Source organism: Pelobates fuscus, chromosome 10 (genome assembly GCF_036172605.1).
Source record: "Pelobates fuscus isolate aPelFus1 chromosome 10, aPelFus1.pri, whole genome shotgun sequence".
Taxonomy (NCBI): Eukaryota; Metazoa; Chordata; class Amphibia; order Anura; family Pelobatidae; genus Pelobates; species Pelobates fuscus.
Window position 1 is genome coordinate 141,669,057 of NC_086326.1, and position 107,919 is coordinate 141,776,975.

The 107,919-nt window shown below is 40.2% G+C and overlaps 3 protein-coding genes and 1 pseudogene across 3 annotated transcripts; 1 reads left to right on the plus strand and 3 right to left on the minus strand.

Annotated features, from left to right (window-relative positions):
• The window catches only part of LOC134574823 (zinc finger protein 850-like), an 86,331-nt pseudogene extending 77,705 nt beyond the window's left edge, over nt 1–8,626 (plus strand).
• An 11,550-nt stretch (nt 8,627–20,176) lies between these two features.
• LOC134574824 (gastrula zinc finger protein XlCGF66.1-like) lies at nt 20,177–27,486 on the minus strand. The gene is made up of 4 exons (XM_063433887.1): nt 27,053–27,486; nt 25,243–25,431; nt 25,039–25,162; nt 20,177–22,231 (listed from the first exon to the last, which is right to left on the minus strand). The coding sequence occupies exons 1-4, from the start codon at nt 27,128–27,130 to the stop codon at nt 20,535–20,537; spliced, it is 2,088 nt and encodes a 695-aa protein (XP_063289957.1). The 5' UTR covers nt 27,131–27,486; the 3' UTR covers nt 20,177–20,534.
• Nucleotides 27,487–43,592: 16,106 nt separating this feature from the next.
• Nucleotides 43,593–45,884, minus strand: LOC134574582 (gastrula zinc finger protein XlCGF17.1-like). The gene is made up of 2 exons (XM_063433708.1): nt 45,765–45,884; nt 43,593–44,916 (listed from the first exon to the last, which is right to left on the minus strand). Exons 1-2 carry the CDS (start codon nt 45,847–45,849, stop codon nt 43,847–43,849), a joined length of 1,155 nt encoding a protein of 384 aa, XP_063289778.1. The 5' UTR covers nt 45,850–45,884; the 3' UTR covers nt 43,593–43,846.
• A 25-nt stretch (nt 45,885–45,909) lies between these two features.
• Nucleotides 45,910–65,084, minus strand: LOC134574826 (oocyte zinc finger protein XlCOF29-like). The gene is made up of 3 exons (XM_063433888.1): nt 64,995–65,084; nt 49,207–49,328; nt 45,910–46,137 (listed from the first exon to the last, which is right to left on the minus strand). The coding sequence occupies exons 2-3, from the start codon at nt 49,309–49,311 to the stop codon at nt 45,910–45,912; spliced, it is 333 nt and encodes a 110-aa protein (XP_063289958.1). The 5' UTR covers nt 49,312–49,328; nt 64,995–65,084.
• Nucleotides 65,085–107,919: the final 42,835 nt, after the last annotated feature.

The window sequence follows — 107,919 nt, forward strand, 5'->3', positions numbered from 1 at the left end:
AGCATCGGCAGGGGCTGAAATGGGAGATCCGCACCAGTAATTTCTCTAATCGTTTGGTGTATCAACCGCCAGTATGGCGTGATAAGCGGGCATGTCCACCATATATGGAGCCCCGTGCCCGTCTCTGTGTCGCACCTCCAACATTCACCTGGTATTGATTCGTGTATATGTCGAAGTACGTCTGGGGTCCTGTACCAGTACGTCAAAATTTTATAATTGCACTCCTGGTATTTGGAGCTAATGGTCCCCCTATGCGTCAGCTGGAAGATTTTGTCCCATTCGGAATCTGTGAGCACTGTTCCCGTCTCCTTTTCCCACCGCCCAGTGAAGCCCACCGGTTTACTATCTCCATTGTGTTGGAGTATGGCGTACAGTGTTGATACACCATGTGTGAGGTGCCGTCTCTCTGTGCATAGTTGTTCTAGAGGGAGCACAGCTCGGTGTATGTGGTCTTTACCGGCTAAGGTGTTGTAATAGGTTCTCAGCGTATGGTAGTGGTACTCGTCTAGTCGTGTCGGTCTAGCATCCGGTAGTAGGTCTGCTAATGTTCTGAGGTTCGAGTTGGTGCACCATTGGCGGAGGTATGTCCAGTCTGCAGCCTGGAAGTTCCGTAGGGCTGCGGGTTTAAGTCCCCCCGCTAGTCTTGGGTTGTTGGTTATCGGAGTAAGGGGGTTGGGCGAAGTGGTAAGTTGGTTGGTGTATCTGGTCTTGCACCAGACCTTTAGTGTGGAGTCGATCATCGGGTTACCTGTATACATGTCGCCAGGTGAGGTTCCTCCCAGCCACAACAGGGCGGGGATCTTTCCCTGTGCCTGGTGCGTTTCCATTTCCACCCATAGCTTGGAGGTCGGGTTGGCATGCCAGTCTACTAGTCGGTGTAAGTGGGTCGCTTGGTAGTATGCGAGTACTGATGGTAATCCCGTTCCTCCTGCGTTCTTTGGTCTTTCCAAGACCGCCCTGCGGACGCGTGTGGGTCTCTGGTTCCAAACAAAGCGCTGTATGCTTGCTGCTACCGTCTGAAAGAACAAGTGTGGTATGGTTATAGGCAGTGTTTGAAATAGATACAGAATTCGGGGCATTACGTTCATCTTTATTGCGTTGATCCGCCCGAACCAAGAGATATACTGTGTCGTCCACTTTTTAAGATCTTGTTGCAGGGTCGTGAGGAGGGGTGTAAAGTTTAATTGGTATGTGTGCTCCAGTTCTCGTGGTAGCCAGATTCCCAGGTATCGTATTTTCGTTGCACAGATCTTGAATGGAAAATGCGTTTGAAGGTGTTGTGTCATGGCGGGTCCCTGGGCCAGCGGCATAGCTTCTGACTTATCCAAGTTAAGCGTGAGGTTGGATACCGTTTTGTACTCTTTGAACGCAGTCAGGAGGTTTGGGACTGAGATTCGGGGTTGGTCTAAGAAAAAGAGCATGTCGTCTGCATATGCCGCCACCCGGTGCTCTGCCCGGCCCAGGCGGAACCCCGTGATACCCCCGTCCCGTCTGACCGCCTCCAGAAAGGGCTCCAGAGTGAGGGCAAACAGGAGGGGGGACAGGGGACAGCCCTGCCGTGTACCATTGCGTATGTTGAACGGTGTAGTAAGTGCACCATTAACTCTTATACGTGCCGTTGGTGTCGTGTACAGTGCCGCCACCCAGGTTCGTAGGTAAGGTCCGAATCCCATGTGTCGTAAGGCTTCAGCGAGGAACGTCCAATCCACACGGTCAAACGCCTTTTCGGCGTCCGTGGATAGAATTACCAGTTCGCGTTTGTTAGCCGTCGCCGCGTGGATCACGTTGAGGGCCCGAATTGTGTTGTCCCGAGCCTCTCTTCCGGGTATGAAGCCGACCTGATCGGGGTGTATTAGGTTGGGTAGTATCCGTGCTACCCTAAGCGCAAGAGCTTTAGCGAAAATTTTCAGATCGGTATTTAGTAACGATATAGGTCTATAGCTGGCACAGTTAGTGGGGTCTTTGCCTTCTTTTGGGATGATTGTGACCGTCGCCCTCAGTGTGTCCGCTGGGAACTGACCGCCTGTTCGTATTGAGTTGAATCCCTCAAGAAGTCTTGGTAGTAGAATCTCCTTGAAGGTGCGCAGGTACGAGATGGGCAGGCCGTCCGGGCCAGGTGCCCTATGAGGTTTTGTTATTTTCAGTGCTCCGGCTAGCTCCTCGATCGTTAAGGGTTGTTCCAGTTCGGATGCTTGTTCCGGCGTGAGCTTGCGAGCAACATGGTTGCCTAGATATGCGTTGATTCGTTCCCGGTGGTGTTGGGATGCCGCTTCAGACCGGGTTGGTGTTTGGCCATACAGTGCCGTGTAGTATTCATGAAACGCATTCAAGATGCCCTCGGGGAGATGTGTGATTGTACGTCCCTGTGGGCAAATCTTATGGATGTGCTGCGTCCTTCGCTTTTCCTGAAGCATTTTTGCGAGCAGTCTGCCACATTTATTGGAGTGCTCGTAGAAGAACCTGGTTGTTTTTCGCGCCGTGTGTAGAACTCCCTGAGAGAGTATGGTTCGGAGTTCTCTACGGGCCTCAGTTAGACGAAGATAAGTCTCCTCATCTAGTGTGCGTTTATGTTCTTGTTCGAGTTCGGCTATGCGTCCATTCAGATGGATCGTGCGTGCTACCCTGTCCTTCTTGCGTTTGGTGCTGATCGCTATGAGATGCCCTCTTATGACACACTTATGCGCCTCCCATAGCGTAAGTGGTGCTATGTCCGGGGTGTCATTCGTTGTGAAGTATTGGGTCAATGTGTGTGTCGTCATGGTAATGAGTTCGGGGTCATCCAGGAGTGTCTCGTTGAGTTTCCACTGACGTTCTTTAGGTTTGAAAAGCGGGGAGCTGGTGTGCGCTAATGTTGGAGCGTGATCGGATTGCTCCATCGTTCCTATCTCGGCCCCCTGTAGTAGAGTCAGGTATTCCTGCGCGATGAATATATAATCTATACGGCTGTAACGTGCATGGACCGCAGAGTAACAGGTGTAGTCCCTTCCCTCAGGATGGCTTGCCCTCCAGCTGTCCACCAGTCCTAGCTTGTGTAAGGACCGCAGCGTCGCCCGAAGGCAGTGTGCGGGTATTGCGCTGTGGCCCCTGGAGGTGTCCAGTCGGGGGTCGAGCGGTAGGTTCAGATCACCTGCTACAACCAGTAGGCCTTCCCTGAACTTTTCTAGTTTGGCCAAGGTCCGGCAGATAAAAGTGTGTTGTTTCCTATTGGGGCTGTACAGGCAGGCGAAGGTATAGGTGTGGTCCGCTATGGTGCCCTTGAGGAATAGGTAGCGTCCATTCGGGTCTGCCTGTGTCGCCTTGTACTGGAACTGCGTCGTACCATCCAGTTGTTTTAACCCCTTAAGGACACATGACATGTGTGACATGTCATGGTTCCCTTTTATTCCAGAAGTTTGGTCCTTAAGGGGTTAATGTGAATACTGTTCTATTGGAGCCAGTGATAAGTCTAAGAGCATTTCTCTGTGAGACCGTGATAGGCTAAGAGCATTATTCTGGGAGCCAGTGATAGGCAAAGAGTGTCAGATAATTTTCTCAGCCTATCACTGACTCTCATTGAGAAAAAATTCATGTTCTCGTTAACTAAACCCAGCACACACACCAATACATTTAAGAACACACATACTGTACTTAAATAAAGTTTTTATTTTTCTAAAAGCAAGAATCAATATTGTGGCAAAGAATCAATATTGTGCTATGGCATAATGAACAAGGTCAGAAATCAGACTGAGAAGATCCTGGAGCTCACCCTGGACATCATCTACCTGCTGACTGGAGAGGTGAGGAGGATTCTGGGAACGTGACGTGTACATCACTATTACTTTGGCCACTACCGCATTACACTTCCACTTATTAACATGAAATATAGTATCATAACACTAACATGGTCTGTTAAAAGCCAACAAATTTTAGGTAGTACAGGTGGTCCTCACTTTGCGACCTACCTGCTTTATGACAGCTTACACAACCTTCCTAAACATTTCCTACAAAGAGTCATCTAATGTTTACACTTCCTTTACTGCAATTATAAGTAATTAAGAATTTCATATCTCCTGCTCAGTTAATGGCTTGCTAGACCATGAAGAAGCCTTCTATATGTTCTTAAAATTATATTTACAGAGCAGGAAAAAAAAAAAAACCTTTTAAAGTAAGTCACATCTAAATCAAAGTGAAACCATTTTTTTCCATGTATGCTGTGTCAGTCACAGCCAGGGGAGGTGTGGCTAGGGCTGAATAAACAGAAACAAAGTGATTTAACTTATAAATTGCAGTGAATTGAACAGTGGAGACATAAGCAATACCCTATAACTGCTTCATTAAGCTAAAGTTGGTTCGGTGACTATAGTGTCCTTTTAAGTATGAATATGAATCTGTTAATTAATACACAATAATTAAGCAATACGTTACAACAATCTTTTTTTATATTTCTTGGTATTATACTTGTATATGTGGAGAGAAAATACAAAACACATTGTGATATTATATGTCCATTTATTACAATACGTTATAGTAAGTAAAAGACGATAAATTATAGGAGTAACAGTGTGTAACGGTATAATACAATACAGAAGTGAACAAATTAAAACATGTAACTTACAAATGCCCCCAGCCCTTGGCTGGAGCTAGGAAGAACATTTTATGCTGTATTTAAGACATAAATAATTCATGAAAATCACTTCACACATAAAGCTTGAGTATCTATAGTGTCTACAACAGTGGGACCTAGTTAGACTTAAGTGAGTTAAGTTTTCTCATTTTGTACATAACTTTTATATGCTTTATAGTGACATTTAGAAATGACCCCAGTTCAACTTCTCTTTTTTAATATCACCTAAATTACAGGATTACAGGGTTAGGAAGAATCCTGAGGTATGTGTCACACACAGCAGCAGTCCTCATGTGTCAGAAAGTCCCTGCAGGACCCAGATCCCTGGCATGGTGTCTCTGCATCACTCACCAATACATGAGAAGAACAATGAGGAGAAGATCCTTGAACTGACCAATCAGATCATCCAGCTGCTGACTGGAGAGGTGAGGCTGCTGGGAATGGGACATTATACTGTAAAACCAAGGGCTGTGTCTGGATGGTGACTGTATCATTGTGTGTGCCAGGTTCCTGTAAGATCTGAGGATGTCACTGTCTATTTCTCCATGGAGGAGTGGGAGTATCTAGAAAACCACAGGGCTCTCTACAAAGAAGTGATTGTGGAAAATCAGCAGCCCCTCATCTCATTGGGTAAGCAGAGGTTAAATTACTTTCATATTTGTGCTTAAAGCCCGTATCGTGCACACATCCTAGACTGCTCTTTCTTTCTCTCTGATAGAAAACTGAGCCACACACTTATGTAGTCAGTATATCAAGTGATAACAGACACAGTATGGTTGCTGTATGTTTATAGAGTAGTTACACTCATTCTGATTGATGAATGTAACTGCTCCTGAGGGGTAAACAACTTATTCCATATAAACCTGCTGTTCAGGAGTTTCTGCGGCAAGATCAGGCCCAGAAAGATCTGCCATAAAGCTATGTATCTATTTTTTAGGAACGGTCTTGCTCGCTTGAATCCTCCTATTACATATGTGAAATCTGAACATTTTAAAGCTTCCTTCACTGTCTTTGTTATTATTATTATTAAAGGATCATTATAGTGTCAGGAAAACAAAGCGGTTTTCCTGACACTATAGTGCCCTGAGGGTACCCCCTCCCGTGGCGCTGAAGGGGTTAAAACCCTTCAGAAGCTTACCTTATTCCAGCTCCGGACTCCCTCAGCGCTGGTGACCTCTCCTCCCCCGCAGAAATCAGCGGAGCAGAATGCGCATGGGCGGCAAGTGCTTTCCTATGGACGCTCTGCGTGATGGAGGCATAATATGTCTCTGAAGCTGCTATGTTTACATCTGAAGGGTTAAAACCTGAGGGACCTGGCACCCAGACCACTTAATTGAGCTGAAGTGGTCTGGGCGACTATAGTGTCCCTTTAATTATATGGTGCTTTACAATATAAAACTTTAAAGAAATTACTAACACATTAACTTAAAGGGAAACTATAGTCACCAAAACAACTTTAGCTTAATTAAGCAGTTTTGGTGTATAGATCATGCCCTTGCAGTATCATTGCTCAATTCTCTGCCATTTAGGAGTTTATTGTTTATGCAGCCCTGGTCACACCTCCCTGCATGTGATTTGCACAGCATTCCTAAACACTTCATGTAAAGTGAGATCTAATGGTTTACACTTCCTCTAGTGAACAGTCTGTTTAATTTAGAATGTATCATCTTCTGCACTGTTAATAGCTTGCTGGACTTTGCAGGAGCCTCCTAAGTCTGATGAAAGCTTATTACACAAAACAGGAGTTAAAAACATACAAATCAAGTTAACATCTGATTGAAAAATGAAACCATTTTTTTCATACAATCTGTGTGAGTCGCTACCAGAGGAGGTGTGGCTAGGGTTGCATGGAAAGAACTCCTAAATGGCAGAGAATTAAGCAGTGAGAATGTAGGGGGATGATCTTTACACCAAAACTGCTTCATTAACCTAAAGTTGTGTTGGTGACTATAGTGTCCCTTTAATGAGAAATAAAAGGTGAAGATGGTTCTGGTAAAAAACAAAACAAAAAAAACCTGCTATATTTGCAAACTCTTTGGAATGAAATTGTGCATGTTTGCGTAATTGTGTTCTCCCGTTTACTCACCAGACCTTGTAACGAAAAATAAAATTGTCCATGATTATTGGGAGGAGAAATACCCAACAATAAAGAAACCAAAGGAGAGACAGGATCCACCCGTGAGAAAGGAATCAGCCATTCGTGATGAAGTAAGATTCATAGATACTGACACTTCTACAGCAACTAAACCCGCTCAGGCAGAATGTACACCTACTCATTTTCATGAAGGAGCTGCCTCTTCTGGAGACCTCACAGACCATGGCATTTATTCATCAACTGAGCATAGGACGGTAGAACATACATCTGCTAATGTTAAGGAAGAAGAAGCCTTTCTAGACAGGGACATTTATTCACAGACAGGCTATACGTGGAATCTCATGAAGAACAAATCAGCCTTATATGTAGAAGGAAATTTCCCAGACACTGACATGTATACACGGACAGAACATACACAGAGAGAATATACATCCACTTGTATTAAGGATGATTTAACCTTATGTGAAGAAGAAAATCTCACTGAACATGACATTTTTGAACCTACGGAACATACATCAACTGAATATACATCTACTTGTATTAAAGAGGAGCATGGTTTGTGGAAAGAAGGAAATCTTATGGACACTGACGTTTGTACACCCGCAAAGCACAAAGATACACAGGATGTGTGCTATAATGAAGAATATCTGGTGGTTAGAGTCGGTGAAGAAGACCAGATCAGCGAGTGCAGCAACAGTCACCAAAGCGTGCACTCCACCGATAAGATGTTCAACTGCTCTGATTGTGAAGAGTGTTTTTCTAGTACCTCGGATCTTGTCAAACACCGGATGCTTCACAAAAGGAAGAAACTAACTTGTGCAGAATGTGGGAAACAATTCCCTTGTAAATCGAAACTTGTCATTCATTGTATGACACATACAGGCGAGAAACCATTCTCTTGTTCTGTGTGTGGGAAATGTTTTACATCTAAATCAAATCTCATGATACATCAGAGAGTTCACACAGGAGAGAAGCCATATTCATGTTCTGAATGTGGAAAATGCTTTAGTCAAAGCTCCAGGCTTTATACACACATGAGGCTTCACACAGGAGAGAAACCATATTCATGTTCTGAATGTGGAAAATGTTTTCGAAACCGTTCAAGTCTGTTTTCTCATAGCAGTACTCATGTAGGGGATAAACCATTTTCATGTATAGAGTGTGGAAAATGTTTTGGTTTAAAATCAAGTCTTGTAAAACATTTAAGGAATCACGCAGGAGAAAAACCATTTCCATGTGAAGTGTGTGGGAGATGTTTTACTTCTTTATCACATCTAAAGACCCATCATATGGTTCATACAGGCGAAAAACCATTTTCGTGCAATGAATGTGGCAAATGTTATCGTGTAAAGTCAAGTCTTAATAAACATCTACGGATTCACACAGGAGACAAACCATATTCATGCACTGAATGTGGGAAATGTTTCATTACTCTGTCAGATTTGAAGATGCATCAGAGTAGTCACACAGGGGAGAGGCCGTTTTCAGAGTGTGGAAAAACATTTAGCCAAAGCTACCTGCTTTTAAACCATCAGCAGATTCAGACGGAGGAAAAACTATTTTCATGTTCTGAATGTGGGAAATGCTTTTCTATTAGATCAAGTCTCTTGGAACATGAAAGAACTCATTTAGAAACAAATCAATTTGTCTGTACAGAATGTGGGAAATCGTTTTCTTTAAAATCAAGCCTTGTTAAACACCAGAGGATTCACTCTGGAGAAAAACCCTTTTCATGTATTGAATGTGGGAAATCTTTCTATTTTAAAGCAAATCTAGTTATACATCACAGAATTCACACAGGAGAGAAGCCATTCTCATGCTTTGAATGTGGGAAATGCTTTACTGTTAAATCAAGTCTTCTTAAACATCAGTTAAAGCATAACAATTGTCAGTCAGCTGGCTGTGTGTAATAAAGCTTTATATAAATCAGATTTTGCATTATTTTTAGTACAGTTCCTTAAAGTGTAGAAAAACTCTTGACACCTAATGTTTGTTCATCATTGACCGTATTTATCACTTTCAAATGCATTTCTAGAAATGTTTTAAATAAAATAGAGATCAGTTCAGATGCTACAAACTAATTTTATTTTTTTAAATGTAAGCATGAGTTAAACAAAGCAACAATTTTTGATTTTCAAACAACTGCATGGGTTGCAGTGCCATGCATGAATACTTTGGGGAATGAGACTGTCCCTGGAGCTGCCCAAATTGCATACCTCTTAGGGTTAGATAAAGGTCCAAAAGTGAATAGATCTGTGCTCCTTGTTGGTATGAAGACATAAGCAGACATAACAAAATAGAAAGACACTGTGGGAGACAGGAGAGGTTTAGTAGTATATAAACACAAATAAGAAGGAAATCCAGATATAATCTCAAAATCCAACCAACACTGCACAAAAAACAAAAAAATAAAAATAAATAAATCTATATGCATCATGAAATTAAACATATAAAAATGTAAACATTGAGAAATGTTCACCGGTTTACAGGAGGTGAAGCCTGGCATCCAAGAGAGGGATGGTCAGTCCCGACTTATGCAGAGATGAAAAAAAAGTGTATACGCCTACTAAAACTCATAGAGGTTATCAAATATAGTCCACAATTTCATAAAACACACTTTTTTTTAGGATTGTCTACAAAAAGAGACATAGGGACATGAAACACAAAAACGTCTCCCAGGGAAATACATTTGTGGCATATGGCACTTAATCTTAGGCATAACATGCTAAAATCTTACTGGGTTAATTAAACCAGTGTTAATTTTGTTGACTAACAATTTTCATCAGATTTAGGTGACTAAAACTATTCAGATTACTAAAATACAACTAAAACGGCTTTTTGGTCAAAAGACTATAACTAAAACTGAATTGAAATTTGTCAACAAAATTAACTGGCGGCTAAGATACATGGGTGGGAGGAGAGTAAATGAAACACGTGGGGGCCTGGGAGAATGAGACACTTGAGAGGGCTGGGGGAATTAGACACATAGGGGGACTGGGAGAATGAGACACAAGGAGGGACTGAAGGGAAATGAAGACATGGAGCACTTGGGAGAATGAAACACGTGGAGGAGCTGGGAGGAGGGATTGAGACATGTGGTGCTGGAAGAATAAGACACATGGTGGAGATAAGATGCATGGGAGAGAGGCTGGGTGATAGACAAGGTGCTAGGGGGAAGAGACACAAATAGGGCTGTGGGGAGAAAAAGACACATGGGCTGGAAAGGGGTGGGGGGGGCAAAGAGCCACAAAAGGGTTGAGGAAGAAGCAAAATAGACAGTGGTCTTGGGGGGAGAAACCAGAGGGGCTGGGAAAGGGACAAAAGAGACAGACTAGTTTTAGTCTACTAAAATCTACTGGAGATTTAGTCGACTAAAACTAAATTGAAATTTGCCGTTAAAATTAACACTGAATTAAACATATATCCCAATGGTCCGTTAATTAGGAAGGAACATTAATCCTCACCCTAACAAACGGAAGAGAGTGATCATGGCATACCAAACAAACCACCATTAATGAGAAACAAATCAAACTACACATAAAATAAAAAGTAAAGCATAGTGAAGAATAATAAGAAGTAGGAAACTAAATTAACACAAGATGAAAAAACACACACCTAGAGTGATACGTAGTTCGTAGGCATGTGAAGTGCAAACATATCAATGCTATAATAGCTAAACAGTGAATCCAATACAGCAGTCAAAAGCTGAATTACTACATATTGCTGGAAGTAACTATGACTGCACGAACACAAATGTTATTAAACACAAGTTAGTAGAAAAAAAGAAACAAACTAAACTTTACAAAAAAGCAATGATATAGTACTTGTAGTGGAGCGCTAGTTTAACAGACTTTCCTCCTGTGGGGATATTTATGGGATAATAATAGTAAACAGTTGAGAATTGCCCACTATTTCAATTCTCAGATCCCAAAGATCGTTATCGTGTAAGTGAAATGTATTCCATATAAATAAAATCACAATTTGTTATAAAAATAGATACAATTTATTGTGACAAATTAAATAATAATATGCAACATGCATGATAATAAATCAATGAATATTTAGTATAACATGGTATGCAATACAATGGCAATACATTCCGGTTAACACAGCCAATTGTCAAGACAATGATTTATGACGGTACTTCACAGAGAAAGTGAAAGTTTCACACAGAGAAAGCTTCCAGCGAATAGCCATAAAAACTTTAGCTAGCAGTTAGAATAACCCTTTCAATGCTGGTTAGACCTCCTAGGTAATTAAGACCTATTCTCCTGTAATTTAAATAAAATAACATTTATACCAGCTCATTAGTCATTTCCTGGAACCATCCAATAAGAGTAATCTACCATGTTCTATAAGCAGAATCTTAACTTGCCTAAATAGATATTTTATCTTATTTTAGAGCAAATCAATACACCTGGATAAATATCACGATATGCTAACATGTGATAAATCACAAATACATAATTATTGTAATTCCATCTGCAGAATAGAATGCTTAATTATATATTCTTTAGTAACTAAGATTTCGAAATTTCGAAATCTGATCGTGATTTATCCAGTCATATATCATGGTATTAGAATTTTTTTAAATTAGTTTAGATTAATTAAATGAAACCAGTATAATTACCAGTTGAGTAGATATTTTCATCAGATTAGTAGGTAGTCTCAGGAACTGAATGGATGTGTGATTGGTGTGTAAGAAATTCTGAATGCCCTGGAGTGGATATCTGTCATGGATTTCTCTGCATAGCCCCCGACTGCTCACCTCTTTGCTTCTTTTGCAGACCTCTCTTCCCTTTGTCTTAACCTTTTAAAGGGAAAAAAATCACTAGGTGATAGACCAATAGAAAACTGGAGGTGTGGTTACCTTCCAGATAGCAATTAAGTATTTGGTCTATAGAGGGCAGTCTCGTCCCACTAAACATTCCTATCCAGGAAAGAGTTAACTTTTCCTGGTGTCTATTTTGACGTAATTTAGCTTATCTTTATGGTTGTCTATAATTTAAGTTTTCTGTCAGTTCAAATAGTTTCTTTAGGCTTTCTTCAGATTATGTGTTTCCAATTCCTGCTGTAATTTCTAATATGACAGTTCGTAAACTAAGTTTCACCTTTCTCTTACAATGGGAATCTTATACAATATCGAAAGTAAAATTAAATTATTTAATCTCTGTCATAAATGTCTGGTTTTAGAATTAATTATATTCCATTAGCATTTAGACAGTCTATCCATCCCCCGTTCTCATTCACTATCAACAGGTTTGTATATACTAAGCATTCCTTAGCTTCTGGCAAAGTGGTTAGTTTTACAGAAGGGATAGAAATCTTGTGTCTTTTGTTAGCTTCAAGATAACAAAATGGAGTCTGCTCTGTTCAGAATGATTTAGGCAATATACACTTTAATTTCTATCATAGCACAAAATGTCTGCCGATATAAATACCCTGACACTCCGCTGGCATTCCAATAGTTACTCAGGAACAAGCAGGATATTACAAGAAGAACAGCATAAGTAGTAAATAAAGATATCCACGAATCTCACATTTTTCTCAATAACTGGACGACACTCACTGTCAGGAGCAGAACTCAACTTTTAATCACACACTCAGCATTTATAAATTTCTCCCATGCAAGGGAGACACCCACAAAGAATAAGGCATCAGCCAATCCAGGGCTGGATACAGTACACATATTCCCTCCCCTCAGCCTGAGAGATAACTTAATTACATAGAAGTTTTAGAACATATTTTTCCACAATTCTCAGATGTACCCCCAAAACAATACCATACACCCATAATTTATATACCTTCTGATAGCCACGATCTGGGGGAGCAACATACTGAAAATTCACCCAGATTGGTTCAGGGGTTCGAAAGTTTTATGGAGGTCTTAGTTACACCGACTGCACACGAGGTATAAGCCGAAGATACTTCCATGTGTTTTGGCCTTGCGGTCGGTCTCCATTCGTGCGGTTGAAAATCATGAAAAGGTCTACATAATGGGTTTTGTCTTGGTTCGTATGATTCCCCTCGTTCGTATGATTCTTTTCACCGAACGCCGTTTTGTGGGGATATTTATGGGATGAAAATATTAAAATAATATTTTCATAAAAATTATCAAAAATGAATTTAATAATTTTTATTATATGAAAATTGATATAATGGCACTGTTCTCCGAAAGTAATAATATAATAAAGCTGAGAATTTCCCACTATATTAATTATCTTAGATCCTAGAGAAAGCTCATTATGAGAATTTTTACTTCACACAGTAATCACAATTTCATTATAAAAATATAATTTATTGTGACAATAATAATAAAATAAAAATAATATGTAAGATGTGTGATAATAATCAGTGAATATTTAGGTATAACATAGGTATACAAATGGCAATGGCTAAACACAATACGGCAGCTATAGCACCAACTGTCAAGACGTAACAAAATTTATGATAGGGTACTTCACAAACACAGAAAGCTCACAGCACAGCGAGAAGCAATAAACCTTGGTTAACAGTTAGATAACACTGAGTAACCCTTTCAATGCTGGCTTGAATCCTCCTAGGCATATAATATCCTATTCTGTTGCAATTTTCAGAGCAATGTTTATACCAGATCATTAACCATTCCTGGAACCATCCAATAAGAATAATCTACCAGATTTTACATTAGCCGAATTTTAGTTTCCCTACATAAGATGCACTCTTATTTCAGAGCAAATCAATACATCTGGATAAATGCAGCATGCCAACATATGACAAATTTATCATTAATATATCGTTGTCGTTTATTCCACCTGCAGAATGGAATTTTTATAACCATATATTCTTTAGTTAACTAAGATTTCTTGTTATTGAAATCTGACCAATTTATCCAGGCATATATTCCTGCTATTAGTAATTTTTTAATTCATTTAAATTAATTAAATGAAACCAGCATAATTACCAGTTATGTTGTACAAGTTCTTATCAGATGAATTCAAAGATCTGTCCCAGGAATTGAATGCAAGTATGATTGATGTATAGAGGCGTGCATGTAATAGAGAAAGTGGTGTTGGTTTGGAAAGTTGAGTCAAAGAGAGTTTGAGAGCTGAGTGTTAGATGTTGAATCTTGAATGTCCGAATTGAGTGTCAGTCCCAGAGTGTGTGTCCTGAATCTCCCTCTGTCCTTACTTTTTAAAGGGCCGAACTCTCTGCGCGTCATTAGTTGATCGGACCAATAGGGAACTGTAGGTGTGTCTAGTTTTATCTAGTATTATCTAGTTTTTGGTCAGTAGATGGTGCAATTACACCAAAATTTCTTGTCCTCGAATGGGTTAACTAATTTTGATGATGATTCTTACGTCATTTTGGCTTATCTAGAATGACTGTATAACTCAATTTTGCTGTCAATTTCAAAGGATTTCCCTAGACATAGCGTCGGCAATTCCTGTCGTATTTCTAAAATTGACACCTCCTAACCTTAATTTCACCCTATTTATTACAATGGGACCTTGTAAGATTTAGAAAGTAAAATTAATTACTAAGTGTTATCTGTAACTGTTATCTGGTTCTTTGGTGAAGCTGTGTGTAAGATTACTTCTATTCCACTAATATTTATTAAGTATCAGTGGATAGTATGTATATATATATATATATATATATATATATATATATATATAATGTATATACTTGTCTCTAGATTAGTTTTTCCACCCCCATCCTTGCTGTGAGACTTCATTCCTTATCACTTGACTTGTTTACATAACGCATTCCTTAGACTTGAATGAGTAGAGTTACAGATAGAAGGAAATTATGTGTCTTTCTTAGCCTGAAAATCCAAAATGGAGTCATCTCTGTTTTGAGTGTGACTGGCAATATACACTTTTAATTTCTATCTTAGCACAAAATGTCTGACAGTTCTGTTGACTTGATTTTCCACGAACGAGTGGAAGTATGGAGGTCTCTGCAGTGTTCGCGCGGTTGAGTGTCCGATTTGGGTACCAGACACTCAACAACCAAACAGCTGGTGTGTTTGTATGGAAATATGGCCGCCGCCACGTGTTCGTTTGCCGAACGGCGGCCACCCAGGGAATACCCGGTGCATTTGTGTGGTTAGCAATTAAGGTATTGTGAATAACGATAGGGGGGGTCAATTAGAGCCACGCTGCTCTCCGAGGTGACCGTGTTGTTCGGTAGTTTGTTCGTTTGTCGAACGGTAGGACTTAATATGGTTGCAATTAGATTCTTACTAAACAGCCAGACAAATGGTATAACAGAGAGCTTGTTACTGGTTTCTTATAAGTAACGACCAGTGACAAATAAGGTAAAATACTGCAAGAGTTAAAAGGTATGGACAGCCAAAAATAAGGAAGGTGGTTAGTAGCAAAACACAGTCCGCTGCAGTACTCTATACAAATGATTTAAAAAGGGAACAGTGGCAAAGGGAGTCATGTGGCTCCTGGCGTAAAGGCTATGTTTTAATTTCAATTGCACTCCACATGAGTACTATTACTGTAAATAGAAAGTGCCGCAGATGTTATAAAAACTTTGTGTATATAGTTCCATTGCCGCATAGTGCATAAATCTGAAATTATTGTCTTAATCTAACCAATACAAACCTGGGCTCAGTAGGAAAATAATTTTAAATATTTTATTATTTAAAAAAAAAAAAAAAAAACTTTGAAAATAATTAGGTACATCACACTCACTATTAAGACCAGAAGGTCTATGAGTGTGTAACTTGAAGATCCATTGAACTTTGCAAAAGTCCAATTTGGACTTGCAATCGCCACTCCTATATAGTTTCACAAATCTATCAATGCCTTGCAAAGACAGTTTAGAGTCATCTGAATTATTGCAAATACAGAAGTGACGTGTTATCAGACAGTTAACATCATTGCGTTCAATAGTATTAATGTGTTCTCTTACTCTGTTTTTTAAGTGGTCTCGTAGTTTGACCAAGATATTGAATAGAGCAATACTGACATGTTAATAAGTAAATTACAAAGGAAGTACAGCAATTGATATACGGTATTTGCAAATTTTCGCCAACTAAATTCATTCCCCAATTTAATAACTGAACAGATTTTGCATCTCGAAGCTCCACAGTTATACATACCAACATAGTGACTAGGTTTGTAAATAGTCAAGGAAGTAACTAGACTGGGGGATAATTGTTGAGAAAGGTCGGGAGCTCGTATGGCAACTGTACGTATCACAGAACGGGCACTATGTCCAATTCTGCAGTCACCAAAGAGAACTGGCTGATATTTCTTGACAATATTACATATTTCTCCATATCATAACAATGTTGTTAGCTTTGAGAACATTATGCTCCAAAAGGGTGACTATCTGTTCACAAGGTACACCAAAATGCTTTGTCATTTCAGTAGTAAACAAAGAACATATAAGTTGTCAAACTAAATTTAGGCAGGCCCCCTCCCACTCTCCTACCTCAGTCTGTCCACTTCTTACCCCTTTCCTTCCATGTTACTGCCCCTAAATTACTTTATCTCATCTCCATAAATCAATTATCACCATCACCCCTCAAAACATCACCATTTTCTGATCTCTATGGATGATGAGTTATTCCAGAACACAATGCATTCTAGCAGATCTGTCACCACCATCCCCTCCCCCCCAATAAAATCAGTATTTCATAATTATACAATCTTTTTTGAAACACTCATATTGATTGTGTTGGAAGTTCACTGAAATTCCAATGCAGTAAAAATAATTCATAAGACAAACTAGAGACTGCAACGTCTTATGTATTTTTTCCTTCCGCTTGACAAAAGGTGGAGCTATCACCGTCTAGTTTTGTCCATTCGCCTATCCTCTAAAAACATCAGTGTTGTACTCTCGCAGATGCACAAGAGTATGGCAATGTCATGGGCTCCTAGCAGATGAGGTGCCAGGAGCTATAGTGTACATCGCTGCCAACATCTTCATCCTGGTGGCCATGAGAGACAGCTTCAGGTATGTAAAACCTACCTTCACCTGCACCCCCAGGCCACTGCACTCAAAGCAGTGATACCACCATTGATGGTCATTGCAAAATACGCAAAGACACCTACTTTAACCCCTTAAGGACACATGACATGTGTGACATGTCATGATTCCCTTTTATTCCAGAAGTTTGGTCCTTAAGGGGTTAAAGGAGAATGCGTTGACATGTGCTAAGCTGCCCGAGCCTACAAAGGGGAGGGTGGGAAAGAAATTTTGTGAACATGATTTGGGCCGATGGAGTGCGTTGCCACTGATGTGGTGGCGGGATGTAGGCCTCTCGATGGCCGTAAGAGATTCAAAACGTGTGGCAAGCAGGGCGAGCGAGGCGGCTGTCTATGATTTTGGCCATGGTGCTGAACCTCCGTGTTGAGGTGGGGAGTTGGCCTCGCGGGACCGGTAACACTACTTTGGGTCAGCTAAGGCCAGCGCCTATCCCTGTATGCTAGTTCTCTAAACCTGCTGGGGCTTGTCTCCTAAAAGGGGTACTGACCACATGTGGATACTAACCTTGAGTATAACGTTTATCACTTTGTGTGTGATAGAGTGGTGTTGAGAACGAATAGTCTTTGACGAATCGCTGGTCTGGCCAAGGTTTATCCTAGGGGTAAGATAGATGTAGGTGGGCCCAAGGCGTGCCACTGATATACCTTGATATGTAACTATGAGACGTATGGATAGGTGTGTATCGGTAATACTGTAACGTAAAAACCCATGTAAGATGAGGGACCTGAACGTTGGTCCATTCAACAGAGACAAACCCCTGATTACCAAAAGATTGGAATGTAACGGAGGAATGCTGAGTGAGGCCTTGGGGAGAAAACTTAATCGTAGTGTGTAAGATTAACAATACCTGGTAATTAAATTAAATCAGTCTGTGGTAGAAGTGCAGGAAGCTTGCAGGGACTGCGATATAATGCAGTAAGTGTAGAAATAACAAAACAAATTATGTACAGTCGTTATGTGTCAAGCAGTGATATTGGTTTGGAGTTTTATTACGGGTGAGAACGTAGTGAAATGGTTACAAGATGTCCCATGCCGTAGTTTGCCAACCCGCCTTGGGTTGGGGTTTATTACCGTGGAGGCTGAATGAAGCCTTGGGGCAAGATAACTATAATTTGTAATACTATACCTGATACTGTAGAACAGGATACCGGGTTAGCCACTTCCTGGAGTTATAGGAGAAGACGAGGAGCCTAGAAACATGACATATAACTAAGTACTTTAATAAGTATAAAGGAGAGAAATAGTGAATGAGTGATCGTGCTTTTGGTAAAAAATTGTGATTGATCTAACAATGAACCGTGGTAGTTAAATTAGGTTATAGATGTATAAGTTGCATGGGCATAGTACTGGAGTGAAAAATGTATGACCTTGTAGCAGTCGAATTGCCATTTAGATGAAAAGGTTTAATATATGCAGTTAAAAGAAAGTACAAGTAAATAACAGCGTATCCCAATTAGTGTTACTTTAAAACATCAGAAGCAGAGACATGAGTATTTCTAATGTAGTGCTTTGTACGTTCGAATGAACGAACGTCATCATAAGAACAAAGCAATACATAAGAAAAAAGGGGGAAGGCGTTTGGCTAAATTTTTATATTACATGAAGAAACTGCACACATACATAGAGACTGTGTTCTAGAAAATTTTACGAACGTAAGTATAATAAAAAATAGTGATGCGTTTGTTCGTATGAACGAACGGTATGATCGGTTAACATACTTGGAAAAGGAGAAATTATAGCAGTGAGACATGATGGTGTTCGGCAAACTAACGAATGGTGAGACAGATTGCAAACATGTTTTCAGCAGTTAGTAGTTTAACTGCGCGAACGAAATGAACTAACATAAGTATGCCTGTGGTCGACTGTTTAGCCCTATGAACCGAAGGAGTGTAGGAACGGGTAAGTATACAAACGGGTAAGTATATACGGACTGCCTTGTTTAATAGTGAAATGAAAGCCTACCCCCCTAAGGTTTTAGGCTCGAACGTGGGAAATAGCAGAACGCTATTTCCCACGTTTTGCTTACGTGAATGCGCCGGTCTCGTGACCAGAAGCCGGGTAGAGTGATCGGGGAGAAGCCGGGTGGCAGGACCAGAGGTCTAAGGCAGAGGATCATGCAGCGACAAGACTCCTGCTAGCGTTGGTAACTTTTTTTCTGGCAGGAACAAGGTGAGTCAATCAAGCTGGCACGGCAAAGGTGAGTGGGGGCTAGGGGTTTAAGTAGGGGCCTTAACTCCTCCCACAAATTTAACATACACACAAACATCTCCATAACTCACTCAGTACACTGTGGAGTATTATGGGACCCTAAACCAGAAAATATAATGTCTACTTATATAAAGGTGAAGTATGTAATTTGGTAAAATATCTCTCTCAAAGTCATTTTATAATGCTGAACAATAAATAAACAAATTCAAATCTTGTTTATAAGGTTGGTTTTCTTTTCTTCTTACGTGGAAAAAAATCTGTGACTATTGGAAATGTTTTGACAAGTGTCTTGATTTGCTATAGCCACGAATCAGAATGAGATAAAATATCCATTGGGATTGTACAACTACAAGCAATGTATCTTAGAGCACTGAGTAGCACATTAAAATTAGAGTTTAGGACAATAGTATTTGCATATAAATGAAACAATATTTTTTATTTATATCCAGCGCATCTAACCTATTGGATTGTTCTATTCGGCTGCACTATTGTCATTTAAACATTTCCATTCAAATTTCTTATTTTATATTCTTGGATTAATTTGTGTAAGAAGGGACACCATTATCACAAAGCACATTTTCCATTTCACTTACCTGACTGCTAACTTGCATAAAGGTGAAATTTTCCTAATGGCTGAAATACTTACCAACTCTCAAGGGTTAAATATGTTTCCAAAACTCCTCCTCCTGCAATGTACAAGGGAATTACGTTATTCCTCCTAGTCAATTCACAACGGGGTTGCATACCCAGACAACTGCTTGTAATGCAAGGCTCTCCAAGCGTTGTTTATGGAGCTGATTGATTTTATGAACTTTTGAAACTTTCTATTCTCACTTCTTGCAACAACCAAGTAAACAATGCACTCCTAAAATATCTTGCAATATTAACAATGATGTCCTTTCGAATAGTACTCCATGGTTGGATTTATTTTTACTCTCTAAAAACAAACATTATGCATGTTTAGTGTAAACAGGCTGGGAAATGCTTGAGAAACGTATAAGGATGGGAAACATATTAACATTACATAATCCCTGCTACCTACCTCTAGGTACATGGAGAGAAATTTCAAAGACGGCTACCTATCACATCACATATTTGCCCAAAGTGTACATTAATCTATACAACAGTATGTTTCTGTTCCGTGAATAACAGATGATCCCCTCACACCATCTATCTAGTGTGTGTTAGAATTAGATTGATTACTGTGATTTTCTCATTATATTTTGATGTTCCTCTACAGCACATTCATTCCCGTGCCCCAATGATCACATAGAACTCAATTGTGTTAATTGGAACATTTATAGCAACAACTTATTGCTTATTTTATGTTCTGTAAATCACAAAATAAAACAAGAATAGAATAATTACTACACGCATTTAAATGCACAATATCACCAATGATTCAAGCTTATCACAATCTGTCCTGTAATAGGGTCAACAAAACAAAAGTGCTAAAGTTCAGCGCACAGATCAATATATCATACAAGGATCTGTACTATCATTAGTTCAATGGTTCATACATATCTGGAACATGTATGTATTGATTAACAAGAAAAATACAAACTATCCATCATTCTGAATCACAATGTCCATGTGTGACCTATGCAGAAATGTTTACACTTAAATATTCAATGAAAATTAGTAAAAAGCAATCTGTTTATCGATATGGTCCACGTCATGTCCAGCAATACCTGAACTAACACTAAAAAGATCTTCTTGTGTACAGTGGGACGATGTCTTCTCTACAAAATGAATCCTTTGATGTGAAGCAAGGTTTGAGCTTTGAGTGAAACATTTTCCGCACACAGAGCATGTGAAAGGTTTCTCTCCGGTGTGAATTCTCTGATGTTTAATTAGACTTGATTTAGCCGTAAAACAGCTGCCGCATGTAGAACATGGGAAATTCTTTTCCCGTGTGTGTATATTCTGATGTGAAGTAAGATGTGATCTGCGGCTAAAACATTTCCCACATACAGAACATATGAATGGTCTCTCTCCCGTGTGGATCTTCTGATGTGATATAAGGCTTGATTTAGCAGAAAAACATCTTCCACATTCAGAACACGAGAACGGCTTTTCTCCTCTGTGGATTCTCTGGTGAGAAATAAGATTTGATTTTACAGAAAAACACTTATTACATTCGGTGCAGGAGAACTGTTTTTCTCCTGTGTGAGTCCTATAATGTACAAGAAGATTATATTTAGAAGAAAAGATTTTCCCACATTCTGAACAAGTCAGCTTCTTTCCTTTGTGAACTGCCTTGTGTTTAACAAGATCTGCGTTACTAGTGAAACTTTTCTGACATTCAGTACAGTTATATACACGTTCTGTGGTGCGTCTTCCATGTTGAGAGGTAGAAGTAGAGCTAGTATCATTTCCACCCCACGCAGTACTATTGATTATTGGGAAGTTTTTCTCTCTTTCTGGCACCTGACGATGACATTTTTGGTGCTTCTTTAAAGGCGTACAGGAGTATTCTGTCTGAAAATAATCTGGTAGTCTAAAAATTACATCTGTAAGATTTCCCTCTTTACATAAAGACAATTCATCATCAATATAAGTTGACGTGTATTCTCTCTGTGTTTGTTTTGGGGTTGAACAAATGTTTGTGTATGTAATATTTTTTCTTCCACGAAAAAACGATTTCTTATTTTTATGAGAAGGTATATCATCTGTCTTTGTATTCTCTGGGGGTGAATAAATGTCTGTAAGATTTACTGCTTCCCTTGAGGGTACTTCCTCTTTAATACCAGTGGATATATAATCTATCGGTGTATCTTCTGTGGGTTTATAAATGTCAGTTTCTCTAGCATTTTCTTCACACAAGATTGGTTCCTTCTTAATATGACTGGATGTATATTCTGTGGGTTTATAAATATCCATGTCTATGGGTTTTTCTTTATTACCGGAGGCTGATTCTTCTTTAATATCAGTAGATGTGTTATCTGTTGGTGTAGACTCTGCCAGGGTTTCGGTGAGATTTCCTCCACCCGATATTTCCTCCTTAATCTGAGTAGATGTATATTGTGTCTGTGTAAGCTCTGTAGATACATACATTTCTGAGGGTTTTCCTTTAATACACGAGTCTACTTCCTCCTTAACATCAGTAGATGTACATTCTGTATGTGCTGTAAGTGTATCAGGGTCTGTGATATTTTTTTCTTCATTTGAGACCATTTCCTCCTTCGTATTTCTTTGTTTTCTTTTTGGCTTAATTATTCTCATACATGTCACGTCTGGATTTATGTCAATGTCCATTTTATCTTCTATTACATGCACTTGTGAAGAAAAGGGACTTGCACGGGCTTCTTGTGTATTCTGCGTCTCGGTTTCATCTATTGGAAATGAATGACAAAACATGAGCAGAGCTGATCTTTCAATATACGTTAATAAACCAAAGAATGCCATGAAATGGGTAAAAGTAAAACTCCTTGGAAATATAGATCCTAAACAACTATGAAAAGGTTGCAAAAAAAAATGTATTTCTGTAGGAGAACATGCATAGAAAGATAATTACACAGAAGAAAATATCTTCCTATAACTTCTATATGTCTTCACAAATGTATAAGTCTCAATACATTCAAAAATGCTCACAGAGAATCACCCATCATAAGCGGTTTCTGTACCTATCTAAAAGTAATACTTGAACTGACATTTGCTGAAGCACTAATTTGCTAGCAAGGTGATTGGCTTACAGTTGTAAGAGGATTTGGGCTTCCTTTTCTAATCTTTTTACTTTTATTATTGATCATAACATATAGGGTCATATACAGCATCATATCTTATCAGAAACAGTGTACAGAGCAATCAATTTATCAAAGGAACACTCAAAGCACCATAACCACTAAAATACACATAGTGGTTATGGTGCCAACAGTGACAAAAACACACCACTTTCCTTAACAATAAGGGAAGAATTCCTCTGGTTGTCAAACAAATAATAGTAGGGGAAAATGCTTGTCGATTGTAGCCAATCCAATGCTTTTCCCATGGGAAAGCATTGGATTGGCTAAAATCGGCAATTCTGATGATGTCACCAAGGGGGCGGGGCCAGTGATGGTGCTGGAAATAATCTGAATCTTTCATGCTTTTAAGGGGGGTAAAGTCACCTTAATGGTGGGTTTTTCACTATATGGTCAGGAATACATGGTTGTGTTTCTGGTTATTACAACTACAAGCGCTCACAGTCCCTTTCCCAAGGGAAGCAATACACTGACCTGACAACACAGGTCACAGGTAACTTTTATAGGCTCTTTTATGATGTTCTCTACAGAGAACTGTACTACAACACCACATAGCATGGCCACACATTTTGTGAAGATGGAATCTGTTTTTCGTTGGTGAGGCCAGGACTATCAGTGTTGGCATTGAATTGGCACTAATGACGCCATATGTTGTATAGCACAGAGTTGGACAATCCAGATATGTATCTGTGGCGGAACCCACCTCGCCAGTGGGCATTGGAGAAGCCTGTTTGCCTGCCTCCTGCCTGCTGACTATGGGCCATGGGAGATTTGGCCCTTTAAATACAGTATTTGGGCATATTGTATCTTATTGTGCGGCTACTGGCCCTTTAAGCACAGTGAATGGACTTTCTGAAACTTTTTGGACACTTCCTCTTCCCCTCCCCCGGATCCATTGTTCTCCAGCAGGTTGTTGTCCCAGGGACACTGCCAGACCAGTGGGAACTGGTTTGGGCAGGAAAAGCCATGCTTGCAAGTGAAAACAAAGGACTTCAACCTAACTGTTAAACCCCTGAACCTATTCAAGTGAATTTTGGATATGTTTGTCCCTAAGTTATACTTGTTAAAATAATATAAGTTTTATGTATGTACGATGTTAACTCACAGAGTTATAAAAATGTATAAAAAGTGTAACTTTTCAGCTTGGAGATAATTGAGTAGATACAGTAATTGACTCAATTATCTCCTAAGCAGAGGGGAGGAATATGCTGGGTGTGTCTCTATTGTCCCATTGTGTCTGATTGGCTGCTGTACTTGCATTGTATGTGTTGTAATGTGTTTATTGGTTGTTCTGCAAAACCCTGTGGGCAGTACTATGTTTTGTGGATTGTGAATAAAAGAGGCTGTATGTGCCAGTACAGGGAGTTCCTGCTTAACCCTCAAAGTGAAGTGTTGTCTCATTATTGGGGAAGGATTTATTGTATGCTGTTTCAGTTTGACTGCTAGGAGTGTAAACCTATTCGCATGGTTTGTCCTATTCGGCTGTATACAGCATTCATATGCTTGAGAGAATTTATATGTTTCTCCGGTTCGGTGATTGTGGTGTCTGCCAGAGTGCTTGGAGTCCTCAGGAAACGCTAGGAGCATCCTTTAACGGAGGTACCCAGTCGGGGTGCCCGTCGATCCGTTACAGTATCCTTCCAGGAGTCCACATGAAGATTACTTGACTACTAACAGATAAAGCCATGGGACCTTCCTGACATTTCTTGGATATTCCAAAATTGATGGACACATTACGCCAAGTGTGATATCAATGGGGCAGTCTTGCACAGGTGCGACCATGCTACCCTGACCATCGAGATAGGTTGGACTGCCTTGATGGTCAAAATTCCTTGAGTCCAAGATACAGACCAATAATTTCTAGACATCTTAATTTCCTTTACTTATGTGGCTTGCCCAGCTAGGTTTATTGTCCTGTGATTGTTATAGGATTACTTCCAAGGAGTGAACAGAAGAGTTTTACACAGACTATTTTTTGATACCAGTCTTATGCATAGAACTGTATTGCCATTAGAAATCTTGGAGAAACTAGCTAAATCATTTCCCTGGACACCCCACAGCATTACGTTCCCTCTTTCAGCAACACAATGACCCCCCAAGGAATTGTATGGGGTGTTCCTTTTCCAAAATGTACTTCACCAAATATCAACACCCTTCCCCTGTTTGTGTCCCTATCTCAATATCCACCCAATGATGTTTCCCTTGTATCCATCTACACCTCCTCCCACACGTTGTGCCAGTCTCCCCATAGTTACCCACCTTTACTCCTCCCACATCCCCTGCAGATGTCTTTCTGTCCTTCTCACAAGCATATTTTCCCTTCCACCCTTATTTGCCTCTAGTAACATAGCTGAGCAGCATTGCGTGAGTCCTGGGGGTCCCTTTAAAGCTCTACTTACCAAGTGAGCCAAAGGTCTGGTGAGTCTCCATCTCCCCTTTTTTGCACAGAATCTCGCCTCCTTCGAAGTGCTCCCACTCTTTCACGGAGAACTGAACAGTAACATCCTCACACCTTATAGGAACCTGGCACACACAATGACACAGTCACTATCCAGACACATCCCTTGGTTTTACTGTATAATGTCACATTCCCAGTGCCTCACCTCTCCAGTCAGCAGCTCAATTATCTTATTGGTCAGATCCAGGATCTTTTTGTCATTGCTCCTCTCATGGATTAGGGAGTGAGGTGGAGATACCATGCTGGGACTCTTGTTCCTGCAAGATCCATCTGTCACATGGGGACTGCTGCTTTGTTTGACATGCTCATCATGCTTCTTAGCAACCATATAATGCTAAATAATAAAACATTAAAAGGCAAAATACACCTTCAGTCAGTATTACAACCCATAACATTAAGTAATTTATTGTGAATATCGAAGGAAACCAGATAATATATCGGAAAGTGCAGATACCAATCTCAAGCATGTCTTGTACATCTGTTTTGTATTTCCTCCTTTATTTCCTTGGAATCTTTATCAATATCTAGTTTCCATCTACTCCATATACTAGCTAAATCAGTTTACTATGCATGGCCCCCCTTACTCCCTGCATTTTAGTTCTCCCTGTATCTCCTACCTCCATAAACATTCACTAGCTAATTTGAATTGGCTAAAATCGGCATGGATGAGGGATGGGAGCAGGGCCAAACTCTGGTTTGGGCAATCAGCATTTCCTCACAGAGATGCATTGAATCAGTTCAGCATCCTGAAGGGCAGTGCTGCACACTGTGCAGTACTGCCCCAGGAAGCACCTCAATTGGCCATCTGAGGAATGGCCACAGCAGGTATCCCTATGGGGAAATGTAAACACTGCATTTTCTATGAAAAGGCAGTGTTTGCATGAAAATGCCTGAAGGTAATGATACTTATCAGAACAAATACATTAAGCTGTAGTTGTTCTGGTGACTATAGTGTCCCTTTAACTGTATGATATTGTTTTTACATTCTGTTGCCATTTTAGTAAGCTGTATTGCTAATAAATCCTTCATGGCCCTTGTGAATATCTATAAGCAAGGTATTTTACTATTTCAGACTGTGTGTAAGATAAAACACACTATATACTGTTTAAAGCTTTTTGTTTGTGTGTAAATTTACATAATTGTAATTTTTACATTTGTCTGCAAAGCAATCTATACACAATATTGCTGTGTTATGATATGTTTATATGCTCACTATGCACCCCTCACTTGAAATTAATATTATGCTAATATATATAAATTTGTTTTAATCAAAAGGCATTCTCTTACACATGTAATGTTTCATGATTATGGAGGAGCTCTGGAAATGTGATTGTGGGACATTAACCCCTTAAGGACACATGACATGTGTGACATGTCATGATTCCCTTTTATTCCAGACGTTTGGTCCTTAAGGGGTTAAACAGTGTTCCTCCCCACTCCCTTGTTAAATTTCTGATAAGTCTTTGTTGATAAATCACCAGCTTTATCTCTTTATATACAAATACCTTGCTTGCACTCAGCTTTTTACGAATACAATATATTAAATGTTTACACCGGCCAAAACCCCCCCACTGTTTTTAAAGAATAAACTAACCAAGGGTGGCAAGGAGGGAGCTGTGCTATCACTGGTCATCAATCACTAGCATGTTATGCACAGAACTGACATTAGCCAGCCTGGAACTCTTGTTCCTGGCTGGCTAATGACACCACTGGAGGCGCAGTTACAACTGAGGAAACAAAGGGCTTTGACTCTATATGTGCAGCTTTTCTCAGTGAAATGCACATACAGACTTCAAGCACCATGACCACTTTAAATCAGCAAAGTGGTCAGGGTGCTTACCCTTTAATAAACACACAATCTCACAAACGTCATATGGTCATGTTCTGAATATCCTGTTTCCAGGACTGAGAAAGTGATGACATCAATGCAATGTTATATTGCCTGAATTGCTCACCTCTCCAGTCAGCAGGTAGATTATCTCCAGCGTGAGATTTATGATCCTCTCAGTTACTTGATTTCTGTACTTGTTCATTATTAAGTCTGCCAAATACTCCAAATTACAGTTCTGGTCCTCCTGGGAGGATTATCATCAGAAAGGTCACAGCAGGTAATGTGCCATAGTATGGTTTTCATTCACAGCAACGTCAACCTAAAATGGTGAAAAAATTAAATTCTACGTATGTGGCCTTTTTTTTGTTGACAGCTAGGGGGATAGCTTTGCAGGACTGTGCATAATTTCTGCAATCTGCACCCTGCCGTCAGCGAGACAAATGTTATTGGTTAAGATTAGATGTTGGCATCATGAGTCAGAATAATAGATGTGATGGTTTGATCATGAGGGACAGTGAAGGATTACGCAACAATCACCTTTGTTATTGGCCTAGATCAGGGGTAGGCAACCTTTTAGCAGCACTGTGCCGATATAGGATTGTGATGTCCCGTAGAGTGCCAATCCTATTTTTTTTAAATTGAGGTGTGTATGCTGCCGTATTCTGCTTGGGTTATTTTTACTGTAATTGCTTTGTATCGTTGTATTTGTGTGTATATGAGCTATTATATTGTATATGTTCAGGAGTAGTTTGTGGTATCGTGTATGATACATATGAATGTGGGCTCTGTATGAGGGCTGCTTGTAGAATTGTGTGTGGATGGATATGTCACATTGTGTGTTTGGTAGTGTGTGGGGGCTCTTTGGGGTATTGCATGTGAGAGGCTGCATGTGGGGTTGTGTGCATGTATGTGTACTGTTAGTGGTGTTGCATTTGTGCGGATTGTGTGTATGTTTGTTTGTGGGCTGTTCATATTATTTGTATGAGGGGAGGGTTATTCTTAATTTCTGTGTATATCTAGCAGTGTGGGTGGGTTCCCTGGGTTCCAGTTGGGATCAGGCTGGCCAGGTACAGGTCAAGGACAGGAGCTGCGATAGCTGCTCTACTAAAGTGTGGATTCCCATTCACAAGTGCTGGGAGGCAGTGATCTGAGATCAGTTACTCTATGTGCTGCAATGCATAAATTGAGGATTGTCCTTCACCACCTCTTCGTATTAGCAAATATCTGAAGTTTTACTGGGACTCCTGATAGGCCAGAGTGCGTTTGACTCCAGCAGCCTTGAGTGCCGTACAAAGACACCTCGAGTGCCGTGCATGGCACTAGTGCCATAGGTTGCCTACCCCTGGCCTAGATTATGGGTAATATAGTAAGGTGCCCTGCGTTAACGCCAGCCATAGATTTGACAGATTACGGGCATTGCGTGAAAGCATCAATACCAATCAAATAAATGGAAGGCAAGTTACCAGCTTCATTTAACTCTACCAAATCTTAGACAGACAAATAATTACTGACTGAACGAAACAGATTATTGCTTGAGTTATCAATAACTTTGTGTGTTAATAATGGCTCAAACATGTAACATTATAATTATTGCATTTTATGCTAATTTAATTTGGTGTCTTATATCCCAGCCCTATATATATATATGTCATGTTCCCCTGTGATAAGGATTACCAGCAGCCATATGAATGATAATGTGGTTTGGGAGCTGACAATTACCATTTAGCTCAGTTAATGGAGCTGGATGTAGAATTCCCTTGTGAGATCTCAGGGAGTCCCAGTTCAGTGATTAAACCCCTGGACTCAGTGTTATAAATGGAATTAAAGTTGTAATATATCACTGTGTGTGTATAATATATAGCTATAGACATACACTAGGCTGGGATATAGAATGGTTGTTGCCATGGAGACTATCCTCTACCCTGCCTGACCTGGAGACATAATAGGAGTATAAACCGGCACTGACCAACCTGCTAGAGGCTCTCCTTCTTTATAACGGAGCTCCAAAACAACCGGAAACTGGTAACCGGAAATGCGTTTCACCGAACTTCCGGAGTATGCGTTTCAAGTCTCTATCTCGAGTTTTGAAGAGCTATAAACGCGAGAGCTGTACTAACGCACAAATGATTCATAATGGCAGCCATGATTCTGGAGACAAAGTTTACAGCACAGTAAAAAGCTTTAATGTTACCTGTGTTTAGTGCTCAGTCGGTGTGGTTTTTTTTTTTTCGTGAATGAAAACGCACTATATGTAAAAATGTAGCAATATAACATCCCTTCAGTAATTATACATCTATTGTGGGCTTTTATCACAGAGCTCCACCGCCATAAAACTCCCCAATAATCTGTAATACATTTACAAGATCCCAGAGGACAATCACACAGACCCACAAATAGTAAATCACAGAGTTCAATATACACAAACTACTTACCACAGAGCTCCATAGACACAAACTCATCCAGTAATCACAGAGCTCCATAGACTCATTGGAGAAATCAATTTATACATTACTGAATCACAGAGCTCCATAGACACAAACTCATACAGTATTCACTATACATATTACTGAATCACAGAGCTCCATAGACAGACTCATCACAGTAAATATTACTTAATAACAGAGCTCCACAAATATAACATGGATTTCAGTACTAATGCACGAAATTCATTACTGAATCACAGAGCTCCATAGACACAAACTCAGATAATTCACCATACATATTACTGAATCACAGAGCTCCATATACAAAAACGTATCCAGTATTCACTATACATATTACTAAATCACAGAGCTCCATAGACACAAACTCATTGAATAAATTATTATACACATTACTAGATCACAGAGCTCCACAATCATAACATGCCTTTCAGTAATGCACTGTATTCATTACTGGATCACAGAGCTCCATAGACATAATAGACTCATCACAGTAAATATTACTTAATAACAGAGCTCAACAAATATAACATGCATTTCAGTACTAATGCACGAAATTCATTACTGAATCACAGAACTCCATATACAAAAACTCATCCAGTATTCACTATACACATTACTAAATCACAGAGCTCCATAGACACAAACAGAGAATTCACCATACATATTACTGAATCACGGAGCTCCACAATTATAACATGCCTTTCAGTAATGCACCGTATTCATTACTGGATCACAGAGCTCCATAGACATAAAACTTATTGCAGTAATGCACAGGGCTAGTTGCTGAATTGCAGAGCTCCATAGACATAGACTCATCACAGAAAATATTACTTAATAACAGAGCTCCACAAATATAACATGCATTTCAGTACTAATGCACTATATTCATTACTGGATCACTAAAATATTCACAGAGCTCCACAGCCATAAAACTCATCACAGTAGAGCCTGGCTGCGACAACCATGTTTTTGGAGACAGAAAGTCACTGTTATTGGAAACACAGCTATAAAGCTGTACTGTCTCGTTTGTTTAGAGCTCTGTTGTTATGGTTACCAGCTATGGAAAGTGAGCTTTAGCTGTTTTCTCAGTCTGTTATTCAGATCTAAGGAGGTTTATTTCCATTAATCAGATTAAAAATAAATATTGCAAATACAGTATTGGTTAAATATAACAAAGTTGTAGGAAATCACATTTCACTGGAATTGATAATCTGTCAATCTGTAAAAACGACACGGCTTCAGCAGCTAACCAAGGCTTCGGTTTAATATTATTATACCAAAAAGAAAAATGTAATAATTTGAAAAGTGCATAAAAAAAATATACATTGAGCCCCATGATACTATTTGATTTACAGAGTAGCTCCAGCGTTCCACTGCGCAGGGTACAATAAATGGTTACGTGTACTCTGGGATGATGCTTTGTGCACAATGTCAGACCAGCCAACTGTCCCAATTATGTCAGCACAGTCCCTATTTTAGGATCCTGTCCATGGGACACCATTAAAGAGACACTACAGTCACCTGAACAATTTTAGCTTAATGAAGCAGTTTTGGTGTATAGAACATGCCTCTAGTGGCTGTCTCATTGACAGCCGCTAGAGGATTTTCTGCGATTCTCACTGTGAAAATCACAGTGAGAAGACGCTGAACGTCCATAGGAAAGCATTGAGTAATGCTTTCCTATGGGCGGTTTGAATGCGCGCGTGGCTCTTGCCACGCATGTGCATTCGGAGCTGAGAGGCGGATCGGGACGGAGAGATCCCCAGTGCCAAGGGAGTCCGGCGCTGGAGAAAGGTAAGTGCTTTAGACACACACACACACTCTCATGAACAGACGCACACATTTACTTACAGACACACACTCAGTGACAGACGCACACAAACATACTCAGTAACAGACACACACACTAACACACACACACTCTAACACTAACACACACACTAACACACACACTCACACACACACTAACACACACACACACACACACTAACACACTCACTAACACTAACACACTAACACTAACACACTCACTAACACACACACACACACACACACTAACACACACACGAACACCAACACACTCACTAACACCAACACACTCACTAACACTAACACACTAACACTAACACACTAACACACTCATTAACACACTCACTAACACTAACACACTAACACTAACACACTCACTAACACACTCACTAACACACTCACCAACACACTCACCAACACACTCACTAACACTAACACACTCACTCACACTAACACACTCACTCACACTAATACACTCACTCACACTAATACACTCACTCACACTAACACACTCACACTAATACACTCACTAACACACTAACACACTCACTAACACTAACGCACTCACTAACACTAACGCACTCACTAACACACTAACACTAACACACTCACTAACACACTCACTAACACACTAACACACACACTAACACTAACACACTCACTAACACACACACACTAACACCAACACACTCACTAACACCAACACACTCACTAACACCAACACACTCACTAACACCAACACACTCACTAACACTAACACACTAACACTAACACACTAACACACTCATTAACACACTCACTAACACTAACACACTAACACTAACACACTCACTAACACACTCACCAACACACTCACCAACACACTCACCAACACACTCACCAACACACTCACCAACACACTCACCAACACACTCACCAACACACTCACCAACACACTCACTAACACTAACACACTCACTAACACTAACACACTCACTCACACTAATACACTCACTCACACTAATACACTCACTCACACTAACACACTCACTCACACTAACACACTCACACTAATACACTCACTAACACACTCACTAACACACTCACTAACACACTAACACTAACACACTCACTACACACTAACACTAACACACTCACTAACACACACACACACACACACACTAACACACACACGAACACCAACACACTCACTAACACCAACACACTCACTAACACCAACACACTAACACTAACACACTAACACACTCATTAACACACTCACTAACACTAACACACTAACACTAACACACTCACTAACACACTCACTAACACACTCACCAACACACTCACCAACACACTCACTAACACTAACACACTCACTCACACTAACACACTCACTCACACTAATACACTCACTCACACTAATACACTCACTCACACTAACACACTCACTCACACTAACACACTCACTCACACTAACACACTCACACTAATACACTCACTAACACACTAACACACTCACTAACACTAACGCACTCACTAACACTAACGCACTCACTAACACACTAACACTAACACACTCACTAACACACTCACTAACACACTAACACACACACTAACACTAACACACTCACTAACACACACACACTAACACCAACACACTCACTAACACCAACACACTCACTAACACCAACACACTCACTAACACCAACACACTCACTAACACTAACACACTAACACTAACACACTCACTAACACTAACACACTAACACTAACACACTCACTAACACACTCACTAACACACTCACCAACACACTCACCAACACACTCACCAACACACTCACCAACACACTCACCAACACACTCACCAACACACTCACCAACACACTCACTAACACTAACACACTCACTAACACTAACACACTCACTCACACTAATACACTCACTCACACTAATACACTCACTCACACTAACACACTCACTCACACTAACACACTCACACTAATACACTCACTAACACACTCACTAACACACTCACTAACACACTAACACTAACACACTCACTACACACTAACACTAACACACTCACTAACACACACACACTAACACACTCACTCTAACACTCACACTAACACACTCACTCTAACACACTCACACTAACACACTCACTAACACACTCACACTAACACACTCACTAACACACTAACACACTAACTAACACACTCACTAACACTAACGCACTCACTAACACACTAACACTAACACACTCACTAACACTAACACACTCACTAACACACTCACTCTAACACACTCACTCACACTAACACACTCACTAACACTAACACACTCACTAACACACTCACACTAACACACTCACTAACACGTTTTTTTTTTGTTTGAAATTTAATCCCCCCAGCCTCCTTACCTGTGGGAGATCTGAGGGGATTCCCTGGGGTCCAGTGGTGCTGCTGGGCTCCTGAGGGGGGCGGTCACCCGGCTGGCCGGTCCTGCGGGCGCGCGAGGGAGCACTGTCCCCTGGGTGCTCCCTCTTCAGCTCCCTCGCGCGCCGCGTACTGATACCGGAGCCGGAAGATGACATCATCTTCCGGCTCCGGTTTCAGTGCGGTGCGCGAGGGAGGTGAAGAGGGAGCAAACAGGGGACAGTGCTCCCTCGCGCGCCCGCCAGCCGGGTGACAGCAGGGCCAGCCTCGGGGGGCCCTGAGGTGGCCAGCTCCTGGGCCCCCCAGCAGAAGAGGCTGGCCCTGTGGGTACATACCTGGGTCGCAGGGGTCGCGGCTGCGACCGGGCCCGGCCCACCAGGTATGTACGCCACTGCCCTGCAGCCTCACTGCTCAATCCTCTGCCATTTAGGAGTTAAATCCCTTTTGTTTATGAACCCTAGTCACACCTCCCTGCATGTGACTTGCACAGCCTTCCATAAACACTTCCTGTAAAGAGAGCCCTATTTAGGCTCTCTTTATTGCAAGTTCTGTTTAATTAAGATTTTCTTATCCCCTGCTATGTTAATAGCTTGCTAGACCCTGCAAGAGCCCCCTGTATGTGATTAAAGTTCAATTAAGAGATTGAGATACAATTATTTAAGGTAAATTACATCTGTTTGAAAGTGAAACCATTTTTTTTTTTTTTTTAATGCAGGCTCTGTCAATCATAGCCAGGGGAGGTGTGGCTAGGGCTGCATAAACAGAAACAAAGTGATTTAACTCCTAAATGACAGTGAATTGAGCAGTGAAATTGCAGGGGAATGATCTATACACTAAAACTAACCACATCAAACTAAGTTTATAGTAAAGAGGTGTCTAGATAAACATACAGTCAATTGGTGGAGGTAAAAAGCAGTGTAATTATAGTACAGTGGTCAATGATAGTACAGTCCACCATATTGTTAGACTTTTTATTCAAACAGTTTGGTGTGTAAAACAACTTTTTGTGAATAAATCGGCTTGCAGCTGATCAGGAAGAACCCATCGATGTGAAATAGCAGCCATACCACTTCCCATTCATTTTTTTCTACACAAAATGAATCCTTTTATTATTTAGTAAACGGTCCTTTACGAGAAAATATTTTTGTCTGCGAGGGGAGACGTCATGACGTGCTGACCGCGGGCGTGACGGAAGAGGAGGGGCGGAGGACTCTGAGGAGCATGGCGAGATACACCACGCTGCTATGAACGCCTAAACTTACCACACGAGACACTAAAGTTTTCCGGGCCGTGCCTGCCTCACAATACACAAACAAGGCTACGCAGGTTTATTACTCGCTGCATCACTGGCTTCCGAACTGCATGCTGACGATATCGCCTGGATACCCACTAATGCCTAAGTCAATTTTATGGCTAACATCAAGTTACAACTACTTGCAAATTCCAACCCTGCAGGAAATAGGAAGACGGAACCTCAGATAAGTTTACTACTTCAAAACAATTCCAGATATAATCTATATTATTAATTATAAAGTTATATATTGAATTACTATTTTGTCTCTAACAACATATGGAAAATTGAAAAGGTTATAAAAGGTTATATACTCATATCAATTGAAGACACCTAAATACAGCTAAATGACAGCTAATTGATGTATAATTATATTTGATAACTGCATTATCTTTATTGCTTAACTGGAAAACTTCACACTTAAATCACCTGCTATTCCGTTCACTAAAAATTGACAACAAGGGCCGGCCAATTAAACAGTGACCGTATTTAAGGCCTCAAGAAACGTCTATGTTATCAAAGTAAAAAGGCTATATATTTATACTAAATGAAGACTACTAATTGATGCATATTCATATTTTATAACTGCACTATCTCTATTGCCTAAGCGGAAACCTCAGACTTATAATACCCGCCACTTCAATGAAATTGATAATAAGGGCTGGCTAACTAAGTAGTGACTTTAGTAACGCCTCATGAAAAGCCCAATACAACAAATTAAGAAAGCTATAGGCGCATATTGAATGAAGACAGCCAGCTGATGCATAGTAACATTTTATAACTGCATTGTTCTTTTTGGCTAAGTGGAAAACTTCAGATTTAAAATCTCTGCTATTGTATTGAGGCTGACAATAAGGGCCGATAAACCAAGTAGTGATTTCTCGATGGCCTCAAGAAAAACCTAATGACAACAAAATTAAAAAGGTCATATATTTAAAGGCCATATACTCACTAATTGCTAATTGATGCATATCTCTATTTTATTGGCATTATTCGTATAGCCTTAGTGGAAAATTAGAGACTTAAAATCCTCGTCATCTCATTTATACTGATAACAAAGGCCGGTTAACTAAGCAGTGATTGCATCTAAGGTCTCAAGAAAAGTCCACGTCAACAAGTAAAAGGGTTACATACTCAAACTAAAGGAAGATTCCCACTTGCGCCATAATTATATTTTCCAACTATACTATCCTCATTGCCTAAGTGGAAAATTCGCGACGGTAAATATTACCTAGTTGATTAAAACAGACACAAGGGCCGGTCAACTAAGTAGTGACTTCATCATGGCCTTAAGAAAAACCCAAGATAACAAAACCACCGGAAAGAAGGATAAAAAAGACTTACATCAAGACAGATCAATGTCTACATATTTTTCCCCACATCAGCAGAAAGATAATGCAAAAAATAATATACACAACCTGGAGGAATCACTGAATAATGTGGGAAACACTACGATTGAAGATTATAAGGATAATAAGGATCTGATTACAGCTTCACAACTACAAGATCGCCTAAGCGCTAACCTGTCTGAAATTAATAACATATTAAAAATAAGTATTGCTGAAATTAAATTCGAAATTAGACAGGAAATCCACGTACTTATGGCAAGATTCCAAAACTTTGAAGAACAAATAGTCAAAATTGATTCTCATATTCATTCTCTCAGAGACGAAAATAAACAAATGAATCAAAAAATTCAAGAACTGGAGCTGAAAGTAAACGACATGGAAGATAGAAGTAGACGCAATAATCTGAGGTTCAGAAACTTTCCAGAAACAGGACCGCAGGAAAATTTAAAACAGATTCTATACCAATATTTTCAAGCCATGAATATACCCACCTGTGAATCTGATAATACTATACAACGATGTCATAGGATGTTCAAGCCCCAAGCAATACAGACAGACATACCTAGAGACATTATCGTTTCTTTTATTACATCGGAATTTAAGGATAAAGTACTTCGGCTTGCAAGATCAAATCCCACAACTACTGGTCAGTTTGGGAAGATCCAGGTTTATCAAGACCTATCGTTCGCGACTAGAATGAAAAGAAAATCTTTCTATCCTTCTACACAAATTCTCAGAAAATTGGACATTAGATATAAATGGCTATTTCCAGTAAAAATAGCCTTCACTTTTGAAGGCATTAGGGAGACATTTGATTTGAATATAAAACTCATACAATGGTTAAAACTAAAGAATCTGACAACAGAATAGGAATATATAGTGCCTCGTTGGGGGCTTAGGACGTTCCTTTTTTTTTTTTTTTTTTCTCCTCGACAATTCTTCTTGTTAAAGACATCATAGAAATTACACATGTATACACACTACACAATTTAGGATAAATCTTATTATTCTCTTCACTGTTGATCGAGGTAGCGACACTCTTAACACTTTGTAACCTCACACTTATACTTAGGGTAATTTTTTCCGATTTATTAATAAGTGTAAGACTTATACACTATTTACTTACTGACATCTCTAATTTTATATAGATTTGGCTAACACATGGAATATAAAAAACTTATCCATTACTTGAGATAAACACTAAAATATCGTTAAAAAAAGGAAAACGGGAAGGAAGGAGAGATAGAGAAATGGGAAAGGATCACTACTACTTCACAATTTTATCCCGATATTGAGGATATTCTCTCGTGGTCTAGTATCACTGTATGATAATATATGCTACGCACATATTCTTACTTTAAAGTCTTCTGATAACGCTGATAACACACACTTATAAATCACAAATTCAATTCTCAGAGGATATATATTATACTACCCTTTAAAAATAATCATTTAATTTATTTTTTTTATTTATAAGGTTATTAGCTATTTATAATTATTGAATGAATTTTTTTTTTCTTTCTCCTCTCAGAACCCTCCCCCCTCTATATGTAGTTTTGCTACATTTACTCCGGAGACCCTATGGGCTCCATAGGATGGGGTAGAAATTTCTACCTAAGGTATGCAATATTTCCGGATGGGGTCAGACCTTTATCGGCCTGCCCTTCCCGAAAATTAGGAATGAAAGGATGTGCGTATGTTAATCAGACTGACATGATAGATCACCTAAACACTGAAGAATACCATCTTTGAGAGTATTGAGTTCTAATGTGCAGGGTTTAAACACGAATAATAAGAGGAATAGGCTATATCATTCTTTAATTCAAGATAAAATTCAAATAGCCTTTATTCAAGAGTCTCATTGGCTTAAAAATTCTAGACAAAGCTGGGGAGGAGATTTATACCCAAAAATCATACATGCGTCCATGACAGATAGAAAAAAAAGGGGTGTTGCAATTATTTTTAGGAACTACCTCAAATTGGAAGTTATTCACTGTGAACTGGATAAAGAGGCTAGATATATTATTTTAGTGTGCAATATCGATAACAAGTTATATACGCTGGTGAATTTGTACCTACCTAATGTAGACCCAATGACTACTTTTTCCCATCTAATGATCAAGGTAGAAAAAATTTCTAAGGGCATATTGGTTATTGCTGGAGATTTTAATTGTGTATTAAATCCTACTTTGGACAAACAATCCCATGTGCTGATTAATACAGACAAAAAAATACATAAACAAGCAAAAAGATTTAGTAATATATGTAAATTATATAATCTCTGTGACCCATGGCGTATTTATAATCCGTATGAGAGAGATTATACTCATTATTCAAATGTACATGGATCATTTTCAAGGATAGACCTATGTTTAACCAATCCAAATTCCTTAAAAACTATCCATACAGTTAGGATTAAGCAAAATCCGTGGGCAGATCATAGCTTCATTATTATGGAAATAGGCATCGCTCCCCATCCGGGAATCTCCACGTGGAGACTCAATTTACTAATTGAAAACGAGAAGAATAGAAAAGACCTAGAGTCTCTAATAACCCATTTTTTTGAGGAGAATTGCCCCCAGGACACCTCTTGCTCGACTAATTGGTGTACACAAAAAGCAGTAACAAGAGGTTACCTGATTAAAATGGGACATATCTTTAGAAAAAATAATGGACAATCTTTGGCAGATTTATATATTGAATTTTACAGGCTCTCCAATTTAAATAAACAAAAATCTTCAGAGGAACTAAGAGCTTCATTAAAACAAATACAAAATCTAATTAACTTTAAAGAAGAACAAAGAATTCAAATCAATATAAACAAATTAAAAGTGAATTATTATCACATGGGAAACAGAGCCTCTAAAAATCTTACAAAAAGATTACAAATTCACCAAGCTAGAAATAGAGTGGAAAAACTAATAGATGGAAACAGTACCTATACAACCCCAACTCAAATAGGAGAAAAATTTAATCAGTATTATAGACAGTTATATAATCTCAATGATACTCCTCAAAAAACTGAAATTTTAAAATATCTTGGAAATATTCACATTCCAAAAATTTCTCCTGCAGAATTAGTGTTCCTTAATTTACCATTTACACATGCAGAAGTTCAACAACATATTGAAAAACTATCTTGGAATAAAACCCCTGGCCCTGACGGCTTTACAAATGCCTTCTACAAATATATGATGCCATTATTGGTTACTCCCTTAACTGATTTGTTTAATGAGATCATTGAAAAAAAATCAGCACCCAAAGAACTACTCCAATCCAATATAATTCCTATTTTAAAGCCTAAAAAAGATCCTAATGATCCAAAAAATTACAGACCCATTGCCCTAATAAATGTTGACATGAAGATCTACTCTGCAATCATAGCGACCAGAATAAAAACGGTTATTGATAAACTGATTCATCGAGATCAAATTGGGTTTGTGCCAGGTCGTATGTCCTCCAATAATACTAGAAGAATAATAGACATATTGGATATCGCTAATAGATCCAATATTCCCCTCCTGACCCTGTCTCTAGACGCTGAGAAAGCGTTCGACAGGGTCGGGTGGGGATACCTTAGGGAGACACTGATTGCGTTCGGTTTCCAGGGCAGAATTTGTAATGCAATTATGGCACTGTATCCCAACCCCTCAGCTAGGACAGTGGGCCCCAACATTTTAGCTGGGTGGTTCCCACTTCGAAATGGTACCAGACAGGGATGCCCACTATCCCCACTTTTATATATTTTAACTCTGGAACCTTTGGCTATCGCTATAAGGAATAATTATAATATTAAAGGATTCCCCATTGCGCACACCGAATTAAAAATATCGCTATATGCGGATGACGCATTGATATCATTGACCTCACCAGAATCATCTTTGCCTTTTCTAATGCAAGAAATAGAATCTTATAGTTCGATTTCCAATTTCAAGCTTAATATTTCGAAATCCACCGCCCTGTATACCAATTTATCACAGAATGTGGTTAAGAGAATATCGGATCTATACAATTTCATCTGGTCCAATAAGGAAATAGAATATCTAGGGATCACTATATCAACAGATATTGAGGATATAATGGAGATTAATATTCTTAGAATGATTAAAGAAATGAATTATAAATTACAAAAGTGGAAAAATTTGGAGACTACTTGGATTGGAAGAATTAATATTATAAATTCATATATATTGCCAAAGTGGTCTTAATTATTCTCCATGGTACCTATGAAAACTCCAAGGTCGTGGTTAAATATGATTCAATCATATTTTTCCAAGTTCATATGGAAAAACAAAAAAACGAGAATTAGTTCTAAAATCTTGTCTAAGAGAATAACGAATGGGGGCTTAAATTTTCCTAATATTATTACCACTTATTATGCAAATATGATAAGACATATATTCTGTCTTCAAGATCCACAATTTTTTGACGAACCCTGGCATATTTTAGAGTCACAGGTTGTGATGCCCAATAAATTGGAACTCTTGATATGGAAGGAACTACTGGGTAAATCCCAATTTTTTACACAGATTGAATCATGTATACTCAGCCAATCGTTAAACACCTGGCAAGAAATTAAAAAATTGTTGGGATATGTAAACAAGATACCAAAGACTTGTTCTATAGCGGTAATTGAGCAGAATGTAACTGACTTATCCTTGAATATTTGGTTTGAACACGGTATAGATACTGTTTCTGATATTATGAGCGAAAACAGATTGATATCATTTCAACACATCGTAGATTCCTATAAATTACCATCTAGAGAAATCTTCACCTATTTAAGGATTAAACATTACTTACACTCCTCTATTATTGAGAAAAAATCTATAATTTCTAATCAATTGGAAATCATATTTTGTAATAGATCCAAGAAAAGAGTCACATCATTGGCGAATGTCCTGTTAAAAGAAACGGGTCAGACACCTTTAAAAATCATAGATTACTGGGAAAAAGAATTGGACATATCAATATCAGAAAAACAATGGTGTACATCTATCTCTTACTTAACAAAATATATACATGGTATAAATTTGGTAGAATGCCATTTTAAGTTAATATATAAATGGTACTACACTCCATCTAGACTATCAAAGATGTACCCACATTTACAGAATATATGTTGGAGGTGTGGGTCGTCTGCTGGGACATATATACATACCTGGTGGGAATGTCCGATTGTAAAGAGATTATGGTCATGGACCTACGATGTTTTGTATGAGCTGTCTCATAAAAGATTGGATCAAAATCCAGCTGTAGCGATATTACATTATAACTGGAATTTGGATACACAAGAAATTAAATGTATAGCATCTCATTGTTTTGTGGCTGCCAAAATTATAATTGCTAGAAACTGGAAATCATCTATTCCCTTTCAAAAAATACATCTTATTAATCAAATCAAATATCAACTCACGATGGAAAATAATCTTACTAATAATAATTCGAGCTCAACTCTTAAAAAAGGTATTTACAAATTGTGGCTAAACAAAGTTATATCAATCTACTAATGAAAATGGGTAGCCCCCTATCACTTGTAAACTATAAAAGCATTCCATGATGAAAAAATGGGCAATCCCCTTATGTTTTTATAATCCAATTTTAATCTATGCTTGAAAATGGGTAACCTCCACTATTTGTTAATTATAACAGTATTGTAATGAACCAAAGGTGGTGAAAAAACGGGTAATTTTACTACACTTGTTTACCCTATTGTTAAGAGGAAAGGGAACCTCGGGTCTGACCTACTATTATCTACTACTTCCATGTATAATATCATTGATATAGTCTCAGACGATCACTGGTTGTCCCTTACCAAGATGTCTTATTAGATAAGACTATAATACTTAATTTGTCTAAAGGACCAACCAGAGATAGTTATTTATATCAATTTATATCAATGCAAAACAATACAAGACTCAATGTTGTTCATCCTAAACAATAAGGCCTTCCCGTTTATTAAACCCCGGCCCATATTGAAGGAACAATATCCACAATTACTATGTTCTTTTTTTTTTTTCTTTACTCCTAAATGACGAACATTAGCTGGGAATGATCTATCAGTCTGAAAGTATGAATGAATGTGTGAAAGTTGTATTTATCTTTTCTAGTAAGTCAGTCAAAATATGTTTTATGATGTAATTTCTTATGATATTCTCTATATCAGGACAAAACATCTGTGATCTGAATACGATGTAAACTCAAACTTAAATCCACAAATGTTATTGAAACGTTCAATGAATATCATTTAATATACTGGCTGACTGTATAAAATAAAATTTATGAAATAAAGATGATTAAAACAAAAAATAAATAAATAAAAACAAAAAAAAAAGAAACATTGCTAACATTGCTAAAATTGAAACGTTGCTAAGGCCAGTAAGGTTTTGTCATGTATAAATAGGGGCATAAATTCTCAAGATGAAAATATAATTTTGCCTCTTTATAAATCGCTGGTAAGACCACACCTTGAATATGCTGTGCAATTTTGGGCACCTGTTCTAAAGAAGGATATCATGGCACTAGAAAAAGTGCAGAGATGAGCTACAAAATTGATAAAAGGAATGGAGCATTTTAGTTATGAAGAAAGGTTAAAAAATTTAAATCTCTTCAGTTTGGAAAAACGGGGCCTGAGAGGGGATATGATAACATTATACAAATATATTCAGGGCCAGTACAAACCATTATCTGGAAATCTATTCATAAACAGGGCTATACATAGGACACAAGGTCACACATTTAGGCTTGAAGAAAGGAGATTTCATCTAAGGCAAAGAAAAGGTTTTTTTACAGTAAGAGCAATAAGGATATGGAATTCATTGCCGGAAGAGGTGGTTTTGTCAGAGTCTATACAGATGTTTAAGTTGCAATTGGATAAATACTTGCAAAAAAACATAACACACAGGGATACAATTTCTAATTAGTGGGGTAATAGCTGCTTGATCCAAGGAGACATCTGACTGCTATTTTAGGGTCAAGAAGGAATTTTTTCCTAGTTTGTTGCAAAATTGGAAGCGCTTCTGACTGGGTTTTTTGCCTTCTTTTGGATCAACAGCAAAAGCATATGTGAGGAAGGCTGAACTTGATGGACGCAAGTCTCTTTTCAGCTATGTAACTATGTAACTATGTAATTACAAGTGTAGTTCCTCTGAGGAGTTGCAATGTACTGATCCCTCACCTACTGAGCTATAAGCTTGAATGGATGTCATCTTTACTAACCACATCAAACTAAGTTTATAGTAAAGAGGTGTCTAGATAAACATACAGTCAATTGGTGGAGGTAAAAAGCAGTGTAATTATAGTACAGTGGTCAATGATAGTACAGTCCACCATATTGTTAGACTTTTTATTCAAACAGTTTGGTGTGTAAAACAACTTTTTGTGAATAAATCGGCTTGCAGCTGATCAGGAAGAACCCATCGATGTGAAATAGCAGCCATACCACTTCCCATTCATTTTTTTCTACACAAAATGAATCCTTTTATTATTTAGTAAACGGTCCTTTACGAGAAAATATTTTTTTTTTACAAATGGAACATGAAATAGTTTCTGTCCTGTACAATATATTTAATGTGAATTAAATTAGCATTAACACATTTTCAACATTCAAAACACAAGGCTTTTTTTAGTGTGAGCATTTTGGTGTCTTATGCGATATGAATTAGATTTAAAACATTTCCCACATATAGAACATGAGAATGGTTTCTCTCTAGTGTGACTCCTCTGATGTTCTACAAGATTTGATCTACGATTAAAGCATTTCCCGCAGTCAGAACACAGGTAAGGTTTTTCTCCTGTGTGAATCTTCTGATGTGAAATAAGATGTGACTTATACTTAAAACATTTCTCACATTCAGAACACGAGAAGGATTTCACTCCTGTGTGGGCATTCTGATGTGCAATTCGATGCGAGTTACGGCTAAATGTTTTCCCGCATACAGAACACGGGAATGGTTTCTCCCCTGTGTGGCTCCTCTGATGTGTAAGAAGGTGTGATTTAAAGCTATAACATTTCCCACATTCAGAACATGGGAATGGCTTAACTCCAGTGTGAGTTCTAGAATGTACAACAAGGTTGTATTTAGAAGCAAAGTATTTACCACATTCTGAACATTTGAACTGCTTTACTATGGGAATTCCCTGATGTTTAATAAGATCAGAGTCACCAGTGAAACATTTATGACAATCAGAACATGTATACATTTTATGTGTGCAGTGTGTTGATTGTTGAGATACTGAAGTAGCACTATTATCAACTGTGACCCTTTCACTTCTATTAATTATTGAGGTGTTCCCATTGTTTTCCGGCTCTGTGCTGATACCTGTATTATTAGATATATAAATGTCAGTGTCTGGGATATTGCTTTCTTCCTTCTTAATAGAAACAGATGTTTGTTCTACCGGTGTATTGTTCTTGGGAGTATTGTTGTCTGTGTCTGTTAGAATTACTCCTTTATGTAGTACGGATTCCTCCTTAATATTAGTAGATGGATTTTTGCTCTTCTGCCACTCTTCACATAAGCCTGATTCCCCATTAACATTTCTCTCTTCTCTTCTTGGCTCATTTAATCTCACTGCTGGGTTGGTCTCATAGTCCATTCTCTCTTCTTTCATATAATATTGTTTGGAAAAAGGAATATTACACACTTTGGCTGTATTTATCACCAGGGATTTATCTATTGGAAATGAAAGATGCATTAAGAGGAATACGAGTCATCATTTTTCAACTAAAACAAACAAATTCATGCGGTAACAGTGTGTAAAACTCTGTAGCAAATAATATTTAATATTATTGGATAAACTTTTAAAATTAGGTTTTAAAATTAAAAAATAGATCATATATAAAAAAAAATATGAATATATCAAAGACATTAAACATTTTTTTAAATCTTTAATCATTTGAAAATCTTATCCGAAAAAAAAAGTATATTAAAAATGAGGTCGAAATTCTGATAAATGACCAAGCGATTTATAATCAAGTAATGTATTATTTTACAGTAAATACATTTTTTGCTCTCTGTTATCACATTTTATTCAAGAAAATATTAAATTAGCAAAATAATAAAAGGAAAACGATAATCGTAGCTTGGTAATAGAAGCTTAGTAGCAATTCCTTTGGAGCCCAGGTGTAGAGTCCAACAAGAGCAGTTTTTGGTGGGAACGCCTCTTTCTATAATCCCTGCTATATTGATATTAAAGCAGCTAAACCGAGGAAGGGGGGTGAAAGAGACCCTGCTCTGTTCCACAGACTTGTGGTGCAGAAATAAAATGAGCACTCCAGACTGATTTTTAGTATACCCCCAATTTGTTATGCATGTATTCAATGGGAGCGTATCTTAAAAGAGTTCACAAAAGTGGACGTTCTTAGGAACCGAATTTTTTTGCAAGCCCTCTCCTTTTTGCCCGGAAGAGACTCATTAAGACTCATTAAGAAGCTTCTTAACCAAATAGATTTTGTGCTAAAAAGCCCCACGTAGGGGTGCATTTTATTCATATACACGATAGTGATTAATACTCTTCTTACCAAGTGAGCAGAGGGTCTGGTAATTAGATATCATCACGTCTCTGTAGAGATCCTTGTGTCCTTCTAGATACTCCCACTCCTCCATGGAGAAATAGACAGTGACATCCTCACACCTTATAGGAACCTGACACACACAATGAAACAGTCACCAACCAGACACATCCCTTGTTTTTAATGTATAATATCCCATTCCCAGCAGCTGGATGATCTGATTGGTCAGTTCCAGGATCTCCTTGTCATTGTTCTGCTCACGTACCAATGAGAGAGGTGGAGGCACTGTTTTAGGGCTCTGGGTCCTGCAGAAACTTTCAGATACACAAGGACTGCTGTTGTTCCTGACATGATCACAGGACTTCTTAACAACAATATAATCCTAAATATTGAAACATAAAAAGGAGCGAGGTAACTATACGAATTATATTCTATAGTAGACGGGGAGATGCTTATAGACATCACATTTAGCCAAGGCCTAATGGAACAGTTGCCCTGCCTCCTACTGGTTGTACCCGGACATAACAAGGCAGGGCAGAATAGGTTTGTCTCTCAATTCTAAACTCTTTTGATAGCAATTATGTAACCCACTTCTCCATGCTAAATTTCATAGTAGCCTCCTTCACATAGGAAACTAGTTGTCCACATCTTTCAATCACAACCTTGCGTCCCCAAAAACCAATGGCCTTCCTTTATTAAATCTTAGTGCAATTTACAACTCCTACAAATCATAGAATGTCACACACATAACCAAAACAAATTAGGGTCATAGATTTAAAGGGTTTTGGCAAATGGCACAATGCAGACTATCCCTTGGCTTTCCGAAATGGGCAACCTGAAAAGGACACGGTAACTGCTTTATCTAATTGAAGTGGTTATAGTGTCTATCATTCCTTGGCACTGTCCTTCCATTCAGCATTGAACCATTTTTAATGTCTTAATGCTAAATGAGTGTCCCCAGCAGCCCATACATTCTGTGCATTAACCTGAGCAGCAATAGGTGGTTGTGAATGGCTGAGTGTGTCAGCTGACCACTTTCAGACTATGACAGTGCCCACTGTTGGTATCAATTGGTATGGAAAGAAGGAAGTGTATAATCTCTGTCTTAGCCATACCTTTGGTGGGGCTTGGCTGTGGATGACCAGGGACCCTTATATAGTCTTATACTGCTTGAAAATGGTTCACTACAGGAGGAACAGTGACAGGGAACTCATTCAATGAGATGAAAAGGCCCTATGCCTTACTGGACATCCAACCCTGAATTCCTCGTAGACTCCACACCCTGAACGCTTTACTTTCTCAGTAGAGGAGAGCAAGTTGCCCTCAGGGAGATCATCTTCACTAATGGTTTGAAGGACTTGGAGGAATTGGCATCTCTGAGGAATTGACAATGCTAGAGTCTTTTGAGTACAACTAAATGAGACATTTTTAAAACTCATTACAAAAAGCTTTTCAGCACTTCTGTAAATCAGGGCAATCACTTGGTAGGGAAATCCTGTATCTGCATTTATCACATACTACAAACCTACCTGCCGGACACATCCATACAATTCATGACAAAATGGGAAAAATGCATGTGGGCACATATTAAATGGTCTTAAATCTACAATCTGTCTCAACAGGGCAAGATTAGCTCTAAACATCAGGAGATGAATCACAAGTTTCTATCTCTATGGTACAGGACTACACATGTCTTGTGTCATGCTTCTAATGCATGGTAGCAGTGCAGGTAGACAGCTGTATACTAGACCTGTCTCACCATCACATGGTTTTAGAAGCAAGCCCACAGTAACATAAGGATGATCACCGTACCCCACAACCATTCTCTCCTGAAGACATGTTATTACACCAAAGCAGGTCTTTAATTTAAAATACAAAAACATCTAACAAGATCTATGCTAAATGCTGCCATTTCCCTGATCCCCATTCTATGGAAATGCCTACAGGCACCAATCATATACCAATTAATCTCTACGTTGGCAGAGATTAGAGCAAAGGAGACGTCAACAGCATTTTTGCTACAATCCATGCTTAATTCACATTTACTTGGTTCCTCTGGCCAAAATTCATATGTGTCTGCATGTTGTAACACTGACAATACTTAACTTAGGGTAGAAGATCAGCCACCCTACCTGAACCACCTCTTCCCTCTCCCCCTATACTTCTTAAAGAAATGACAGAGAGGCACTTTATCTCTCCTTTGGGTCACGATAGAGATATCACCTGTTCTGCCTCTCCCTTCATACAAATACCTTCCAGTTCTTAGCTTTTGTGCAATTCAACCAATTGCTAAATACAATGCCTCACACTTGTCACATATTAATGACTGGAAGGTCCGGTTTCCTTTAGCAGAGACTAAGAAACTGGTGATGTTGATGTCAGTGTTACTTTCACAGAATCTCTCACCTCTCCAGTCAGCAGGTAGATGATCTCCATACTGACATTACCCAGAATCCCTCACCTCTCCAGCCAGCAGGTAGATGATCTCCATAATGACATTACCCAGAATCCCTCACCTCTCCAGCCAGCAGGTAGATGATCTCCATAATGACATTACCCAGAATCCCTCACCTCTCCAGCCAGCAGGTAGATGATCTCCATAATGACATTACCCAGAATCCCTCACCTCTCCAGCCAGCAGGTAGATGATCTCCATAATGACATTACCCAGAATCCCTCACCTCTCCAGTCAGCAGGCAGATGATCTCCATGGTGACATTACCCAGAATCCCTCACCTCTCCAGCCAGCAGGTAGATGATCTCCATAATGACATTACCCAGAATCCCTCACCTCTCCAGCCAGCAGGTAGATGATCTCCATAATGACATTACCCAGAATCCCTCACCTCTCCAGCCAGCAGGTAGATGATCTCCATAATGACATTACCCAGAATCCCTCACCTCTCCAGTCAGCAGGCAGATGATCTCCATGGTGACATTACCCAGAATCCCTCACCTCTCCAGCCAGCAGGTAGATGATCTCCATAATGACATTACCCAGAATCCCTCACCTCTCCAGCCAGCAGGTAGATGATCTCCATAATGACATTACCCAGAATCCCTCACCTCTCCAGTCAGCAGGTAGATGATCTCCATAATGACATTACCCAGAATCCATCACCTCTCCAGCCAGCAGGTAGATGATCTCCATAATGACATTACCCAGAATCCCTCACCTCTCCAGCCAGCAGGTAGATGATCTCCATAATGACATTACCCAGAATCCCTCACCTCTCCAGTCAGCAGGTAGATGATCTCCATAATGACATTACCCAGAATCCCTCACCTCTCCAGTCAGCAGGTAGATGATCTCCATAATGACATTACCCAGAATCCCTCACCTCTCCAGCCAGCAGGTAGATGATCTCCATACTGACATTACCCAGAATCCCTCACCTCTCCAGCCAGCAGGTAGATGATCTCCATACTGACATTACCCAGAATCCCTCACCTCTCCAGCCAGCAGGTAGATGATCTCCAGAGCGAGATTCAATATCCTCTTAGCCATCTGATTCCTGCATTTGTTCATTATCAATGAGCCTTTCTGATGATCCATATCAAGCTCTGGTCCTCCTAGAAGAATAATCATTAGAATAACCTCAGTACGCAATGTGAAAATATATACGGTGTAGATAGATATTTTTTATTATTTAAAACCAACCTAAAATGGGGGTGTGGGGCAGTGGTGAACTACCCTTCACCACTGGCTTTTGGAGAGGCCTGCTTGCCAGCCTCTTGCCCTGTGACTATGGCCCTGGAGTGTATTGCCCTTTAAGAACACTATTTGGGCATATTGAGACTTGGCACAAAGCCCCTTTAAACTGTCGAAGTTTAACCGCAAGCTAATAGGTGAACGGCTGGGTGGTGGCCGTTTGTATAGTCGAATACGTGGCGGCGGCCATCTTGTTTAGCCAAACACGGTCAGCAGTGTTTTGCCGTCGAGTTCATGGAACTAAAATCTGATACGCGACGGCACGAACACCACTGAACTTTTAACTTCTCCAGAACTTCGACGGGAGTCAAACGGTGTTCAACAATACGAACGCCACATTAACATAGCCTTTTTGCCAGAACGACCCCCGTTCGTACATTTGAACATTATTTGAACTATGGTGAAAAAACAGGTTACACAGCCTAAATCTGTGTAACTAATTTGGGCAGGAAAGCCATGCTTGCGGTCGGTCAAATGTGACTTCCATCTATTTCCTGAACCACTGAACCAATTTGCATGATTTCTTAATATATTGTTCCCATAATTATGCCCATTCAGAAAATATATTGATATAGTTTTATGGTAATTGGATGTTTAATTTTAATGTTATGAAAAATGTGTAAAAAGTGTATTTTTCACTTGGAGATAATGGAGTTGGTACAGCAATTAACTCAATTATCTCCCAAGCAGAGGGGAGGAATTTGCAGTAATGAATGGGAGTGTTTAACTGTGTGCCTGTAAATCATTGGTTGTTGAGCTTGTGTTTTCGGTGCCCAACAAGGTCCACATGGGTGGTAACCTTGTGGGAAAACTTGTATAAAAGAAACAATAAAGCCTCAGTTTATTCTGTTCTGTTCTGCTTAACCCTCAATATGTAGCCTTGTCTCGTTATTGTAGGGAACTGCTATATTCACACTGGGGATTGCTATACTTTGTATACTCCCCTGAGCTCTAATCACAGCTCTTTTAAGAGCTGTTCCTGATACGCTCTCCTGGAGTAGAGGTCTTTCCCACACGGTCCTGGAGGACAGAGGCTGATCTAGGGTGGAAGGAAGACCGCAAGACTCCAGTTAAGCTACAGCGGTTGTGGAGTCTGCGGTGGCTGTGGTGTCCGGTGCGGTGCTTATGGTCCTCAGCATCAGATAGGAAGTGTCCGCCAATTGAGGTGCCCAGTCGGGGTGCCAGGTGATCCGTTACAAGGTTGATATATATGTTCTGTAATAATAGGGATAGACCTAAAGTAATTTCCGCGGGTCTCTCACTACAGAAATAGATGTCAGATTTACCTGGGTGGAGTAAAATTGTTTGTACATTATAACTGGTGTTGTGTGTCTTTTGTTACTACTAATGGGGCCCCTTGAGATTGCAACCAGCAATGTATTACAGATCTGACAGATTGTTGACAAGTGGTGGATTGTGGTAATTCTACGGTCACCATATTGTCAACTTAACAGATGTGAATGATTGTAAATTTCTGGCAGTGTCACCATACTGTCAGAGAATCCAATGTGTTGGAGTGTCAATCATGTTCTGACAGGGTCACCATAGTCAGGATGACCATGTGTGATTGATTGGGGATAATCCATGCCAGCATCGATACCATTAAGATACATACTGATCAACCACAACATTAAAACTACTGACAAGTGAATAACATTGATTATATAATTACAATGTCACCTGTCATGTGGCGGGATGTGTTAGGCAGCAAGTGAAGAGTCAGTTCTTGAATTTCATGTCTTGGAAACAGGAAAAATGGGCAAGTAAAAAGATCTGAGTGACTTTGACTAGGGCCAAATAGTGACAGCTAGACGACAGGTGAGAGCATCACCAAAATAAAAAAAGTCTTGTGGGGTGTTCTCGGCATACAGTGGTTAGTACCTACCAAAAGTGGTGCAAGGCATGTCAACCGGTGAAGTGGAGTCAGCATATAGTCGTCCAAGGCCCAGTGATGCACGTAGGAAGCAAAGGCTAGCTTGTCTGTTCCGATCATACAGAAGAGCTACTGTAGCTCAAATTGATGAAAAACTTAATGGTGGCCATTACATAAAGGTATTAGAACACCCAGGGCCAGGGCTGTTTTAGCCGCGAGGCAAACAAGGCATTTGCCTTAGGCAGCATTTTCCAGGGGGCGGCAAAAAAAGCCGCCCCCAAATGCCCAGGGCAAATGCCTTGTTAGCCTTGCGGCTAACTGACATGCCGGTCGGGCAGGGCGGCACTGGCGGGCGGGCAGCTGTCGAGGGAGCACTTCCTCTGAGCTGTCTGCTCAGCTCCCTCGCGCGCCGCAGAGTGAGGCTGGGAGCCGGAATGTGACGTCATACACTGCTTAATTTCAGTCGCTGACTGCAAACAGTCAGCAGTTCTGTAAAATCCCTTAGTAGTCTGGGGGAAGTAGAAAATCAATTTGAGCCATATTCACTAGATACAAATTAGTTTGACACTGTCCATTAATGGTTTAGTCAACACCAGCATTTATAGGGAAGTCAGGTAATTTCCGTTTCCTTGCTAGAATGAAGGTTGGACTACAATCTGTAGGTAAAAAATACACAAGTATGTCCTGTCTAGGCCCCTACGCTCAGCCGAAGACCTGCGTCTACCCTCTGTCTATACTCCCACATCTGATGCTCGCCTTCAAAACTTCTCGAGGGCTGCACTGTTCCTGTGGAACTCCCTTCCCTTTTCTGTTAGACGCTCACCCAATCTCCACTCCTTCAAAAAAAATCATTAAAAACTCACCTTTTCACAAAAGCGATCAATTAAACTGTTAATGGCTCCAAAACCCCACACTAAGTCTTCATTAAATACTATTCTTCCAATCTACTTCACTAATACTTCCCTTACCGTTAGTGTCACTTTACCCCACTCCCTCTAGCATGTAAGCTCACTGAGCAGGGTCCTCAAGCCCTCTGTTTCGGTTTGTCAAACCTGTCTGGTTACAATAACAATTTGTTGGGGCTATATAAAAATAATAACCTAAATTAAAACATGCTGGATTTTTTTTTAGTAGAAACAATAGAATAATTGACACTAGACCACCCAAAGAATGTACCATATTCCTTAACACATACTAATTAACACAATTAATGTGATGTATGTATACTATGATATGCTTATTATACAACCCACAAATTACCGTGAGGTTTTTTGCTGTGGAGCTCTGTGATACATTCATACACTGCACATTACTAAGGGTTACATTGCTGTGGAGCTCTGTGATACACTGCACATTACTAAGGGTTACATTGCTGTGGAGCTCTGTGATACACTCATACACTGCACATTACTAAGGGTTACATAGATGTGGAGCTCTGTGATACACTGCACATTACTAAGGGTTACATTGCTTTGACGCTCTGTGATACACTCATACACTGCACATTACTAAGGGTTACATTGCTGTGGAGCTCTGTGATACACAAATACCTGCACATTACTAAGGGTTACATTGCTGTGACGCTCTGTGATACACTCATACACTGCACATTACTAAGGGTTACTTTGCTGTGGAGCTCTGTGATACACAAATACCTGCACATTACTAAGGGTTACATTGCTGTGGAGCTCTGTGATACACTGCACATTACTAAGGGTTACATTGCTGTGGAGCTCTGTGATACACTCATACACTGCACATTACTAAGGGTTACATAGATGTGGAGCTCTGTGATACACTGCACATTACTAAGGGTTACATTGCTTTGACGCTCTGTGATACACTCATACACTGCACATTACTAAGGGTTACATTGCTGTGGAGCTCTGTGATACACAAATACCTGCACATTACTAAGGGTTACATTGCTGTGACGCTCTGTGATACACTCATACACTGCACATTACTAAGGGTTACTTTGCTGTGGAGCTCTGTGATACACAAATACCTGCACATTACTAAGGGTTACATTGCTGTGGAGCTCTGTGATACACTGCACATTACTAAGGGTTACATAGCTGTGGAGCTCTGTGATACACTCATACACTGCACATTACTAAGGGTTACATAGCTGTGGAGCTCTGTGATACACTCATACACTGCACATTACTAAGGTTACATAGCTGTGGAGCTCTGTGATACACTCATACACTGCACATTACTAAGGGTGACATTGCTGTGGAGCTCTGTGATACACTGCACATTACTAAGGGTTACATTGCTGTGGAGCTCTATGATACACTCATACACTGCACATTACTAAGGGTTACATTGCTGTTGAGCTCTGTGATACACTGCACATTACTAAGGGTTACATTGCTGTGGAGCTCTGTGATACACTCATACACTGCACATTACTAAGGTTACATAGCTGTGGAGCTCTGTGATACACTGCACATTACTAAGAGTTACATTGCTGTGACGCTCTGTGATACACTCATACACTGCACATTACTAAGGGTTACATTGCTGTGGAGCTCTGTGATACACTAATACCTGCACATTACTAAGGGTTACATAGCTGTGGAGCTCTGTGATACACTGCACATTACTAAGGGTTACATAGCTGTGGAGCTCTGTGATACACTGCACATTACTAAGGGTTACATTGCTGTGGAGCTCTGTGATACACTAATACCTGCACATTACTAAGGGTTACATTGCTGTGGAGCTCTGTGATACACTGCACATTACTAAGGGTTACATAGCTGTGGAGCTCTATGATACACTGCACATTACTAAGGGTTACATTGCTGTGGAGCTCTATGATACACTGCACATTACTAAGGTTACATTGCTGTGGAGCTCTGTGATACACTCATACACTGCACATTACTAAGGTTACATTGCTGTGGAGCTCTGTGATACACTCATACACTGCACATTACTAAGGGTTACATTGCTGTGGAGCTCTGTGATACACTCATACACTGCACATTACTAAGGGTTACATTGCTGTGGAGCTCTGTGATACACTCATACACTGCACATTACTAAGGTTACATTGCTGTGGAGCTCTGTGATACACTCATACACTGCACATTACTAAGGTTACATAGCTGTGGAGCTCTATGATACACTCATACACTGCACATTACTAAGGGTGACATAGCTGTGGAGCTCTGTGATACACTGCACATTACTAAGGGTTACATTGCTGTGGAGCTCTATGATACACTCATACACTGCACATTACTAAGGGTTACATTGCTGTGGAGCTCTGTGATACACTCATACACTGCACATTACTAAGGGTGACATAGCTGTGGAGCTCTGTGATACACTGCACATTACTAAGGGTTACATTGCTGTGGAGCTCTGTGATACACTCATACACTGCACTTTACTAAGGTTACATTGCTGTGGAGCTCTGTGATACACTCATACACTGCACATTACTAAGGTTACATAGCTGTGGAGCTCTATGATACACTCATACACTGCACATTACTAAGGGTGACATAGCTGTGGAGCTCTGTGATACACTGCACATTACTAAGGGTTACATTGCTGTGGAGCTCTATGATACACTCATACACTGCACATTACTAAGGGTTACATTGCTGTGGAGCTCTGTGATACACTCATACACTGCACATTACTAAGGGTGACATAGCTGTGGAGCTCTGTGATACACTGCACATTACTAAGGGTTACATTGCTGTGGAGCTCTATGATACACTCATACACTGCACATTACTAAGGGTTACATTGCTGTGGAGCTCTGTGATACACTCATACACTGCACATTACTAAGGGTTACATAGATGTGGAGCTCTGTGATACACTGCACATTACTAAGGGTTACATTGCTGTGACGCTCTGTGATACACTCATACACTGCACATTACTAAGGGTTACATTGCTGTGGAGCTCTGTGATACACTAATACCTGCACATTACTAAGGGTTACATAGCTGTGGAGCTCTGTGATACACTCATACACTGCACATTACTAAGGGTTACTTTGCTGTGGAGCTCTGTGATACACAAATACCTGCACATTACTAAGGGTTACATTGCTGTGGAGCTCTGTGATACACTGCACATTACTAAGGGTTACATAGCTGTGGAGCTCTATGATACACTGCACATTACTAAGGGTTACATAGCTGTGGAGCTCTATGATACACTGCACATTACTAAGGGTTACATTGCTGTGGAGCTCTATGATACACTGCACATTACTAAGGTTACATTGCTGTGGAGCTCTGTGATACACTCATACACTGCACATTACTAAGGTTACATTGCTGTGGAGCTCTGTGATACACTCATACACTGCACATTACTAAGGGTTACATTGCTGTGGAGCTCTGTGATACACTGCACATTACTAAGGGTTACATTGCTGCGGAGCTCTGTGATACACTCATACACTGCACTTTACTAAGGTTACATTGCTGTGGAGCTCTGTGATACACTCATACACTGCACATTACTAAGGTTACATAGCTGTGGAGCTCTGTGATACACTGCACATTACTAAGGGTTACATTGCTGTGACGCTGTGATACACTCATACACTGCACATTACTAAGGGTTACATTGCTGTGGAGCTCTGTGATACACTAATACCTGCACATTACTAAGGGTTACATTGCTGTGACGCTCTGTGATACACTCATACACTGCACATTACTAAGGGTTACATAGCTGTGGAGCTCTGTGATACACTGCACATTACTAAGGGTTACATAGCTGTGGAGCTCTGTGATACACTCATACACTGCACATTACTAAGGGTTACATAGCTGTGGAGCTCTGTGATACACTGCACATTACTAAGGGTTGCATAGCTGTGGAGCTCTGTGATACACTCATACACTGCACATTACTAAGGGTTACATTGCTGTGGAGCTCTGTGATACACTGCACATTACTAAGGGTTACATAGCTGTGGAGCTCTATGATACACTGCACATTACTAAGGGTTACATTGCTGTGGAGCTCTATGATACACTGCACATTACTAAGGGTTACATTGCTGTGGAGCTCTGTGATACACTCATACACTGCACTTTACTAAGATTACATTGCTGTGGATCTCTGTGATACACTCATACACTGCACATTACTAAGGTTACATAGCTGTGGAGCTCTGTGATACACTCATACACTGCACATTACTAAGGGTGACATAGTTGTGGAGCTCTGTGATACACTGCACATTACTAAGGGTTACATTGCTGTGGAGCTCTATGATACACTCATACACTGCACATTACTAAGGGTTACATTGCTGTGGAGCTCTGTGATACACTGCACATTACTAAGGGTTACATAGCTGTGGAACTCTGTGATACACTCATACACTGCACATTACTAAGGGTTAGATAGCTGTGGAGCTCTATGATACACTCATACACTGCACATTACTAAGGGTTACATAGCTGTGGAACTCTGTGATACACTCATACACTGCACATTACTAAGGGTTACATTGCTGTGGAGCTCTGTGATACACTCATACACTGCACATTACTAAGGGTTACATAGCTGTGGAGCTCTATGATACACTGCACGTTACTAAGGGTTACATTGCTGTGGAGCTCTGTGATACACTCATACACTGCACATTACTAAGGGTTAAATTGCTGTGGAGCTCTGTGATACATTCATACCTGCACATTACTAAGGGTTACATTGCTGTGGAGCTCTGATACATTCATACCTGCACATTACTAAGGATTACATTGCCGTGGAGCTCTGTGATACACTGCACATTACTAAGGGTTACATTGCTGTGGAGCTCTATGATACACTCATACACTGCACATTACTAAGGGTTACATTGCTGTGGAGCTCTGTGATACACTGCACATTACTAAGGGTTACATTGCTGTGGAGCTCTGTGATACACTCATACACTGCACATTACTAAGGGTTACATAGCTGTGGAGCTCTATGATACACTGCACATTACTAAGGGTTAAATAGCTGTGGAGCTCTGTGATACATTCATACATTGCACATTACTAAGCGTTACATTGCTGTGGAGCTCTGTGATACATTCATACCTGCACATTACTAAGGGTTACATTGCTGTGGAGCTCTGTGATACACTCATACACTGCACATTACTAAGGGTTACATTGCTGTGGAGCTCTGTGATACACTGCACATTACTAAGGGTTACAATGCTGTGGAGCTCTGTGATACATACATACCTGCACATTACTAAGGGTTACATAGCTGTGGAGCTCTGTGATACATTCATACCTGCACATTACTAAGGATTACATAGCTGTGGAGCTCTGTGATACATTCATACCTGCACATTACTAAGGGTTACATAGCTGTGGAGCTCTGTGATACATTCATACCTGCACATTACTAAGGGTTACATAGCTGTGGAGCTCTGTGATACACTGCACATTACTAAGGGTTGCAATGCTGTGGAGCTCTGTGATACATACATACCTGCACATTACTAAGGGTTACATAGCTGTGGAGCTCTGTGATACATTCATACCTGCACATTACTAAGGGTTACATAGCGGTGGAGCTCTGTGATACATTCATACCTGCACATTACTAAGGGTTACATACCGTAGCTGTGGAGCTCTGTGATACATTCATACACTGCACATTACTAAGGGTTACATTGCTGTGGAGCTCTGTGATACATTCATACCTGCACATTACTAAGGGTTACATAGCTGTGGAGCTCTGTGATACATTCATACCTGCACATTACTAAGGTTACATTGCTGTGGAGCTCTGTGATACACTGCACATTACTAAGGTTACATTGCTGTGGAGCTCTGTGATACACTGCACATTACTAAGGTTACATTGCTGTGGAGCTCTGTGATACATTCATACCTGCACATTACTAAGGATTACATAGCTGTGGAGCTCTGTGATACATTCATGCCTGCACATTACTAAGGGTTACATTGCTGTGGAGCTCTGTGATACATTCATACCTGCACATTACTAAGGATTACATAGCTGTGGAGCTCTCTGATACATTCATACATTGCACATTACTAAGGGTTACAATGCTGTGGAGCTCTGTGATACATTCATACCTGCACATTACTAAGGGTTACATAGCTGTGGAGCTCTGTGATACATTCATACCTGCACATTACTAAGGGTTACATAGCTGTGGAGCTCTGTGATACATTCATACCTGCACATTACTAAGGGTTACAATGCTGTGGAGCTCTGTGATACATTCATACCTGCACATTACTAAGGGTTACAATGCTGTGGAGCTCTGTGATACATTCATACCTGCACATTACTAAGGGTTACATAGCTGTGGAGCTCTGTGATACATTCATACCTGCACATTACTAAGGGTTACATAGCTGTGGAGCTCTGTGATACATTCATACCTGCACATTACTAAGGGTTACATAGCTGTGGAGCTCTGTGATACATTCATACCTGCACATTACTAAGGGTTACAATGCTGTGGAGCTCTGTGATACATTCATACCTGCACATTACTAAGGGTTACATAGCTGTGGAGCTCTGTGATACATTCATACACTGCACATTACTAAGGGTTACATAGCTGTGGAGCTCTGTGATACACTGCACATTACTAAGGGTTACAATGCTGTGGAGCTCTGTGATACATTCATACACTGCACATTACTAAGGGTTACATAGCTGTGGAGCTCTGTGATACACTGCACATTACTAAGGGTTACAATGCTGTGGAGCTCTGTGATGCATTCATACCTGCACATTACTAAGGGTTACATAGCTGTGGAGCTCTATAATACACTGCACATTACTAAGGGTTACATTGCTGTGGAGCTCTGTGATACATTCATACCTGCACATTACTAAGGATTACATAGCTGTGGAGCTCTGTGATACATTCATACACTGCACATTACTAAGGGTTACATAGCTGTGGAGCTCTGTGATACATTCATACACTGCACATTACTAAGGTTACAATGCTGTGGAGCTCTGTGATACATTCATACACTGCACATTACTAAGGGTTACATAGCTGTGGAGCTCTGTGATACACTGCACATTACTAAGGGTTACAATGCTGTGGAGCTCTGTGATGCATTCATACCTGCACATTACTAAGGGTTACATAGCTGTGGAGCTCTATAATACACTGCACATTACTAAGGGTTAAATTGCTGTGGAGCTCTGTGATACATTCATACCTGCACATTACTAAGGGTTACATTGCTGTGGAGCTCTGTGATACATTCATACCTGCACATTACTAAGGATTACATTGCCGTGGAGCTCTGTGATACACTGCACATTACTAAGGGTTACATTGCTGTGGAGCTCTATGATACACTCATACACTGCACATTACTAAGGGTTACATTGCTGTGGAGCTCTGTGATACACTGCACATTACTAAGGGTTACATTGCTGTGGAGCTCTGTGATACACTCATACACTGCACATTACTAAGGGTTACATAGCTGTGGAGCTCTATGATACACTGCACATTACTAAGGGTTAAATAGCTGTGGAGCTCTGTGATACATTCATACATTGCACATTACTAAGCGTTACATTGCTGTGGAGCTCTGTGATACATTCATACCTGCACATTACTAAGGGTTACATTGCTGTGGAGCTCTGTGATACACTCATACACTGCACATTACTAAGGGTTACATTGCTGTGGAGCTCTGTGATACACTGCACATTACTAAGGGTTACAATGCTGTGGAGCTCTGTGATACATACATACCTGCACATTACTAAGGGTTACATAGCTGTGGAGCTCTGTGATACATTCATACCTGCACATTACTAAGGATTACATAGCTGTGGAGCTCTGTGATACATTCATACCTGCACATTACTAAGGGTTACATAGCTGTGGAGCTCTGTGATACATTCATACCTGCACATTACTAAGGGTTACATAGCTGTGGAGCTCTGTGATACACTGCACATTACTAAGGGTTGCAATGCTGTGGAGCTCTGTGATACATACATACCTGCACATTACTAAGGGTTACATAGCTGTGGAGCTCTGTGATACATTCATACCTGCACATTACTAAGGGTTACATAGCGGTGGAGCTCTGTGATACATTCATACCTGCACATTACTAAGGGTTACATACCGTAGCTGTGGAGCTCTGTGATACATTCATACCTGCACATTACTAAGGGTTACATAGCTGTGGAGCTCTGTGATACATTCATACCTGCACATTACTAAGGGTTACATTGCTGTGGAGCTCTGTGATACACTGCACATTACTAAGGGTTACATTGCTGTGGAGCTCTGTGATACACTGCACATTACTAAGGGTTACAATGCTGTGGAGCTCTGTGATACATTCATACCTGCACATTACTAAGGGTTACATAGCTGTGGAGCTCTGTGATACACTCATACACTGCACATTACTAAGGGTTACATTGCTGTGGAGCTCTGTGATACATTCATACCTGCACATTACTAAGGGTTACATAGCTGTGGAGCTCTGTGATACATTCATACCTGCACATTACTAAGGTTACATTGCTGTGGAGCTCTGTGATACACTGCACATTACTAAGGTTACATTGCTGTGGAGCTCTGTGATACACTGCACATTACTAAGGTTACATTGCTGTGGAGCTCTGTGATACATTCATACCTGCACATTACTAAGGATTACATAGCTGTGGAGCTCTGTGATACATTCATGCCTGCACATTACTAAGGGTTACATTGCTGTGGAGCTCTGTGATACATTCATACCTGCACATTACTAAGGATTACATTGCTGTGGAGCTCTGTGATACATTCATACATTGCACATTACTAAGGGTTACAATGCTGTGGAGCTCTGTGATACATTCATACCTGCACATTACTAAGGGTTACATAGCTGTGGAGCTCTGTGATACATTCATACCTGCACATTACTAAGGGTTACATAGCTGTGGAGCTCTGTGATACATTCATACCTGCACATTACTAAGGGTTACAATGCTGTGGAGCTCTGTGATACATTCATACCTGCACATTACTAAGGGTTACAATGCTGTGGAGCTCTGTGATACATTCATACCTGCACATTACTAAGGGTTACGTAGCTGTGGAGCTCTGTGATACATTCATACCTGCACATTACTAAGGGTTACATAGCTGTAGAGCTCTGTGATACATTCATACCTGCACATTACTAAGGGTTACAATGCTGTGGAGCTCTGTGATACATTCATACCTGCACATTACTAAGGGTTACATAGCTGTGGAGCTCTGTGATACATTCATACACTGCACATTACTAAGGGTTACATATCTGTGGAGCTCTGTGATACATTCATACACTGCACATTACTAAGGGTTACATAGCTGTGGAGCTCTGTGATACACTGCACATTACTAAGGGTTACAATGCTGTGGAGCTCTGTGATGCATTCATACCTGCACATTACTAAGGGTTACATAGCTGTGGAGCTCTATAATACACTGCACATTACTAAGGGTTACATTGCTGTGGAGCTCTGTGATACATTCATACCTGCACATTACTAAGGATTACATAGCTGTGGAGCTCTGTGATACATTCATACACTGCACATTACTAAGGGTTACATAGCTGTGGAGCTCTGTGATACATTCATACACTGCACATTACTAAGGTTACAATGCTGTGGAGCTCTGTGATACATTCATACACTGCACATTACTAAGGGTTACATAGCTGTGGAGCTCTGTGATACACTGCACATTACTAAGGGTTACAATGCTGTGGAGCTCTGTGATGCATTCATACCTGCACATTACTAAGGGTTACATAGCTGTGGAGCTCTATAATACACTGCACATTACTAAGGGTTACATTGCTGTGGAGCTATGTGATACATTCATACCTGCACATTACTAAGGATTACATAGCTGTGGAGCTCTGTGATACATTCATACCTGCACATTACTAAGGGTTACATAGCTGTGGAGCTCTGTGATACATTCATACCTGCACATTACTAAGGGTTACATAGCTGTGGAGCTCTGTGATACATTCATACCTGCACATTACTAAGGGTTACATAGCTGTGGAGCTCTGTGATACACTCATACCTGCACATTACTAAGGATTACATAGCTGTGGAGCTCTGTGATACATTCATACACTGCACATTACTAAGGTTACATTGCTGTGGAGCTCTGTGATACATTCATACCTGCACATTACTAAGGGTTACATAGCTGTGGAGCTCTGTGATACACTCATACACTGCACATTACTAAGGGTTACATTGCTGTGGAGCTCTGTGATACATTCATACCTGCACATTACTAAGGGTTACATTGCTGTGGAGCTCTGTGATACACTCATACACTGCACATTACTAAGGTTACATTGCTGTGGAGCTCTGTGATACACTGCACATTACTAAGGGTTACATAGCTGTGGAGCTCTGTGATACACTCATACCTGCACATTACTAAGGATTACATAGCTGTGGAGCTCTGTGATACATTCATACACTGCACATTACTAAGGTTACATTGCTGTGGAGCTCTGTGATACATTCATACCTGCACATTACTAAGGGTTACATAGCTGTGGAGCTCTGTGATACACTCATACACTGCACATTACTAAGGGTTACATTGCTGTGGAGCTCTGTGATACACTCATACACTGCACATTACTAAGGGTTACATTGCTGTGGAGCTCTGTGATACATTCATACCTGCACATTACTAAGGGTTACATAGCTGTGGAGCTCTGTGATACATTCATACCTGCACATTACTAAGGTTACATTGCTGTGGAGCTCTGTGATACACTGCACATTACTAAGGTTACATTGCTGTGGAGCTCTGTGATACATTCATACCTGCACATTACTAAGGATTACATAGCTGTGGAGCTCTGTGATACATTCATGCCTGCACATTACTAAGGATTACATAGCTGTGGAGCTCTGTGATACATTCATACCTGCACATTACTAAGGATTACATAGCTGTGGAGCTCTGTGATACATTCATACCTGCACATTACTAAGGGTTACAATGCTGTGGAGCTCTGTGATACATTCATACCTGCACATTACTAAGGGTTACATAGCTGTGGAGCTCTGTGATACATTCATACCTGCACATTACTAAGGGTTACATAGCTGTGGAGCTCTGTGATACATTCATACCTGCACATTACTAAGGGTTACAATGCTGTGGAGCTCTGTGATACATTCATACCTGCACATTACTAAGGGTTACATAGCTGTGGAGCTCTGTGATACATTCATACCTGCACATTACTAAGGGTTACATAGCTGTGGAGCTATGTGATACATTCATGTCTGCACATTACTAAGGGTTACATAGCTGTGGAGCTCTGTGATACATTCATACCTGCACATTACTAAGGGTTACAATGCTGTGGAGCTCTGTGATACATTCATACCTGCACATTACTAAGGGTTACATAGCTGTGGAGCTCTGTGATACATTCATACACTGCACATTACTAAGGGTTACATAGCTGTGGAGCTCTGTGATACACTGCACATTACTAAGGGTTACAATGCTGTGGAGCTCTGTGATACATTCATACCTGCACATTACTAAGGGTTACATAGCTGTGGAGCTCTATAATACACTGCACATTACTAAGGGTTACATTGCTGTGGAGCTCTGTGATACATTCATACCTGCACATTACTAAGGATTACATAGCTGTGGAGCTCTGTGATACATTCATACACTGCACATTACTAAGGGTTACATAGCTGTGGAGCTCTGTGATACATTCATACACTGCACATTACTAAGGTTACATTGCTGTGGAGCTCTGTGATACATTCATACCTGCACATTACTAAGGGTTACATAGCTGTGGAGCTCTGTGATACATTCATACCTGCACATTACTAAGGGTTACATAGCTGTGGAGCTCTGTGATACACTCATACCTGCACATTACTAAGGATTACATAGCTGTGGAGCTCTGTGATACATTCATACACTGCACATTACTAAGGTTACATTGCTGTGGAGCTCTGTGATACATTCATACCTGCACATTACTAAGGGTTACATAGCTGTGGAGCTCTGTGATACACTCATACACTGCACATTACTAAGGGTTACATTGCTGTGGAGCTCTGTGATACATTCATACCTGCACATTACTAAGGGTTACATAGCTGTGGAGCTCTGTGATACACTCATACACTGCACATTACTAAGGGTTACATTGCTGTGGAGCTCTGTGATACATTCATACCTGCACATTACTAAGGGTTACATTGCTGTGGAGCTCTGTGATACATTCATACACTGCACATTACTAAGGTTACATTGCTGTGGAGCTCTGTGATACACTGCACATTACTAAGGGTTACATAGCCGTGGAGCTCTGTGATACACTCATACCTGCACATTACTAAGGATTACATAGCTGTGGAGCTCTGTGATACATTCATACCTGCACATTACTAAGGGTTACAATGCTGTGGAGCTCTGTGATACACTCATACCTGCACATTACAGGAATATTTATTTCTGTGGATCCTTTGAGGATATCATATTACAAGGAGCCCAGCTCTCTGCAATGTAATAACAATATATATTTCTATAAGCAGCTGAATATAGTGAACCATTGGCAGTATAACTAGTACTGACCTGCAGCAGCCTGAGCTCCCCCACTGAGCTCACTGCAGCCGGAAGCTAATGCCAGACATGCTTGGGTCTCCCTGGGATTAGTGTGTGTGAGAGTCAAACCCCTTCTCATCCTCCTTCTATGTGAGTGTAGAGTTCTAAACACCAGAGTGGGGGTGCACTAGCACCAACAAACACAGCACTGACCATGTTTTCAGACAGTCCCTGCAGTTAGTGGAACACAGATCTGTTATCATGGTTACTGGCTATTTAATGTGAGATGCATTTTTCAGAATGATAAGGGAATTCTTTGGTTTGGCATATTGCCACAATGTCCCTATTCACTGCAGATATATATACCTTAAGTGCTACACTGATTTTATTTCACATATCTCCAGGAGCAGTATATATATTTATATAAAGGTAAAAACTTACATGACCTGCTGCTAAATGAGTTTGTATACATGCATTTAGAATGTAACCAGGCAGGTGAGTACCATGAGAAACTGTATGTACCCCGGCTACATATTAAACAATTTACAGAGGGTTTGGCATAAAGTGAGTGTCATGCTTCCTGGCTACTCGCTGTATATATTGCTAATATCAGTTTTCTTCCAGTTTGTAGCTGTTCGCACACCCCAGGTGTTCTGGCCTTGGGACTAAATACAGAGGATGTTTGTATTCCTAATACTTTAACCCATGGGTCGTCAACCTGGTCCCTACCGCCCACTAGTGGACGTTTCAGGATTCCAGGTGGGCGGTAGGGATTTTGGCGGCACAACAAGCTAATGCCAAATCCTCCTTTTGAGAGAGTGAGTGGGTGGGCGGGCGTGAAAGTATGAACGTGCGCGAACTCGTGCAAACATGAGAATGCGTGCATGCGCGCGCGAACGTGCCAACGCGAGTGTAACACGTGGGAAGAGGAAGGGGAGGAGTGGGAGCTGATGCACGGTAGCAGGGACAGGCAGAAGCGGAGCAGTTGTAAAATAGGAGCAGGACAAGGAGAGAATTGTTGTTGGCTAATAATAGTAAGTGGGCTACCTAGCTCAGCCTTCCTACTGGGCATTGCTATAAGGAAGGTTAAACAATAAAAAAAAAGGGGGAGGGTGGAGTGGGGGAAATAGAGGAGGGGAGCTGATGCACAGATGAGAAATCATATTATGAGCAAACAGAGAAATCGTCTGAACATCACCGAAAGAAGAGACCTTCGTTTGTTCCTTACGTAAATCGAACCAGATATCAAATATTTAGTCTCACAGCATCAGCCTCAAGGATCTCATTAATCACTAGTTAAAGGTGATTTCAATTTACTTTATTGCTTTCTCATTAAACTTTATAAAGTTAAAACCATTATAAACATGCATTAAGTAGAAATAAAAAGATAAATGTACGTACATTTTTTTTTTTTTTTTAAACACCCTCCTTTCTAAAAAATATTCTGCACTTGCGCGAAAACTGGTGGGCGGTAAGGAAATGTTTCCATCAAGAAAGATGCATTAGTGGGCGGCAGGTAGAAACAGGTGGACTACCCCTGGTTTAACCCTTTAAGGACACAGCTTTAGAAATAAAAAGCCAGAATGCTGGAAAAGGATGTGTCCTTAAAGGGTTAATAGAATAAATATATCATCTAGGAAGAAAACTCTAAATATGATAATGAACTCCAGATGTTTCCCAATTTCTTTGATTTCAAAGATAACTATTAACGCCTTGATTTACTACGTTTTTAGAGCCAGTAAAAGTTGTGCGAAAAAAGCATTCACTAGTGTTCACTATATCTAATCAGTTATGTTGGAGTAGAAAACTCTCTGAGCTAGTTAAAAAAAAACTCCCATAGAGAAACAAAGAAGTAGAACTGGGGATTATTAGTTAGACTAAGCAAATTACATGCGAAAAATGGATGCATTTATAACTGGCTTATCGATATCTCACTACATTTTCCCAGCCAGCCGCTTACTTGCTTAGTCGTCCCACTCGTACCTGTCATTTGTTTTTAGCAAGCAGTGCTTGTTTAATGTCTGCCAAATTCACAAGTAAGAATTTTCCAACGGGTGTTACTGGAAAGCCAGTAACTAACAGATCCCATTATTCTATATTCCGAGAATGTTTTGCTATTGCATTGCTACTCCTACCCACAGCCGCTAGGCCTCCAGATTGACTCATTTATAGCACGTGTGTAATCTTGCTGTTACTAAAAGAGTGATGGTCCCAAGATCTGCTCTAAAAACTTGTAGGGAGTAACAACAATGAACCATAAATGCCACAATGCGATAAGAAGTATTGTGGGGCAGAATACCCAAACGATGAAAGAAAGATGTTCCAAACATAGGTCAGCAATTAGAATTTGATTCACAGAGTTACCAGCACCTGCACACTTAGACAATGAGAAACACAACCTTTCTTAAATTTCAGATACATAATTGTGAAGCAGCATTTGCATACTTTAATACATTAGCATTTTTAAACAGTATTGCTAAGTATGCTTAGTACCGTATGACGGTAGTCGCCATCCCCAAGAGCTTAAGATGGACAATTCAATTAGGTAGCTGAATGACTCCTATGTTTAAGACACCCTGTGTCCATTGTCGGAGCATAGTGTGTGTGTAATGCGGTTGTTAGGGGGTTAAATGTTAATTATTGTCTCCCCCACCCCTTATAAATATGTCATTGTGTTATAATAGGTTGCTGTATGTTGTCTGCTATGATTTGACTGTTTGTATTTTTTAAGTTGTCACACCAATCTTCATGTAATAATCAAATGGGCTAGTCCCAAGTAAAAATAAAGCTTTGTATGTTAGTTCCTTTGGGAACTTGTGTCCTGTGTGGATTTTTAGGGATCCCAGTGATTTGTTTGCCAGTTGAAGGATCCCTCTAGCCCTGGGATAAGTTAAGAGAACTAGGCCTGAGAGCCGCAAGTATCGAGCACTATAAGCAAAGCTGCAGAGGGGACGATACCTGCCTGGAAGGAGAGCTGCAGCCTGGTCGGGTGGAAAAGCTTGGGAAATATTAAATAATAAATAACTTGTTTTTACAGAAAGACAGTCTTCAAGAAACAATTTTGCTAATTTTTAGAGACCTATACATACATACAAACACTGACGTGTTCAGTTGCCAATTTAAGTTTAACCCCTTAAGGACCAAACTTCTGGAATAAAAGGGAATCATGACATGTCACACACGTCATGTGTCCTTAAGGGGTTAAAGTCACTCTCCTTCCTGTTTCCATTCTTCTCATCCAGGAGCTTTGAACAAGCACTCCAAGTGAGTAAGAGCAACCTCCTGGATGTCTGATAGAAAACCAAAGAGGTTGCAACCGAGGAATATTATAAAAGTGTGGATTTCTCTTGAAATTGATGCTTTTATAAAGTTAGACAGATGATACTCTGTTGACCCGCATAGAGTTTCAGCTTTAGGGATTTGGAGTGCTCCTTTAACCCCCTAAGGACACATGACATGTGTGACATTTCATGATTCCCTTTTATTCCAGAAGTTTAGTCCTTAAGGGGTTAATATATCAGAGATGCTCTGTTTTATTTCTTTTCACCTGCCATGATTTCTTCAGATCAGTTACTTGGGGTTGGAAATCTTCTGGATTATGATAATTCCTTGTGTGTCAGGGTATTTATATTGGCAGACATTTTGTGCTATGATAGAAATACAAAGTGTATATTCTGAATTCATTGCTAAACAGACCAGACTCCATTTTGTTATTCTCAAGTTAACAAAGACACAAAATTTCTATCCTTTCTCTGAAACTGACTGCTTTGCCCAAGCTGAATGGAATGTGTATATAAACAAACCAAATAGATAAGACATTGAGAATGGGGGTGGACAGACTGTCTAATTGCAAATGGAATATAATAAATTCTATTCCCAGACTTAGGTGACAGAGGAGATTAAACAATTAAATTTTACTTTCGATATTGTACAACGTCCCATTATAGTTTAAGGTGAAACTTAGTTCACAAACTATCAATTTTAGGAATTATAGCAGAATTTGCAGACGCATAGTCTGAAGAAATCCTCTTGATCTGACAGAAGATTTGAGTTAGGGCATACATAAAGATAACGTAAATGACGTCAAAAATAGCCACCAGGAAAAGTTAACTCTTTCCTGGATAGGTATGTCTAGTGGAACAATACTGCCATCTAGAGTCTGAATATTAAATTGGTTACCTAGAAGGGAACCACACCCCACATTTGTGATTGGCTATCACCTAAGGAATGTTTCCCTTTAAAAAGTTAAGACAAGGGAAGAGAGAATTTGGAAAAGATTCAAAGATTGAAGAGAGACACATTACGACACTCTGGGGATTGAGGGAGATCCAGGCAGAATCGGGTGATCAGAGTAACCAAGAAACTCTTACACTCCATGCAGAGAACCACTTAGCTACCTGAGGATATCTGATGAGAAAATATCTACCTAACTGGTAAATATACAGACATTTAATTAATTAATTTAAATTAATTAAAATTAATAGCATGATATATGACTGGATAAATCATGTTTGATTTCATATTTAGAAATCTTAATTATTAAAGAATATATATATATATGGTTATAGCATCCCATCTGCAGCTGGGATTAATATAGCCATTAATGTATTTGTGTGATTAATATCACGTTAGCATATCATGACCATTTATCCAGCTGTATTGATTGGCTCTAAAATAAGATAAAATATCTATTTAGACAATTAATTAAAATATCAGCTAATATAACATAGTAGATTTCTCTCATTGGATAAAATCAAGGAAATGGTTGATGACTGGTTAAATGTTATTTATTAAAATTACATAGGAGTAGATCTTAACTACTTAGGAGGTCTAACGACCATTGAAAGGGTTACTTCTGCCAGAAAGTTTTACTGCAGCTCTAAGGAATGCTCTGTCTCCTTAAAACTTTGTTTCCTTAGCTGTAAAGAAAGGGTCGTAAATCAGTCTTGACAGCTAATGGAGTCTATGCTGTACTGTGATGTAATTCCAGTAAAATACAAGTTTAGCAGGCTAAGATTGCCACAAGGCATATGTATGTATATGTGTTTGTAGTATCAGTTGGTTAATTACACGTAGCTAAGATACTGTCATCACTGTACTGACCAGGTGCAGGAATGTAAGAACTGGAATTACGCGTCCCTCTCCTTTGTATCAGATGAGCCACGTGGTTAGACCGGATGGATGAGTTTAGACTCTATTCATTAAATAGGTTAAGGGTATGTGTGGGTGTAGTTAATTGTGGGAGGAGCTACAGTGCTATATAAGGAATGTACTCTATGTATTCAGTACTCAGACTTTGCTGTATTTTGGTGACGCTAGTCCCTCTGAGTCCCGATCGGTGATCCAATAAAGAATCTCTTCCTTCCTGAAGAAACCTGTGTCCATCTCTCTGTGCTTGGCTTCCGTCAGTTTCTCCGGTATCATTTGGTGCATTGGCCGGGAAGCTCATCGTTCAACGGTAGCTGAGAGGCAGAGGCGTGAGACGGTCTATCTTTGCCCACGTTCTCTACGGCTGCACCCCTGAACTTCTGCGTGGACCTCCCTTCGTCTCGGCGCCACTGGTCTGTTGTCCAGGAGATCATCGGCCTCTACGTGAGAAGTGCTGGGGTGTCCCCGTCGATGAGTGTGAACTCAGGTTCAGGAACGAGGAGGTAAGATAACTGCTGTTTTAGACGGCAGGACCCGCTAGGGGTATACCGATTGTGCGGTAGGCCCAAAGGGGTTTTTGAATCTGTATCTGCCCCCTCTGTCGGAGGGAAGGAGCGAAGGCGCACCGCTCGATCGAACGCTCTTTAGTCAGACCGTTTGATTTGGTTAGTCAGGCGGGGTCCTGGTGTAAGATAGCCCTAGCCGGACACCGGTGTCTTGTCTAGACTAGCGTTCTAGGGTGTATATTACGTTCGCTAGGTCGGAGGGACCGGGAGACTAAGCGGCGCCTGTGTAAATTCGGTTCGCTAGTTCTCATCCTATCTGGGCTAAGTGGGAAGGCGTGTAAATTTGGAACCCACTAGACTTTTGATAGTACGACTAAGAGGCGCCTGTGTAAATTCGGATCTCTAGCTCGTTGTATAGTGCGACTAAGAGGCGCCTGTGTAAATTCGGATCTCTAGCTCGCTATGTATATGTGGTGATTGGGCAGTGTGGCTAACCAAAACGGGTGTATATAGTTTTAGGTAGTCCATTCAAGGTACTGGCCAATAGTTTAGTTGGGAATTGTAAATGTGTTAACGATTGTTTTAGTAAAGTGTATATCTTGTTAGATAGCGCGAGCTCAGCCGTCTAGCGAGAGTGTTAATAGTGTGTTGCTGTATTATAGTGCACGGTACCATAACCCTGTATATTTACTGACATTGTATAATAAGTACTAATCATTGTCGTCCATTGCATGTTTTAACACCATAACCACTAATAATTGTATTGTGACCTTAACTTGTGCTTTGACCTATGCTAACCGTACTGTAACCGCTATTTGTAAAAGACGATGTTACTGGGTGTGTTATAGACGGGTAATTCGTATATAGAGAATTATAGCGTGGGTGACTGTGTAGTTACGCCAAAGGGCATAATATTGATTATATAGTGACTGGTGTAGCAGCTGTGTGTGTACGGGAATTCCCTGAGTGTTTATTGTTATGGTGTACGTTTCACTTGGTAACCATACCACGTGGTGCTGTTGCCAGAGGAAACGGGTGTGACTGTTGAATAGTACGCGTGTATAGTAATCGTTGTCGACGACGTTCCACTGTTAAATATGGGCGCGTCGCAGTCAACGATTCCGGATCCCTTAGGATGTATGGTTAAGAATTTTAAAAAGGGATTCAAAGTTTGTGATTTTGGGGTTAAGATGTCCCCTGTACGTTTGGTCACTTTGTGCACTAGGGAGTGGCCTACTTTGGTTGCGGCATGGCCGCCACGTGGCAGTTTGGATCCAACTCTGGTACAGCGCTTACACGTGGCTGTATCAGGTAGGCCTGAACTTTACGGCCAGTTTCCTTATATTGATTGTTGGAGACAGGCCGTAAATGACTCGCCAAAATGGCTCCGGACATGCCACGAGGAACAGTGTCGCCTCATGGTAGCTAGGACTTGTTCGTCCACTAGGGCTGGTGTTAGGCCCATTTTGGACACGCCCCCTGAGTCCGAGATCCCTTTGCCGCCCCCTTACTTTCCGGTAAGAGGAAGTGACGCAAATACAGGAAGTCCTGTAACCCTTCCCTCATTACCCTCATCCACTTCCGCTTCCTCCTCCAGTACAGGATCCACCCCCCCTCGTACTAAATCTCCCCTTCCGGAACCAGAACCCACCCCCATTAGAAACGAATATCCTGATTTGGCGCCACTTCAGACTTCCGGTCAAGCTTCATCTAGCTCGGCCCGAAGTGTTCTATTCACTACCTTTTCCCAAAACCAACCTCCCACATCCCCATACCCTATATCTCCCCGACCGGAACCCATGACTGACGCTTCCCTACGTAGCCCCATCCAAACCCGACAGTTGACTGGTGCCCAACAATTAAAGCACTATCAGATGCCTCTTCGCTTAAATCCCGGGTCAGCTTATATCGATGCCGCAGGTCAAATGGCACACGCTGACCCTGTCTTCGTATATGTCCCTTTCACCACTACCGACCTTTTAAACTGGAAGACCCATAATTCCTCGTATACTGAGAAACCACAAGCCATGACTGATCTGTTCACCTCAATAGTACAGACACATAATCCGACATGGGCTGATTGCCAGCAGTTATTAATGACTTTATTTAACAATGAGGAAAGGACAAGAATAAATCAAGCAGCCATTAAAGCATTAGAGGATAGAGCCCGTGCTTTGAACCAAGCTAATCCAGCAGCATGGGCCGCAACACATTATCCCAACACTGATCCCGATTGGAACGTAAATGGTGCTGATATGGTTCAACTCAGAGCCTATAGAGACGCTATAATTGCTGGCATGAAAGCCGGAGGAAAGAAAGCCATTAACATGTCGAAGACAGTTGAGGTGATCCAGAAAAGCGATGAAGCGCCCAGTGTCTTTTATGACCGATTATTGGAGGCGTACCGCTTGTACACCCCCTTTAATCCGGAAGACGCAGACAATTCCCGAATGGTTAACTCCGCCTTTGTCAGCCAAGCTTACGGAGATATTAAGCGCAAGCTACAAAAGTTAGAAGGGTTTGCAGGTATGTCAATCTCCCAACTAATGGAGGTAGCTAATAAGGTCTATATGAATAGGGAAACAGAAAGCAAGAAAGAGGAGGAGCGCAAGATGCGTAAAAAGGCTGATATGCTAGCGGTAGCGATCGCAGGCGTAGATAAACGGGGCCCAGATAGAGGCAATAATAGATGGAGTAGGGAGCCTTTGAGTAGGGATCAGTGTGCGTATTGCAAGGAAGAAGGGCATTGGAGGAACGAATGTCCGCAAAGAGAGCAGTACGAGAGAGACCAACCCAGGGCAGGCTACGGAAACTTTAGAGGCAGAGCGAGAGGTAGAGGAGGTCCCGGAGGGAGTAATGGTTATAGAGGGAGTAATGGGAACAGAGGAAGTGTTAGGGAAGACAGGTATATTCCAGCAGCGCAAAGGTCTCGCGATAGAGAAGGTAGGGACTTTGTAGGATTGGCTGACACGGTCATGGAGGACTATTGATACCGACCGGGCTCCATCCCCCTTGGTCGAGCGGAGCCTATGGTCGATGTATCAATAGGGGGGAAAAGGAGTGCGTTCATGATCGACACTGGTGCTGAACATTCAGTGGTGACTAATCTAGTTGCTCCTCCATCTGGAAGGACTATTACTGTGATAGGAGCAACTGGAAGAAGTGCTGAAAGACCGGTTCTTAAAAGTCGACTCTGTACATTGGGAGGCCACGTAGTAAAACACCAATTCCTTTATATGCCTGAATGTCCAGTCCAATTGCTGGGACGTGATATGCTATCCAAATTACAAGCGCAGATTACGTTCCTACCAGATGGAACAACATCTTTAAAGTTTAATGGACCTTCAGGTATTATGACTTTATCCGTACCAAAGGAAGAAGAGTGGCGACTTTATACAGTGTTGACTAGCCAAAACCCTAGGAGTGATGAGACATTGTTTAACATACCAGGAGTTTGGGCAGAGAACAACCCACCAGGACTGGCCCGCAATATTCCACCAATAAAAATTGAACTGAAACATGGGGTTTATCCAGTGAGCCTAAGACAATATCACATTCCGCAGAAGGCTAAGAAGAACATCCAATCCTATCTGGATAAGTTCATACGGTATGGTATCCTAAAATTCTGTACTTCCCCCTGGAACACCCCATTGCTGCCTGTTCAAAAGCCCGGCACAGATGAGTATCGACCTGTGCAGGACTTAAGAGCAGTCAATGATGCGGTTGTTAGCATACATCCAGTTGTACCCAATCCATATAACCTGCTTGCTTTAATTCCGGGCGGGGCTACTTACTTCACAGTCTTAGATCTCAAAGATGCCTTCTTTTGCCTCCGAATTGCCGCAGAAAGTCAATGTATTTTCGCTTTCCAATGGGAGAACGCTGTAACGGGCTCAAAACGCCAAATGACTTGGACAAGACTGCCCCAAGGGTTTAAAAATTCACCTACCCTATTTGGTTCAGCCCTAAGTCAAGATCTATTGGATTTCGAGTCCATCCCAGGAGAGTGTGTATTGTTACAATATGTAGATGACTTGTTGATAGCAGCAGTTACAAAAGAAATCTGTCAGCAAGCAACGCACGATCTACTACACATTCTCTGGAAGGCAGGATACAAGGTGTCTAGAAAGAAGGCTCAGTTGTGTTTGCCAACTGTCAAGTATCTAGGATTCCATATCTCTGAAGGTCAAAGAATTATGGGGCCAGAGAGAAAAGAAGCTGTCTGCCAAATACCAATACCCAAGAATAGAAGACAAGTGCGAGAATTCTTGGGGGCAGCAGGCTTCTGTAGGATATGGATTCCCAGTTATGCGATACTAGCAAAACCTCTGTACGCAGCTATCAAAGGTACAGAGCACGACCCCTTCCTATGGACCCAAGAACAGCAAACGGCATTTGAAGATGTGAAGAAGGCTTTGATGAGTGCCCCAGCATTAGGTCTACCTGATCACACACGACCATTCTACCTGTATGTACACGAGCAAAGAAGAATGGCTGTGGGAGTATTGACACAGTACTTGGGATCATGGCAAAGACCTGTTGCCTACATGTCTAAACAATTGGATGCAGTGGCCAGCGGACTTCCACCTTGTCTAAGAGCCGTAGCTGCAGCCGCCCTGCTAGTAGCTGAAGCCGATAAACTCACTCTGGGTCAAGAACTTTATGTACGAGTCCCACATGCAGTACAGACGTTGTTGGATTACAAAGGAAATCATTGGTTTAGTAATAGCCGTATGACCAAGTATCAAGCAATGTTGTGTGAAAACCCAAGAGTGCATTTAGAGACTGTAAACACCTTAAATCCAGCTACCCTTTTGCCACAACCTACTGAAAGTCAACATGATTGTTTGGAAGTAATGGATGAAGTATTCTCAAGTAGACCAGATCTTCGTGATTTTCCCATCCAGAACCCCGATGTTCAATATTACACCGACGGCAGTAGTTATGTGAAAGAAGGGATCCGCTATGCAGGATATGCAGTGACAACAATAGACAAGGTGATAGAAGCTCGGCCACTGGCGAAAGGAACATCAGCACAAAAGGCAGAATTAATAGCACTAACACGAGCGTTACAATTGGCTGAAGGTTTAAGAGTAAATATCTATACGGACTCTAAGTATGCGTTTTTAACCACTCATGCCCACGGAGCTTTGTATAAAGAAAGAGGACTACTGAATTCAGAAGGCAAAGAAATCAAGTACGCAGCTGAAATCCTACAACTATTGGAAGCAGTGTGGGAGCCGAAAGAAGTCGGTATCATACATTGTCGAGCGCATCTGAGAGGAGATGGTGATGTAACCAAGGGAAATCGGATGGCAGATAGTGCAGCTAAGCGTGCTGCTGAATCAGGAAGACAGGAGTATGTAGGGCATATAGCTGCTCTTATACCAACTCCACTGTCCCAATGGACTCCAGTTTATACAGCTCAAGAAGAGGAGTGGTTAAAGACTGAACCGGGAAAGTATCTGGAGAACAAGTGGTATCAGCTAGAAGATGGAAGAATAGTTATACCAGCATCGCTAGCGGTAGAAATTGTCCAAAATTATCACAACGGGACACATTCTGGGAGAGACAGTACTGAAGAATCTCTTAGAAATCATTTCTACATACCAAGATTGTCCAACTTGACTCAGGCCATTGTACGCAGATGTGTAACGTGTGCTAAGAATAATGCAAGACAAGGACCAGTAAAGCCACCAGGAGTTCAGTTTATGGGGGGACTCCCCATGTCCGATCTACAAATAGACTTTACAGTGATGCCTAAATCGGGTGGACATCGTTACCTGCTGGTAATTGTGTGCACCTATTCAGGCTGGGTAGAAGCATGTCCTACTCGTACAGAGAAAGCAGGAGAAGTTGTGAGATTCCTGCTACGAGAAATAATACCCCGATATGGACTACCCTGTTCTATAGGATCGGACAATGGTCCAGCTTTTGTTCACCAGTGCCTACAACAACTGACTCATATGCTTGGTATAAAGTGGAGGCTTCATACTGCATATAGACCCCAGAGTTCTGGTAAGGTAGAGAGAATGAATAGAACTATAAAGAACCAGTTGGCTAAAATGTGTCAGGAAACCCAACTTAAGTGGAACGTTCTCTTACCCATAGCTTTATTGCGAATCCGCAGTACCCCTACCAGAAGGATGGGCCTCTCTCCTTTTGAAATCATGTATGGGCGACCACCTCCCGTACTTGGTAACTTAAGGGGGGACTTGAGTCAGTTGGGAGAAGGAATTACCCGGCAGCAGGTTGTAGAGTTGGGTAAGACTATGGAGGAGGTACAGAAATGGGTACAAGATAGATTACCTGTGAATATTTATCCCCCTGTTCATAGTTATCATCCAGGAGACCAAGTGTGGATTAAAGAGTGGAATACTGTACCGTTAGGGCCCAAGTGGAGAGGTCCTTATGTTGTTCTCTTGTCTACCCCTACAGCAATAAAAGTAGCAGAAGTGACTCCGTGGATACATCACTCCAGGGTTAAACCAGCAGCAGTCGATTCTTGGCAAGTTACAGCAGATCCAGAGAATCCCTGCAAGATCCGGTTAAAACGCACTACTCAGTCGGAGTAACGAGGAATTATTGTGGATTACAAATTTTATTGTTACAGGTGTGAGTGAGAAGGCCATAATAAAGCCTGTCCGCTTACCATCACATAGTGTATAAGCCAGGAAAGTCTCGAAGGGACACCTGTGAAGATGAGCAGAACTCCATTCCCTGCAGCCCCTCACATCCTGGAAGCTGAGGCGCCATCGCACGGACGAAGACTGAGGATGACGGCGAAAGATGTGCTTTTGATAGTGTTTATTTATATGTGTTTTTATATTCAGGAAGGTAGAGGTACCGACACTCCTAGCTGTGAGGTATGCATTAAGACTACGAGAACAGGTAACCATATTTCCCAAACCCTAATTTGGCATTCACAATACGAGTGTAAAGGAGATGTATCGAGATGTAGATACTTAAATATAGATTATAGTGTGTGCCATTTAGGAGTAGGAGAACCTAAGTGCTTCAGTCCGGAGTATCAACCTCGTACAATTTGGTTGACTCTCAGGAATGGAGATCCTCAGGGGACCCTAATTAATAAAACGGTGTTAGAATCCGTACATTCTTCGGGTGTTCTGCTATTTGATGCGTGTAAAGCGATATCGAGTGGTAGAAAGCCGTGGAATGTATGTGGGGATCTTAGATGGGAGAGGACGTATGGGTCTAACGATAAATATATTTGTCCCAGTAGCAAAAATAAATATGTAAGTCCTAGATGCCCAAATAGAGATTATAACTTTTGCCCATATTGGTCTTGTGTGGGGTGGGCAACTTGGGGACAGACAGTAGACAAAGACATGATAGTGACTAAGTTGCCGACTAGCCCTTATTGTAAGTCTATGGAATGCAACCCAGTCCATATACTCATTAATAACCCCGACAAGTTCTTAGATAAGTATGGAAATTTATTTGGGTTTCAAATATACGGGACGGGTTTAGATCCTGGGACATTATTGTTTATAGGAATAGAGACTGATACGGTATCCTCCCAGACTCATCAAGTATACCATTCCTTTTACGAAGAGATGAGTATAGATAATAAGATCCCCCATAATGCTAAAAACCTGTTCATTGATCTAGCTGAAAGTATTGCCGGTAGTCTTAATGTTACCAACTGCTATGTGTGTGGAGGTACTAACATGGGAGACCAATGGCCTTGGGAAGCAAAGGAGGTAATGTCCGGTTCTGAGGCAGTTGACCAATTAATATCTTCACAAGCCGATTATCAGATGAGTGTTAGAGGTAAATCTGAGTGGAGATTAAAGACCTCCATCATAGGTTATGTTTGCATAGCAAGGAAAGGAATGATGTATAATACTTCTGTAGGAGAATTAACTTGTCTAGGGCAAAAAGCTTATGATGATGATACAAAGAATACAACTTGGTGGTCGGCTTCAAATGTCTCAGAACCATCTAACCCGTTTGCTAGATATGCCAATTTAAAGGATGTGTGGTTTGATCTATCCATCACATCTACTTGGAGAGCCCCAGCAAATTTGTACTGGATCTGTGGTAAGAAAGCCTATTCGGAGCTGCCACAGGACTGGGAAGGGGCATGTGTGTTGGGTATGCTCAAACCATCCTTCTTCTTGTTACCGATTGAAACAGGTGAGACTTTAGGTGTTAAAGTGTATGATGTGAATCATAGGAAGAAAAGGGGACCCATAGAGATAGGCGCCTGGGAAGATGATGAATGGCCTCCCCAGCGTATCATAGATTATTATGGGCCAGCCACGTGGGCTGAGGATGGTACCTTTGGTTATAGAACCCCTATTTATATGCTCAACCGTATTATAAGATTACAGGCGGTGGTTGAGATTATCACAAATGAGACATCACAAGCGCTCAATCTTCTAGCGAAGCATAACACCAGGATGAGGACAGCAGTCTACCAAAATAGATTAGCCTTGGATTACCTTTTGGCAGTAGAGGGAGGTGTATGTGGGAAGTTTAACCTAAGTAATTGCTGTCTTCAAATAGATGACGAAGGGCAAGCAATAGCTGAGCTTACTAGCCATATGGTTAAACTAGCGCATGTGCCTACTCAGGTATGGAAAGGGTACAATCCAAGTAGTTGGTTTGGTAGCTGGTATGAGTGGTTTGGAGGGCTTAAGGCAGTGGTAGGTGGAGTCCTACTAATTTTAATGTTGTGTCTACTCCTGCCGTGTCTTATACCCTTAGTAGTTAGGTCTGTGCAAAGCCTGATAGGAACTATAGCAGAGAGGAAGGCTGCTGCACAGATAATGGCCATATATAAGTATAAGGCTTTAGATCAGGGAGAAACTATGCAGGAAGATGAGTGTTGAAAAGATTCACATCATAAGAAAAGTCTGGTCTGGTTCATGGTAACCTGAGGTATATGCAAACCAAGGTTAAGTGATGCCTCAAGTAATTGTGAAATATCAGAGGCATCAAAGGGGGGAATGTGATGTAATTCCAGTAAAATACAAGTTTAGCAGGCTAAGATTGCCACAAGGCATATGTATGTATATGTGTTTGTAGTATCAGTTGGTTAATTACACGTAGCTAAGATACTGTCATCACTGTACTGACCAGGTGCAGGAATGTAAGAACTGGAATTACGCGTCCCTCTCCTTTGTATCAGATGAGCCACGTGGTTAGACCGGATGGATGAGTTTAGACTCTATTCATTAAATAGGTTAAGGGTATGTGTGGGTGTAGTTAATTGTGGGAGGAGCTACAGTGCTATATAAGGAATGTACTCTATGTATTCAGTACTCAGACTTTGCTGTATTTTGGTGACGCTAGTCCCTCTGAGTCCCGATCGGTGATCCAATAAAGAATCTCTTCCTTCCTGAAGAAACCTGTGTCCATCTCTCTGTGCTTGGCTTCCGTCAGTTTCTCCGGTATCAGTACTAACCAGGAAGTAAACTGCCTATTGTATTGCATATTGTTTTTATACTGCATATTAATTATTATTGCCATATTGTATTACATATTCATGTTATACTCGAATTCCATTGATTATTATCATGCATGTTACTCATCATTATTATTTAAATTGTTAAGAAATAAATATCTATTTTTATAACAAATTTGTAATTTTAATTACCGGTATATGGTTTTACATTTTCACTTATAACGATAAACGTTCTTAGGGATCTGAGAATTTAAATCGTGGGCAATTCTCTCTGTTCACATTATTATCCCATAAATATCCCCACAAATTGGAGGCACGCGGCTGAGATCGTTTAAGTTGAAATTATATTCCATATACAATAATATTTGTGTAATTCATGCAAAATTAATCTTAATATAGAAAAGAGTTTTGTATTGAGATTAAATCACTGTATAAAATATGGCCAGCGGCAGCGATACATCTGTAACAGATAATACTGAAATAATTGAAGACTTAAGAAAACATGCTTTAATCAATATTCATACACATATGAAAAATGATTTAAGCTATGACGTTTGGTTAAAGAGCGTAGAATGGGATGCTAAACGGACGCTTATGACTGATGAACACATACTGAAACAACTTAAAGTAATTGCTGAACAAAAGAACATAGAGAAAAAGATGGGGTACATAATACACTCTTGGCCTTTCTTTATGACAGCACTTCTTAAGGCGTTAGATGAAAACAAGGTATTGAATACCAAACTGGACACGTACAGTGAACAATTTGGCATTCAAGATGGGAAACTCCAAGATTTACTTGCTGAGCATAAAACTAGTCAGGCTGATCATGAAAAAGAAATGACAGCTTTGATGGATAAATATGCACAGGAAATAAATCAGCTCAAAATGCAATTGGATAAGTATGAAAAGAAAAGCCAGGAATCAGGCAGTGAGGTTGATAGCCATCATTCTGTGCCAAAAAGTTGCACAAAAATGAAAGAAAAGACTATCTATAAATCCCCTCCTTGTCATGATTTTCCCACACCAGACCAGGTTTTCATAAAACAGTCTGTAAGGAATGAGGTGAGTAATTCAGGAATATCACCTGTGAAACAGAATTCTCCATCTCCTGGCATTGCCAAACAACCTTGGCAATCTTGGGCAGAACAGTTTGAAAAAGCTGTCTTGGCCAAACTTGAGAGGGAGAGTCCGGTTCAAGGTGATAGGAATGAAAACAGACATGATTCTGTACACTGGCAAGATTCTGATGCTAATCAGAATTGTGACAGTGTACAAGAAGCTCAGAGTGATGGGAGTGAAAGTGATTGCACTGTCCACTCTGAAGGCCATGTGACTGATATGCCATCTGCACTGTTGTACGGGTCTAATTCCTCTTCAGCAGACAGATCGCATAGACGTTTACCCAAAAACAGAAACAGAAGTCGTAAATCAACGACGCCTGTTTATGAATCGCCAAAGGTTGTTAAGTTCCTTAGAGAGACTGTCCCACAATTTTCTAGAGGTTCAGGAAACATATCTGAACATCTGGAAAATTATGATAGAGCAATGAATTCATTGGGCATGTATGATGACATTCAAAAGAAATGGTTCATTACATGGACCTTTGATTCAATGTGCCGTGTTCATCTTGAAAGTCTTCAAGCTATGCAGTTAATGTCCTGGTCCAAGATGAAATATGAAATAATCATGGAATATGGTAAGTATAAAACCGTTACTTCTGCAAAGAAGGCGCTTTATAACTTAAAGTGCCGTCCAGATCAAAGTCCCAGAGAATTTTTAGTAATTCTTAAGAATGCATACTCCGTGGCCCAAAGAAAACCGAGGTATGAAAGCACAGATTTCAAAGATCTGTATTTTCATGCCATGCCGGTAAGTATACAAATGAATCTAGCAAGAGATTATGATTGTAAGCTACCATTAGAATGGCTAGTCAGTCAGTGCATGAAATTGTATACCATACACCATGCACATGACGAAAATCAGCCAAAGGTTAAGAAACCTGGTGATAAAATGGTGTCAGAGACTAAAATTCAGTTAGGTTTAGAAACCCAACAGAAAAAGAGGACCTATTCTGAGGTTTTGAAAACACCAAAGCCTCAGAAACAAGAAAACGCCAGAAGCAATTCTGCAAACTCCTCTGACAATAACTCTGAAAAATCCAATTCCAATGGGAATAAACGCCCCTGGGTTAATAAAAACCAAGGCAATTCCCAATGGAGAAGGAATCCTCAGGGAAATAGGAGATATGGAAACAGAAACAACCAATCTGCTTCCAATAACTCCCAACAGTCTCAGCCATCCCAGCCAAATTCTAATGGGCAAAGACAAAACGGCAATGGGGGAAATAATTTGCGTCGTCAGGTTGGTCAATTGACAGATCAGATGGGCAAATTAATGGAGCAAATGACAAAGATCAACCAAGTCTTTGCTATCAATCCTTTTTTAGGGACAGCTCAAATTGCAGAGACACCTGTGCAATTGCAGCAACAACAACAAGTGCCGCAGCAAATATAGCTACAGTGACTAAACAGGATAGGTTATCAGTAGATGTAATGCCTAACCCTGTTTCCTTTCCAGGTTCTAACAGTCAAATAAACAATAGTTGTGTTAGGAAACCTATTGCCAATCCCGTCACTTCACTTCCGGGTGAAGGAGGTGCAACGTGTTCCTCTGTTTTTTTCATTTCAGCCAAAGGCTAAAATAGCCCCAGCAGCCACTAGTTTCCAGGATCCAGCCCTGAAAGGGTTAACTGATGAGATGCCGACCACTAGTTCCCGCTTGACAGTTCAAGATATTCCTACAAAGGATGGGCCTGTGGGTAAGACTGAGCATTCCTCAGTACAGGTAGAAACTACTGCTGTGACCGGTAATGTATGGAAAACAAGTAATATGTTGACACATTCTAAATTCTTATGTGAATTAGAAGAACATGAAGGAAGGTACTACATGTCTGTAGAAATACAGGATTCGCTACCCCAGCCTTTCAAAGGGTTAATAGATACTGGTTCACAAGCCACGATCTTATCCAATACCTACTTCCAGCAGGTAATGGACTTAGCAACGGATAAGCCGAAGCTAAGAGATTTCCCCAATGCTCTGTTGAGTGTAGGAGGAAATGCCCTTCATGTTATTGGCAATACCTGGTTAAAGTTTAAAATAGGTAACAAAACCTTTAGACACCCGGTGATAGTGGTAGATCTCCCCTATAACCGACTGATTCTGGGTATAGATATACTCAGAAGACTTAACACAATTATTGACTGTGTAAATGGAATTGTATGGTCGCAAGCTAAGTTTCCTATAACCTATGAGAAATCACATGTACAATCTGATCGTAACTGCCATGTGATAGAAGAAAGACCTGACTCGATAGAGGTACATTTTAGGAATAGTCAGTCACCTGACGTGACTATCCTGCAGGTGAATGATGCAATCGCACCTGTAGATGAGCATTCCGTAAGAATTGCTCCAGAGAGGATCCAGAATGTCTCTCTGGAAGGTGATGTTTTAACCATTTCTCTCCACAGGGACTATGTTGAATCTGTAGATCTGGCAGGTCATGCTCAATTCCTTGCCAGAATTGAAAGGGTTAATAACAACTTATTCTTTCCTATTCAGATAAATGACTTAGGAAGAAATAGGAATGCAAAGCTGGACTTAAAGAGTGAGAACAGCTATATTAGCAGAAGTCTGTTAAAGCAGATCGCTAATCCTAAAATGATCAGGTACGCTTCCCCACATGACAGGTGGATCCAGAACCTGGATTGCGAATCAGAGAGTCATAATGTGATAGTAAAATGTTTACTATCTATTTCCATCGGAAATAAGACAGTTAAACATTTATTCCTAGTGATAGACGAACCTCGCTATCAGGTTTACATTGGCAATGATGTCATACATCGTTTTGCCATACACCTTGACCTGATTAATTCCAACTTGTGGACAAGGTTAAAAGGCAATCCCTGTGGATACCTACACGAGGAAAACGCCCTGAAATCAGGACAAATACTCCCATATGCGGTAAGTATCCAAGTACCTGATGACATAACCATTCCACAAGGGACAAGTAACTTTCTTTTACCCCTACAGGTCAAGGAGGGTCAGAGATTAGAAAACTCTGATGCCCTAATCTGTTTATCCAACAGGATACAACAATTAGGGATGGTGGTAATGCATACACCAATGGTAAGTATTGGTAAGAATCCCACCTGTATAATGGTCAACAATGTTACACCCAATAGTGTTACTTTGCCAAAAGGAACATTATTAGGTCTAGCATTGGATGCTGAGTACTATACATTTGGTTTCCAAAACCAAATTATAGGCCTCATCCCTGAAGAATACTTAACTGAGGACGAATTTGTCGATCAAATATTCCATTCCTCCCCAGAAGGATTATTCACTATCCTATCTGTATATCCCTTCAACGTCGAAGACGGCTTGTGTAATATCGACGAAGCGTCAATCACCTTCGATCATCCGCTCAATGAGCAGGAATCACAAGAGTATCACGACCAAAGAGAAATGGTAAGTCAACACCGAACTGACCTAACTTCTAGGCTTGAAGAAGCTTATGAGATAGGCCAGCCTGAAATCTTTCCAGGATTTCAGGAAAGGCTAGAAGAGCAAATATCTTTAGCTGACGGTTGCTCCAACGATGCTGAGCGGCAGCGGCTAAAGGAAATCCTTTTGGAATTCCAAGATATTTTTGCCAAAGATTCCTACGACTGTGGGTTAACTAACCTCCACGTAGCCAGAATACAAACTGATCCAAATTTACCACCTGTATTTATCAAACAATATAGACTTCCATTAGCGTCATACGATGGTCTACAAGACATCATTCAGAATCTAAAGGAACGGGGCATTATACGTCCAGTGCACAGTTCATATAATAATCCGATCTTGGGGATTCTGAAACCTAATGGACAATGGCGTTTATGCGCTGACTTACGACAGTTAAATAAACGCGTCTATATGTCTGGTTGGCCAGTGCCATACATAGACCAATGTTTGGTACAAATGCAGGGATCCAAAATATTCACTGCCATTGACTGTGCGCAGGGATATTGGACTGTACCCGTCCATAATGAAGACCAATACAAATTGGCCTTTACATTTGGAAAACAGCAGTATACCTGGACCCGTATGCCTTTCGGTTACATAAACTCTGGTCATGAATTCGCTGTGTTCATGCATAAAGCTATGCCTGACGCACTCGAGAGAGGAACGTTATCATACGTCGACGATGTCTTGCTGAAAAGCACTTCCTTTGATAAGCATATCATAGAGATTAGACATGTTCTCACTCAGTTAAGAGAGGCAGGAATTAAACTGTCTTTACAAAAGGCACAATGGTGTCGCACTCATGTCAATTTCCTCGGACATGAGGTAACCTCTGAAGGATTAAATCCCCAGAGGAAGAAGGTTGAAGCCGTACTAAAGGCTAAAACACCTTCAAACATCAGGGAATTAAGATCGTTCCTTGGTATGACTAACTACTCCCGTAAGTTCATAGATAACTATGCAGAAATAACGAAACAACTCTTACACCTGCTTAAAAAGGAAACTACCTGGAACTGGGGGGAGCCTCAGGACCTAGCGGTAAGTGAACTGAGGAGGAAGCTCACTCAGGCACCCTGTTTAGCATACCCAGAGGGGGGTAAACCCTTCTATCTGGAGACAGGATATACCGATTTTAAGCATCAGTGCTGTTCTGTATCAGAAGCAGGACAGTTTAAACAAAGTTATTGCATATGCTAGCAAGACTTTGTCACCTGTTGAAGTTAAATTCAACACGTGTGAGAAGGCGTTATTGTCGACTGTCTGGGCACTACAAAATTTTCGTAGCTATATCCAAGGTGAGAAAATAATTGTAGAAACAGCTCACCAACCTCTACAGTATCTGCAGAGTGAAAGAATTAGAGACGGTAATCTTTCTAACAGTCGGATTACTGCATGGACTCTATCCTTACAGGGATGGCCGTTAGAAGTCCGTTATAAACATAATAAGAGAAGCCCAGTTGCCCAAGGTTTAGCAGAATTACATGACTGTACTGCTCCATCTCTGGATGATAATGACACTGGAGATGACTTCCTAGAAGAGCAATTGCTTTCCCCTTATAAAGTTTATGACGAGGAATACTGTCGACCACTACCGTGGGTATACATTGATGGTTGTTCATATCACCACGTCGCTGGTGCTGAACGGAAGTTAGTTGCAGGTATCGGAATCGCCTGGATAGGTGATTATCCCAATGTATCTATAGGATACGGTATTGGTCCCAAAAGCAGTCAGATAGCCGAACTCTGTGCAGTATATAAGACCATTCAAATGGCAATAGAATATAGTATCAAAGAATTTGTTATCATAACTGATTCCAACTATGTTCGCAACAGTTTCGTCGAATATCTGCCTAGCTGGAAACGTAACCAAATGCTTAAAAGCAATAACAAACCTGTTAAACATGGGAAATTGTTTTGTAAAATCGATGAGTTGGTTAAGGAACATGGTTTAACCATATATTGGAGGAAAACCAAAGGCCATTCTAAAATAGAAGGTATTGACAAGGATGGTAATGGCTTAGCCGATTCACTGGCAAAACAAGCAGCCATCAATGGTGAAACCCTAAACATTGATGATCTCATGGGTTCAATTCACGTTGAAGCCATAACTAGACGGCAGGCTAGAGATACTGCCGACTTAAATGTCGTGCAATGGAGTCAAGAAGCTCCTAGTGAGGACCTGATTACCAGTCAGAAGAACGATCCTGTCATAGGTATATTCTATAAACATATAGAAGACCCTACTGTCAATCCCATCACAGATGTGGATTGCAAAAATAATGAAGATTTACGAATCTTGATGAGATATAAAGTCCAATTTAGTATCTTGGATGGGTTGCTGGTCAGAACTTCTAAACATGGTATTCAACAATGGGTAGTCCCAACTGTATACCGAGGGTTAATGCTCCAACACACACATGATGCACCTACATCTGGACATCGTGGTGGTAAGATCACATATGAGATATTGCGTGATTATGCATATTGGCCACACATGTTAAGAGATGTTAAGACATACTGTCAGGGATGCTTGATTTGTCCGCAATATCAACCCCATGGTCCAACCCATCGTGCACCACTTCAGAAGAGGGGGGTGTCATTACCCTGGTCTGATATCCAAATTGACTTTATAGGTCCTGTAACAAGATCTTCAAGAGGTAACAAATACATGTTAACCGTTACATGTATGTACACAAAGTGGATAGAATGTTTGCCTTGTAAAGAGAACACGAGTACCGTGTGCGCCACTTTGTTGATTAACCATGTCTTTTCCAGGTTCGGTCTGCCTCAAAGAATTGAGTCAGACAGAGGTAGTCATTTTACCAGCGAAGTAATGGCTAAGATGTGGAACATTCTAGGTGTTAAACGAAAGCTACATATTGCATACCGCGCTGCGTCTAGCGGGGGGGTAGAGCGATATAACCAGTCTATCGTTAATATTCTGAAAAAGTACGTTAAGGAGTCTGGTAAAGACTGGGACATTAAATTGCCCCTAGTTTTAATGGCGATTAGAGCTACACCTAGCACTGCTACCAAATTGTCACCTTTTGAATTGATGACAGGAAGAAAGATGGTTTTACCACAGCATTTACTATATCGTACTTCAGATCATAATTTGATCAATGCTGCCACTACGCATCAGTATATCGAAGATTTGCGCAAGCATTTACAGCATGCGTTTGCTTTTGCCCAAAAGAATCTAGAAAAAGCAGCGACAGGGGATAAGACCTATTACGATTTAAAAACCACGAAAAAGGAATATGAGATAACAGATCAAGTCTATCTGTATAATTTTGCGCGAAATCAAGTCAAGGAAAATACATTTTTACCTTCTTGGAAAGGGCCATATGTCATCATTGACAAAATTTCCCCAGTAGCGTACAAAATAAAAATTCCTAAGGATGGTGATTTTATTGAAAAGTGGGTTCACATTAACCAGTTGCGTGCTTGTCATCCTAAATCTCAATTAAGGATTATAGGTGTGGATTCGGATGCAGAAAGGTGAACGACTAACCTGGATGAATGCTTGATTCACGTGGTATCGTATGATGTGAAATGTTGTGATGTGCCATGATCTCATGTATGTTCATGTCATTAACCATTTCCTTGCCATCCAATAACTACATTTTCTAAGCAGGTTACTAGCTAGTTTTACTGCTATAGGCATATTGCTGAGGAGTCAGTAATAAATGTAGTGAGGGATGAAGTTATAAAAATAGAATTAGAGAGAATACATATGTTGATGAATCGTAATAATGCGTTGTCCTAGGCCAAGTGATGTCACACTGTTATAAGTTTGTATACTTAACAAACCTTGAATCATTAGTAGATAAGTCTGAAACGAGTTCCTGATCCGTGACTGTCGAAAGATGTCCAAGAAGGATGTGGCGTGTTTCTGGATCGTACTGCTCCTGTGCCAAGAGCTACGGACCGACCCGATCGCAGAGATGGGACCATCCTCCGGCATCCTGATTCAAGAGACACCAGGGTTCATCTTAACAGAGAAGAGGATCCTTACCCGACGTGTGTTCGTCAGCTTGGACCCCAAGATTTCCATCGAGAAGGCGTACAACATTTCATCGATGCAGCTTCCTGAGTTACAGACTTGGTACCAGATGCACCTCCAAAGAGCACAGGACCGTGTGCGAAACATCTTGGAGCAAGCCCGGAAACCATTTGTATCCAGTTCTATTTCGATGAGCAACCGACCCAAAAGGTTCCTCACCGCTATAATTGTTGCATTAGTTTGTGCCACTGTTGGTGCAGTTGTCGCAACCGGAATGTCTGCAGCCAACTCTATCACTGTCCAAAAGCTGGATATGGAAATCTATGCGCTAAAGCAACACATTAACGATATTCATCAGGTGATAAAAGAGCAAAGAACACTTCTCCAAGACGTGTTAACTATTGTGGAAGACACAGTTGTTACAACAAATTTGCATTCGGAGTTAATTGCCAAATCCACTGAGTTGCACCAAAGTCATGACTTATTTAAGCGTGAACTTCTATTTCTGCATGACCCAATATTGTTCCACACACTTGCTTTTCTCGACGAAGTGCAAACTGGAATGATCGAATTGGCAGGGGGACGCATACCTCTGTATTTTGTTTCCAAGGATATTGTTCATGCGATGCTTGCCAATGTGGATGGAGAAACAATTAAGCCTATGCAATTAAACCTGGCCTTTGAGATGGGGAGCGCTATACCTCTCTTAATTGACCCGGAACGTATGGAGATTTGCTTTTTATTGGCCATACCATATGTAACTCCCAAAAACATTTTTCAAATGAAAACAATTTACAACGTGGGTACATGGAAGGAAAATATCCATGTAAAAGTCCAAACCCCAGACGTTTTGGCTTTTCAACCGTGGATACCAGATTGGTATTCAATACCCATTTTGAATGACTGTGAGAAATTCAAAGACAATAATTTCCAATGTGATGGAACACCTTTTGTGTACAATTCTACCAATGCTTTGTGTGGAATTGAGTACCTTAAACATGGCTCTGAAACATGTCAAGTGACTATGTCAAAAACCGACAGTAATGCGTTAGTACATGCTATCTTAGTAAAAGATAAATGGTTGGTAAGCACGTGTCTTAAAAACATGAGTGTTTTTCGCAGGGACCAGGTGACTAATAAAGCAATTGCCTTACCAGCACCTGTATCACTGATCAAGGTACCCCACGACTCTCGTATCACCATCGGTGACGTTACGCTATACCCAGTGTACACTGACGTCCTCGAAAGTGCTATTGAGATGGTGGATCCCTTCCAGAATCTAGATATCCCTCTAGATCCCAATCTTAAGTTCTTGCTGGACCATAAGCCCAACCACACTATCCAAATGTCACTCAAGAAAGATAACATTTCTGTGGACACATTTAAATACTCTGAGTTAGATACTGACCTTATTGATCGTGTTGACTGGTTCATCCATGTTAAGATTGTTATTGGGTGTGTTATGATAATGATGTTATTATGGTTGATTGTACTAAGCATAAAGTTCAAAACACTTACAGGTAAAAAAAAAAAAAAATGTTCATTCCACGCATGGACCTATGTCAGAAATTATATGATTGCACAATATGTCTTGTGACTTCCATAGTGCCTACTCATAAGCTAAATAAATTGGCTATGACAGGCACTAAGGGGGGTTATGTCAGGGTATTTATATTGGCAGACATTTTGTGCTATGATAGAAATACAAAGTGTATATTCTGAAGTCATTGCTAAACAGACCAGACTCCATTTTGTTATTCTCAAGTTAACAAAGACACAAAATTTCTATCCTTTCTCTGAAACTGACTGCTTTGCCCAAGCTTAATGGAATGTGTATATAAACAAACCAAATAGATAAGACATTGAGAATGGGGGTGGACAGACTGTCTAATTGCAAATGGAATATAATAAATTCTATTCCCAGACTTAGGTGACAGAGGAGATTAAACAATTAAATTTTACTTTCGATATTGTACAACGTCCCATTATAGTTTAAGGTGAAACTTAGTTCACAAACTATCAATTTTAGGAATTATAGCAGAATTTGCAGACGCATAGTCTGAAGAAATCCTCTTGATCTGACAGAAGATTTGAGTTAGGGCATACATAAAGATAACGTAAATGACGTCAAAAATAGCCACCAGGAAAAGTTAACTCTTTCCTGGATAGGTATGTCTAGTGGAACAATACTGCCATCTAGAGTCTGAATATAAAATTGGTTACCTAGAAGGCAACCATACCCCACATTTGTGATTGGCTATCACCTAAGGAATTTTTCCCTTTAAAAAGTTAAGACAAGGGAAGAGAGGGGAATTCAAAAGTCAGGAGATTCAAAGATTGAAGAGAGAGACATTACAACACTCTCGGGAGATTCAGAGAGATCCAGGCAGAATCGGGCGACCAGAGTAACCAAGAAACTCTCACACTCCATGCAGAGAAAGAGATCTATGACATTTAGCTACCTGAGGATATCTGATGAGAAAATATCTACTTAACTGGTAAATATACAGACAATTAATTAATTACAATTAATTAAAATTAATAGCATGATATATGACTGGATAAATCATGTTTGATTTCATATTTAGAAATCGTAATTATTAAAGAATATATATATGGTTATAGCATCCCATCTGCAGCTGGGATCAATATAATCATTAATGTATTTGTGTGATTAATATCACGTTAGCATATCATGACCATTTATCCAGCTGTATTGATTGGCTCTAAAATAAGATAAAATATCTGTTTAGACAAATTAATTAAAATATCAGCTTATAGAACATAGTAGATTTTCTCATTGGATGCAAGGAAATGTTTAAAGGTTGATGACTGGTTAAATGTTATTTATTTAATATTACATAGGAGTAGATCTTAAATCCCTAGAAGAGGTTTAGCCAGCATTGAAAGGGTTATTTCTAAACTGCCAGCTAAACTGCCAGCAAGTTTCTTTTACGATCTCATGCTGCACGCTGAAACTTCACATTCTTTGTCTCTGTGAAAGGGTCGTAAATCTTGACACCTAATGTGTAGATTTTAAACTACGTCTTAGTCATTAGGAAATGTTGTTTTAAATTACCATATTGTATTACATATTCATGTTATACTGAAAATTCCATTGATTATTATCATGCATGTTACTCATCATTATTATTTAAATTGTTAAGAAATAAATATCTATTTTTATAACAATTTGTGATTTTTAATTAACGGTATATGGTTATACATTTCATTTAACACGATAACGATTAAGGATCTGAGAATTGAAATCGTGGGCAATTCTCTCTGTTCACATTATTATCCCATAAATATCCCCACAAATTGGAGGCACTGTCGCTGAGATCGTTTAAGTTGAAATTATATTCCATATACAATAATAATATTTGTGTAATTCATGCAATTAATCTTAATATAGAAAAGAGTTTTGTATTGAGATTAAATCATTGTATAAAATATGGCCAGCGATACATCTGTAACAGATAATACTGAAATAATTGAAGACTTAAGAAAAAATGCTCTAATCAATATTCATAAACATATGAAAAATGATTTAAGCTATGACGTTTGGTTAAAGAGCGTAGAATGGGATGCTAAACGGACGCTTATGACTGATGAACACATACTGAAACAACTTAAAGTAATTGCTGAACAAAAGAACATAGAGAAAAAGATGGGGTACATAATACACTCCTGGCCTTTCTTTATGACAGCACTTCTTAAGGCGTTAGATGAAAACAAGGTATTGAATACCAAACTGGACACGTACAGTGAACAATTTGGCATTCAAGATGGGAAATACCAAGATTTACTTGCTGAGCATAAAACTCGTCAGGCTGATCATGAAAAAGAAATGACTTTTTGAACCTAACGGTAAATCAACAACAGATCTTGTATACCAGGGAGGAGGAGGAGGTCAGATGAAGCAACTGTCCCACCCATGGCACCCACATAACCCCATACCTACAGGCCACTTAACATGATAACGAGCAAACTGGTACAGCACACCAAGAGAATAACTTACCAATCTGATTTTGTTGATTTGTTTATGTATTTTATGCCTGTTTATTTCTCACTGTACACCAATGTTCAGAGGAATATTGTTCCCTCACTATTATACCACAATGACTTGTATATATGACATCTATAGATGGCTATAAGTTAATGCATGTAAAGATCTGTCTTCGGACAGGACAAATGTAACTCAGTTGAATAACACCCCTAATGGCGCAACATAAAACTACATGACTATGTACCACACTACGCCCAAAATCGCTGTTGTGGCGAGGCGGGAATGTAAGAATTCATTATATGCGCTATGAAAAGGAAAAATAAAGAATTTAAAAAAAAAAAAAAAAAAAAAAAAGAAATGACAGCCTTGATGGATAAATATGCACAGGAAATAAATCAGCTCAAAATGCAATTGGATAAATATGAAGAGGAGAGTCTGAAATCAGGCAGTGAGGTTGATAGCCATCATTCTGTGCCAAAAAGTTGCACAAAAATGAAAGAAAAGACTATCTATAAATCCCCTCCTTGTTATGATGTTCCCACACCAGACCAGGTTTTCATAAAACAGTCTGTAAGGAATGAGGTGAGTAATTCAGGAATATCACCTGTGAAACAGAATTCTCCATCTCCTGGCATTGCCAAACAACCTTGGCAATCTTGGGCAGAACAGTTTGAAAAAGCTGTCTTGGCCAAACTTGAGAGGGAGAGTCCAGTTCAAGATGATAGGAATGAAAACAGACATGGTTCTGTACACTGGCAGGATTCTGATGCTGATCAGAATTTTGACAGTGAACAAGAAGCTCAGAGTGATGGGAGTGAAAGTGATTGCACTGTCCACTCTGAAGGCCATGTGACTGATATGCCATCTGCACTGTTGTACGGGTCTAATTCCTCTTCAGCAGACAGATCGCATAGACGCTTACCCAAAAACAGAAACAGAAGTCGTAAATCAACGACGCCTGTTTATGAATCGCCAAAGGTTGTTAAGTTCCTTAGAGAGACTGTCCCACAATTTTCTAGAGGTTCAGGAAACATATCTGAACATCTGGAAAATTATGATAGAGCAATGAATTCATTGGGCATGTATGATGACATTCAAAAGAAATGGTTCATTACATGGACCTTTGATTCTATGTGCCGTGTTCATCTTGAAAGTCTTCAAACTATGCAATTAATGTCCTGGTCCAAAATGAAATATGAAATAATCATGGAATATGGTAAGTATAAAACCGTTGCTTCTGCAAAGAAGGCGCTTTATAACTTAAAGTGCCGCCCAGATCAAAGCCCCAGAGAATTTTTAGTAATTCTTAAAAATGCATACTCCGTGGCCCAAAGAAAACCCAGGTATGAAAGCACAGATTTCAAAGATCTGTATTTTCATGCCATGCCGGTAAGTATACAAATGAATCTTGCAAGAGATTATGATTGTAAGCTACCATTAGAATGGCTAGTCAGTCAGTGCATGAAATTGTATACCATACACCATGCACATGACGAAAATCAGCCAAAGGTTAAGAAACCTGGTGATAAAATGGTGTCAGAGACTAAAATTCAGTTAGGTTTAGAAACCCAACAGAAAAAGAGGACCTATTCTGAGGTTTTGAAAACACCAAAGCCTCAGAAACAAGAAAACGCCAGAAGCAATTCTGCAAACTCCTCTGACAATAACTCTGAAAAATCCAATTCCAATGGGAATAAACGCCCCTGGGTCAATAAGAACCAAGGCAATTCCCAATGGAGAAGGAATCCTCAGGGAAATAGGAGATATGGAAACAGAAACAACCAATCTGCTTCCAATAACTCCCAACAGTCTCAGCCATCCCAGCCAAATTCTAATGGGCAAAGACAAAACGGCAATGGGGGAAATAATTTGCGTCGTCAGGTTGGTCAATTGACTGACCAGATGGGCAAATTAATGGAGGAAATAACAAAGATTAACCAAGTCTTTGCTATCAATCCTTTTTTAGGGACAGCTCAAATTGCAGAGACACCTGTTCAATTGCAACAGCAACAACAAGTGCCGCAGCAAATATAGCTACAGTGACTAAACAGGCTAGGTTATCCATAGATGTAATGCCTAACCCTGTTTCCTTTCCAGGTACTAACAGTCAAATAAACAATAGTTGCGTTAGGAAACCTATTGCCAATCCCGTCACTTCACTTCCGGGTGAAGGAGGCGCAACGTGTTCTTCTGTTTTTTCATTTCAGCCAAAGGCTAAAATAGCCCCAGCAGCCACTAGTTTCCAGGATCCAGCCCTGAAAGGGTTAACTGATGAGATGCCGACCACTAGTTCCCGCTTGACAGTTCAAGATATTCCTAAAAGGGATGGGCCTGTGGGTAAGACTGAGCATTCCTCAGTACAGGTAGAAACTACTGCTGTGACCGGTAATGTATGGAAAACAAGTAATATGTTGACACATTCTAAATTCTTATGTGAATTAGAAGAACATGAAGGAAGGTACTACATGTCTGTGTAGAAATACAGGATTCGCTACCCCAGCCTTTCAAAGGGTTAATAGATACTGGTTCACAAGCCACGATCTTATCCAATACCTACTTCCAGCAGGTAATGGACTTAGCAACGGATAAGCCGAAGCTAAGAGATTTCCCCAATGCTCTGTTGAGCGTTGGAGGAAATGCACTTCATGTTATTGGCAATACTTGGTTAAAGTTTAAAATAGGTAACAAAACCTTTAGACACCCGGTGATAGTGGTAGATCTCCCCTATAACCGACTGATTCTGGGTATAGATATACTCAGAAGACTTAACACAATTATTGACTGTGTAAATGGAATTGTATGGTCGCAAGCTAAGTTTCCTATAACCTATGAGAAATCACATGTACAATCTGATCGTAACTGCCATGTAATAGAAGAAAGACCTGACTCGATAGAGGTACATTTTAGGAATAGTCAGTCACCTGACGTGACTATCCTGCAGGTGAATGATGCAATCGCACCTGTAGATGAGCATTCCGTAAGAATTGCTCCAGAGAGGATCCAGAATGTCTCTCTGGAAGGTGATGTTTTAACCATTTCTCTCCACAGGGACTATGTTGAATCTGTAGATCTGGCAGGTCATGCTCAATTCCTTGCCAGAATTGAAAGGGTTAATAACAACTTATTCTTTCCTATTCAGATAAATGACTTAGGAAGAAATAGGAATGCAAAGCTGGTCTTACAGAGTGAGAACAGCTATATTAGCAGAAGTCTGTTAAAGCAGATCGCTAATCCTAAAATGATCAGGTACGCTTCCCCACATGACAGGTGGATCCAGAACCTGGATGGCGAATCAGAGAGTCACAATGTGATAGCAAAATGTTTACTATCTATTTCCATCGGAAATAGGACAGTTAAACATTTATTCCTAGTGATAGACGAACCTCGCTATCAGGTTTACATTGGCAATGATGTTATACATCGCTTTGCCATACACCTTGACCTGATTAATTCCAACTTGTGGACAAGGTTAAAAGGCAATCCTTGTGGATACCTACACGAGGAAAACGCCCTGAAATCAGGACAAATACTACCATATGCGGTAAGTATCCAAGTACCTGATGACATAACCATTCCACAAGGGACAAGTAATTTTCTTTTACCCCTACAGGTCAAGGAGGGTCAGAGATTAGAAAACTCTGATGCCCTAATCTGTTTATCCAACAGGATACAACGATTAGGGATGGTGGTAACACATACACCAATGGTAAGTATTGGTAAGAATCCCACCTGTATAATGGTCAACAATGTTACACCCAATAGTGTTACTTTACCAAAAGGAACATTATTAGGTCTAGCATTGGATGCTGAGTACTATACATTTGGTTTCCAAAACCAAATTATAGGCCTCATCCCTGAAGAATACTTAACTGAGGTCTAAATTGTCGATCAAATATTCCATTCCTCCCCAGAAGGATTATTCACTATCCTATCTGCATATCCCTTCAACGTCGAAGACGGCTCGTGTAAAATCGAAGAAGCATCAATCACCTTCGATCATCCGCTCAATGAGCAGGAATCACAAGAGTATCACGACCAAAGAGAAAAGGTAAGTCAACACCGAACTGACCTAACTTCTAGGCTTGAAGAAGCTTATGAGATAGGCCAGCCTGAAATCTTTCCAGGATTTCAGGAAAGGCTAGAAGAGCAAATATCTTTAGCTGACGGTTGCTCCAACGATGTTGAGCGGCAACAGCTAAAGGAAATCCTTTTGGAATTCCAAGATATTTTTGCCAAAGATTCCTACGACTGTGGGTTAACTAACCTCCATGTAGCCAGAATACAAACTGATCCAAATTTACCACCTGTATTTATCAAACAATATAGACTCCCATTAGCGTCATATGATGGTCTACAAGACATCATTCAGAATCTAAAGGAAAGGGGTATTATACGTCCAGTGCACAGTTCGTATAATAATCCGATCTTGGGGATTCTGAAACCTAATGGACAATGGCGTTTATGCGCTGACTTACGACAGCTAAATAAACGCGTCTATATGTCTGGTTGGCCAGTGCCATACATAGACCAATGTTTGGTACAAATGCAGGGATCCAAAATATTCACTGCCATTGACTGTGCGCAGGGATATTGGACTGTACCAGTCCATAATGAAGACCAATACAAATTGGCCTTCACATTTGGAAAGCAGCAGTATACCTGGACCCGTATGCCTTTCGGTTACATAAACTCTGGTCATGAATTCGCTGTGTTCATGCATAAAGCTATGCCTGACGCACTCGAGAGAGGAACGTTATCATATGTCGACGATGTCTTGCTGAAAAGCACTTCCTTTGATAAGCATATCATAGAGATTAGACACGTTCTCACTCAGTTAAGAGAGGCAGGGATTAAACTGTCTTTACAAAAGGCACAATGGTGTCGCACCCATGTCAATTTCCTCGGACATGAGGTAACCTCTGAAGGATTAAATCCCCAGAGGAAGAAGGTTGAAGCCGTACTAAAGGCTAAAACACCTTCAAACATCAGGGAATTAAGATCGTTCCTTGGTATGACTAATTACTCCCGTAAGTTTATAGATAACTATGCAGAAATAACAAAACCACTCTTACACCTGCTTAAAAAGGATACTACCTGGAACTGGGGGGAGCCTCAGGACCTAGCGGTAAGTGAACTGAGGAGGAAGCTCACTCAGGCACCCTGTTTAGCATACCCAGAGGGGGGTAAACCCTTCTATCTGGAGACAGGTTATACCGATTTAAGCATAAGTGCTGTTCTGTACCAGAAGCAGGACAGTTTAAACAAAGTTATTGCATATGCTAGCAAGACTTTGTCACCTGTTGAAGTTAAATTCAACACGTGTGAGAAGGCGTTATTGTCGACTGTTTGGGCACTACAAAATTTTCGTAGCTATATCCAAGGTGAGAAAATAATTGTAGAAACAGCTCACCAACCTCTACAGTATCTACAGAGTGAAAGAATTAGAGACGGTAATCTCTCTAACAGTCGAATTACTGCATGGACTCTATCCTTACAGGGATGGCCGTTAGAAGTCCGTTATAAACATAATAAGAGAAGCCCAGTTGCCCAAGGTTTAGCAGAATTACATGACTGTACTGCTCCATCTCTGGATGATAATGACACCGGAGATGACTTCCTAGAAGAGCAATTGCTTTCCCCTTATAAAGTTTATGACGAGGAATACTGTCGACCACTACCGTGGGTATACATTGATGGTTGTTCATATCACCCAGTCGCTGGTGCTGAACGGAAGTTAGTTGCAGGTATCGGAATCGCCTGGATAGGTGATTATCCCAATGTATCTATAGGATACAGTATTGGTCCTAAAAGCAGTCAGATAGCCGAACTCTGTGCAGTATATAAGACCATTCAAATGGCAATAGAATATAGTATCACAGAATTTGTTATCATAACTGATTCCAACTATGTTCGCAACAGTTTCGTCGAATATCTGCCTAGCTGGAAACTTAACCAAATGCTGAAAAGCAATAACAAACCTGTTAAACATGGGAAATTGTTTTGTAAAATCGATGAGTTGGTTAAGGAACATGGTTTAACCATATATTGGAAGAAAACCAAAGGCCATTCTAAGATTGAAGGTATTGACAAGGATGGTAATGACTTAGCCGATTCACTGGCAAAACAAGCAGCCATCAATGGTGAAACCCTAAACATTGATGATCTTATGGGTTCAATTCACGTTGAAGCCAAAACTAGACGACAGGCTAGAGATACTGCCGACTTAAATGTCGTGCAATGGAGTCAAGAAGCTCCTAGTGAGGATCTGATTACCAGTCAGAAGAACGATCCTGTCATTGGTATATTCTATAAATATATAGAAGACCCTACTGCCAATCTCATCACAGATGAGGATTGCAAAGATAATGAAGATTTACGAATCTTGATGAGATATAAAGTCCAATTTAGTATCATGGATGGGTTGCTGGTCAGAACTTCTAAACATGGTATTCAACAATGGGTAGTCCCAACTGTATACCGACGGTTAATGCTCCAACACGCACATGATGCACCTACATCTGGGCATCGTGGTGATAAGATCACATATGAGATATTGCGTGATTATGCATATTGGCCACACATGTTAAGAGATGTTAAGACATACTGTCAGGGATGCTTGATTTGTCCGCAATATGAACCCCATGGTCCAACCCATCGTGCACCACTTCAGAAGAGGGGGGTGTCATTACCCTGGTCTGATATCCAAATTGACTTTATAGGTCCTGTAACAAGATCTTCAAGAGGTAACAAATACATGTTAACCGTTACATGTATGTACACAAAGTGGATAGAATGTTTGCCTTGTAAAGAGAACACGAGTACCGTGTGCGCCACTTTGTTGATTAACCATGTCTTTTCCAGGTTCGGTCTGCCTCAAAGAATTAAGTCAGACAGAGGTAGTCATTTTACCAGCGAAGTAATGGCTAAGATGTGGAACATTCTAGGTGTTAAACGAAAGCTACATATTGCATACCGCGCTGCGTCTAGCGGGGGGGTAGAGCGATATAACCAGTCTATCGTTAATATTCTGAAAAAGTACGTTAAGGAGTCTGGTAAAGACTGGGACATTAAATTGCCCCTAGTTTTCAATGATCAATGCTGCCACTACGCATCAGTATATCGAAGATTTGCGCAAGCATTTACAGCATGCGTTTGCTTTTGCCCAAAAGAATCTAGAAAAAGCAGCGACAGGGGTTAAGACCTATTATGATTTAAAAACCACGAAAAAGGAATATGAGATAACAGATCAAGTCTATCTGTATAATTTTGCGCGAAATCAAGTCAAGGAAAAGAAATTTTTACCTTCTTGGAAAGGGCCATATGTCATCATTGACAAAATTTCCCCAGTAGCGTACAAAATAAAAATTCCTAAGGATGGTGATTTTATTGAAAAGTGGGTTCACATTAACCAGTTGCGTGCTTGTCATCCTAAATCTCAATTAAGGATTATAGGTGTGGATTCGGATGCAGAAGGGTGAACGACTAACCTGGATGAATGCTTGATTCACGTGGTATAGTATGATGTGAAATGTTGTGATGTGTCATGATCTCATGTACGTTCATGTCATTAACCATTTCCTTGCCATCCAATAACTACATTTTCTAAGCAGGTTACTAGCTTGTTTAACTGCTATAGGCATATTGCTGAGGAGTCAGTAATAAATGTAGTGAGGGATGAAGTTATAAAAATAGAATTAGAAAGAATACATATGTTGATGAATCGTAATAATGCGTTGTCCTAGGCCAAGTGATGTCATACTGTTATAAGTTTGTATACTTAACAAACCTTGAATCATTAGTAGATAAGTCTGAAACGAGTTCCTGATCCGTGACTGTCGAAAGATGTCCAAGAAGGATGTGGCGTGTTTCTGGATCGTACTGCTCCTGTGCCAAGAGCTACGGACCGACCCAATCGCAGAGATGGGACCATCCTCCGGCATCCTGATTCAAGAGACACCAGGGTTCATCTTAACAGAGAAGAGGATCCTTACCCGATGTGTGTTCGTCAGCTTGGACCCCAAGATTTCCATCGAGAAGGCGTACAACATTTCATCGATGCAGCTTCCTGAGTTACAGACTTGGTACCAGATGCACCTCCAAAGAGCACAGGACCGTGTGCGAAACATCTTGGAGCAAGCCCGGAAACCATTTGTATCCAGTTCTATTTCGATGAGCAACCGACCCAAAAGGTTCCTCACCGCTATAATTGTTGCATTAGTTTGTGCCACTGTTGGTGCAGTTGTCGCAACTGGAATGTCTGCAGCCAACTCTATTACTGTCCAAAAGCTGGATATGGAAATCTATGCGCTAAAGCAACACATTAACGATATTCATCAGGTGATAAAAGAGCAAAGAACACTTCTCCAAGACGTGTTAACTATTGTGGAAGACACAGTTGTTACAACAAATTTGCATTCGGAGTTAATTGCCAAATCCACTGAGTTGCACCAAAGTCATGACTTATTTAAGCGTGAACTTCTATTTCTGCATTACCCGATATTGTTCCACACACTTGCTTTTCTCGACGAAGTGCAAACTGGAATGATCGAATTGGCAGGGGGACGCATACCTCTGTATTTTGTATCCAAGGATATTGTTCATGCGATGCTTGCCAATGTGGATGGAGAAACAATTGAGCCTATGCAATTAAATCTGGCCTTTGAGATGGGGAGCGCTATACCTCTCTTAATTGACCCGGAACGTATGGAGATTTGCTTTTTATTGGCCATACCATATGTAACTCCCAAAAACATTTTTCAAATGAAAACAATTTACAACGTTGGTACATGGAAGGACAATATCCATGTAAAAGTCCAAACCCCAGATGTTTTGGCTTTTCAACCGTGGATACCAGATTGGTATTCAATACCCATTTTGAATGACTGTGAGAAATTCAAAGACAATAATTTCCAATGTGTTGGAAAACCTTTGGAGTACGATTCTACCAATGCTTTGTGTGGGATCGAGTACCTTAAACATGGCTCTGAAACATGTCAAGTGACTATGTCAAAAACCGACAGTAATGCGTTAGTACATGCTATCTTAGTAAAAGATAAATGGTTGGTAAGCACGTGTCTTAAAAACATGAGTGTTTTTCGCAGGGACCAGGTGACTAATCAAGTAATTGCCTTACCAGCACCTGTATCACTGATCAAGGTACCCCACGACTCTCGTATCACCATCGGTGACGTTACGCTATACCCAGTGTACACTGACGTCCTCGAAAGTGCTATTGAGATGGTAGATCCCTTCCAGAATCTAGATATCCCTCTAGATCCTAATCTTAAGTTCTTGCTGGACCATAAGCCCAACCACACTATCCAAATGTCAATCAAGAAAGATAACATTTCTGTGGACACATTTAAATACTCTGAGTTAGATACTGACCTTATTGATCGTGTTGACTGGTTCATCCATGTTAAGATTGTTATTGGGTGTGTTATGATAATGATGTTATTATGGTTGATTGTACTAAGCATAAAGTTCAAAACACTTACAGGTACAAAAGCATACGAACATGTTCATTCCACGCATGGACCTATGTCAGAAATGATATGATTGCACAATATGTCTCGTGACTTCCATAGTGCCTACTCACAAGCTAAATTAATTGGCTATGACAGGCACTAAAGGGGGGTTATGTCAGGGTATTTATATCGGCAGACATTTTGTGCTATGATAGAAATACAAAGTGTATATTCTGAAGTCATTGCTAAACAGACCAGACTCCATTTTGTTATTCTCAAGTTAACAAAGACACAAAATTTCTATCCTTTCTCTGAAACTGACTGCTTTGCCCAAGCTTAATGGAATGTGTATATAAACAAACCAAATAGATAAGACATTGAGAATGGGGGTGGACAGACTGTCTAATTACTAATGGAATATAATAAATTCTATTCCCAGACTTAGGTGACAGAGGAGATTAAACAATTAAATTTTACTTTCGATATTGTACAACGTCCCATTATAGTTTAAGGTGAAACTTAGTTCACAAACTATCAATTTTAGGAATTATAGCAGAATTTGCAGACGCATAGTCTGAAGAAATTCTCTTGATCTGACAGAAAAAAAATGAGTTATAGCCACCATAAAGATAACGTAAATGACATCAAAAATAGCCACCAGGAAAAGTTAACTCTTTCCTGGATAGGTATGTCTAGTGGAACAATACTGCCATCTAGAGTCTGAATATAAAATTGGTTACCTAGAAGGCAACCACACCCCACATTTGTGATTGGCTATCACCTAAGGAATTTTTCCCTTTAAAAAGTTAAGACAAGGGAAGAGAGGGGAATTCAAAAGTCAGGAGATTCAAAGATTGAAGAGAGAGACATTACAACACTCTCGGGAGATTCAGAGAGATCCAGGCAGAATCGGGCGACCAGAGTAACCAAGAAACTCTCACACTCCATGCAGAGAAAGAGATCTATGACATTTAGCTACCTGAGGATATCTGATGAGAAAATATCTACTTAACTGGTAAATATACAGACATTTAATTAATTAATTAAAATTAATTAAAATTAATAGCATGATATATGACTGGATAAATCATGTTTGATTTCATATTTAGAAATCGTAATTATTAAAGAATATATATATGGTTATAGCATCCCATCTGCAGCTGGGATCAATATAATCATTAATGTATTTGTGTGATTAATATCACGTTAGCATATCATGACCATTTATCCAGCTGTATTGATTGGCTCTAAAATAAGATAAAATATCTGTTTAGACAAATTAATTAAAATATCAGCTTATAGAACATAGTAGATTTTCTCATTGGATGCAAGGAAATGTTTAAAGGTTGATGACTGGTTAAATGTTATTTATTTAATATTACATAGGAGTAGATCTTAAATCCCTAGAAGAGGTTTAGCCAGCATTGAAAGGGTTATTTCTAAACTGCCAGCAAGTTTCTTTTACGATCTCATGCTGCACGCTGAAACTTCACATTCTTTGTCTCTGTGAAAGGGTCGTAAATCTTGACACCTAATGTGTAGATTTTAAACTACGTCTTAGTCATTAGGAAATGTTGTTTTAAATTACCATATTGTATTACATATTCATGTTATACTGAAAATTCCATTGATTATTATCATGCATGTTACTCATCATTATTATTTAAATTGTTAAGAAATAAATATCTATTTTTATAACAATTTGTGATTTTTAATTACCGGTATATGGTTATACATTTCATTTAACACGATAACGATTAAGGATCTGAGAATTGAAATCGTGGGCAATGCTCTCTGTTTACAATTATTATCCCATAAATATCCCCACAAATTGGAGGCACTGTCGCTGAGATCGTTTAAGTTGAAATTATATTCCATATACAATAATAATATTTGTGTAATTCATGCAATTAATCTTAATATAGAAAAGAGTTTTGTATTGAGATTAAATCATTGTATAAAATATGGCCAGCGATACATCTGTAACAGATAATACTGAAATAATTGAAGACTTAAGAAAAAATGCTCTAATCAATATTCATAAACATATGAAAAATGATTTAAGCTATGACGTTTGGTTAAAGAGCGTAGAATGGGATGCTAAACGGACGCTTATGACTGATGAACACATACTGAAACAACTTAAAGTAATTGCTGAACAAAAGAACATAGAGAAAAAGATGGGGTACATAATACACTCCTGGCCTTTCTTTATGACAGCACTTCTTAAGGCGTTAGATGAAAACAAGGTATTGAATACCAAACTGGACACGTACAGTGAACAATTTGGCATTCAAGATGGGAAATACCAAGATTTACTTGCTGAGCATAAAACTCGTCAGGCTGATCATGAAAAAGAAATGACAGCCTTGATGGATAAATATGCACAGGAAATAAATCAGCTCAAAATGCAATTGGATAAATATGAAGAGGAGAGTCTGAAATCAGGCAGTGAGGTTGATAGCCATCATTCTGTGCCAAAAAGTTGCACAAAAATGAAAGAAAAGACTATCTATAAATCCCCTCCTTGTTATGATGTTCCCACACCAGACCAGGTTTTCATAAAACAGTCTGTAAGGAATGAGGTGAGTAATTCAGGAATATCACCTGTGAAACAGAATTCTCCATCTCCTGGCATTGCCAAACAACCTTGGCAATCTTGGGCAGAACAGTTTGAAAAAGCTGTCTTGGCCAAACTTGAGAGGGAGAGTCCAGTTCAAGATGATAGGAATGAAAACAGACATGGTTCTGTACACTGGCAGGATTCTGATGCCGATCAGAATTGTGACAGTGAACAAGAAGCTCAGAGTGATGGGAGTGAAAGTGATTGCACTGTCCACTCTGAAGGCCATGTGACTGATATGCCATCTGCACTGTTGTACGGGTCTAATTCCTCTTCAGCAGACAGATCGCATAGACGCTTACCCAAAAACAGAAACAGAAGTCGTAAATCAACGACGCCTGTTTATGAATCGCCAAAGGTTGTTAAGTTCCTTAGAGAGACTGTCCCACAATTTTCTAGAGGTTCAGGAAACATATCTGAACATCTGGAAAATTATGATAGAGCAATGAATTCATTGGGCATGTATGATGACATTCAAAAGAAATGGTTCATTACATGGACCTTTGATTCAATGTGCCGTGTTCATCTTGAAAGTCTTCAAACTATGCAATTAATGTCCTGGTCCAAAATGAAATATGAAATAATCATGGAATATGGTAAGTATAAAACCGTTGCTTCTGCAAAGAAGGCGCTTTATAACTTAAAGTGCCGCCCAGATCAAAGCCCCAGAGAATTTTTAGTAATTCTTAAAAATGCATACTCCGTGGCCCAAAGAAAACCCAGGTATGAAAGCACAGATTTCAAAGATCTGTATTTTCATGCCATGCCGGTAAGTATACAAATGAATCTTGCAAGAGATTATGATTGTAAGCTACCATTAGAATGGCTAGTCAGTCAGTGCATGAAATTGTATACCATACACCATGCACATGACGAAAATCAGCCAAAGGTTAAGAAACCTGGTGATAAAATGGTGTCAGAAACTAAAATTCAGTTAGGTTTAGAAACCCAACAGAAAAAGAGGACCTATTCTGAGGTTTTGAAAACACCAAAGCCTCAGAAACAAGAAAACGCCAGAAGCAATTCTGCAAACTCCTCTGACAATAACTCTGAAAAATCCAATTCCAATGGGAATAAACGCCCCTGGGTCAATAAGAACCAAGGCAATTCCCAATGGAGAAGGAATCCTCAGGGAAATAGGAGATATGGAAACAGAAACAACCAATCTGCTTCCAATAACTCCCAACAGTCTCAGCCATCCCAGCCAAATTCTAATGGGCAAAGACATTTAGAAATCTTAATTATTAAAGAATATATATATGGTTATAGCATCCCATCTGCAGCTGGGATTAATATAGCCATTAATGTATTTGTGTGATTAATATCACGTTAGCATATCATGACCATTTATCCAGCTGTATTGATTGGCTCTAAAATAAGATAAAATATCTATTTAGACAATTAATTAAAATATCAGCTAATATAACATAGTAGATTTCTCTCATTGGATAAAATCAAGGAAATGGTTGATGACTGGTTAAATGTTATTTATTAAAATTACATAGGAGTAGATCTTAACTACTTAGGAGGTCTAACCAGCATTGAAAGGGTTACTTCTGCCAGAAAGTTTTACTGCAGCTCTAAGGAATGCTCTGTCTCCTTAAAACTTTGTTTCCTTAGCTGTAAAGAAAGGGTCGTAAATCAGTCTTGACAGCTAATGGAGTCTATGCTGTACTAACCAGGAAGTAAACTGCCTATTGTATTGCATATTGTTTTTATACTGCATATTAATTATTATTGCCATATTGTATTACATATTCATGTTATACTCGAATTCCATTGATTATTATCATGCATGTTACTCATCATTATTATTTAAATTGTTAAGAAATAAATATCTATTTTTATAACAAATTTGTAATTTTAATTACCGGTATATGGTTTTACATTTTCACTTATAACGATAAACGTTCTTAGGGATCTGAGAATTGAAATCGTGGGCAATTCTCTCTGTTCACATTATTATCCCATAAATATCCCCACAATAGCCAATAGAGAAATAAAAAGAACTCCATGGCCTGTCCAGTCATGGCTCACTAAATCCAGGGAGCACGTGGTCTGCACCTTCAGCCTGTGTACCTGTCAGTTCCCTCATTGGTTGGCACTTCTCAGTTAATCAAAGCAGTACCACCAGGTTACTTGCAATGCTGTTTAACTCATTCAAAGCGCCATAACACAGGGATTGCTGAAAGAGATCTGCACCAGTGAGAGGTGCAAACTACAAGCTCTTCTAACTCGACCATCAGGAATTATAACCATGGCTGTCTTAGTGCATGGGCACACTGGGCAGTTGCACGGGGGCCCCACGAGCAAAGAGGCCCCATAGGCTTGCCAACTTTTAGGATTATTATTCTGGGAGATTTATTCGGGACTTTCAAACACTCTTTATTAAAATGTTAAGTTGGACTAATCACCTCAGTATCAGCTGTTATCTGTACATGTGACCTTGCTGTTGGATATTGACCTTGACGGAAACAACATAAACATACTAATTGTACACAAGGAAGACAAAATCAGCACCCATCTTTTCTTCTAATATTTTTAACAGTTCATGTCAGTTGTCTTTCCCTGCTACCTACTAAACGTTTGTGTGGATTAATCTCTGCTTTACAGCATGTTTTTTTAATGTTTAAACACTGATTTTGTTAAAGTTACCAATAAATATAAGCTTATTTTTTTTTGGTAATTTACATTTTCATTCCTGTGAGGTGATGTGTGATTGCCTCCTTGGCAATCTTAGCCAATCCAATGCTTTCCTATTGTTTATAATTTAACTGCCAATGGGTGGGGCAATAGGTCCACCCCCAACTTTATAATTTAGGGCCATACCTGCAGCCAATGAGTGCGGGACAAAAAGTCCACCACCAAGTTAATCATTTATGGCCTGCCTGCTGCCAATGAGTGGGGGCTGGAGGGGACAATAGATTCACCATCCTTTGTATTATTTAGGGGCCCATTTGCTGCAAGTGGGTGGTGGCTGAGAGGGGGGCAATAGGCCTTCCCCCAGCTCTATAATTTAGGGGCCCCACTAGCTGCCAATGCGTGGGGACTGGGAAGGGCAATAGGTCCACCCCAAACTTTATAATTTTGGGCCCCACCTGCAGCCAATGATTGGAGGATGGGGGACAAAAAGTCCTCCACCAATTTTATCATTTATGACCCCCCGCCTCCAATGGGTGGGGCTGGGGGGACAA

Coding starts and splice junctions, on each gene's coding strand:
- LOC134574824 (XM_063433887.1), bottom strand. CDS start 27,130: ATGAACAAGTACAGAAATCAAGTAACTGAGAGGATCATAAATCTCACG. Junction 25,432..27,052: donor TCTACCTGCTGACTGGAGAG/GTGAGCAATTCA, acceptor TTTATTATTTAG/CATTATATGGTTGCTAAGAA. Junction 25,163..25,242: donor TTGAGCTGCTGACTGGAGAG/GTGAGGCACTGG, acceptor TGTGTGTGCCAG/GTTCCTATAAGGTGTGAGGA.
- LOC134574582 (XM_063433708.1), bottom strand. CDS start 45,849: ATGGAGGAGTGGGAGTATCTAGAAGGACACAAGGATCTCTACAGAGAC. Junction 44,917..45,764: donor CCAGACCCTCTGCTCACTTG/GTAAGAAGAGTA, acceptor CATTTCCAATAG/ATAAATCCCTGGTGATAAAT.
- LOC134574826 (XM_063433888.1), bottom strand. CDS start 49,311: ATGGATCATCAGAAAGGCTCATTGATAATGAACAAATGCAGGAATCAG. Junction 46,138..49,206: donor TCTACCTGCTGGCTGGAGAG/GTGAGGGATTCT, acceptor TTCAATATTTAG/GATTATATTGTTGTTAAGAA.